The sequence below is a fragment of the Salvia splendens genome, chromosome 15 (genome assembly GCF_004379255.2).
Source record: "Salvia splendens isolate huo1 chromosome 15, SspV2, whole genome shotgun sequence".
Classification (NCBI taxonomy): Eukaryota; Viridiplantae; Streptophyta; class Magnoliopsida; order Lamiales; family Lamiaceae; genus Salvia; species Salvia splendens.
Window position 1 is genome coordinate 33,691,796 of NC_056046.1, and position 141,154 is coordinate 33,832,949.

At 36.9% G+C, this 141,154-nt stretch overlaps 2 protein-coding genes, 3 long non-coding RNA genes and 7 pseudogenes across 5 annotated transcripts; 6 read left to right on the forward strand and 6 right to left on the reverse strand.

Annotated features, from left to right (window-relative positions):
* Window positions 1–4,741: 4,741 nt before the first annotated feature.
* LOC121767070 lies at window positions 4,742–7,882 on the reverse strand (annotated as a pseudogene).
* Window positions 7,883–9,060: 1,178 nt separating this feature from the next.
* On the forward strand, window positions 9,061–52,748 carry LOC121766471 ((+)-pulegone reductase-like). The gene is made up of 3 exons (XM_042162753.1): window positions 9,061–9,285; window positions 52,206–52,383; window positions 52,491–52,748. The coding sequence occupies exons 1-3, from the start codon at window positions 9,061–9,063 to the stop codon at window positions 52,532–52,534; spliced, it is 447 nt and encodes a 148-aa protein (XP_042018687.1). The 3' UTR covers window positions 52,535–52,748.
* Window positions 31,194–32,587, reverse strand: LOC121766501. The gene is made up of 2 exons (XR_006043009.1): window positions 31,840–32,587; window positions 31,194–31,664 (listed from the first exon to the last, which is right to left on the reverse strand). It is a non-coding gene; the product is annotated as an uncharacterized LOC121766501 (long non-coding RNA).
* Window positions 33,328–34,695, forward strand: LOC121766491. The gene is made up of 3 exons (XR_006042997.1): window positions 33,328–33,402; window positions 33,499–33,569; window positions 34,500–34,695. It is a non-coding gene; the product is annotated as an uncharacterized LOC121766491 (long non-coding RNA).
* LOC121766495 lies at window positions 47,960–49,211 on the forward strand. Its single transcript, XR_006043001.1, has 3 exons — window positions 47,960–48,053; window positions 48,150–48,220; window positions 49,155–49,211. It is a non-coding gene; the product is annotated as an uncharacterized LOC121766495 (long non-coding RNA).
* LOC121767071 lies at window positions 52,559–53,778 on the forward strand (annotated as a pseudogene).
* Window positions 53,779–58,581: 4,803 nt separating this feature from the next.
* On the reverse strand, window positions 58,582–59,786 carry LOC121766477 (annotated as a pseudogene).
* A 3,177-nt stretch (window positions 59,787–62,963) lies between these two features.
* LOC121766479 lies at window positions 62,964–65,310 on the forward strand (annotated as a pseudogene).
* A 2,217-nt stretch (window positions 65,311–67,527) lies between these two features.
* On the reverse strand, window positions 67,528–68,731 carry LOC121766478 (annotated as a pseudogene).
* Window positions 68,732–82,200: 13,469 nt separating this feature from the next.
* On the reverse strand, window positions 82,201–84,585 carry LOC121766441 (annotated as a pseudogene).
* Window positions 84,586–94,826: 10,241 nt separating this feature from the next.
* Window positions 94,827–135,283, reverse strand: LOC121766442 (annotated as a pseudogene).
* Window positions 127,118–128,932, forward strand: LOC121766449 (probable 2-oxoglutarate-dependent dioxygenase AOP1). The gene is made up of 3 exons (XM_042162732.1): window positions 127,118–127,546; window positions 127,875–128,205; window positions 128,440–128,932. Exons 1-3 carry the CDS (start codon window positions 127,185–127,187, stop codon window positions 128,686–128,688), a joined length of 942 nt encoding a protein of 313 aa, XP_042018666.1. The 5' UTR covers window positions 127,118–127,184; the 3' UTR covers window positions 128,689–128,932.
* Window positions 135,284–141,154: the final 5,871 nt, after the last annotated feature.

The following is a 141,154-nucleotide window of genomic DNA, read 5'->3' on the forward strand; positions in this document are numbered from 1 at the left end:
ACTAAATCATTCCTTAAATAAATTATGCCTGCAGGCAATCATCATCCCACATCATGTACCATATCTGAACCATCATGTGAAAAGAGAATGTGGCCACAAACTCGATCACTGGAACCGGCCGACCTAGAGGACGGCTCACGATCCCCATCAATGCACTAGCCTGAGTAGGGGACGGCTCACGATCCCCATCAGTGCACTAGCCTGAGTAGGGACTCACTCCCTAGTCAGACCCGAATTCGTTAACCATCAAAGTCTAGTAGGACATTATCCTAGTAGACAATCAGATAGGCAATTCAAAACATAAAATACGGCATGACATAACATTTAAACCACCCTTATTCTCTCCATATACATATCATTGCAAATCAAAGAGTTTAAGTAATAGAGCCCACCTCAATAGCTTAGAAATTTCCTTTTATAACCTCTCGATCTGACTTTAACGAGCGTGCGGACCACCTTTTCGGAAAACAATTAAAGTACACGTCAATTCTCGGTAACGAAGACATTTAGAATGCATGCACTCTAATTAGAATCTTTTATTTCATTTTCTTGGTTTTCGTGCATTTTCGATTATTCGGCGGCCGCCCAAGGTGTCGCCGGTCGGCCGCTTACGCCCATTCTTTCCTCCGTTGGCTCCTCATATTTTCCATGACGTCAAAAATAATTTCTAAAAATTATTTAAGCGTATACTTTAATTATCGCAATTACTTATCGTTGAAAACATATTATTTCATGCTTAGGATAAAATTATTCATTCTTCAAAAATTATTCCAGAAATTAATTAAAAGCCAAGACTTAATTATTTTCCCCCGATTTATCTTTAATTACCGGCCCAAAAGATTAAGCTACTTAGCCACTTTATTCTTCCATAGCCGAACAATACCCAACAAAAGTATGAGGCCCAATTTCCATAAGCAACAAAAGGCCCAACTAAAAAAAACACATGGCCCATTCTTTTGTCCCTCTCTCTATCTTCTCTCTCTCTTTCTTCTTTCTCTCTCCCCGTCTCTCTTTCTGCCGACCGAAGCAGCGAGCAGCCGTCGTCGCCCTCTCTCCTGCTCGACGCCGTCGCAGCTGGAGTCGCCGGGAGTTGCTGTGCTGTCGGAAAGTTGCTGTCCGTCGGGAAGCTGCTGTCCGTCGGGAAGCTGCTGCGGTCGTCGACGCGGCTGTCCGTCGGGTAGCTGCTGTCGTCGGGAAGGGTCGCACGACGCCGCTGCCGCGGGGAAAGCTCCTGCCGTCGCCCAACGGGAGCCGTCGCCCGCACCGGAACGTCGAGCGCGGCTGTCCGCCGCTGCCCGTCGCCGGCGGCGGCTTCTCCTCCTCCGAAACCACTCCGAAACGTCCCGCAATACACGTTATAGTTATAAAGTTAAGTTCTTTCATAGTTTCGGTTACGTACGGCGATCGTTTGGTTGATTCTTAGTGGATTGCTATTTGGTTTGGTTATGGAACAAGAAGGTATAAAAACATATATGCAAAGCTAAAATAAACTCATGCTTTGATAGGAATGGATTATACCTCCAAAATGGTTGAAAATGGAAGAAGAAACACAAAAGATGGTGGCCAAATCTCCCTCCTTTCCTCTCGGCCCTCTCACTTTCTTTTTCCTTGATTTCTTTGTTGTGTAATGTGAAGTGTTTAGGGAATGGATTAAAGAGGTAGTGGTTGTCTCTTGAGTTGTGGAAGTAATGGGGGAAGATAGAGGGGTGGAAAAATGGAGAGTCTGCTCCATGAAGGAGGAAACCGTCGGCCACCTTTGAGGAAGAAGAAGAAGAAAAGCTTTTGGGCTTGGAAATAATTAACTTCTATGTTGTTGGCTCAAATTAATTTATTTTGATTTGGGCTCAATTTAATTGGAAGCCCAAGTTAGAAAAACCCAAAAAAAATATACTATTATTTGGTGAATTTAATATAACTAGGATCCAAGCTATTTTGTTATCTCGTTCTTCATAACAAAAAAAATTAAAGTACGGGAAAATCGTACAACTTATATTTGGTGTTGTTCCAAATATAATTCCTTCAACCATTCCTCGATTTATGCACGTCGTCTTCCATAAGAAAATATTCATCTCCACGTATTTCATTCGTCATGCTAAATATAGCAATATCGTCGTCATTCTTTCATAAAAAGTACGGGCGTTACAAGCGACCACTACCATCTCTACTCCAAGTTCCGGGAGATGGTTGTGCCTCTAATCAAGGAAGAGAGGATCACATACGTCGAAGACATAGCCGAAGGCATTGAAAGCGCGCCTGGGGCTCTCTCTGGCTTATACTCCGGTCGCAACGTAGGGAAGCTGTTGGTGGTGGTTGCTCGTGAGTAATTCTGTTTTTACCATCGGAAACAAGGAAGGACTTAAATAAGGCTATAATCATGAATTATAAATATATGATCATGAATTTGATGTACTGTTATTAATTTAAACAGGTAGCACCTCTAATCCTCCATTTCTTATTTATCTCTTCTCTTCACTATTCATGGCTCTCATTATTTCATTTTCTATTTAATATATTTATTATAAAACTTAGTCAAAATACGAGATTTCTGAATTTTAACTTCCATAGACGTCTCTGGTAGGGTTGTCAATCGGGTCGGCCCAGCGGGTTTCAGGCCAACCTTGCCCCTGAGTTATGGGTCACTCAGGTGCGGGTTAATCAAGTACTGGTTTTTTTCAGGTTATAGAAGTTCAACCCTAACCCTAAAAACTCGGGTTTCGGGCTAGCCCAACGGGTTAATCGGTTTGCTACCGATAAATTTAATCAATCAAATAATGTTGAAAATTAGTTATATTTATAAAATGTAAAACATTTAATAAAATTGAATTTGAGATATATGCTTAAATTCAAACATAAACACGATTAAATACTATTGAGATTTATGCAAAATAAAACATAAACATCAAGAAATTTCAAAGCATATTTTAGAATTTTAAATGTTTTTCTTAGTGAATTTGAAGTTTCCAATTTATTTTATCTATTATTATATTAATAAAATTTAGTATATAATTTATATATTTAATATAAAATTGAAAGTTATTTTTTTTAGTTATCTATATTATAAAATAATCAATGAAGTGTTGAATTAGGAGTCAAACAAATCGGGCCAACCCTAATTTTACCCCCGGTGAAGCGCAATTATATTGACTCTTTTGCCCCCCGGTGAGGTCCGTGTTTTCCCTTTTCCTTCACCAAAAAGGCACCGTTGGGAATATTCCGTTTGATTTATGAGGCTTTCAGAATAAAATCTGATTCCTTTATCAAACCCTTCACGTAGTCTTTCGATACAATCTGCGTGTTTCCCTCCATTTTTCATTATGTGTTTTGTTTTGTTTATATTCTAAATTGAAGTGATCTTGACATATAATATCATGAAATTTTCCAAGTATTAGTTTTTCCCAAGAACATTAAAAATAGTCTAAATTATCACAAACTTTACATTTTATTGTTATTTCACAACTCGGCACAAATATGATATTTTCAGAAAAAATCTTATTATACGTGGGCAACCGTGAAGTGTTTATAATATTTTAGATAAACATTGAAAAGCTACAATGAAAATCACAATGATTTAGTAAGTGCCAAGTAAGATAAAAAATGCGCGGAAGTTGGTTGGATATGGTGATTGACCTGCCATGGGAAATAGTAGTACTAACAAACAAATTAAGAGTAAAGTTTGTTATATTTTAAACCATTTTTTAAGTTATTGGGAAATACTAAATCTTGGCCTAATTTCGATGATTTTTGAGACCGACATCCCTTTATAAAACAATATGTGTTGGAAAAAAATTGCTTCCTATTATGTGTTGAAAATTTGGAAGTGCAATAAATTGAAAGGAATAATTTTCTTTAACCAAGCGTGAAATACGTTTATTTTTAGATGTGTGGGGATGGTCCGAGGAGTACTATAAAATTGACCATGCTTGTGAAAAATAAATGTTGGATTTATAGCAGCAGACCTTGAATAACAAAATGACTGCGTAGGAGTAATACTAATATAATACTAGTACAATAAATATCAATAATTGATCAACCATTGCCGGCGGATTCAGAATATAAATTGGATAGGAAATTTGTGTTCTCAACTTATCTTAGAGTACTTTAATGAGAGATAAAATTTTGATTCATAATTATAATGTTAGTTTAAAAATACATAATACATCATTAAGGGACGTCGTTGAAGTCTTTTTGACACATGTTCCTCGATAAGAATGCAACATATAACGTTTAGAAGACTGTGATATTTTAGTTTAATTTAAGCCCATATAATGGTGGTTGAAAGATGATAAAACTATACTATTATACAAAATTTCAACATGGAAATATTAATTTTAAAATATTATAATTCAAGAATAATAAATTATTGTGTATCTAACAACATCTCCTGCTGTGACTGAATGCAAAGTATGAGATCGAAATGTGAACTATTCAGTGGCATTACTTTCACTCAAATTCAAAAGTTCTATCCCTTTGACTAGTGTATTCAAGCGTCGATTTCTCTTGACTAGGTCATCGAGAATTTTTTTTAATGAATTAAATAATTTTAAGCAAAGAAAATTTCAATGTTGCCTTTGATTTATTCTTCAAAGTAGAAAAAAGAAGTTTCATCTCTTAGTTTCTAGTTTCTAACATGTATAAAAATGGTAATTCTTTATTGAAGCTAACATAAATTATTTTAGATATACATTAATACACAAATCAATCGTCACCGTCCATTAAATCAAGATCGATAGGACCAAATTGATCAATCACGAGCCACAAGAACAACTTGCTTTCCCACTTTGCGACCAGGAAAGTGTCCAACCAAAGCAGCTGGCACAGCCTCAATTCCTTCAACAATGAAGTAGTCGAAGACGACGAATCCTTGCATTCGGATTTTCTTTACGATCACATACATCAAGTTGTGTGTCACGTCTGGCTCCTCCTTGTCATACTGCGAGATCGTCCCACAGGCGGTGATGCGACCGTGGGGTCTAATGTTCAGGAGCACCGAATCGAGCATTTTGCCTCCTACATTTTCGAAATATATGTCGATCCATTCGGGGAAGTACCTAAATAGTTGTGATTAATTTCATACACTTATTAGAGATAACAAAGTACGGGTCGGGGTTGTGCTCGTTAGACCGAAAGGGAAATTTTGATCATAAATATATGTTTTTTGTTTATTTATGTGACTAGCTAGGGCCATATGGGCTATATGTATATATATCTTTGGATTGGACCGGCCCGACCCGACCCAATATCTTGTTGGCCCATAATCTATATGGTCAGATCAGTTAATTATATATGTAAAAGAAATTAATTAATTTTGTCACTTTATATGTATACCTCTTTATGGCTTCATTCAGGTACGATTCTTCATTGTAGTTGAATGCATCAACAAACCCCAATATGTTCTTCAAAAGGTCAACCTTGAACAAAGTAATATATATAATTAAATTAACTCTAAAAAATATAAAGTAATTACAACCCCAAAAAGAAAATTGCTGCTTCAGTATTAAGATAATTGCTGAGGTTATTTTTATTAATATTTTTTATTAAAGATAATGCTTATTTAATATTTTAAACCTTGAATTAGAGTTGACTTTTGACTGTAGGTTATTTATGTTAATTATTACTATTATATTCCATATACATTTAATCACCAACAAATTATGCAAATTCAAATTGAAAAAAGAAGTTGGTGAATGGATTTTTATAAATTAATTTAAAAGAATAGTTAAAAGACATTATGTTGTGATCCTGCGCTTCCAACGACATAACACCTAAATAGCTTAGCAAATTGGCCAACAAGCTAACCTACAACTCCTGATGCAGCCGATATAAAGACGAGTTCACCCTTTTTTAAAGAGCAAATCTCGTAAAATCCAACATATGCAGTGATACCCGGCCATACCTTCACAAAATGATCGTCAAAATATGCAGTGATAGACGCAGAAAATTTCATTTAAAGATTATTACTTAAGTCTAATACTTTTGTTAGCGATGCGTGTATGATGTGGTTATGTGTTATTATTGTTAACATTTTAAAACACGTATTGATTTATTCTGATTTTGCTTCCGATTAAGATTTTGAGTTTAAAATGGTTTGATATAATTTTATAACCATAATTCAACCAATGAATTATTTAACTATAAAATTTAACATTATTTTGGTTTATGTCACATTTAATAGTTAAAATGCAAAATCAAATCGAATCAATAGTTTGGTTGCAAAATCAGAACAAATTAATAGTTTGATCGTTTACATGTGAATTTAATAGTTTGGTTGCAAAATAGAACAAATTAATAGTTTGATAATTTACATATGAATTGTAAAGTCTGTATGCAAAAACTATATTTTGATGAAAGTTTATAAATTTATAGGCAAATTATCCTACAATAATATGCACTGATACGATACATACGGCGGCTAATTTGACAAACAAATTTACCAAGAATTCCAGTGTAATAGGAGAGAGGCACATCTATAGAAGGGATTTATAATAAATGTGATGTATATTAAATTCAACCCTACTTATATTTTTCTTTTGTTTCTTGAACTTTGTTTATAGTTTGGCGTTTTTATATATTAAATTAAGTGAAAGATATGCATTAAAATCCCACTAGTCACGAATAAATATATTATTTTCATACGGTTAATTTTTACCGTGAATTATCCAAGTTTATACATTCAAAATATTATTCTCGATTCTCACATAAAATGTGATTTCACATTAATCCATGAACACAGATAAAGTGATGTAATTATGTTATGACTATGAAAAAAAAATACACTAGAACATTTAGTGTCTTAATACCTTCATAAATAACTTTATAGCGCCTAGATTAACATTTTATTAAGCCATAACGTGTAGTTTCTTCATATCCTCCAATAAATATAGTATAAATTCTCAATTGATCCTTGATTAACACTCTCCTTTTCATTAGCCGTTGCATATCTGCTATTCTTTCTACATTGTTGGGTCGAAGACTTGAAGCACAACGACAGAAGCTTGATTCTGGCCGTATTCATGGGCTGGCAGTGGGGTCGATCGGCCCCCCTCGACCCCAATCGCCGTTCATTCCTAGATCTGGTTATATGCCTTGGCCATATTAAAATACTAATTTTGTTAATATTTAATGGTTAATTAATCTCCTTTTGACTTGATGAATGAGTTAAATATGGATTGACTTGATTAACATGTTAAATATGAATTGAAATATATAGGTTAGGACCAGAAGCGAAGACACTTAATTGATTATTATTGTATAGGACAAAATATGTTTTTTTTAATATGCGAGCCTAATTTTGGACTTTAAAATACAAGTACTCTACTAATTATTAATGTATAGGATAAAATATGTTTTTTAATATACGAGCCTAATATTAGACTTTAAAATAAAAGTACTCTACCTAATTGACAAAATCTATTAATGTATAGGACAAAATATGTTTTTTTAATATACGAGCCTAATTTTGGACTTTAAAATACAAGTACTCTACTAATTATTAATGTATAGGATGAAAATGTTTTTTTAATATAGGAGCCTAATTTTAGACTTTAAAATACAAGTACTCTATCTAATTGACAAAATTTATTAATGTATAGGACAAAATATGTTTTTTAAATATACAAGCCTAATTTTAGACTTTAAAATACAAGTACTCTACCTAATGGACAAAATCTTTAAACTGTGGTTCAAAATATCTTTTTAAATAAATATGCGAGACAAAATTTAAACTTTAGTCAAACTAAATAAATAATAAGTCTAATATTGTGTCGCATTTTTACGAAAAATTGAAAGTATTGAAAACAACTTTACAAATGTTGTGCGTGAATTAGTCAAATGTAGTGAACTTAATACCTAATGATCTATAAATACAATAAATTTTGCCAGCCATAACCTAAAGTCATAAAAGAAAATACAAACTGAGACTCGTTCAGTTTCCCTTATATGGCCTGGTGGGCCCACGTAATTGGATCTTTTTTCAAGTGTTCAGTGTTGGAGAATTGCGGCTGGTTAGGGGCTTTAGGTGTTAATATTTGTTTTTTAATTAAATGGTTGCTGAAGAAAATACCCCCGCCTATTATTGAGAAGAAGGAATATTTTATTAGTCCACGAACTTTGTTAATGTATCATTTTAGATCCGTGAACTTTAAAAATATCATTTGAAGTCTGTCAACTATGAGTTAATATCAATTAAAATATTTTTTTACTATTTTCAAGTTTTTTGGATGAAAATACCCTCAATACCGGGTACATATTTTTAATAAACTTATCACATACCCATATTTTTTTATACATATTTTAACTACTCCCTCCGTCCCTGAAATTTTGTCACATTTCATTTTCTGCACTCGTTTTGAACAAATGATACTTCCTCCGTCCGCAAAATGTTGTCCATGTTTGATTCGGCACGTGTTTTGAGAAATGTAAAGAAAAGTGAGTGAAAGAAGTTAGTGGAATGTAGGTCCCATATTTATATATTGAATTTATAATAGAATGTGAGTGTAATGAGTTAGTGGAATATGAGAACCATTTACCAAAAAAGTAAAATAATAGCAAAGTGGACAACATAACGGACGGACCAAAATGGAAAAACTGGAAAACGTTTCACGGACAGAGGGAGTAATAAATAATTAATGAAGAAAGGGTAAAGTAAGATAGAGAATAATGTAGATAAGACTCTCTTCTATGTTATTCTCTCTCTTACTTTATCATATGTCCACTTTAGCTATTTATTATCATTTACAAAAACCATATGAGTATGTGATAGGTTAATTAAAAATATGATTGAGCGTATTTTCATCCAAAAAACTTGAAAATAGTAAAAAAGTGATATTAACTCACAGTTGACGGACCTCAAATTGTATTTTTAAAGTTCACGGATCTAAAATAATATAAAAAAAAGATGTCCCTTCCATAGAAAATTAGAGCTCCCTATGATTCTCCTAGCAGAGGCGCCGCTACTACACACAACCCAAAACATCTACTCCTTTAGCCAAGAGCTTTTCTAGGGATTTTCAGATATAAAACAATGAAGCTGAACACCAGAATTCCACCAGAATTAACGGCAAAATGGGTGAGGAAATTAGCAACAAGCAAGTGATACTCAACAACTATGTCAAAACATCTGTGAAAGAATCCGATATGTCGCTGAGAACTTCCAAAATTCTGCTCAAAATTCCCAGCGGTTGCGACGGCGCCGTTTTGGTGAAGAATCTCTACTTATCCATCGATCCTTTTATTCTTGCCCTCATGAAGAATCAGGAGCTCGATTTACCTTCTTTCACGCTGGATTCTGTAAGTTTAGTTTTTTTAAGTGAAATTTTTCTTGTTAAAATTAATTTTTCTTCTGGTTGGAATAGAATTTGTTATACATGTCTTGATTTAAATTGGGGCCCTTAATTTTTTATTTTATTAAAAAATAGACTTATAATACAATATTGTGCAGATGATCTCATTGGAATATAACAATAGTATTTTTTTCGTTTGATGAATAGTTTGAGATTTTGGGGAGAAAAATATAAACTGTATCTTTCAATTGATAAAATGTTTGTTATGTCTTTTGATGTTTCCGCAGAGGTCTTGTTTGCTCTCCCAAAAAGGGGGAAACTGTGTTTGTCTCTGCTGCATCCGGAGCTGTTGGTCAGCTCGTTGGTCAGTTTGCAAAGATCGCAGGGAGTGCGGGGAGCAAAGAAAAGGTCAGAATCTAATGGCTTATCAAAAACTTATTAGATTGTTGGCTAGATTGGTTGTCGATTTATGTGCTATTTTTCTTCTGTGGCAAGTTTATGTTTCACATTTGATGAACAAGTCGGCTTTTGCATTGATGAAGGTCGATCTCTTGAAGAACAAATTCGGGTTTGACGAAGCATTCAACTACAAAGAAGAGCAAGACTATAATGCAGCGTTGAAGAGGTTCTATCATTGCTATAAAAATGTGTATACTTATTTAACTTTGAAGAATAGTTAGTAATTTAACACATAATACACATATTTATGATCTTATATAACAAAAGAATCCTTTTGTATTCATGACAAATTTCATAAAAACTAGCAAAAAACCGCGAAGTTTGGTAAATCAGCTAAGAAAATCACCAAGTATGGATCAGTTCACAATCATCCCACGACTGTGAATAACAAATCCAAATATATAATTTTTTTGGTTAGTTTTTTGAAAGAATTTGACCAAATTTTATAGTTTTTCCAGCAATTTATCGTTATGTAGATAATACTCACAAATTTGTGTTGTTGTTAATTAGGTACTTCCCTGATAAGTCGTATTCTAGGCCTCGGTTACTGGTCAGTATGACAGGTTTAAATGATTATATTTGCAAAGCAGTTGCTCAAAGTGTGCAGGATAAGTGTTCTGGCCAGTAGGGAAGTTCCGGAGTGTTCGGGTAGAAAAAGCGCCAGCATGGTCTCATACTGATCCGTATACGTGCTAAAACGGCTTGAGATGAAGAAGACGGATAGCTGGGACGGATTACCCACAATTAAGGGCAAAGAAGTCAAATTGCAGCGAGGATTTACCCTAAAATCAAGGGTAGCCTCCCTATAAAAGGTAGCCAAGTTGGAGAGAGAAGGACCCTTCCATAGACTTCAATTCACCATCATCTTTAGGTAGAGAGTTCTCTCGGTAATTTCAGTCTTTCAGCCGTGTCCCACTTCTTGCCTCGCCGAGCCATGATCACCTGACGTTCAGAATGTTCCCGAGTTCCAGTCATCGTCCGTTCCAGTTAGCTAGATCGTAGTTCCAGTCATCGTCCGTTCCAGTTAGCTAGATCGTAGTTCCAGTCAGAGATTTTATCGCCCGGAGTGGCAAACAATCTTTAAATTGCTTTCGTAGTTTAATTAGTTCTCCGTCTTTACGTTGGATTTCTGTTACATTTTGGGATTTTGTTGTTTTGAAATGCTTGCTTTGGATATCCGAACGTGTTAATGCTATGAAGTTGATTTCCGTTTCGTTCATTGTAGTGTTCTTTTCTTTCCTTGTCTAGTTAGCTTAGATCTAAGGTTTCTCGGTGTTTTAAGTGCTAAATCTCTAAATTCTGTTACGTAACAAATTTCTTTAGGATAGGTAAACAAGTACTGTTTGATCTGGAAGTAGATCGTTGCATGCAAGGCTTCGTTTTATTTTCTGAATCGATCTTTCATGTTGACCAGCATGCAGAAGTCCAGTTTCAGCGTTTGATTTCAGATTTGATTTCTTAGTTTTAGATCTGTGTTCGCGAGTTGTTAATCTGTGTTTGCCGGGTTGGATCTGGAATTGTTATCTGAGTTTAATTTGTGTTGTTGGAGAAGATGATGTCTACATCCAGATTGGGGACCACCTTACTTTTATTTACTTTTGCTTTCTTTTGTCCTTCACCTCTGGTTGTACCTGCAGATCTGTCAGCCTAGTCACCACTACCTCCACTACACTCTGAATATTCTGTTTAGCCAAAAATAGAAATACCGTCCTTTCCAAACAATTTCTGTTACACCATGTCCCCTCATTTCCACGTACACAGTTGCATTCCATGATCTGCTCCCCCATCCTAGTCAGTAGGACGCCACCCTTTAATTACTCGCCTAGGTAGAAACTCAACCCGAGCGTGGTAGCTAACCAACCCTCCAAAATATCACCGCAGTAGTTTAAACGCACCATCTTTGTGGGATTCGACCCTTACCTCCACTATACTGATCAGTAGAAGTGGGTTGAGGAATCTTTGAAGACGAGGTCTAGGCTTAGTTAGGATCTTTATCCTGCCAGTAGGATATATCCTCACTTGAACGACACCTACGCACCCAGTTACCTCTTCAAATGGCGCCGTTGCCGGGGATGGATGGCGTTTTAGATACTATTGTGTGTGATACTTTGGCGTAAATATTGTGTATAATTTTTTTCTCCTTTTCTTTTGTTTCAGTTTATGAGAAGCAGTTCGGATCCTAATCCGTGGAAACCAAAGATACTTCAGCGAGGATCCATACTTGTGACCACTCGTTCTGGCCTGTCAACAACTCTGTCTGACCTAGACACGAGTAGCGACGAAGAACAGTACACCATAGAAGGACCAATTCCCGTGGAGTTACCACTGTTGGAAGGCAATCCAGGAATGGCTGCCAACATGGACGAAGATCCAGAGATCGGTACGCTGAATGCGCATACCGAAGGAGAACCACCGCAAGCTATCGTGGTCACCCCGGGACAGACTGCTTGTGACGTGAAGCCTCATGTCATAGCGATTCTACCTACATACTGCGGGAAAAGCTATGAAGGGCCGTATGAGTTCCTTCACGAATTTTGTAAGATTTGTAGAGCGCAGAGAAGACCAGCAGGAGCGACTGAAGATGATTATAGGCTGAAAGCTCTGCCATTTGTGCTCAAGGGGGAAGCGAACACCTGGTTCATGCGCTTGCCCCCTGACTCTATTGAGACTTGGGCCGACTTCAAGTCAGCATTCCTGGGCGAGTTTTTTCCGTCATCTAAGACAAGCGCACTGAAGAGAGAAATAACGAATGTGAAGCAAGGATATGACGAGCCCTTGAGCGACTATTGGGCAAGATACATGGGTCTTTTGGAATCGTGTCCCAACCATCGCATGGCGGACATTGAAGTACATCATACTTTCTACGAGGGCATGAACGCGGTAACCAAAGACCTGGCCAATTCATCTTCGGGAGGAAGCTTCACGCAATTACGGGTCAGCGAAGCAAAGAGAGTCCTAAGGAAGCTACTGAATGCAAAGAAAGAGTATGACCATTCAAGGGAAGGATACAACCGAGAGCGGGCTGCTGTTGCATCGACTACTGATCAGGAGAACAAGCTGGAGCAGAAAATGGACTTGAAGATAGATGAGCTGAAGAAGTCACTTTTGAGTGCCATCGAGAAGAGCACTCCACCACCTCTCCCAACTGGGAACTACAAGGGTGCAGAGCAGGGGAATCAAGGGGCCCAATACGAGCATCCGAATGACTTGATCAGTACGGAGCAAGCTAACGCTGCTGGGTATTTTAACCAGAATGGGAATTGGATCCAGGGGAGACAACGGGACGCACCATGGAGGGACCACCCGAATTTTCGATGGGGAGAAGGGAACCAAAACCAGAACCAAGGTCAAGGCCAGAACCAATATAACCCTTACCCGAACCAAAACCCTAACCGTGGACCAGCAAACCCAGATTACGTGCCACCCCACCAGAGAAATTTCCAAAACTACCAAAATCAACCAAACCAAGCATCCCAACACCATCAGAACCAGAATCAATTCCAAGCCCAGCACCAGAATCAATATCCTCAAGATCAGTACACTCCTCCTGCCCAATATAACCAATACCCGCCTAATCAAGGACAGCAAACCTTCCAGAACTATCAACACCAAGGGCCGGGTCATTTCCAAAACTCGAACAGGCCGAGGAGATCCGTTGAGGACATGATGAGTGAAATGCTAGCATCACAACAGAACATCAAAGGAGAATTGCAAGCCCATAATGAGGTCGTGCAGGGGATGCAAAATGCCCAGAAAGAACATAAGGCGAACATGGATATGATGAATAGGCAGTTAGCTCAACTGGCCAGTTCGATGGGTGATTTGAAGGGAAATGCAGGAAAACTCCCATCTACAGTCCAAATGCCCGAGAAGGCAAATGTGAGTAAGGTCACGTTGAGGTCAGGAACTACTTATGATGCACCTCAACCGAAACAGCCGAGTGAAGGATCGAATGGAACGAAGATAGGAGGCGAGACAATTTCAGCTGAGGAAATAGGGAATTTCATGCCTCGAATGCAGGATCCATTCTTCCTGGATGATACACCAAGTATAAGAGGTGAACCCGATGCCTTACTGACCAGGAAGGAACCTCCTCAAGAGAAAAATCCCAGAATGGAGGCTCGGACCCAAGAGCTACCAAAGAAAGTTGCTGAGGAACCCGTAGAAGAGAAAAAAGGGGAGAAACCATTCCCATTCCGATTTGTTACAAAGAGGAAGAAAGAGAACCCGGTCGACTACTTGTCGATTTTTGGAAGGTTGGACGTCACCATACCATTCCTCCAAGCCGTGAAACTACCCCCGCTCGGAAAATTCATTAAGGATTTCATAGCCGGGAAAGCTCAAAAAGATGGACAAATCATGGTGGAAGGGATCGCATCCGCAATTGTGCAAGAGAAACTGCCGCCCAAGAGGGCCGATCCAGGTATGTTCACTTTACCCATAACTATAGGGGATGTGAAGGTTGAACATGCGATGTGTGATCTTCCAGCTGGCTGATAGGTCGTGCATAAGCCCTGAGGGAGTTTTAGAGAACGTGTTGGTTAGAGTACAGGAGTTCACATACCCTGCTGATTTTTATGTGATCAAAATGAGTGAGCATGAAGCGAGAGAGTCTAGTGGAGTCTTGTTAGGGAGACCTTTTTTGAGAACGGCTAAGACAATAGTGGACATGGCCGAGGGGACTATTTGCATTGATTTTAATGGTGAGAAGTTTACTTTTGATATAAATGATGCCATGAAGAAACCCATTGATTCTGAAAATCTATGCTTTGTTGATGTGATTGACCCTCTAGTCCAAGATTTTCTTGAGACCGAACTATTACAGGAAAAACTCCAGGCTTTAGATGCTTGTGATCAGGCCGACGAAGAAGCTGCTGCGTGGTGTGAGTTGATCAGTAGCCAGGGGTTGACCGACGAAGAAATAGAAGGAGCGATCAAGGAATTCTGTCAAAAGTCGGCGTTCATTGGAGCCGCAGTGGCCAAGCTTCCAGTCAGTACGGAAGAACCTTCAGGGGAAGACTTAAAGAAAGACGGGGAGGCCCAGAAAAACCCTCTACCCGAAGACACACTTCCACCCCAAGTCGAGCTAAAAAAGTTACCATCGAACTTGAAGTATGCCTACCTCGGGGAGGAGAACTCATATCCCGTAATCATCAACAGCAGTCTCACAAAAGAACAAGAAGCGCGGCTACTGGCTGTGTTGAATAGGAATAAGAAGGCAATCGGATGGAGCCTTACAGATCTAGTAGGGATAAGCCCCGACGTTTGCATGCACCACATCAGGCTAGAAGAGGGAGCGAAGGCTCATCGAGATGCTCAAAGGAAGGTAAACCCTAACATGCGAGAGGAAATTTTAAAGGAAATCTTGAAGTTGTTGTCGCTAGGGATTATCTATTCAGTGTCGGACAGTGAGTGGGTCAGCCCGATCCACATGGTTCCAAAGAAATCCGGGATCCAAGTTGTCAAGAATGAGAGGAACGAGCTGATTCCAACAAGGCTGGTCACGGGTTGGCGAATGTGCATCGACTACCGGAAGCTGAACAACGCAACAAGGAAGGACCATTTTCCTTTGCCTTTCATCGACCAGATATTAGAGAGATTAGCTGGGAAAAAATTTTTCTGCTTCCTAGATGGGTACAGCGGGTTACTTCCAAATTCACGTGGATCCTGAGGACCAGGACTAAACCACTTTTACTTGCCCGTTTGGAACCTATGCATACCGTCGCATGCCTTTCGGTTTATGCAACGCTCCAGGTACGTTTCAACGATGCATGATGAGCATATTTTCCGATTTGATTGAGGAGTGCATAGAAATATTTATGGATGACTTCACGGTTTACGGAGACTCGTTCGACTCTTGCCTTCATCATTTGGACATAGTTTTGGAAAGGTGTCAAGCAAAGAGTCTGGTTTTGAACTTCGAGAAGTGCCATTTTATGGTCACCGAAGGGATAGTCCTAGGACACGTAGTCTCAGAAAGAGGTATCCAGGTGGATCGAGCCAAGGTGGATGTCATATCCAAATTACCATTCCCTACTGATCAGAAGGGAATAAGGGGTTTCCTGGGACATGCTGGATTTTATCGAAGATTTATAAAGGATTTCTCCAAAATCGCCCAACCCCTTACCAGACTGCTTCAAAATGATGTGGAGTTCGTTTTTGATGAGCAATGCAAGGCAGCTTTCGATCTTCTCAAAGAAAAATTAGTATCCGCACCTATCATACGAGCTCCTGATTGGAACCATCCTTTCGAAGTAATGTGCGACGCCAGCGACTTTGCGGTAGGGGCCGTGCTGGGTCAGAAGATCGATGGGAGGAGGCACGTAATTTTTTATGCGTCCAAGACTCTAAATCAAGCCCAGCGGAATTACGATACCACCGAAAAGGAGATGCTGGCAGTGGTGTTTTCTTTCGAGAAGTTCCGGCCATATTTGCTGGGATCTAAGGTCGTAGTATACACTGACCATGCAGCCCTTAAGTATCTAGTTACCAAGAGAGAATCAAAACCACGCTTGATCCGATGGGTACTCTTGTTACAAGAATTTGATTGGGAGGTGGAAGATAAGAGAGGAGTCGAAAACAAGGTGGCAGACCATTTGAGCAGAATAGTGCAAGAAGGAAACAGCGAGGAGGTGCACGACAAGTTTCCAGAGGAACACTTATGTGAGGTGATTTTTGCACCCAGAAAAATTGATTGGGAAGAAGTGTACAAACTTACTGGTCAGAATGATGCAGCAAAAGGAAAAGAGAAGGTAGGGCAGGAGCCATGGTATGCGGACCTGGCCAACTACCTAGTAACTGGAGAACTTCCAGAGGTACCAAGTGTTACCAAAGCCCAACGAATGAAGATCAAGAGTGAGGCAAAATATTATTTTTGGGACGACCCTTACCTATGGAGGGTAGGATCCGATCAAGTGATAAGAAGGTGCATTCCTGACTGGGAACAGCGGGATGTGTTGACCCACTGCCATTCGTTAGCATGTGGAGGGCACTTCGGATCCAAGAAGACGGCAAGGAAGATTCTGGATAGCGGCTTTTACTGGCCAACTCTCAACAAAGATGCATACGAGTTCTGCCGGAGCTGTGAGCGTTGCCAACTGACCGGTGGAATATCTGCCCAAGATGAGATGCCGCAAGTACCGATTATTGTTTGTGAATTATTCGACATATGGGGAATGGATTTCATGGGGCCTTTTCCCTCGTCCTATGGCAATCTGTATATCCTAGTCGCGGTGGATTACGTCTCCAAATGGGTAGAAGCGACGGCCACAAGTACGTGTGAAGCAAAGGAGGTGGCCAAATTCTTAAAGAGTCACATTTTCAGCCGTTTCGGAGTCCCAAGGGCGATCATCTCTGATCAAGGTACACACTTTTGTAATCGTACAATTGAAGCTTTAATGAAAAAGTACGGTGTGCACCATAGACTTTCAAGCCCCTACCACCCGCAAGCTAACGGCCAAGCCGAGATCTCTAATCGAGAGATAAAGAAGATTTTGGAGAAAACTGTAAATCCTTCTCGGAAGGATTGGAGCGTGAGATTAGAGGATGCTCTCTGGGCATATCGAACAGCCTACAAGACCCCCATTGGTATGTCCCCTTACCGAATAGTTTTTGGAAAAATGTGCCACTTACCTGTAGGGATCGAGCACCGAGCATACTGGGCAGTACAGAAAGTGAATATGGATGCTACAGCCTGTGAGGAGGAAAGGAAGCTGCAATTATAGGAGCTTGAGGAACTTAGATTGGAATCTTTCGACTCGGCCATGTGGTACAAGGAGCGGACGAAATTATGGCATGATAGAAATCTGAGAACCAAGGAGCTCCATGTTGGCCAGAAAGTACTACTCTTCCAGTCAAGATTGAAGTTAATGCCCGGGAAACTCAAATCTAAGTGGACAGGACCGTACATCGTAACAGCCCTCCGAGCTAATGGAGCGGTGGAGATTTCAGGGAGTCTTTCTAACTCTGAGCCTTTTGTTGTGAATGGACATAGGTTGAAAATCTTTAGGGATAATAGTGAGGTGGGGGTAGTGGATGAAATTCCACTACTACCACATACTAAGGTCACATACTGATTAGTAAGATAGGAATTTGGAATTCCACGTGGCTAGTTTCATTTTGATAATATTCTGCATATACTGGCCAGGTAGGATTCCAAATTACCTAAGGAGAATGTAAATACTGTATATACGTAATTAATTTTTGCATGCTTGAAAATTTTCTAAAAATCCAAAAATATATTTTCGGGCCTTAAATTTAGGTTGGGGTACACTTTGACCAAGAGATTACCTATTTAGTGTTATTCCAATTTGTATTTAAGTGCCCATTTGAATTATTTTCCTTATTAGGTAAAAATAGAGGGAAATTATGTTATGGGCGAAAATTGATTAAGCGTGTGCAGCTTTTGCAGGGTGGCAGTGCTGGAATGGTGTGGAGCAGAGAGAGTACACACGCTAGCCAATCAGGAACCAACGCCTGTCGCCCAACCACTTTTCACATGAAGCGGCATGACCGGTAACCACTGATAGCCGGTTGAAACCACCTGCAACTGCCATTTCTAATCCGAACTAAACCAACCGCCCTCCCTTTCTCCCTCAAAAACCCTCATTTCCAAAATACCTTTCAAGAAATTCTCCTCTATCCCTCTCACAGAACCATCGTTCTCAAACCAAACCCTAATTTCTACCGTCAAATCACAAATTACAGTCATGGGTAAGAAAGCTATCGCGAGGAAAATCAAGCCCCGTCGTGCGAACACCCAAGATACGCAGCCGCTGCGAGAAGATACCCCGGAGGCCCAACCACAGTCGAACCAACCACCCGCACCGACTGCTCAACCGCCGGCCACTATTTCTTTGGATGCCGTAATGGTATTCCTTCGCCAACAAGACCCGACTAGGGACTGGACGGCGGCATTGACCAATTTCGGCCACACGGGGGGCATAGGAACCGCACCCAGTGGAATTCCTCATGCACAGGTCAGACACGCAGAACTACAGTCGGAGGAAGGATCTCCCTCAGCCACCGCGGCATCGGAACCCTCGGTACCAGATTCGGCAGACCTGGAAGCTATCGCCGCGTTTTACAGCTCCGACTCTGAGGAGCGAAAGAAAAGGTCGAGCCAAGTAAGGGAAACCCAGGGAGAGAGTGGCGGAGCAAAAATGACGCCCGAGAAGGACCCAGTATTTCAAGAAGTAAGACGGCCAGAGATAGATCTGAACGAATCAGCCAGGAAACAGGGCCTCATGACGGACGAGGAGTTTGACTCGATAATGAACAGGGTAAACCGAAGAGAGGAGACAACTGACTTGGTGGCTGAGGGTCTGGACCTCGCACCAAGATCAGTAGGAGAGAATGAACAAGCTCTTAGAGAACCCATACCGAAGGATAAGACATCCCAGTCAGAAGGAGAAGAGGAGAGGGAAAAGCAGAGTGAAGCCAAGGAAGCAGGAACAGAGACAACAGAACCAGAGGTAGAGGCATCCACCCCAGGGGCACCTCCGGTAGTTAAACCGATCCCCGTCAGAAGGAAACTGGTAGTGAAGACAGGCTCCAAGGCAGAGCCACCCAAACCGCAGAGGAAATCGCAACGTTGTTTGGGTAAGTGGGCACCCAACAGGGCGAAACCGAACACGGCGGAGGATCCCCTAGAGATCGTGAGTGACGACGAACCCCGTCCGGCGCAAGAGGATCAGGGTGTGGAAGCCGAGCGGGTGGCTGAGGGACTGGACCTCGCACCCGAGTCAGTGAGCCCCGAACAATTGGAGAAGGAAGATGCCAAGAAAGAGTGTAGCTCCACTACCCAGGAGACGCCACCAACCGAGGCGGAAGAGGAAGCTAGATACCAAGTAGAAAGGAAAAGAAAGGGCAAGACCGTTGTGGAGGAAAAATCAAAAACCAAAAGAATGCGTACCCCGAACACAGGCATAGTGATCACTGAGACTGCCCGGAGGACCCCATCAAACCGGCAGACACAGAGTGATAGTGAGTACGAGGCCAGTGAAGAATCTGAATCAGATAGCGACACAACCATGGAAGAGGAGGAATACAAGGAGCGGGAACTCCCCAACGATCATCGAGAACTGTTGCATCCACCTGCCGAACCACTCCGGTATAAGCGTTGGACGGTGGAACTCACGGATGACGTTGTGGAAGAGATGAAGTTGTTTGACGACAAGAAGCTCCAGTCAGTTTACCGCACAAAGAACGCAAAAGGCAAGAAGGTTAAGTGTGGAAAGGTAATTCATCTCCCATCCTTAGATGAATTGCAAATTAGTGAATCGTTTCTAGCCCTTTTGCATGAGTTGGGTTTTGAATGGTTGTTGAGGAATGAGAAGTTAAGTGTCCCGGTCGATTTGGCCAAGGAATTTTTCGCAACTTTTCGATTCGAAGTCACAACTGATTTGGATATAGAGTGTGTTAGCTTCAGGGTATTTGGAGGAGAAATTAGGATGAATCTGATTGAGTGGACTGTGAGGTTGGGTATATGCAGTTTGGAGGAGGCAATAGGACTTGAATGGAGAAACAGGGAGCGGGGGATTCCCCGCCGGCATGTGGAATTTGAGCCCCAGTCGGCTTGGGAGGAACTTACTCACCCCGGAGCAGGGCAGTTCAAATACACGATCTCCCGATCGATCCACCTTAGCGACCCCGTTTTACGCCTGGTTCAACTTTTTTTAGACTATAATCTTTTGGGACAGTCTAATTCGGCAGTCCGGACATCAATGACGGAGTTGTACCTTATATGGTGTGCAAAAAAGGGCAAGAAGCTGCACTTAGGGTTCTGGACTGCATACACATGTCACCTCGTCGCAACTCACCCAGCACGGAATATTTCCCTCTGCCATATATTGGGAATCTTCATGAGGAACAACATCACCGTTTCGGAGGACGAAGACCTAACCCCACTAACGATGGTGAGCGCCCCAGGATTGTTCGACACCCCTCTGTTCGTCCGAACGAACACGGTGTACATGAGGCAGGGCGTGCCCCACTTTTATGCGATGGGAGAAGAGGCAATACCCACTGCTCGGATAGCAACAGCTCAGGAAGCACCAGGACATGACCAGAGGCGAGACAGAATTGAACAATCTGTGGAAAAGATGGCTGAGGAAAATAGACAGATGAGGGAAGAGATGATTCGTTTAGCGTCAGCAATGGAACAGGTATTGAAGGAGTCTGCGGAGCAGAGAATACTGACTCAGAGGCAAGCCGCTCTAGAAAGGACAGTCACTGAAATGGCAGAGGAGAATCAGCAATTGAAGGCAGAGGTGATCAAGCTGGCAGGAGTTGTGGAAAGGATGTTGAAGGGCTCTGCAGAGCAGGATATGATGCATCAGAGGCAGGCGGCCATGGAAGCTATCGTATCAGATCTCGGGGAGGAAAACTCCAAGATGCAAAAAGCAATGAACAGAATGTTAGCCAGTATGGATAACATCTTAGAAGAAATGACCTACCTGAGGAAGGAGCAAGCTGCAGGACCGAGTGGCCATGGTGGCCGGACTGATGAACCACATATCCAAGAGACCGGAGTAGCAGATGAGCAAGAGACAGCGGACGCCGAGGTGCCGGCAAGAGCCGAGGAGCCGGCGAAGGAAAATGAAACTGGAACAGAAGAGGACAACCCGAAGGAACAACCTGCACCACCTGCCCCACGAAGGAGCAGGCGACTTCGATAGACCCCCCCCCTACTGACCAAGTTAGTTTTTTTTAAGCTTTTTTAACTTTTCGTATTTTTTGTTATGTTGTGGTATTCGGTTAGGTAGTATAATCTGTGTTTGCGAGCAAACCCCACTTCATAACACTTAGCCTATTCCATAGTCTAAGTGTGAGAAGTTAGGGTTTGTTTCTTGGTAGCATGATTTCTGTGTTTCTTTTGTATATACGTGTTTCTTTGTTTAGTGGACTTTGTCCGGTGTTCAAACCTCTCCCACTTAGCCTATTCCATAGCCTAAGTGTGAGAAGTTTCTGTTTGAGTTGTTATTTTTGTTTGATGTTTTGTTGTCTGTGTGTCTACCATACTGGCCAGTACTTTTTTTCCACTTCACAGCCTTATCTGGGGCAGACACTTGTGAAGTAGGAGGGGGGACGTAATGGCCAGTATGATGTATATATGTGTGTTCTGTGTTTGTGCTCGTTTTGTGTTTTTTAGGTCTAGTTTTTTTTATGTTGTGTGCTGATTTGGGCTTAAAACTCAACCGTCCTGAGCTGGAGGTGAGGGGAATTGAGGGAGATAAGACAAGCTGGAAAACCGAAACCACTCTCCTTAGTACCTCCTGACCAGTATGGATGATGTGAGTATGAGAGAAAAGCCCACACTTAGAGCCAAACACGAAAGCCCTCTAAAATGTGAGTTATAAGCCTTAAAGTGGAACCACTTTCCACATACACTTAAAGAAAAGAGAGGCTGCCACAACTTGCCTAGGGTGAAGTGATCACGGGTAGCAAATACTGAAGGCAGTAGGAACCCCCCCCATAAAAAAAAAAAAAAAAAAAAAAAAAAAAAAGAAAACCACCACCTTTAGAACCCTTTTTTCTTAACCTTTTATACCCAGATAAACACCCCTAGCCCCTGGGACTGTGTGTAAGGCATGAAACAAATGGAGCTTACTGGCCAGGAAGAAGTGTGAAAAAAGCAGAAACCAGCTGGGCAGGAAAGTTAGAAGAAAATCGACCAGGGAGACATTCCAGGTCCAAAAAAAGAAGGGATAAGGGTGGCGAAGCCACGAAAAAAAAAAGAGGAAGAAAGAAAGAAAAGAAGAAAATGGTCAGAGATTTGACCACACAAAAAAAATGAAGGAATAAGGGTGGCGAAGCCACAAGAAGCCTACTAACCAGTTGGAAACTCAAGCCAGAAGCACCAGCTAAGAAAAACAACTGATCAGAAGCCTGATGCACACAATCCCACTTCATAAATTAAATAGAAGTTTTTGAACCTTAGAGCCTTAGGAACATCTACCCAAAACACTACAACCCAACAGCCCCGTTACAAGCCTTAAAGTCCTTCAGTAGCTGCACGTGGGATCCAAGTCCAAAGCAATTGTGGTTGAGCATGATGAGAGAATTCAGTCCTAACGTTCCTGGTAAGGTGCGAGTGACTGAGTGAACCTAGTGGTTGACCGAGAGTGTGGGCGATCTTGACAAGCAGATGTACTGACTGGGAGAGAAAAGGGGGGGCGGCAGAAGTTCAAGGCTGTCTAAGGCCGGATTGCACCTGGTCCCGAGGTAAGGGATGGTTGAAAATGTAGCCCAATCTGTTAGTGTTTTATGTGTTTCTGTGTTTGTGTTTGTGTTTTCTTTCTTCTTCGTCGTTGTAGTCTAGAGTCCAGTTTTAGGTAGAGTCGGGCAGGGAAGTAACCAGGCTAGAATGCGACTTATTGCTTTTTGTTTGTTCTTCACGCTTGAGGGCAAGCATGTGGTAAGTGTGAGCAGTTTGATAAGTCGTATTCTAGGCCTCGGTTACTGGTCAGTATGACAGGTTTAAATGATTATATTTGCAAAGCAGTTGCTCAAAGTGTGCAGGATAAGTGTTCTGGCCAGTAGGGAAGTTCCGGAGTGTTCGGGTAGAAAAAGCGCCAGCATGGTCTCATACTGATCCGTATACGTGCTAAAACGGCTTGAGATGAAGAAGACGGATAGCTGGGACGGATTACCCACAATTAAGGGCAAAGAAGTCAAATTGCAGCGAGGATTTACCCTAAAATCAAGGGTAGCCTCCCTATAAAAGGTAGCCAAGTTGGAGAGAGAAGGACCCTTCCATAGACTTCAATTCACCATCATCTTTAGGTAGAGAGTTCTCTCGGTAATTTCAGTCTTTCAGCCGTGTCCCACTTCTTGCCTCGCCGAGCCATGATCACCTGACGTTCAGAATGTTCCCGAGTTCCAGTCATCGTCCGTTCCAGTTAGCTAGATCGTAGTTCCAGTCATCGTCCGTTCCAGTTAGCTAGATCGTAGTTCCAGTCAGAGATTTTATCGCCCGGAGTGGCAAACAATTTTTTAAATTGCTTTCGTAGTTTAATTAGTTCTCCGTCTTTACGTTGGATTTCTGTTACATTTTGGGATTTTGTTGTTTTGAAATGCTTGCTTTGGATATCCGAACGTGTTAATGCTATGAAGTTGATTTCCGTTTCGTTCATTGTAGTGTTCTTTTCTTTCCTTGTCTAGTTAGCTTAGATCTAAGGTTTCTCGGTGTTTTAAGTGCTAAATCTCTAAATTCTGTTACGTAACAAATTTCTTTAGGATAGGTAAACAAGTACTGTTTGATCTGGAAGTAGATCGTTGCATGCAAGGCTTCGTTTTATTTTCTGAATCGATCTTTCATGTTGACCAGCATGCAGAAGTCCAGTTTCAGCGTTTGATTTCAGATTTGATTTCTTAGTTTTAGATCTGTGTTCGCGAGTTGTTAATCTGTGTTTGCCGGGTTGGATCTGGAATTGTTATCTGAGTTTAATTTGTGTTGTTGGAGAAGATGATGTCTACATCCAGATTGGGGACCACCTTACTTTTATTTACTTTTGCTTTCTTTTGTCCTTCACCTCTGGTTGTACCTGCAGATCTGTCAGCCTAGTCACCACTACCTCCACTACACTCTGAATATTCTGTTTAGCCAAAAATAGAAATACCGTCCTTTCCAAACAATTTCTGTTACACCATGTCCCCTCATTTCCACGTACACAGTTGCATTCCATGATCTGCTCCCCCATCCTAGTCAGTAGGACGCCACCCTTTAATTACTCGCCTAGGTAGAAACTCAACCCGAGCGTGGTAGCTAACCAACCCTCCAAAATATCACCGCAGTAGTTTAAACGCACCATCTCTGTGGGATTCGACCCTTACCTCCACTATACTGATCAGTAGAAGTGGGTTGAGGAATCTTTGAAGACGAGGTCTAGGCTTAGTTAGGATCTTTATCCTGCCAGTAGGATATATCCTCACTTGAACGACACCTACGCACCCAGTTACCTCTTCATTCCCCGATGGCATCGACATCTACTTTGACAACGTGGGAGGGAAGATGCTCGAAGCGGTGCTAAACAACATGAGACTCAATGGCCGTGTTGCGCTTTGTGGGATGATCTCCCAATACAACAGCCTTGAGCAGCCCGAAGGCGTCTACAACTTGATTAACGCAATAGTAAAACGGGTCCGTATGGACGGATTTTTCACTAGCGACCACTACCATCTCTACTCCAAGTTCCTGGAGATAGTTGTGCCTCTAATCAAGGAAGAGAGGATCACATACGTCGAAGACACAGCCGAAGGCATTGAAAGCGCGCCTGGGGCTCTCTTTGGCTTATACTCCGGTCGCAACGTAGGGAAGCTGTTGGTGGTGGTTACTCGTGAGTAATTCTGTTTTTACCAACGGAAACAAGGAAGGACTTAAATAAAGCTATAATCATGAATTATAAATATATGATCATGAATTTGATGTATTGTTATTAATTTAAACAGGTAGCACCTCCAATCCTCCATTTCTTATTTATCTCTTCCCTTCACTATTCATGGCTCTCATTATTTCATTTTCTATTTAATATATTTATTATAAAACTTAGTCAAAATACGAGATTTCTGAATTTTAACTTCCATAGACGTCTCTGGTAGGGATGTCAATCGGGTCGGCCCAGCGGGTTTCAGGCCAACCTTGCACGAGTTATGGGTCACTCAGGTGCGGGCTAATCAAGTAGTGGTTTTTTTCAGGTTATAGAAGTTCAACCCTAACCCTAAAAACTCGGGTTTTGGGCTAGCCCAACGGGTTAATCGGTTTGCTACCGATAAATTTAACATGTGATCAATCAAATAATGTTGAAAATTAGTTATATTTATAAAATGTAAAACATTTAATAATATTGAATTTGAGATATATGCTTAAATTCAAACATAAACACGATTAAATACTATTGAGATTTATGCAAAATAAAACATAAACATCAAGAAATTTCAAAGCATATTTTAGAATTTTAAATGTTTTTCTTAGTGAATTTGAAGTTTCCAATTTATTTTATCTATTATTATATTAATAAAATTTAGTATATAATTTATATATTTAATATAAAATTAAAAGTTATTTTTTTAGTTATCTATATTATAAAATAATCAATGAAGTGTTGAATTAGGAGTCAAACAAATCGGGCCAACCCTAATTTTACCCCCGGTGAAGCGCAATTATATTGACTCTTTTGCCCCGCGGTGAGGTCCGTGTTTTCCCTTTTCCTTCACCAAAAAGGCACCGTTGTGAATATTCCGTTTGATTTATGAGGTTTTCAGAATAAAATCTGATTCCTTTATCAAACCCTTCACGTAGTCTTTCGATACAATCTGCGTGTTTCCCTCCATTTTTCATTATGTGTTTTGTTTTGTTTATATTCTAAATTGAAGTGATCTTGACATATAATATCATGAAACTTTCCAAGTATTAGTTTTTCCCAAGAACATTAAAAATAGTCTAAATTATCACAAACTTTACATTTTATTGTTATTTCACAACTCGGCACAAATATGATATTTTCAGAAAAAATCTTATTATACGTGGGCAACCGTGAAGTGTTTATAATATTTTAGATATACGTTGAAAAGCTACGTTGAAAATCACAATGATTTAGTAAGTGCCAAGTAAGATAAAAAAATGCGCGGAAGTTGGTTGGATATGGTGATTGACCTGCCATGGGAAATAGTAGTACTAACAAACAAATTAAGTGTAAAGTTTGTTATATTTTAGACCATTTTTTAAGTTACTGGGAAACACTAAATCTTGGCCTAATTTCGATGATTTTGGAGACCGATATCCCTTTATAAAACAATATGTGTTGGAAAAAAATTGCTTCCTATTATGTGTTGAAAATTTGGAAGTGCAATAAATTGAAAGGAATAATTTTCTTTAACCAAGGGTGAAATACGTTTATTTTTAGATGTGTGGGGATGGTCCGAGGAGTACTATAAAATTGACCATGCTTGTGAAAAATAAATGTTGGATTTATAGCAGCAGACCTTGAATAACAAAATGACTGCGTAGGAGTAATACTAATATAATACTAGTACAATAAATATCAATAATTGATCAACCATTGCCAGCGGATTAAAAATATAATTTGGATAGGAAATTTGTGTTCTCAACTTATCTTAGAGTACTTTAATGAGAGATAAAATTTTGATTCATAATCATAATGTTAGTTTAAAAATACATGATACATCATTAAGGGACGTCGTTGAAGTCTTTTTGACACATGTTCCTCGATAAGAATGCAACATATAACGTTTAGAAGACTGCGATATTTTAGTTTAATTTAAGCCCATATAATGGTGGTTGAAAGATGATAAAACTATACTATTATACAAAATTTCAACATGGAAACATTAATATTAAAATATTATAATTCAAGAATAATAAATTATTGTGTATCTAACAACATCTCCTGCTGTGACTGAATGCAAAGTATGAGATCGAAATGTGAAATATTCAGTGGCATTACTTTCACTCAAATTCAAAAGTTCTATCCCTTTGACTAGTGTATTCAAGCGTCGATTTCTCTTGACTAGGTCATCGAGAATTTTTTTTAATGAATTAAACAATTTTAAACAAAGAAAATTTCATTGTTGCCTTCGATTTATTCTTCAAAGTAGAAAAAAGAAGTTTCATCTCTTAGTTTCTAGTTTCTAACATGTATAAAAATGGTAATTCTTTATTGAAGCTAACACAAATTATTTTAGATATAAATTAATACACAAATGAATCCTCACCGTCCATTTCCATTTACACCTTGGGCCAAAAGGAATTAATTTGAGGAAGTATCAGTTGGGCCACCTTTTAAAGAAAATTGGAAGTATGTGCTAAGAATTTAAATTAAATCATGGCCTCCTCTAAGTTGCTCAAATATTTGATGTTAAGAAGTGGTACGCTAATTAATTCCGAGCAGATGAATAGACTTCGGAAAATTTCTATGCTTAAACAATTTTACATAGGAGGTAACGCTCAAAGACTTTTATGAATGAAGGAAGTAAAGAAAAAGAATAAAATGATCACGCACTTAGGATGCATTCACGTTTGAGTTCAATTGGCTCCTTAAGCCTAATTGAGTATTATTTTTATGTTACTAAAAGGGCGTCTTCGCGCGTCATCTAAAATCAAGTCAAGGAGTTTGTGGGCTAAGAGATAGCCTTTGAGGTGGGCATTCTTTACAAAACATGATTTTAGTATGAAAATGTGAATCTTTTCTCAAGTATGTTTGTCATGCCATGTTTTGCTTTTATGATTACCTATCTGCTTGGTTGTGCCAATTAAGTTAAATCGAATTCGGGTCCCAGTAGCGCCGCAAACCCTACTCGGACTAGTGTACACATGAGGGGACCGTGAGCTAACATAGGAGTTGGCTGGTCCAGTGACCGTCGTGGAATGTGGCCACATTCCCGGTTCACATCAATATCAGATATGGTATTTAAGGTATGTGATTGCGCAATAGAATTTATGAAATGAAAGGAATTTAGTGACTCGGGCCTTTTTAATAAAAACCCCGTGATCACTCAACTGTGGCGGACAAACTAAATGGAAATTATTTTGGCACTGTGCCCACTGAGTATATCAAATACTCAGCCCTGCATGTTTCTTTTCTAACGTGCAGGTTGAGCGTGGACGAGGAGGCGAAGGGGTTGGGAAAAGACTATTAATAAGTAGTAGGTAGCCCAAAGTAGTATGTCTTCATACATATTATTTTGTCTTGGACTCTTCCGCTGCAAAGTAGAATTATGTTCGAGAGATTTATGAACTTAGTCGATACTCTGATTTCATTTTGACTATATACCCATTCGCCTTTGAAACCATTATTTTGAGTTGCTTTTTCACTTACGTTGCTCCATGACTTATTAATTTGTGTTTAGTCGCGAAATAACTACAGTCACTAGTACTAGGGAGTTGTGGTCGTGACAACATATTAAAATTCCTCTAAAATCTCAACCATTCCTTAGAGCATGGAATACAGAGGAGCAAAAACAATTACGAAATGCAGAAAAATAATATTCCAATAGAAGAGGATTCACATATTTTGACATTAGTAAGAACATCATCGGTGCAAGAAAATTGCATCGTGGAGACGGTTATTATCCTGCTTTTTGCCATGTTTGAATCTAGCTCAGATTTCAGTATTGAAAGCCAATATATAAACGCCGAAATTTCTCTTTTCATTGAAAGGATTCATTGTAATTTATTTTCCAAAACATATCATTAGTGTAAATCACATTAAATTTCTTGAGTAGTTGTGGGTACGTTTTGTAATTGCAACCCACATTTAAATATATTTTTATCATTAATATAAATCACATTAAATTTGTTGAGTGATCGTGGGTGATGTTTTGACACTACCACCCACATTCAAATACTCAATATATTTACATCGGTTACATAATTTCTAGGTCATTGATTTAATTAGATACCACATTAGTATAAATCAATAAATTACATCATTTAAAGGTATTTTAACGGAGAAAAAAAAATGTAAGCACAAAACTTATAAATATTCAAATTCATTTCCAAAACTCTATAAATATTCAAAATTAAGGTCAAAACTCGCCTTTTATATATGTATAGATGAGACAGATGGAACAATTAATTTGAAAAACCTTCTCCTATATGTATAACTCTATTTTAACTTTTAAACTAGTATCACACCCATATATATGGATACATGGATTAAGATATTTTTTAACATTGATATATATGGGACAATAAATTAGTTAAATGAAATTAGAAACATTATAAACATGAAACAATTAATCATGAAACAATTTGATCACAAATTATAATGTTCCAATATTGATGCCACAATCAATGGAATCACAACACCACCATTTAAGCTGCAAAATTCTACATTGGACCACATGAGATGAAAATTACACGGGCACATGCAAGTTGAACCCAAGAATAATACTATATTTTTATTTAATTGGAAAATTAGTTGATCAGTTATCCAGCCTCTAATACAGCAAGCAAAGACACCACCGTTCAAATCATAGATTTTTCTTTTTATCAAAAATTAAATAAGAACAACTATTGAAATTTGATCAATATCTTATTTTAATGCAACTAAAATGTCAACTATCACATTACATCCTTTTAGGAGTTGTCGATTGGCGGCGCACATGGGTGTTTTGAAGCTACATTCAATAACATTATTTCCTCAACTCAAGAGGAATAATGTTATTGAATGTAGCTTCAAAACACTCATATTCTTGAAGGGCTTCTCGAATTTGGGTTTTGGTTGATTCCCACCTTGGAGAATCATTTTCTCCTAGGTTGCTCAAATCAATCAAAGGGAGCTTCATGCTTACACAACTCAATTTTATGAATAAAAACCTAGGTAGCTCTCTTCTTGTAGGAAAACTCAAATCAGCTTGGTTTTGGTTATGTTTCCATTTTATAGGGCTATTTATAGATCTTGGTTGTGGTTATGCTCTGTTCGGTTTGCAAGATTGTATCCGAGATTAAATTTGTAGTGTGTTTGGTTCATGAGATTCAACCCCACAACTCAATCCTAGATGGATCATGAGATAATTAGTCATAGCTAACCCCTAAGACTAAAATAATCTCACAACTCAGTCCTAGGTTATATTTTGTTATTATTTTATCTTGGAAACCAAACAGTTGGCGGTTTAATTATTCATTAAAAAGCTCATTTAGTAGGGATGGGTAAGCATGAATACTTGGTAACATAGTACGGACCAAACTAACCTAATCCAATCCAATACAGACTCAAATATTACCCACAACAACTAACTCTATACTACTACTACTACTACTACTAATACTACTATTTTAATTATTTGTACTTTAATTTTAATATTTTTTAAATTTTATTCACTCAAATTATTTATATATTATTCAAAATCTCTTTGCAATTGATTTTTTTTTCAAATAATTATAGGAAGATAAATTTGAATATACATATTTAATGTTCCATCTATCTCATATAAATAGTCCACTTCTATATTTGGTGACTTTATTGTTCCATCACTTTCTCTCTCAATGTTTCTCATATTTTACCAATTTTGCATCAACCTATGTCGTACCAAAAGTGTCTATTCTTATGGGACGAAGGGAGTAATATTTAACGTGATTAAAAAATTATCTAATAAATATATACGAAATACAATTAAAATTAGAAAATTATAGGAATATAGATGATTTAATTCTCACATAATTTTTTTTTAATTTAGAGTACTACAATTTATTAAAAAAACATTCAAAAATACATTTAAAAAAACTGATAAAACAATAATTTAATTTATGGGTTACCCAACCTAGCTTGAGCTAGGTTGAGTCTAAACTTATAGAAAGAAAATGCAGCCCAATCTAGCCTACTTTAGTCATGGGCCTGAGTCTAGAAAGGCCTGGGCATGCGCCGCCAATTGACAACTCCTAAAAGGATGCAATGTGATGGTTGACATTTTATTTGCATTAAAATAAGATATTGATCAAATTTCAATAGCTGTTCTTAATTTTATTTTATTTTTGATGAAAAGAAAAATGCTCAAGCTAGGTAAACAAAGAGAAATAAGCCTCACAAACCACAAGAACAAAACTCACCCAAACCAACACCAAAAGTAAAGAAAAGTTAAAAAGTAAAAACATCTATACCAGGGATCTAGCCTCTAGGTATCAAAAACAAACACCAACCCAAAAATGTTTACATGTTGTTAATGGTTTAGGACTTTTGTTAATAATTTAGTGGGCAGAAAGTAACTATTGGATCTAGCCTTTAGCGGCGTAACAAATGGGGGTATATCTTCCTCCCCTTCAGAGGTAGAAAATGATGGACCTCCTGTGTTCAACCCGGACCTGGTGACAACGGGAACGAATGCTGTTCTTATCTTCCAATTTCCCTCGGAGTCTCTCCAGTTCCCGGTATTGTTCCAGCGTCCACGATTCGGGCCCAGGTACAGCAACTACAAGAAATAAGAAATAACAAAGTAAATAAACTATTTACACTAGTGTCTCAAACACAAGCACATAAAACGTCATCCATCCCCGGCAACGACGCCATTTGAAAAGCCTGCCTTTTAAGCTAATCCTTTATAACCCTCTGAAACACAATCAAAATTAAACACGTATAGCATATACCGCTTGGTCAAGTCTAAGAACGGATGGCTCAAGCTAAGCACAGCTACTGATGGCTGTTTGTGCTCCAGATTGAAATTTGGGATGCCTTTCAAGACCTTAACCCTCACTACTATCGTCTTAGTAGAGGGAAGTACGGGTCGAATCGCACAGGAATGGTTGCGAATGGAATTGAGATTGAGACATTTTGGGGGGTTTTGGCTGCTGCCACGCTTTTGGGGGGTTAACATTTACCTAAGAAAATAAACGACTCAACTTATAAAACTAAACTTATCAAGTTAAATAAGAACATGATGGAAGTAAATAACCAACTGATCAACTAGACTGATAAAGCGAAAAGCAAAAAGCATGTTGGGACCACTGACACAAATGCGCGCACTCCAAAAAGCTGTGAAAACTAGAAAAGGTGACAGAAACATGCAGTTTAACTAACTACCATCTTCTTCTTCTCCAAGAAACTAAAAGCGAACATCAAACAACATATTTGAACAGAGCATGAACATTAACATGAAATAAAACAGACTCAACACAGATCCGTATGAGATCCAACGTAAATAAGACAGATCTAGACAATCTACTCTATTTTCATGCACCCAACTAGCTGAAAGCACAAAACTACCAACGTGAAAACAAAAAGAGAGCTGAAACTAAACGCATCAGGGTCATCATAATTGAAATCCACAGATCTAACACAACAAGAACTAAAAACTCCATTTCATAAAGGATCGGCGGTGGAAATATCCAAACTCAGGTTCCAAACACAAAATGCACGATCTAAACACAACGGAATTGAAACTAGAGTAGTTAATAATTAAAGGTTAATTAATCTCCTTTTGACTTTATGAATGAGTTATATATGGATTGACTTGATTAACATGTTAAATATGAATTGAACTATATAGGTTAGGACCAGAAGCGAGGACTGTAACGCCCCGTTTTTCTAAACCTAATTTTTGAACCCTAAAGTACTTGCATTTAATGCTATTAATATTGCGAAGTCCGTGAATTAATTGTTGAGTGGAATTGTGGCTAGACTGGGGATTTGTGAAATAAATTACTGAGTGGATTTAAAATAATTCCTTTCCGTGAGGAAAAAATATATTGGCCTCAATCTGCGAGTTGGATCGAAAAAATTGAATAAGTGATATAAAAACTCAGTCCATGATAAATAAATTGTGGCTGCACAGTTTAAATAAAATACAAATGGACCGCGAATTAAACTAATTTAACTAAATCTTCTCCCTGTTGACTTGGTCACCGAGCTGCATTAATCCAAATTTTTTAATTAAAGATTCTGCACAGATTTTCCTCCTCCGTGATGAGACTTTTCTCCTCCGTGATCTGTAAATAAATACCAAACAAATTCAAATTAATAAAAAAAGAAAAGAAGAAGAATTAGAATTCCACCGCCTTAACCCACGTTAAAACCGTTTCCTCCCCACTTCCTAAATCTCTCCCATATCTTTTAATACCCTCCCTCTATATTATGCACTCCCCAATTAGTTTCTCTTCTAATCGTTCTCGGCAGCAAGAAACCAAGACCTATTCTTTCAACTTCTATTCAAGGTAATCTTGCAAACTCATTCAATCTTCTTGCTTTTGCAACTAGCGAGTACAAAATCACAATTTATTTACTCGTGACACAATTGCTTGGCATCACAGTTTGAGAGGAAAAGCAAAACTTGCCGTGAATCCAATTTCTTTTGCTGCTAGGCAATTTCTTCTCCCCAAAGGTACATCAATTCCCCTCTACAATAGCCTCAATTTTGTGCATCTTATAAGCTCCGTAACCAATCTAATAATCTGGTAATAAAAACAAGACCGAATAAAAGATTGAACATTTAACGAATCGGAATCAAGTAAGAACTTAGCTTCGGGGTAAATCGGGGCTGTTTCGGGAATGGAAACGGATATGCCAAACCATCGGACAACTCTGGTCGCGGCGCTGGAAACGATGATGGAGCGGCTGCTCGTGGAGACGATGGCGCGAGAAGAGAGTGTCCGTCAATTGGGGTTTTATCTTTGTTTCATTCGTTTCTGCTTGAGTTTAAATTTGGGGAAGAAGAAAAGGGGGATTGAGAGAGAAAGGGAGAACGACGGATCTGGTAAGAAGAAGTGTTGATTTCATTACTATAAAACATTTTTTTATTATTAATTGAAGACGTTTTTCCAAAGATTGAATTTGAGACCGTATTTGTGTTTGTCAAAAAGGGGAAGAAGCATTGGAATTTTTATATATATATATATATATTACTTTAATAATTGATGATGGTTTTAAAATAGTGGTGGAAGAGTATACGTGTACACGTATAGTGTTGAATGGGAATATGTGTTTCTAAATTGTTTTATTCATCTAATACCATTAGTATTTTATACTAAAGTAGAAAGGGAAAAGAGTATATGTGTACGTGTACGATGGAGTATTTTAGTTCGTTTTTCATACTCCCTTTTGCCCCATTTAATTTAGTTGGTTTATTTAATTGGTTTATGCCTGTCTTTTATGCGATTTGTTGGTGCTTGATCGCTCAGAGTTAATCGAAGTACTTAAGTTTCTAATTAAGAAAGTTTATAATCTTGATCGAGAAAATAATTGGAGACATAGGATGCATGCATTTTATTTATTTGAAAAGTGTGTTGATTTATGTATTATCAAAATTCTAAAGGTGAATTCTCGCAAGTGAATCGTGATACCAAGGGGAAGAAAGTACTTGAGAATTAAGCTGTCGAGGTGGGCTTTCATTTGCTAAACTCTTTTACACTTTCAAAAGTATGATTATGGTGGAATAAGGGTGGTTTAAATTGTTATGTCATGCCATGTTTATTTTGATGATGAGATTGTCGCCTGATGCCTAGTTTGTGAGTTCGCTCCATTAGGCTATAGGGCTATGTTAAACGAATTCGGGTCTGAGTAGGGCCGCAAATCCTATCAGGCTAGTGTACACAGGTGGGATCGTGAGCCGTCCTTGCTAGTCGGCCGGTCTCGTGGGCGAATAGTGTGGCCACACTTTCATCGCACTATGGACAGAGGATGTGATTGAATGATTGTTGAGAAAGTGGGGAGATTATTTTGACTGGCCAGTCTATGAAATTGTTTTGTGATACTCGATGCTATTTCTTTTCTAAATGTAAAACTCGAGTTCACTGTGGTATGGATGACATAACTTTCATCAAATGTTTTCGGAATAAGCCCACTGAGTATATTAAGTACTCAGCCCTGCATGTGTTTTCCCTATGTGCAGGTTGAGCGGCGACGAACAATTGGTGGTGTTGAGCAATTTAAAATTGAAGTATGGTTTGGTTAGTTGTGTACTGCGAGTGTCGTTGTGTCTCCACACATGACGTCACTCTTTCTCTTGGACGCTTCCGCTGAGACATTGTTTTTACTCGTCAATCTTTTAGCTTTGAACCTAATTATTTGGATAATGTCAAACTCTTGGCCCCTTTTTATTAAATATTAATTATTGGTCAAACTCTTTACTGAAACCCTAGTTTCCTTTGTCTGTTTATTAAGTTCTTTTAATCACGATCGCCCGTATTTATTAACCCTAAAGGGCGGTCGTGACAGTTTGGTATCAGAGCCTCAGTTTCTTTCCTCTCTGGACCCAAGAGTCTTTTGGAGTCAAAATCTATCCTTGTATTAATTGGCTAAAGTGTTAAACGTCGAAGGCTCAACACCACAACTCGTCACGCCCAACCACAAAAGAAGAGGTAAGAATATTTTGGCGACTTTTTAAATGAATTACTGAAATCTTTGAAATTCGATGGAAAAATGGTTCCTTGTGAAAATGGCAATTTTGAGGTCTATAGGAAATTTAAAGTAAATGCTATGGCTTTTAGAAAAAATTGTGGTCATACGAGACGTGAGACACTATGGGAGAATGTGATTGAAGGTGAATGTTATGGATATTGAAGTGTGAATATAATCGCATGCTTGAGGCGGAGACTTGTTATTACAAATTTGAACTGCGAATTTAACTTAAATGACATACATGTTGATTACTTGAGCGGAAATTCATTTTTATGCCTATGTGGTCGAAATTGCATGATTATGAAACTGTGAATACAAAGCATGATGAGTGCATAGTTGCAATTTTGTGATTGTGATACAGATGTCCATGAACTGTATGATTTATGAAATGTGATTCCATGGATGATGGATAGATTGAGTTACTATTTTAAATTTTAATATATGCTGGATGAAATGCTATGGAATGCTAAATGGTTTATATGGATAAACATGTTTGACTGCGCAATACGTTTTATGTGATAATTCATGATTGATGAAGTACGAGGTATCGTATAAAATAATTATGAAAGTGAAATGTGAAATTTTGAACTTTGTTGCAAATGTAGAATCCATATGAAGCTTGAATTAAGCAACGATCGAATATATGTTGAAGTATGAGACTATGAACTATGTCTGTAAAACATAGAGTGCCTAAGAAGTATGCTAGGCTGAACGTGCTCGAACATAGTTGTAAAGTGATAACTACAATATCACTTTCCTGAGTGATGGGACAAACGAAAACATATATTTCGAACTAGACGGACTATTATAGCTGCCTATTGTTTTCCCTGGATGATAAGAACAAAAAGAAAGGAAGTTTCTAACGAGATCAAGACAAGAAGAAATGTTAGGTGATGTATCATTACAACGACGAGAAATTGTGCCTGCAATCAAATAAAGTGAATGCAATCGTGCATAACATGTTAATGCGACGACGCGTTACAAATATGACAACACTTATGACACGTTAAGGCCGAGAGGGTTATTACCAAGTGAATGACCGCTAGGGCGTGCCAAAAACAATATGAAGATGTGACCTTCAAGGACAGTTAATTGCTGTAACGACACCAAGAATCTTGAGTTATAATTTAGAGTTTTCGAGAACGCCTCTATTATCTTCGGGAAATGACGTAGTGCCACATTTGTAGCTAGAATGGATGAATTTAATTGACAGTACTTACTTGGATTATCAAAAATTTCTTTCTATGAAGCTCCTTGACAATGATATTCTTTTCGTGCATTTAAAACTTTTGATTGACCTGCAATTTGCAAGTGATGCATCACTGTTTCCTTTTAATGAAAGTAGTGACTCATTCTTGTTCCTCTTGAGTCATTTTTGGAGCCATTCTAATCAAGGGCAATTTCAATAGTACTCCTCATGTTGAAATCCGTTCTGGTCCAAGTAAGACTGTTAAATAGATTTCTAAATTCTTGATACAAGACTCTCAAGAAGGACAATGGCTCGATCTCTGCAAACACATATGAGGAATAAGTTTCAAGAGACACATACAAATGATACACCAACAACTCAAGGAGTCGAATATTTTTGCATCTATGCTTAGTTGCAGCAAATGGCAGAATAATCAAACGTTGTGCCATACCTAGATATTAGGTCTTGAGAAACAAAAAGCTGAGAGAAGCCGTGTACATCAAATGATCACGTTTTGCGGCTCAGAATTTATGTAAGTGGTTGATCAATGGATATACGGATAACAACTGAGAGTCGGAATATTAAGGTCGTCGCATAAGATCATCGTTGTACGATAGTATTGGAATGAAAATACGAGCACCCTGATAGATTATGTTATACGAACGAAGGTCGTCGATGAGAGAAAATCATCCAACAAGTGGCCAACTAAAATGGGAAACAATCGAAAAGAGAAACGCGTGCAAGCACCATCACCACCACCTCCTCCGCCTCCAGTAGACCGAGAAATTGTGAAGATGCTCTTAAAACAAAAACCTCTCGTCTTCGATGGAATGGGAGAGCCGGAAAAGGGCTGAGAGTTGGATACGCGAATTGGAGCGTATTTTCACGATTCTGATGTGCAACGATGCGAAACGAATGACTTGTGTGACCTACCAATTGACTGGGTCAGCTGACTTCTGGTGGGATACCAAGATGAAGACCACACCACGAGATCAAGTGGGTAGAATGACTTGGGAGAACTTTAAGGAGGCGATATATAACAAGTACTTACCAAAGGGCTACTGAAAGGCAAATGCAGCTAAGTTTTACAACTTAACCCAAGGGCTTATGTCGGTGACTGAATATGACCGCACTCTGCGATATGACTCGGTATGCACCTGAACAAGTTGACACCGACGAGAAGCTAACTGATAAGTTCCGTGAGGGTCTAAGGCATGAGATAAAGATGGCATTAGCTAGTCGTGGGAGACTTACATACGCAGAAGCGTTGGCCCTCGCACTAGATGTTGAGGCAACTATGCCCAAGGAGAGGGCGATGTGAAACACTACACTGGCACTGCCTCCACCACATTATTCTCGAGAGAAGAGAAAGTGGGATGGGAATAGGACCCACTATGAAAACAAGAGGTACCAGCCCACCCAAAACCGACCACAGTATGGGGGCTGTAATAATGGAGTGCTCATTTCAGTTGGAAGAAGCTCGGCCAGAAAGGAGTTCGGTAAGCTCGGCTTACCGAGCTGGAACTAGCTTGGAACTAGCAGAAGAAGAAGGAAGCTCGGCTTTGAGCTCGGCTTTGAGTTTGGCTTCGAGCCGAGAAGACAGTTGGTCTTGAGCCGAGAAGCAAAGGAGTTCGGTTTGTGTACCGAGAAAGGAGTTCGGTTTATGAACCGAGAAGGGAGCTCGGTTGTGAGCCGAAGAGAGTGCTCGGTTGTGAGCCGAAAAGAAAGTTCGGTCTTGAGTCAAGAATAGAGTTCGTCTTGAGCCGGGAAAAGAAGAAGCAACAGTTCGGGCTTGAACCGAGAAGGAAGTTCGGCCTAGAGAAACTAGCCGTTGGTGCAGCAGTTAGTTAGCCGAGATGTAGCAGTTATTCTTCTTGCTTTCTTGATTCTTCTTGTAGTTAGTTAGTAGCAGTTGCTACTTGATTGTAGAGCTTTAAATAGCTCAAAACCATGTACGTAGTTAGTAGTGAAAATCAATAAAGAGTTTTCAAGTTTTCTCTCCAAGATTACCATCTTCGATACTCTAAGTGTGAGTGTGTGTTCTTCTGCATTGTGAGTGATCATACAACTGTGAGTGTGTGTGTGATTCACCTGAGTGTGTGAAAGTCTTGTGCGTATTGAATCCCAACAAGTGGCGCCGTCTGTGGGAAGATGGCAGCAAGGCTTGATGCAGAAAAGTTCACAGGCAAGAATGATTATAGCCTGTGGAAGATGAAGATGAAGGCGGTCTTGATTCAACAAGGCTTGGCCGCAGTTCTTGCAAATACAGAAGAGAAAGGAAAGGCTCCAATGCTTGATGATAAAGCTCAGGCAAAGATGGAGGAGATGCAGCTCAAGGCACATTCTGCAGTGATTCTGTGCCTTGGAGATAAGGTCTTGAGGGAAGTTCAAGAAGCCAAGACTGCGGTGGAGATCTTGAACAGGTTAGATGAAGTTTACCTGGCAAAATCTTTGGCTAACCGGCTGTATCTCAAGAAGAGGCTCTATGCCTATAGTTTTTCTGGTGAAAAATCTATCATAGAGCAGTTGGAGGAGTTCAATAAGATCATTGATGATCTGGGCTCTGTGGATGTTAAAATTTCAGATGAAGACAAGGCCATTCTTACATTGAATGCCTTGCCTAGCTCGTATGACCAGTTGAGTGATGCAATTATCTATGGCAGAGATAAGGCTATCACCTATGCAGAAGTCTACTCGGCCTTGATGGCTAAGGAACTCCAGAAGACTACCAGCAGAAGCTCTGCAAGCTCCAATGTTCAAACTGCAGAGGCCTTGAATGTGAAGAAGTTCAAAAAGCAGAACTTCAAGAAAAAGTTTGAGGGCTCTAAACCCTCAAGTTCTGATGCTCAGAAGGAAACCAGAGCATGTTTTTGGTGCAAGAAACCAGGGCACTTGAAGAAGGACTGCCATGCCTGGAAGAGAAAACTAGCCTCTGAGGGCCACAACACTTCTGATTGTGTAGAGAGTACTGATCCCCCTGCTCAACTCATGAATGTAAGTGATAATGGGATCAGTCACAGGTGGATAATGGACTCAGGGTGCAGCTTCCATATGTGCCCCAACAAATCTTGGTTTCATGATCTTCAGGAAGCATCAGGGACTGTAGTTCTTGGAAATAACCATGTGTGTCAGATCAAAGGGATAGGGAAAGTGAAGCTAAGTTTGCAAGATGGCTCTATAAAGATCCTAACTGGGGTGAGGTATATTCCGGAAGTGAAAAGAAATCTCATCTCATTGGGAATGCTGGAGGAGAAAGGGTTCACCATATTGATGAGTCAGGGAAAGATGCTTGTGAAATCTGGGAATGCAGTGATGATGGAGGCTGACAGAGAGCACATTCTCTATTATCTGAAGGCTAAGGCTGTTGATGGAGAAAGCAATGCAGTGTCAGATGATTCCATAATGCTATGGCACAAGAGATTGGGCCATCCAGCAGAAGGAAGCTTGAAAGAACTCATCAAGAAGGGCCTGATCTCTGGAGATTTCAACAAGATGGACCCCTGTGAGCAGTGTATACTTGGAAAAGCAAAGAAGGCACCCTATCCTACAGGTATTCACTCTTCTACAGCCCCATTAGACTACATACATAGTGATCTCTGGGGCCCTTCACCTGTAAGCTCAATTGGTGGTGGGAAATACTACCTTGCTATTATTGATGACTACACTAGGAAACTGTGGGTGTATATACTGAAAGAAAAATCAGAGACATTCACAAAATTCAAGATATGGTGTAAAGAGGTGGAGCTAGAGAAGGGAAGGAGTGTTAAATGCCTAAGAACTGACAATGGCTTGGAATTCTTGTCTACTGAGTTTGATCTGTTTTGCAAAGAGAAGGGTATGAAGAGGCACCGCACTGTTCCTGGTAACCCCCAGCAAAATGGTGTTGTGGAGAGGATGAATAGGACTATCCTAGAGAGAGTAAGGTGCTTGTTACTCAGTTCTGGTCTGAGCAACAGATTTTGGGGAGAGGCTGTGTATACAGCAGCCTATCTCATAAATAAGTGTCCATCTACTGCCCTTAAGTCTGAGACTCCTGATTACATGTGGTATGGAGCCCATAGTGACTACTCAAAATACAAGGTGTTTGGGTGTGCAGCCTATGCTCATGCTAGGCAAAGTAAGCTTGAGGCTAGGGCTCTAAAATGCATATTGCTGGGTTATCAGAGGGGTGTTAAGGGGTATAGGCTCTGGTGCATTGAGCCTGGTAGGCAGAAGGTGGTGGTGAGTAGGGATGTTGTGTTCTTGGAGGATCAGATGCCATACTTAAAAAGGAAGCTGGACTCCAATGAAATTGAGAGTGATTTCCTCAAGGTGGAGCCAGTGGGACTTTGCCAAGGAGCAGGTGGAGCCTCTGACTCAGAAAGTGAGTCTGAACCAGAGGATGATGGTGCTCTAGCTCGAGGTAGAAAAATTGATGAGCCTACAGCAGACTCTGCCAGAGAGTACCAGATAGCAAGAGATAGAGGCAGAAGAAATACAAGACCACCTGAAAGGTTCTCTGATGTGGTCTACTATGCACTTTGTGCTGCTGAGGGCATTGATATTGCAGATCCTCTCACATATAAAGAAGCCATGAAGAGTAAAGACAGAGAAAGGTGGATTGAAGCCATGAATGAGGAAATGGAATCTTTACTCAAGAACAAAACATGGATCTTGGTGGATAAATCCAGACTGACTACAGATGGAAAAGAAAGGAGGCTGATCAGTTGTAAGTGGTTGTTTAAGAAAAAGATTGAGACCACTGATAAAGATAGAATCAGATTCAAGGCAAGGCTGGTGGCTAGGGGCTTCACACAGCAAGAAGGAATTGATTTCAATGAAGTATTTGCTCCAGTTGTTAAGCACACTTCTATTAGGATCTTGTTGGCAGTTGTGAACCAGCTAGACTGGGAGCTACAACAGCTTGATGTGAAGACAGCCTTCCTCAATGGGGATCTAGAGGAGACTATCTTTATGGAACAGCCAGAGGGCTTTGTGAAGACTGGAGAAGAAGGTAAGGTGTGCCTGCTACAGAAAAGTCTTTATGGACTTAAGCAAAGTCCTAGACAGTGGAATAAGAAGTTTGATGCACAGATGAAGAAGATTGGCTTCTCCAAGTCAGAATATGATGATTGTATTTACATCAAGAAGGCAGGCAGGACTCCCATTGCCTACCTATTACTCTATGTGGATGATATGCTACTTGCAGGCCCTTCTATGACAGAAATTCAGAAAGTTAAACAAGATCTGAAGTCGAGCTTTGAAATGAAGGATCTAGGAGAGTCAAGGAAGATCCTAGGCATACATATTCAGAGAGATAGAGGCTGCAAGAAGCTGTGGATGCTGCAAACTGATTATATTGACAAAGTTATGCAGAGATTCAGAATGGAGAATGCTAAACCTGCCTCAACACCCTTGTCCCAGAGTTTCAGATTATCAAAGGAACAAGCTCCTAAAACTAAGCAAGAGGCTGATGAGATGGAGGCTATCCCTTATGCTAGTGTTGTTGGGAGTATCATGTACACTATGATTTGTACAAGACCAGATCTGGCTCATGCTATCTCAGTGACTAGCAGATACATGGCAGACCCGGGGAAGGAGCATTGGAATGCTCTTAAATGGATATTGAGGTACATGAAGTCAACTAAGGACTGGGGGATTGTGTTCAATGGCTGGGAAGGTGGATCTGAGGAGGTTGTGCAGGGGTATTGTGATGCAGACTATGCTGCAAATCTGGACACCAGAAAGTCTCAAACAGGTTATTTGTTCACCATGTTTGGAACTGTGATCAGTTGGAAATCAGGTCTGCAGAGTGTAGTTGCTCTCTCAACTACAGAATCAGAGTATATAGCTCTCACTGCAGCTGTACAGGAAAGCTTTTGGATCCAGGGAGTAATTTCTGATTTTGGTTTTGACCAAGAAACAATGGTGATTCATTGTGACAGCAGCTCAGCTATATGCTTGGCTAAACATCCGGGTTTCCATGAGAGGAGCAAGCATATAGACATAAAGTTGCACTTTATTAGAGATGAGATTGAAAGGGGAAGGGTGAAGGTGGTTAAGATTAACACCTTGCACAATCCGGCAGATATGCTAACTAAATCTCTAAGTAGAGACAAGTTTGATCATTGCAAGAAGTTGATCAATGTTTGTGCGCGAACTGAGATGAGCCCTCAGGTGGAGAATTGTAATAATGGAGTGCTCATTTCAGTTGGAAGAAGCTCGGCCAGAAAGGAGTTCGGTAAGCTCGGCTTACCGAGCTGGAACTAGCTTGGAACTAGCAGAAGAAGAAGGAAGCTCGGCTTTGAGCTCGGCTTTGAGTTTGGCTTCGAGCCGAGAAGACAGTTGGTCTTGAGCCGAGAAGCAAAGGAGTTCGGTTTGTGTACCGAGAAAGGAGTTCGGTTTATGAACCGAGAAGGGAGCTCGGTTGTGAGCCGAAGAGAGTGCTCGGTTGTGAGCCGAAAAGAAAGTTCGGTCTTGAGTCAAGAATAGAGTTCGTCTTGAGCCGGGAAAAGAAGAAGCAACAGTTCGGGCTTGAACCGAGAAGGAAGTTCGGCCTAGAGAAACTAGCCGTTGGTGCAGCAGTTAGTTAGCCGAGATGTAGCAGTTATTCTTCTTGCTTTCTTGATTCTTCTTGTAGTTAGTTAGTAGCAGTTGCTACTTGATTGTAGAGCTTTAAATAGCTCAAAACCATGTACGTAGTTAGTAGTGAAAATCAATAAAGAGTTTTCAAGTTTTCTCTCCAAGATTACCATCTTCGATACTCTAAGTGTGAGTGTGTGTTCTTCTGCATTGTGAGTGATCATACAACTGTGAGTGTGTGTGTGATTCACCTGAGTGTGTGAAAGTCTTGTGCGTATTGAATCCCAACAGGGGCAGACAAAATTTCTCTAACTAGAGGGGTGACTTCCGACCTAGACCACCACAATGCAATGTGTGCTCCAAGTACCATTTCAGAGAGTGTAGAATGCAGAACACTACTAAGTGCTTTGATTGTGGAGGAAATGGCCACTTCCCTAAAGAGTGTCCGAGCAAGAATGTGGGGATGGGGTCAAGGCAGAACAATCAAAGATTCCGTCAGCAGCCGAGGGCACCACTAGCGGAACCAAGGGTGAATCGTGATCAACCTTCGCGACAACAACAACTTCACCACCCAAGACTTCCCTCCTTAGAGCATATGCGTTGATTTCTAAACAACCCAAGACTGAACAAGGGAGTCACGAAAACGGAAACTTGGCATGTATGGGCAAACTCCTCGATACATCTATTGTTGTATTGTTTGATACGGGCGCATCGCATCCTTTCATATCAGAACTATGCGTGCCTGCTAATAAATCTGAGCATAAGATGATGGTGACCTCACCAGTGGGAGGGGTAATAGAGATTTCTCAAACATGCTCGAATGTAAAAATTTTTATGGGAGAACTTAAGCTAGTCACGCACAACCTACAAGTCATGGCAATGTGGAATATCGATATAATCTTGGAAATGGATTGGTTAACTGCCAATTTTGCTACTATTTGTTGCAAGGAGAGACAAATATCATTACAAGCCCCTGGAAAGGAACCAATCGTGTATCATGGAATCACGAAGAACAGAAAAACGTCTATCATCTCCGTATTCCAAGCCACTACGATGTTGAGGAAAGGGCGTCCTGCCTATCTGGTCTATCTACAAGGAGATGGAAAAGAAGAAAGGAAAGTGGAGGATGTTGCCGTGGTACGAGAATTTCCAAACATTTTTTTTTCCTGAAGCTTTGCATGGCCCACCGCCAGATCGACAATTGGAGTTCATAAGCGACCTAGAGCCAGGGTCGACACCGGTGTTCAAGGCCCCATATCGAATTGCACCTAAAGAGTTGGAGGAACTCAAGATACAACTTCACGAACTCATGGACTTGAGTTTCATTAGACTCAGTGTTTCACCGTGGGGCGCGACTGTGCTTTTTGTGAAGAAGAAAGATGGGTCGATGAGAATGTGTATTGACTATAGAGAGTTGAACAAAATGACCTCAAGAACTAATATCCACTGCCGAGGATAGGTGACCTATTCGATCAACTTCGAGGAGTCGGTGTGTTCTCAAAGATGGACTTAAGGTCCGGATACCATCAATTGAGAGTCCGAAGAGAGGACATACCGAAGACTGCTTTTCGCACAAGATATGGTCACTATGAGTTTGTGGTAATGTCGTTTGGATTGACGAATGCACCTGCAGTATTCATGGATTTAATGAATCGAGTATTTCATCCATATTTGGATAAATTCATTTTGGTCTTCATAGATGATGTACTCGTCTACTCGAAGGATGAGAAGGAACACGAGGAACACCTGCGAATCACTTTGGAGCCGTTGAGGAGTGAGAAACTATATGCCAAATTCAGCAAGCGTGAGTTTTGGCTTAAGGAAGTGAACTTCCTTGGTCACATTGTGTCGGCAGAAGGAATTCAAGTGGACCCCGCCAAGGTTAAGGCGGTACAGCAATGGAAAGTACCTTCAACACCAAACGAGATTCGGAGTTTCCTAGGCTTGGCAGGATACTACCGAGGGTTTATAGATGTATTCTCCAAGATAGCGAGACCCATGAACCAACAACTCAAGAAGGGGGCAAAAGTCAATTGGACCCCGGAGTGTGAGGCAAGTTTCTAATTGTTGAAGGAGAAGCTAACTAGTGCACCGATTCTAGCCGAGCCAGGGCCTGAAGTGAACTACGTGGTATACACTAAAGCTTCAAAGGTGGGACTTGGATGTGTGTTGATGCAAAACAGCAAAGTGATTGCTTACGCGTCACGACAATTGAGGCCACACGAGTTGAACTATCCAACCCACGACTTGGAGTTAGCAGCGGTAGTACACGCCTTAAAGATTTGGAGACATCATCTCTACGGAGTTCGATGTGAGATCTTTACGGACCACAAAAGCCTAAAGTATTTCTTTGAGCAGAAAGATTTGAACATGCGGCAACGAAGATGACTCGAGTTGGTGAAAGACTACGATTGTGGCATCAACTACCACCCCGGCAAAGCAAATGTAGTGGCAGATGCTTTGAGCCGGAAGGACCATTCCCAACTGGCTACTTTTCTCACCAAAGAGGAAAGCCTGATTCGCGAGTTCAGCAAGATGCGTTTGGAAGTGGTGGGGGCACTTGGAACAGTGGAAGCCCGAATCGCCACCTTAGTTGTTGAACCTGATCTAAGGTAGAGAATTATTGAAGCACAACGGATGTATGCGAAATTAGAGGAGATTCGTGTAGAGGTGCGAACTGGCGAATCTGGGAGTTTTAGCGAAGAAGGTGTCAATGCCCTTACTTTCGAAGGAAGACTATGCATACCGAATAACGAGGAACTCAAAAACGAAGTTATGAGTGAAGCACATGAGACTCCTTACACCGCCAACCTAGGAATACGAAAATGTATCAAGATCTGAAGAAGTCCTTTTGATGGAATGGTATGAAGAGGGATATAACGTCATTTGTTGAGAGATGTTTAGTCTGCCAGCAAGTGAAGGCTCTACATCAACGACCGTATGGGAAGTTACAATCACTGGAGATCCCTGAGTGGAAATGGGAGCACATCGCCATGGATTTCATGACGGGATTGTCGAGGACTCTGAGAGGAAACACCACTAATTAGGTAATTATAGATCGACTTACCAAGAGTGCGCACTTCATACCGATTCTCATAAGTTATGGGTCCAACAAGCAAGCTCAAATTTACGTAAAGGAGATAGTCCGATTGCATGGTGCCCCAGTGACTATTACGTCCGATAGTGACCCAAAATTCACCTCAAGATTTTGGATAAGTCTACAGAAAGAGCTTGGAACTAAATTGAACTTCAGCACAACGTTTCACCCGCAAACCGATGAGCAGTCCAAAAGAACGAGCCAAACTCTCAAGGATATGTTGAGAGCCGTGGTACTCAACCGAGGAGGAAGCTGGGAGGCAGCACTACCATTGATTGAGTTCACCTACAACAACAGTTTTCAGACAACGATAAACATGGCGCCGTATGAGGCATTACGGGAAAAAGTGTAGATCGCCACTCTACTGGGACGAAGTTGGCGAGAGAAGAATACTTGGACCCGAAGCAGTTGAAGAGATGGTGGGAATCGTTTGGCAAATTCGTGAAAGGATAAAAGAAGTTCATGACAGACAGAAACCATACGCGAATGTCCGACGAACTGACCTACAACTCCAAGCTGGCGATAAAGTTTTCCTGAAGGTATCCTCGTCAAAAGGGACAACACGTTTTGGCGTCAAGGGCAAATTGAAGCCGTGATTTATTGGGCCTTACAAAATTCTTGAAGGAGTGGGCCTTGTTGCATACCGATTGACGCTATCACCAAACCTTGGGAATTTGCACACCGTTTTCCATGTGTCACAGTTACGGAAATACGTGTTCGACCTGAAACACGTGATCCAATACGAAGAAGTCGCCTTGAATCCAGACTTGAGCTACGAGGAGAGACCCCAATCTATTTTGGACCGAAAGATCAAGAATGTGAGAAATAAACATGTTGCTTGTGTCGAAGTACTTTGGAAAAATCATGGGCATGGAGAAGCCACGTGAGAGAATGAGGACAAGATGATAGAATTGTACCCAGAACTCTTTACTTAAGGGTAACAAATTTCGGGACGAAATTTCTGTTAAGGTTGGTAGGATGTAACGCCCCGTTTTTCTAAACCTAATTTTTGAACCCTAAAGTACTTGCATTTAATGCTATTAATATTGCGAAGTCCGGGAATTAATTGTTGAGTGGAATTGTGGCTAGACTGGGGATTTGTGAAATAAATTACTGAGCGGATTTAAAATAATTCCTTTCCGTGAGGAATAAATATATTGGCCTCAATCTGCGAGTTGGATCGAAAAAATTGAATAAGTGATATAAAAACTCAGTCCATGATAAATAAATTGTGGCTGCACAATTTAAATAAAATACAAAGGGACCGCGAATTAAACTAATTTAACTAAATCTTCTCCCTGTTGACTTGGTCACCGAGCTGCATTAATCCAAATTTTTTAATTAAAGATTCTGCAGAGATTTTCCTCCTCCGTGATGGGACTTTTCTCCTCCGTGATCTGTAAATAAATACCAAACAAATTCAAATTAATAAAAAATGAAAAGAAGAAGAATTAGAATTCCACCGCCTTAACCCACGTTAAAACCGTTTCCTCCCCACTTTCTAAATCTCTCCCATATCTTTTAATACCCTCCCTCTATATTATGCACTCCCCAATTAGTTTCTCTTCTAATCGTTCTCTGCAGCAAGAAACCAAGACCTATTCTTTCAACTTCTATTCAAGGTAATCTTGCAAAGTCATTCAATCTTCTTGCTTTTGCAACTGGCGAGTACAAAATCGTAATTTATTTACTCGTGACACAATTGCTTGGCATCACAGTTTGAGAGGAAAAGCAAAACTTGCCGTGAATCCAATTTCTTTTGCTGCTAGGCAATTTCTTCTCCCCAAAGGTACATCAATTCCCCTCTACAATAGCCTCAATTTTGTGCATCTCATAAGCTCCGTAACCAATCTAATAATCTGGTAATAAAAACAAAACCGAATAAAAGATTGAACATTTAACGAATCGGAATCAAGTAAGAACTTAGCTTCGGGGTAAATTGGGGCTGTTTCGGGAATGGAAACGGATATGCCAAACCATCGGACAACTCTGGTCGCGGCGCTGGAAACGATGATGGAGCGGCTGCTCGTGGAGACGATGGCGCGAGAAGAGAGTGTCCGTCAATTGGGGTTTTATCTTTGTTTCATTCGTTTTTGCTTGAGTTTAAATTTGGGGAAGAAGAAAAGGGGGATTGAGAGAGAAAGGGAGAACGACGGATCTGGAAAGAAGAAGTGTTGATTTCATTACTGTAAAACATTTTTTTATTATTAGTTGAAGACGTTTTTCCTAAGTTTGAATTTGAGACCGTATTTGTGTTTGTCAAAAAGGGGAAGAAGCATTGGAATTTTTTTATATATATATATATATATATTACTTTAATAATTGGTGATGGTTTTAAAATAGTGGTGGAAGAGTATACGTGTACACGTATTGTGTTGAATGGGAATATGTGTTTCTAAATTGTTTTATTCATCTAATACCATTAGTATTTTATACTAAAGTAGAAAGGGATAAGAGTATATGTGTACGTGTACGATGGAGTATTTTAGTTCGTTTTTCTTACTCCCTTTTGCCCCATTTAATTTAGTTGGTTTATTTAATTGGTTTATGCCTGTCTTTTATGCGATTTGTTGGTGCTTGATCGCTCGGCGTTAATCGAAGTACCTAAGTTTCTAATTAAGAAAGTTTATAATCTTGATCAAGAAAATAATTGGAGACATAGGATGCATGCATTTTATTTATTTGAAAAGTGTGTTGATTTATGTATTATCAAAATTCTAAAGGTGAATTCTCGCAAGTGAATCGTGATACCAAGGGGAAGAAAGTACTTGAGAATTAAGCAGTCGAGGTGGGCTTTCTTTTGCTAAACTCTTTTACACTTTCAAAAGTATGATTATGGTGGAATAAGGGTGGTTTAAATTGTTATGTCATGCCATGTTTATTTTGATGATGAGATTGTCGCCTGATGCCTAGTTTGTGAGTTCGCTCCATTAGGCTATAGGGCTATGTTGAGATTGTTGCCTGATGCCTAGTTTGTGAGTTCGCTCCATTAGGCTATAGGGCTATGTTAAACGAATTCGGGTCCGAGTAGGGCCGCAAACCCTATCAGGCTAGTGTACACAGGTGGGATCGTGAGCCGTCCTTGCTAGTCGGCCGGTCTCGTGGGCGAATAGTGTGGCCACACTTTCGTCGCACTATGGACAGAGGATGTGATTGAATGATTATTGAGAAAGTTGGGAGATTGTTTTGACTGGCCAGTCTATGAAATTGTTTTGTGATACTCGATGCTATTTCTTTTCTAAATGTAAAACTCGAGTTCACTGTGGTATGGATGACATAACTTTCATCAAATGTTTTCGACATAAGCCCACTGAGTATATTAAGTACTCAGCCCTGCATGTGTTTTCCCTATGTGCAGGTTGAGCGGCGACGAGCAATTGGTGGTGTTGAGCAATTTAAAATTGAAGCATGGTTTGGTTAGTTGTGTACTACGAGTGTCGTTGTGTCTCCACACATGACGTCACTCTTTCTCTTGGACGCTTCCGCTGAGACATTGTTTTTACTCGTCAATCTTTTAGCTTTGAACCTAATTATTTGGATAATGTCAAACTCTTGGCCCCTTTTTATTAAATATTAATTATTGGTCAAACTCTTTACTGAAACCTTAGTTTCCTTCGTCTGTTTATTAAGTTCTTTTAATCACGATCACCCGTATTTATTAACCCTAAAGGGCGGTCGTGACAGTTTGGTATCAGAGCCTCAGTTTCTTTCCGCTCTGGACCCAAGAGTCTTTTGGAGTCAAAATCTATCCTTGTATTAATTGGCTAAAGTGTTAAACGTCGAAGGCTCAACACCACAACTCGTCACGCCCAACCACAAAAGAAGAGGTAAGAATATTTTGGCGACTTTTTAAATGAATTACTGAAATCTTTTTAAAGTATTGAAAACAACTTTACAAATGTTGTGCGTGAATTAGTCAAATGTAGTGAACTTAATACCTAATGACCTATAAATACAATAAATTTTGCCATCCATAACCTAAAGTCATAAAAGAAAATACAAACTGAGACTCGTTCAGTTTCCCTTATATGGCCTGGTGGGCCCACGTATTGGATCTTTTTTCAAGTGTTCAGTGTTGGAGAATTGCGGCTGGTTAGGGGCTTTAGGTGTTAATATTTGTTTTTTAATTAAATGGTTGCTGAAGAAAATAACCCCGCCTATTATAGAGTAGAAGGAATATTTTTTTTAGTCCACGAACTTTGTCAATGTATCATTTTAGATCCGTGAACTTTAAAAATATCATTTGAAGTCTGTCAACTATGAGTTAATATCAATCGAAATATTTTTTTACTATTTTCAAGTTTTTTTGATTAAAATACCCTCAATACCGGGTACATATTTTTAATAAACTTATCACATACCCATATTTTTTTATACATATTTTTACTACTCCCTCCGTCCCTGAAATTTTGTCACATTTCATCTTCTGCACTCGTTTTGAACAAATGATACTTTCTCCGTCCGCAAAATGTTGTCCATGTTTGACTCGGCACGTGTTTTGAGAAATGTAAAGAAAAGTGAGTGAAAGAAGTTAGTGGAATGTAGGTCCCATATTTATATATTGAATTTATAATAGAATGTGAGTGTAATGAGTTAGTGGAATATGAGAACCATTTACCAAAAAAGTAAAATAATAGCAAAGTGGACAACATTTCACGGACGGACCAAAATGGAAAAACTGGAAAACGTTTCATGGACGGAGGGAGTAATAAATAATTAATGAATAATGGGTAAAGTAAGATAGAGAATAATGTAGATAAGACTCTCTTCTACGTTATTCTCTCTCTTACTTTATCATATGTCCACTTTAGCTATTTACTATCATTTACAAAAACCATATGAGTATGTGATAAGTTAATTAAAAATATGATTGAGGGTATTTTCATCCAAAAAACTTGAAAATAGTAAAAAAGTACTTCGATTGATATTAACTTACGGTTGACGGACCTCAAGTTATATTTTTAAAGTTCACGGATCTAAAATAATATAAAAAAAAGATGTCCCTCCATAGAAAATTAGAGGTCCCTATGATTCTCACCTAGCAGAGGCGCCGCTACTACACACAACCCAAAACTTCTACTCCATTAGCCTAGAGCTTTTCTAGGGATTTTCAGATATAAAACAATGAAGCTGAACACCAGAATTCCACCAGAATCAACGGCAAAATGGGTGAGGAAATTAGCAACAAGCAAGTGATACTCAGCAACTATGTCAAAACATTTGTGAAAGAATCCGATATGTCGCTGAGAACTTCCAAAATTCAGCTCAAAATTCCCAGCGGTTGCGACGGCGCCGTTTTGGTGAAGAATCTCTACTTATCCATCGATCCATCGATCCAAAATCAGAATCTCTACTTCTTTCATGCTGGATTCTGTAAGTTTAGTTTTTTTAAGTGAAATTTTTGTTGTTGAAATTAATTTTTCTTCTGGTTGGAATAGAATTTGTTATACATGTCTTGATTTAAATTGGGGCCCTTAATTTTTTATTTTATTAAAAAAATAGACTTATAATACAATATTGTGTAGATGATCTCATTGGAATATAACAATAGTATTTTTTTTCGTTTGATGAATAGTTTGAGATTTTGGGGAGAAAAATATAAACTGTATCTTTCTATTGATAAAATGTTTGTTATGTCTTTTTGATGTTTCTGCATAGGTCTTGTTTGATGAATAGTTTGAGATTTTGGGGAAAGAAATAAAAAATGTTATCTTTCCATTGATGCAATGTTGGTTGCATCTTTTTTGTGTTTGTTGACCTTTTTATGGTGATAGCCTATTTATGGATTTGGAGTATCGAAAGTACTGGATTCGTCTCATCCAAATTTCAAGACGGGCGAGCTAGTTTGGGGGTTTACTGGCTGGGAGGAGTATAGCCTTATTAAAGATCCAGACCAATTGTTTAAGGTTCAAGATAAAGATTTGCCCCTCTCTTATTATACAGGGATTCTTGGTGAGTTTCTCGAGCCCCTTGTGATTATCGACTTCAAATTTCACGCTTGATTCCTGCTTCCTAGTGCTATTTGTCTGATCTAGAACTAGTTGTTTGTGATTTTGCAGAAGTATTGTATGCAGTTAAACTGTTAACGAAAACGAGCTGTTGATGAACTATATATGCTTGAATAAATAGATTGGGAAATGTTGGATTTGTAGCGTTTATCTTGATAGTTTCTGAAAAACAACAGTAGGAGATGTACTAACTTGAGACTGAAAATCAACGTGTCTCTGCTGCATCCGGAGCTGTTGGTCAGCTCGTTGGTCAGTTTGCAAAGATCGCAGGGTGTTACGTTGTTGGGAGTGCGGGGAGCAAAGAAAAGGTCAGAATCTAATGGCTTATCGAAAACTTATTAGATTGTTGGCTAGATTGGTTGTCGATTTATGTGCTATTTTTCTTCTGTGACAAGTTTATGTTTCACATTTGATGAACAAGTCGGCTTTTGCATTGATGAAGGTCGATCTCTTGAAGAACAAATTCGGGTTTGACGAAGCATTCAACTACAAAGAAGAGCAAGACTATAATGCAGCGTTGAAGAGGTTCTATCATTGCTATAAAAATGTGTATACTTATTTAACATTGAAGAATAGTTAGTAATTTAACACACAATACACATATTTATGTTCTTATATAACAAAAGAATCCTTTTGTATTCAACACAAATTTCATAAAAACTAGCAAAAAACCGCGAAGTTTGGTAAATCAGCTGAGAAAACCACCAAGTATGGATCAGTTCACAATCATCCCACGACTGTGGATAACAAATCCAAATATATAATTTTTTTGGTTAGTTTTTTGAAAGAATTTGACCAAATTTTATAGTTTTTCCGGCAATTTATCGTTATGTAGATAATACTCACATATTTGTGCTGTTGTTAATTAGGTACTTCCCCGATGGCATCGACATCTACTTTGACAACATGGGAGGGAAGATGCTCGAAGCGGTGCTAAACAACATGAGACTCAACGGCCGTGTTGCGCTTTGTGGGATGATCTCCCAATACAACAACCTTGAGCAGCCCGAAGGCGTCCACAACTTGATTAACGCAATAGTAAAACGGGTCCGTATGGAAGGATTTTTCACTAGCGATGTCACGACCGCACTTCCTAAGGATAGAAAGTACGGTGGATCGCGACTAATGGGGGAATTAAGAAGCGGGGAAGAAAGGGAAATAACAATCAAGGGGTAGCAGACAAGGAAGTACGACATATCGATCAAAATATGAAATTTCATTTATCAACAAGGTTTCAAATCTTTAAGGTACATAACGTCAATGACATAGTTTGACAATTCAAAGGAAAACAAAGAAATTCTTAAAACTTGGCATAGCGGAAGCATTTGAGAGTTAGCTACTACTATGTATAGAGACACAATAGTAACCGGAATGTTTATTGAATATGATCTAGGTCCAATGCTCAACATCCTCCGCCTCCCTTCCTCGCTCAACCTGCACATAGGGAAAACATATGCAGGGGCTGAGTACTTGATGCACTCAGTGAACTCATGCCCAAAATACATTTATCGTTTATGTCAAGCCATCATTGAGTGAAACTCGGGTTTTACTTTAAAAGGCCGAGAAACACTAAATCATTCCTTAAATAAAATTATGCCTGCAGGCAATCATCATCCCTCATCCTGTACCATATCTGAACCATCATGTGAAACGAGAATGTGGCCACAAACTCGATCACTGGACCGGCCGACCTAGAGGACGGCTCACGATCCCCATCAGTGCACTAGCCTGAGTAGGGACTCACTCCCTAGTCAGACCCGAATTCGTTAACCATCAAAGTCTAGTAGGACATTATCCTTGTAGACAATCAGATAGGCAATTCAAAACATAAAATACGGCATGACATAACATTTAAACCACCCTTATCTCTCCATATACATATCATTGCAAATCAAAGAGTTTAAGTAATAGAGCCCACCTCAATAGCTTAGAAATTTCTTTTTATAACTTCTCGATCCGACTTTAACGAGCATGCGAACCACCTTTTTGGAAAACAATTAAAGTACACATCAATTCTCGGTAACGAAGACATTTAGAATGCATGCACTCTATTTAGAATCTTTTATTTCGTTTTCTCGGTTTTCGTGCATTTTCGATTATACGGCGGCCGCCCAAGGTGTCGCCGGTCGGCCGCTTACGCCCATTCTTTCCTCCGTTGGCTCCTCATATTTTCCATGACGTCAAAAATAATTTCTAAAAATTATTTAAGCGTATACTTTAATTATCGCAATTACTTATCGTTGAAAACATATTATTTCATGCTTAGGATAAAATTATTCATTCTTCAAAAATTATTCCGGAAATAATTAAAAGCCAAGACTTAATTATTTTCCCCCGATTTATCTTTAATTACCGGCCCAAAAGATTAAGCTACTTAGCCACTTTATTCCTCCATAACCAAACAAAACCCAACAAAAGTATGAGGCCCAATTTCCATAAGCAACAAAAGGCCCAACTTAAAAAAACACATGGCCCATTCTTTTATCCCCCTCTCTATCTTCTCTCTCTCTTTCTTCTTTCTCTCTCCCCGTCTCTCTTTCTGCCGACCGAAACAGCGAGCAGCCGTCGTTGCTCTCTCTCCGGCTCGACGCCGTCGCTGCTGGAGTCGCCCGCCGTCGCAGCTGGAGTCGCCGGGAGTTGCTCTGCCGTCGGGAAGTTGCTGTCCGTCGAGAAGCTGCTGCGGTCGTCGACGCGGCTGTCCGTCAGGTAGCTGCTGTCGTCGGGAAGGGTCGCACGACGCCGCTGCCGCGGGGAAAGCTCCTGCCGTCGCCCAACGGGAGCCGTCGCCCGCACCGGAACGTCGAGCGCGGCTGTCCGCCGCTGCCCGTCGCCGGCGACGGCTTCTCCTCCTCCGAAACCACTCCGAAACGTCCCGCAATACACGTTATAGTTATAAAGTTAAGTTCTTTCATAGTTTCGGTTACGTACGACGATCGTTTGGTTGATTCTTAGTGGATTGCTATTTGGTTTGGTTATGGAACAAGAAGGTATAAAAACATATATGCAAAGCTAAAATAAACTCATGCTTTGATAGGAATGGTTATACCTCCAAAATGGTTGAAAATGGTAGAAGAAACACAAAAGATGGTGACCAAATCTCCCTCCTTTCCTCTCGGCAATTTCCTCTCGGCCCTCTCACTTTCTTTTTCCTTGATTTCTTTGTTGTGTAATGTGAAGTGTTTAGGGAATGGATTAAAGAGGTAGTGGTTGTCTCTTGAGTTGTGGAAGTAATGAGGGAAGATAGTGGGGTGGAAAAATGGAGAGTCTCCTCCATGAAGGAGGAAACCGTCGGCCACCTTTGAGGAAGAGGAAGAAGAAAAGCTTTTGGGCTTGGAAATAATTCATTTCTATGTTGTTGGCTCAAATTAATTTATTTTGATTTGGGTTCAATTTAATTGGAAGCCCAAGTTAGAAAAACCCAAAAAAAAATACTATTATTTGGTGAATTTAACATAACTAGAATCCAAGCTATTTTGTTATCTCGTTCTTCATAACAAAAAAAATTAAAGTACGGGAAAATCGTACAACTTATATTTGGTGTTGTTCCAAATATAATTCCTTCAACCATTCCTCGATTTACGCACGTCGTCTTCCATAAGAAAATATTCATCTCCACGTATTTCATTCGTCATGCTAAATATAGCAATATCGTCGTCATTCTTTCATAAAAAGTACGGGCGTTACAAGCGACCACTACCATCTCTACTCCAAGTTCCTGGAGATGGTTGTGCCTCTAATCAAGGAAGAGAGGATCACATACGTCGAAGACATAGCCGAAGGCATTGAAAGCGCGCCTGGGGCTCTCTCTGGCTTATACTCCGGTCGCAACGTAGGGAAGCTGTTGGTGGTGGTTGCTCGTGAGTAATTCTGTTTTTACAATCGGAAACAAGGAAGGACTTAAATAAGGCTATAATCATGAATTATAAGTATATGATCATGAATTTGATGTATTGTTATTAATTTAAACAGGTAGCACCTCCAATCCTCCATTTCTTATTAATCTCTTCCCTTCACTATTCATGGCTCTCATTATTTCATTTTTTATTTAATATATTTATTATAAAACTTAGTCAAAATACGAGATTTTTGAATTTTAACTTCCATAGACGTCTCTGGTAGGGATGTCAATCGGGTCGGCCCAGCGGGTTTCAGGCCAACCTTGCCCGAGTTATGGGTCACTCAGGTGCGGGTTAATCAAGTAGTGGTTTTTTTCAGGTTATAGAAGTTCAACCCTAACACTAAAAACTCGGGTTTCGGGCTAGCCCAACGGGTTAATCGGTTTGCTACCGATAAATTTAACATGTGATCAATCAAATAATGTTGAAAATTAGTTATATTTATAAAATGTAAAACATTTAACAAAATTGAATTTGAGATATATGCTTAAATTCAAACATAAACACGATTAAATACTATTGAGATTTATGCAAAATAAAACATAAACATCAAGAAATTTCAAAGCATATTTTAGAATTTTAAATGTTTTTCTTAGTGAATTTGAAGTTTCCAATTTATTTTATCTATTATTATATTAATAAAATTTAGTATATAATTTATATATTTAATATAAAATTGAAAGTTATTTTTTTAGTTATCTATATTATAAAATAATCAATGAAGTGTTGAATTAGGAGTCAAACAAATCGGGCCAACCCTAATTTTACCCCCGGTGAAGCGCAATTATATTGACTCTTTTGCCCCCCGGTGAGGTCCGTGTTTTCCCTTTTCCTTCACCAAAAAGGCACCGTTGGTAATATTCCGTTTGATTTATGAGATTTTCAGAATAAAATCTGATTCCTTTATCAAACCCTTCACGTAGTCTTTCGATACAATCTGCGTGTTTCCCTCCATTTTTCATTATGTGTTTTGTTTTGTTTATATTCTAAATTGAAGTGATCTTGACATATAATATCATGAAACTTTCCAAGTATTAGTTTTTCCCAAGAACATTAAAAATAGTCTAAATTATCACAAACTTTACATTTTATTGTTATTTCACAACTCGGCACAAATATGATATTTTCAGAAAAAATCTTATTATACGTGGGCAACCGTGAAGTGTTTATAATATTTTAGATATACGTTGAAAAGCTACAATGAAAATCACAATGATTTAGTAAGTGCCAAGTAAGATAAAAAATGCGCGGAAGTTGGTTGGATATGGTGATTGACCTGCCATGGGAAATAGTAGTACTAACAAACAAATTAAGAGTAAAGTTTGTTATATTTTAGACCATTTTTTAAGTTATTGGGAAATACTAAATCTTGGCCTAATTTTGATGATTTTGGAGACCATTTTCTTTAACCAAGCGTGAAATACGTTTATTTTTAGATGTGTGGGGATGGTCAGAGGAGTACTATAAAATTGACCATGCTTGTGAAAAATAAATGTTGGATTTATAGCAGCAGACCTTGAATAACAAAATGACTGCGTAGGAGTAATACTAATATAATACTAGTATAATAAATATCAATAATTGATCAACCATTGCCGGCGGATTCAGAATATAAATTGGATAGGAAATTTGTGTTCTCAACTTATCTTAGAGTACTTTAATGAGAGATAAAATTTTGATTCATAATCATAATGTTAGTTTAAAAATACATAATACATCATTAAGGGACGTCGTTGAAGTCTTTTTGACACATGTTCCTCGATAAGAATGCAGCATATAACGTTTAGAAGACTGCGATATTTTAGTTTAATTTAAGCCCATATAATGGTGGTTGAAAGATGATAAAACTATACTATTATACAAAATTTCAACATGGAAATATTAATATTAAAATATTATAATTCAAGAATAATAAATTATTGTGTATCTAACAACATCTCCTGCTGTGACTGAATGCAAAGTATGAGATCGAAATGTGAACTATTCAGTGGCATTACTTTCACTCAAATTCAAAAGTTCTATCCCTTTGACTAGTGTATTCAAGCGTCGATTTCTCTTGACTAGGTCATCGAGAATTTTTTTTAATGAATTAAACAATTTTAAGCAAAGAAAATTTCATTGCTGCCTTTGATTTATTCTTCAAAGTAGAAAAAATAAGTTTCATCTCTTAGTTTCTAGTTTCTAACATGTATAAAAATGGTAATTCTTTATTGAAGCTAACACAAATTATTTTAGATATAAATTAATACACAAATCAATCCTCACCGTCCATTAAATCAAGATCGATAGGACCAAATTGATCAATCACGAGCCACAAGAACAACTTGCTTTCCCACTTTGCGACCAAAAAAGTGTCCAACCAAAGCAGCTGGCACAACCTCAATTCCTTCAACAATGAAGTAGTCGAAGACGACGAATCCTTGCATTCGGATTTTCTTTACGATCACATACATCAAGTTGTGCGTCGCGTCTGGCTCCTCCTCATCATACTGCGAGATCGTCCCGCAGGCGGTGATGCGACCGTGGGGTCTAATGTTCAGGAGCACTGAATCGAGCATTTTGCCTCCTACATTTTCGAAATATATGTCGATCCATTCGGGGAAGTACCTAAATAGCTGTGATTAATTTCATACACTTATTAGAGATAACAAAGTACGGGTCGGGGTTGTGCTCATTAGACCGAAAGGGAAATTTTGATCATAAATATATGTTTTTTGTTTATTTATGTGACTAGCCAGGGCCATATGGGCTATATGTATATATATCTTTGGATTGGACCGGCCCGACCCGACCCAATATCTTGTTGGCCCATAATCTATATGGTCAGATCAGTTAATTATATATGTAAAAGAAATTAATTAATTTTGTCACTTTATATATATACCTCTTTATGGCTTCATTCAGGTACGATTCTTCATTGTAGTTGAATGCATCATCAAACCCCAATATGTTCTTCAAAAGGTCAACCTTGAACAAAGTAATATATATAAATAAATTAACTCTAAAAAATATAAAGTAATTACAACCCCAAAAAGAAAATTGCTGCTCCAGTATTAAGATAATTGCTGAGGTTATTTTTATTAATATTTTTTATTAAAGATAATGCTTATTTAATATTTTAAACCTTGAATTAGAGTTGACTTTTGACTGTAGGTTATTTATGTTAATTATTACTATTATATTCCATATACATTTAATCACCAACAAATTATGCAAATTCAAATTGAAAAAAGAAGTTGGTGAATGGATTTTTATAAATTAATTTAAAAGAATAATTAAAAGACATTATGTTGTGATCCTGCGCTTCCAACGACATAACACCTAAATAGCTTAGCAAATTGGCCAACAAGCTAACCTACAACTCCTGATGCAGCGGATATAAAGACGAGTTCACCCTTTTTTAAAGAGCAAATCTCGTAAAATCCAACATATGCAGTGATGCCGGCCATACCTTCACAAAATGATCGTCAAAATATGCAGTGATAGACGCAGAAAATTTCATTTAAAGATTATTACTTAAGTCTAATACTTTTGTTAGCGATGCGTGTATGATGTGGTTATGTGTTATTATTGTTAACATTTTAAAACATGTATTTCACAATTGATTTATTCTGATTTTGCTTCCGATTAAGATTTTGAGTTTAAAATGGTTTGATATAATTCTATAACCATAATTCAACCAATGAATTATTTAACTATAAAATTTAACATTATTTTGGTTGATGTCACATTTAATAGTTAAAATGCAAAATCAAATCGAATCAATAGTTTGGTTGCAAAATCAGAACAAATTAATAGTTTGATCGTTTACATGTGAATTTAATAGTTTGGTTGCAAAATAGAACAAATTAATAGTTTGAAAATTTACATATGAATTGTAAAGTCTGTATGCAAAAACTATATTTTGATGAAAGTTTATAAATTTATAGGCAAATTATCCTACAATAATATGCACTAATACGATACATACGGCGGCTAATTTGACAAACAAATTTACCAAGAATTCCAGTGTAATAGGAGAGAGGCACATCTATAGAAGGGATTTATAATAAATGTGATGTATATTAAATTCAACCCTACTTATATTTTTCTTTTGTTTCTTGAACTTTGTTTATAGTTTGGCGTTTTTATATATTAAATTAAGTGAAAGATATGCATTAAAATCCCACTAGTCACGAATAAATATATTATATTCATACGGTTAATTTTTACCGTGAATTATCCAAGTTTATACATTCAAAATATTATTCTCGATTCTCACATAAAATGTGATTTTCACATTAATCCATGAACACAGATAAAGTGATGTAATTATGTTATGACTATGAAAAAAAAAATACACTAGAACATTTAGTGTCTTAATACCTTCATAAATAACTTTATAGCGCCTAAATTAACATTTTATTAAGCCATAACGTGTAGTTTCTTCATAGCCTCCAATAAATATAGTATAAATTCTCAATTGATCCTTGATTAACACTCTCTTTTTCATTAGCCGTTGCATATCTGCTATTCTTACTACATCGTTGGGTCGAAGACTTGAAGCACAACGACAGAAGCTTGATTCTGGCCGTATTCATGGGTCGGCGGTGGGGTCGATCGGCCCCCCTCGACCCTAATCGCCGTTCATTCCTAGATCTGGTTATATGCCTTGGCCATATTAAAATACTAATTTTGTTAATATTTAATGGTTAATTAATCTCATTTTGACTTGATGAATGAGTTAAATATGGATTGACTTGATTAACATGTTAAATATGAATTGAAATATATAGGTTAGGACCAGAAGCGAAGACACTTAATTGATTATTATTGTATAGGACAAAATATGTTTTTTTTTAATATGCGAGCCTAATTTTGGACTTTAAAATACAAGTACTCTACTAATTATTAATGTATAGGATAAAATATGTTTTTTAATATACGAGCCTAATTTTAGACTTTAAAATAAAATGACTCTACCTAATTGACAAAATCTATTAATGTATAGGACAAAATATGTTTTTTTAATATACGAGCCTAATTTTGGACTTTAAAATACAAGTACTCTACTAATTATTAATGTATAGGATAAAAATGTTTTTTTAATATAGGAGCCTAATTTTAGACTTTAAAATACAAGTACTCTATCTAATTGACAAAATTTATTAATGTATAGGACAAAATATGTTTTTTAAATATACAAGACTAATTTTAGACTTTAAAATACAAGTACTCTACCTAATGGACAAAATCTTTAAACTATGGTTCAAAATATCTTTTTAAATAGATATGCGAGACAAAATTTAAACTTTAGTCAAACTAAATAAATAATAAGTCTAATATTGTGTCGCATTTTTACGAAAAATTGAAAGTATTGAAAACAATTTTACAAATGTTGTGCGTGAATTAGTCAAATGTAGTGAACTTAATACCTAATGATCTATAAATACAATAAATTTTGCCAGTCATAACCTAAAGTCATAAAACAAAATACAAACTGAGACTCGTTCAGTTTCCCTTATATGGCCTGGTGGGCCCACGTAATTGGATCTTTTTTCAAGTGTTCAGTGTTGGAGAATTGCGGCTGGTTAGGGGCTTTAGGTGTTAATATTTGTTTTTTAATTAAATGGTTGCTGAAGAAAATACCCCCGCCTATTATTGAGAAGAAGGAATATTTTATTTAGTCCACGAACTTTGTTAATGTATCATTTTAGATCCGTGAACTTTAAAAATATCATTTGAAGTCTGTCAACTATGAGTTAATATCAATTAAAATATTTTTTTAACTATTTTCAAGTTTTTTGGATGAAAATACCCTCAATACCGGGTACATATTTTTAATAAACTTATCACATACCCATATTTTTTTATACATATTTTAACTACTCCCTCCGTCCCTGAAATTTTGTCACATTTCATTTTCTGCACTCGTTTTGAACAAATGATACTTCCTCCGTCCGCAAAATGTTGTCCATGTTTGACTCGACACTTGTTTTGAGAAATGTAAAGAAAAGTGAGTGAAAGAAGTTAGTGGAATGTAGGTCCCATATTTATATATTGAATTTATAATAGAATGTGAGTGTAATGAGTTAGTGGAATATGTGAACCATTTACCAAAAAAGTAAAATAATAGCAAAGTGGACAACATAACGGACGGACCAAAATGGAAAAACTGGAAAACGTTTCACGGACAGAGGGAGTAATAAATAATTAATGAAGAAAGGGTAAAGTAAGATAGAGAATAATGTAGATAAGACTCTCTTCTACGTTATTCTCTCTCTTACTTTATCATATGTCCACTTTAGGTATTTATTATCATTTACAAAAACCATATGAGTATGTGATAGGTTAATTAAAAATATGATTGAGGGTATTTTCATCCAAAAAACTTGAAAATAGCAAAAAAGTGATATTAACTCACAGTTAACGGACCTCAAATTGTATTTTTAAAGTTCACGGATATAAAATAATATAAAAAAAAAGATGTCCCTTCCATAGAAAATTAGAGCTCCCTATGATTCTCACCTAGCAGAGACGCCGCTACTACACACAACCCAAAACTTCTACTCCATTAGCCAAGAGCTTTTCTAGGGATTTTCAGATATAAAACAATGAAGCTGAACACCAGAATTCCACCAGAATTAACGGCAAAATGGGTTAGGAAATTAGCAACAAGCAAGTGATACTCAGCAACTATGTCAAAACATCTGTGAAAGAATCCGATATGTCGCTGAGAACATCCAAAATTCAGCTCAAAATTCCCAGCGGTTGCGACGGCGCCGTTTTGGTGAAGAATCTCTACTTATCCATCGATCCTTTTATTCTTGCCCTCATGAAGAATCAGGAGCTCGATTTACCTTCTTTCACGCTGGATTCTGTAAGTTTAGTTTTTTTAAGTGAAATTTTTCTTGTTGAAATTAATTTTTCTTCTGGTTGGAATAGAATTTGTTATACATGTCTTGATTTAAATTGGGGCCCTTAATTTTTTATTTTATTAAAAAAATAGACTTATAATACAATATTGTGCAGATGATCTCATTGGAATATAACAATAGTATTTTTCTCGTTTGATGAATAGTTTGAGATTTTGGGGAGAAAAATATAAACTGTATCTTTCTATTAATAAAATGTTTGTTATGTCTTTTTGATGTTTCTGCAGAGGTCTTGTTTGATGAATAGTTTGAGATTTTGGGGAAAGAAATAAAAAATGTTATCTTTCAATTGATGCAATGTTGGTTGCATCTTTTTTGTGTTTGTTGACCTTTTTCTGGTGACAGCCTATTTATGGATTTGGAGTGTCGAAAGTACTGGATTCGTCTCATCCAAATTTCAAGACGGGCGAGCTAGTTTGGGGGTTTACTGGCTGGGAGGAGTATAGCCTTATTAAAGATCCAGACCAATTGTTTAAGGTTCAAGATAAAGATTTGCCCCTCTCTTATTATACAGGGATTCTTGGTGAGTTTCTCGAGCCCCTTGTGATTATCGACTTCAAATTTCACGCTTGATTCCTGCTTCCTAGTGCTATTTGTCTGATCTAGAACTAGTTGTTTGTGATTCTGCAGAAGTTATGTATGCAGTTAAACTGTTAACGAAAACGAGCTGTTGATGAACTATATATGCTTGAATTAATAGATTGGGAAATGTTGGATTTGTAGCGTTTATCTTGATAGTTTCTGAAAAACAACAGTAGGAGATGTACTAACTTGAGACTGAAAATCAACGTGTTTCGCGTTATCATTTTAGGCATGCCTTTATGTTGGTTTTTTCAAGTTTTGCTCTCCCAAAAAGGGGGAAACTGTGTATGTCTCTGCTGCATCCGGAGCTGTTGGTCAGCTCGTTGGTCAGTTTGCAAAGATCGCAGGATGTTACGTTGTTGGGAGTGCGGGGAGCAAAGAAAAGGTCAGAATCTAATGGCTTATCGAAAACTTATTAGATTGTTGGCTAGATTGGTTGTCGATTTATGTGCTATTTTTCTTCTGTGGCAAGTTTATGTTTCACATTTGATGAACAAGTCGGCTTTTGCATTGTTGAAGGTCGATCTCTTGGAGAACAAATTCGGGTTTGACGAAGCATTCAACTACAAAGAAGAGCAAGACTATAATGCAGCGTTGAAGAGGTTCTATCATTGCTATAAAAATGTGTATACTTATTTAACATTGAAGAATAGTTAGTAATTTAACACACAATACACATATTTATGTTCTTATATAACAAAAGAATCCTTTTGTATTCATGACAAATTTCATAAAAACTAGCAAAAAACCGCGAAGTTTGGTAAATCAGCTAAGAAAATCACCAAGTATGGATCAGTTCACAATCATCCCACGACTGTGGATAACAAATCCAAATATATAATTTTTTTGGTTAGTTTTTTGAAAGAATTTGACCAAATTTTATAGTTTTTCCGGCAATTTATCGTTATGTAGATAATACTCACAAATTTGTGTTGTTGTTAATTAGGTACTTCCCCGATGGCATCGACATCTACTTTGACAACGTGGGAGGGAAGATGCTCGAAGCGGTGCTAAACAACATGAGACTCAACGGCAGTGTTGCGCTTTGTGGGATGATCTCCCAATACAACAGCCTTGAGCAGCCCGAAGGCGTCTGCAACTTGATTAACGCAATAGTAAAACGGGTCCGTATGGAAGGATTTTTCACTAGCGACCACTACCATCTCTACTCCAAGTTCCTGGAGATGGTTGTGCCTCTAATCAAGGAAGAGAGGATCACATACGTCGAAGACACAGCCGAAGGCATTGAAAGCGCGCCTGGGGCTCTCTTTGGCTTATACTCCGGTCGCAACGTAGGGAAGCTGTTGGTGGTGGTTGCTCGTGAGTAATTCTGTTTTTACCATCGGAAACAAGGAAGGACTTAAATAAAGCTATAATCATGAATTATAAATATATGATCATGAATTTGATGTATTGTTATTAATTTAAACAGGTAGCACCTCCAATCCTCCATTTCTTATTTATCTCTTCCCTTCACTATTCATGGCTCTCATTATTTCATTTTCTATTTAATATATTTATTATAAAACTTAGTCAAAATACGAGATTTCTGAATTTTAACTTCCATAGACGTCTCTGGTAGGGATGTCAATCGGGTCGGCCCAACGGGTTTCAGGCCAACCTTGCCTGAGTTATGGGTCACTCAGGTGCGGGCTAATCAAGTAGTGGTTTTTTTCAGGTTATAGAAGTTCAACTCTAACCCTAAAAACTCGGGTTTCGGGCTAGCCCAACGGGTTAATCGGTTTGCTACCGATAAATTTAACATGTGATCAATCAAATAAGGTTGAAAATTAGTTATATTTATAAATGTAAAACATTTAATAATACTGAATTTGAGATATATGCTTAAATTCAAACATAAACACGATTAAATACTATTGAGATTTATGCAAAATAAAACATAAACATCAAGAAATTTCAAAGCATATTTTAGAATTTTAAATGTTTTTCTTAGTGAATTTGAAGTTTTCAATTTATTTTATCTATTATTATATTAATAAAATTTAGTATATAATTTATATATTTAATATAAAATTAAAAGTTATTTTTTTTAGTTATCTATATTATAAAATAATCAATGAAGTGTTGAATTAGGAGTCAAACAAATCGGGCCAACCCTAATTTTACCCCCGGTGAAGCGCAATTATATTGACTCTTTTGCTCCCCGGTGAGGTCCGTGTTTTCCCTTTTCCTTCACCAAAAAGGCACCGTTGGGAATATTCCGTTTGATTTATGAGGTTTTCAGAATAAAATCTGATTCCTTTATCAAACCCTTCACGTAGTCTTTCGATACAATCTGCGTGTTTCCCTCCATTTTTCATTATGCGTTTTGTTTTGTTTATATTCTAAATTGAAGTGATCTTGACATATAATATCATGAAACTTTCCAAGTATTAGTTTTTCCCAAGAACATTAAAAATTGTCTAAATTATCACAAACTTTACATTTTATTGTTATTTCACAACTCGGCACAAATATGATATTTTCAGAAAAAATCTTATTATACGTGGGCAACCGTGAAGTGTTTATAATATTTTAGATATACGTTGAAAAGCTACGTTGAAAATCACAATGATTTAGTAAGTGCCAAGTAAGATAAAAAAAATGCGCGGAAGTTGGTTGGATATGGTGATTGATCTGCCATGGGAAATAGTAGTACTAACAAACAAATTAAGTATAAGTTTGTTATATTTTAGACCATTTTTTAAGTTATTGGGAAATACTAAATCTTGGCCTAATTTCGATGATTTTGGAGACGGATATCCCTTTATAAAACAATATGTGTTGGAAAAAAATTGCTTCCTATTATGTGTTGAAAATTTGGAAGTGCAATAAATTGAAAGGAATAATTTTCTTTAACCAAGCGTGAAATACGTTTATTTTTAGATGTGTGTGGATGGTCCGAGGAGTACTATAAAATTGACCATGCTTGTGAAAAATAAATGTTTGATTTATAGCAGCAGACCTTGAATAACAAAATGACTGCGTAGGAGTAATACTAATATAATACTAGTACAATAAATATCAATAATTGATCAACCATTGCCGGCGGATTCAAAATATAATTTGGATAGGAAATTTGTGTTCTCAACTTATCTTAGAGTACTTTAATGAGAGATAAAATTTTGATTCATAATCATAATGTTAGTTTAAAAATACATAATACATCATTAAGGGACGTCGTTGAAGTCTTTTTGACACATGTTCCTCGATAAGAATGCAGCATATAACGTTTAGAAGACTGCGATATTTTAGTTTAATTTAAGCCCATATAATGGTGGTTGAAAGATGATAAAACTATACTATTATACAAAATTTCAACATGGAAATATTAATATTAAAATATTATAATTCTAGAATAATAAATTATTGTGTATCTAACAACATCTCCTGCTGTGACTGAATGCAAAGTATGAGATCGAAATGTGAAATATTCAGTGGCATTACTTTCACTCAAATTCAAAAGTTCTATCCCTTTGACTAGTGTATTCAAGCGTCGATTTCTCTTGACTAGGTCATCGAGAATTTTTTTTAATGAATTAAACAATTTTAAGCAAAGAAAATTTCATTGTTGCCTTTGATTTATTCTTCAAAGTAGAAAAAAGAAGTTTCATCTCTTAGTTTCTAGTTTCTAACATCTATAAAAATGGTAATTCTTTATTGAAGCTAACACAAATTATTTTAGATATAAATTAATACACAAATCAATCCTCACCGTCCATTAAATCAAGATCGATAGGACCAAATTGATCAATCACGAGCCACAAGAACAACTTGCTTTCCCACTTTGCGACCAGAAAAGTGTCCAACCAAAGCAGCTGGCGCAGCCTCAATTCCTTCAACAATGAAGTAGTCGAAGACGACGAATCCTTGCATTCGGATTTTCTTTACGATCAAATACATCAAGTTGTGTGTCGCGTCTGGCTCCTCCTCGTCATACTGCGAGATCGTCCCGCAGGCGGTGATGCGACCGTGGGGTCTAATGTTCGGGAGCACCGAATCGAGCATTTTGCCTCCTACATTTTCGAAATATATGTCGATCCATTCGGGGAAGTACCTAAATAGCAGTGATTAATTTCATACACTTATTAGAGATAACAAAGTACGGGTCGGGGTTGTGCTCATTAGACAGAAAGGGAAATTTTGATCATAAATATATGTTTTTTGTTTATTTATGTGACTAGCCAGGCCATATGGGCTATATGCATATATATCTTTGGATTGGACCGGCCCAACCCGACCCAATATCTTGTTGGCCCATAATCTATATGGTCAGATCAGTTAGTTATATATGTAAAAGAAATTAATTAATTTTGTCACTTTATATATATACCTCTTTATGGCTTCATTCAGGTACGATTCTTCATTGTAGTTGAATGCATCATCAAACCCCAGTATGTTCTTCAAAAGGTCAACCTTGAACAAAGTAATATATATAAATAAATTAACTCTAAAAAATATAAAGTAATTATAGCCCCAAAAACAAAATTGCTGCTTCAGTATTAAGATAATTGCTCAGGTTATTTTATTAATATTTTTTAGTAAAGATAATGCTTATTTAATATTTTAAACCTTGAATTAGAGTTGACTTTTGACTGTAGGTTATTTTTGTTAATTATTACTATTATATTCCATATACATTTAATCACCAACAAATTATGCAAACTCAAATTGAAAAAAGAAGTTGGTGAATGGATTTTTATAAATTAATTTAAAAGAATAATTAAAAGACGTTATGTTGTGATCCTGCGCTTCTAACGACATAACACCTAAATAGCTTAGCAAATTGGACGACAAGCTAACCTACAACTCCTGATGCAGCCGATATAAAGACGAGTTCACCCTTTTTTTGGAGAGCAAATCTCGTAAAATCCAACATATGCAGTGATACCGGCCATACCTTCACAAAATGTTCGTCAAAATATGCAGTGATAGACGCAGAAAATTTCATTTAAAGATTATTACTTAAGTCTAATACTTTTGTTAGCGATGCGTGTATGATGTGGTTATGTGTTATTATTGTTAACATTTTAAAACACGTATTTCACAATTGATTTATTCTGATTTTGCTTCCGATTAAGTTTTTGAGTTTAAAATGATTTGATATAATTCTATAACCATAATTCAACCAATGAATTATTTAACTATGAAATTTAACATTATTTTGGTTGATGTCACATTTAATAGTTAAAATGCAAAATCAAATCGAATCAATAGTTTGGTTGCAAAATCAGAACAAATTATTAGTTTGATCGTTTACATGTGAATTTAATAGTTTGGTTGCAAAATAGAACAAATTAATAGTTTGATAATTTACATATGAATTGTAAAGTCTGTATGAAAAAACTATATTTTGATGAAAGTTTATAAATTTATAGGCAAATTATCCTACAATAATATGCACTGACACGATACATACGGCGGCTAATTTGACAAACAAATTTACCAAGAATTCCAGTGTAATAGGAGAGAGGCACATCCACAGAAGGGATTTATAATAAATGTGATGTATATTAAATTCAACCCTACTTATATTTTTCTTTTGTTTCTTGAACTTTGTTTATAGTTTGGCGTTTTTATATATTAAATTAAGTGAGAGATATGCTTTAAAATCCCACTAGTCACGAATAAATATATTATTTTCATACAGTTAATTTTTACCGTGAATTATCCAAGTTTATACATTCAAAATATTATTCTCGATTCTCACATAAAATGTGATTTTCACATTAATCCATGCACACAGATAAAGTGATGTAATTATGTTATGACTATGAAAAAAAAATACACTAGAACATTTAGTGTCTTAATACCTTCATAAATAACTTTATAGCGCCTAAATAAACACTTTATTAAGCCAAAACGTGTAGTTTCTTCATAGCCTCCAATAAATATAGTATAAATTCTCAATTGATCCTTGATTAACACTCTCCTTTTCATTAGCCGTTGCATATCTGCTATTCTTTCTACATCATTGGGTCGAAGACTTGAAGCACAACGACAGAAGCTTGATTCTGGCGGTATTCATGGGCCGGCGGTGGGGTCGGTCGGCCCCCCTCGACCCCAATCGCCATATTAAAATAATAATTTTGTTAATAACTAATGGTTAATTAATCTCATTTTGACTTGATGAATGAGTTAAATATGGATTGACTTGATTAACACGTTAAATATGAATTGAAATATATAGGTTAGGACCAGAAGCGAAGACACTTAATTTATTATTATTGTATAGGACAAAATATGTTTTTTTAATATACGAGCCTAATTTTGGACTTTAAAATACAAGTACTCTACTAATTATTAATGTATAGGATTAAAATGTTTTTATAATACAGGAGCCTAATTTTAGACTTTAAAATAAAAGTACTCTACCTAATTGACAAAATCTATTAATGTATAGGAAAAAATATGTTTTTTTATTATAGGAGCCTAATTTTAGACTTTAAAATACAAGTACTCTATCTAATTGAAAAAATTTATTAATGTATAGGACAAAATATGTTTTTTTAATATACAAGCCTAATTTTAGACTTTAAAATACAAGTACTCCACCTAATGGACAAAATCTTTAAACAGTGGATCCAAATATCTTTTGAAATAAATATGCGAGACAAAATTTAAACTTTAGTCAAACTAAATAAATAATAAGTCTAATATTGTGTCGCATTTTTACGAAAAATTGAAAGTATTGAAAACAACTTTACAAATGTTGTGAGTGAATTAGTCAAATGTAGTGAACTTAATACCTAATGACCTGTAAATACAATAAATTTTGCCAGCCATAACCTAAAGTCATAAAAGAAAATACAAACTGAGACTCGTTCAGTTTCCCTTATATGGCCAGGTGGGCCCACGTAATTGGATCTTTTTTCAAGTGTTCAGTGTTGGAGAATTGCGGCTGGTTAGGGGCTTTAGGTGTTAATATTTGTTTTTTAATTAAATGGTTGCTGAAGAAAATACCCCCGCCTATTATATAGTAGAAGGAATATTTTTTTAGTCCACGAACTTTGTCAATGTATCATTTTAGATCCGTGAACTTTAAAAATATCATTTGAAGTCAGTCAACTATGAGTTAATATCAATCGAAATATTTTTTTACTATTTTCAAGTTTTTTGGATGAAAATACCCTCAATACCGGGTACATATTTTTAATAAACTTATCACATACCCATATTTTTTTATACATATTTTTACTACTCCCTCCGTCCCTGAAATTTTGTCACATTTCATTTTCTGCACTCGTTTTGAACAAATGATACTTCCTCCGTCCGCAAAATGTTGTCCATGTTTGACTCGGCACGTGTTTTGAGAAATGTAAAGAAAAGTGAGTGAAAGAAGTTAGTGGAATGTAGGTCCCATATTTATATATTGAATTTATAATAGAATGTGAGTGTAATGAGTTAGTAGAATATGAGAACCATTTACCAAAAAAGTAAAATAATAGCAAAGTGGACAACATTTCACGGACTGACCAAAATGGAAAAACTGGAAAACATTTCACGGACGGAGGGAGTAATATATAATTAATGAAGAAAGGGTAAAGTAAGATAGAGAATAATGTAGATAAGACTCTCTTCTACGTTATTCTCTCTCTTACGTTATTCTCTCTTTTTTACATTATTAAGCAGTACATTGCCATTACTCGGTTGATTACATCCATTATATATGTTGTGTTTACGACATCAGACACTAGTACCAAAATATGCTTATGTTAGCAAGAAGTTCCGCATACTATGTATGGATCAAAACAGACATGGCAACAAGTCATTTTTTTCTCAACCACAATGAGTTATCCAAAAAAAAACATAGTGTTAAAAGTAATATAAATAGCGTTTCCAATGATTATCCGTATGATCAATCCAATTCATTCACGGCTTCCTTCTGCCGTGGAGTTATGCTTTTTATACAGGTAATGAACTCGGTGGGGGTCTGTCGACAGTAGAGGTGGTCGACTTTCTTTCCCCTCGACTTCCTCTTCTCTTTGTCATCATGAGACGTACTAGCCTCAGCCCCTTGCTGTTCAGCCAATCTCTCCCTAAACTTTTGGGCAATTGCACGTGGAAGAACATCATCCACTACTTCGTCAATATCCAACCTTGGCTGCTTCGCTGCTGTCCAAAAATCAGTAATGTATCGCATTAATGCACAACACTATCTGTATAATGTACAAATGTAATCAAATAATGCACCAATGAATTAATGTATCGCATTTGTGCATTAATGTATCGCATTAATGCACAACACTAATTGTATAATGTACAAAGATAATCAAATAATGCACCTGAATTAAAACTAAAATCATAATGTACACCAGTCCCTACAATAATGTACATATAGCAACAAATAATGCACGAATGAAAATAATAATGTACATATAGCATCTGACTTAATCAGATGGATGTAGCTTCAATCTAAAAAATAATGCACAGAACTGCATACAATAATGTATACATTTCAGCAACTAATGCACGACATAATTTAAGATTGAAATAGTGTTGCATATATTAATATCACTAAATTTTTCATGATAATAAAACAGTCATTTCCAGCCTTAATTCAACGGGCCCTTGCCCATTAAACGAGTCACAGAGAAAATTTAACCAACAAATCAAATTCTACATTGGGCCATTAAATGCTGCCCCTATTTACCAATTCAACCACACCCATATTTTATAAATAATAACCCTCTCAGTCTCAACTCATCTTTGTAGTGCATAGACATCTCATCCGCCACAATCAGAAATCCAAGATGTACGGAACAATGTTCGCTGAGATGACGGTTGACGTACCGGCAACCGAAGCGTGGAAGCTCTACAGCAGCCTCCTCTTGGTTTTTTGGACGTGTTTTGTGAGAAATGCTTAAATTTGAGCCTAAAAAGATAGCTTAAAGTCGAAGATGAAAATCTGGAGCATTCAACCCGCCCAGCGGACCGCTGGCGGCCAACGACCGCTGAACAAGCCGCGGTCCGCTTCGAGAATGTTGTGCTGAAAAGACTAGTTCAAGACATAATTGTAACACCCCAAATCAGAATTTGCCTATAAATTTTCATGTCAGTGCATATTATTATAGAATAATTTGCCTATATATTTATAAATTTTCATCAAATTATAGTTTTTGCATACCGACTTTACAATTCACATGTAAATTATCAAACTATTAATTTGTTCTATTTTGCAACCAAACTATTAAATTCACATGTAAACGATCAAACTATTACTTTGTTCTTTGGTGAGGCTCGGAACGACGGATCAGATTAATCAAGGTTATATGGAAGATAACCGAACCCGGTGGATCAGTTAGCAAATTGTCGTTACTACTTGATCAAGTCAATCCTCAAACCGACTCACGCAAAGAAAATATTTATAACTCCCAAAGACTCGCACTACTTTAACAGTAAAGCGGCAAGAATCGGGGTCGATCCCACAGAGAAAAATGTGCTGCGAGTGTGTGTTTAGTGAACAGGGGTTTGGCTGCGGCCACGCTTTAACTTGTGAGTTTGTTTTAACTACTGGATTTATGCTAGGCAGAATTTAAACTAACTACTTGATTAAACCACGGAACAGTAAATCATTTTAACATTCATTATAACTAGGCACTTGGAACAATATTTAAAGGCGAGAAATTAAACTGTGACAGTGAACTTGAAGATCCGAAAACAAAAGAACTTTGATTCCAGAATAGATCTCGTCCAAAGCGAAATATAAAGCGAAAACTAGCTACGAAATTGAAAGAACATAAAGCGAGTAAAGGCCGAGCAATTCTCGGTCGGAAACTGGAAACAGCGCCGGACAGAACTGAAGCCTCTGTCGCACTGAATCACTTACCTTTCACTAAAATTCTAAACTAAGCTAGCTAAGAACTGGAACGAAAGTTAACTAAACTAAGCTAAAACTAAAAACTAACTAGAAAGCGGATAAAGTCCTCTCTATTGTGGTGTCGCAGCCTCTATTTATAGGCAACCTTTAGTCGAATAAGCTAGCGAAGAACTGGAACGAAAGTTAACTAAACTAAGCTAAAACTAAGAGCTATCCTCCAGCAGGGATAACAACCTTGTCGGCGAATATTCGCTTTCTTCCAGGACCGCGCGTCTCTTTGGTCGACACGTATTCCTCCTTCTAGAAGACAGTGGTCCCTTCATAGCAGGATGGTGTCCTTTGTATCGGCACGTGTCTTCTTCTCTTTGCCAATGGTCCCCGCCTAAATGCTTGATCACTCCCCTTGATCAATCTCCCTGATTTCTTGGCCTTTTGCGTCCTTTGTGCCGACTTGATCAGTTTAGCCTTGATGTCTTGGTCAAGCTGCATTCCTGCACTTTTAACACTTGTTTTGCGCAATAAACAGATCAAGTGGCGTACTTTTTACCCTTTAAACCGATGCATGAAATGAGCCTTATCAAACTGCTCACACTTAAAACATACTTGTCCTCAAGTATAAAAGACAAGAAAAGAAAAAGATAAGGCAAGTTTCAAGCACGGTTTACTCATCTCAAGAAAGAAAGGAAAAAAGAAAGACTTAAAAACACATATTTACATAGATGCATTAGACCGAATAAACTTCCAACAATCATACCTGAGGTCGAGGTCAATCCATTTGCCAGCAGCTTATGTTTCTTCTCTCCGCATATACTTGATCAAGTCGTCAGTTTGTCAAGATCGCTGCATATGAACTCGTCCTCGAGGGACTGGATGCAGTGGAAAAAGGGTTAGGCAACGGCTCAGAAAGCACAAATCTAGGACAACTTCTCTCACTTAGACCAGACAATGGGCTAAGTGTGAGATAGTGCAATCAGTCAAAACATGCCAATAGGAACAACAAAATATAGACGAAAACGTAGTTCAAGCAGTGGACTAAGTGTGAAAAGCAGAATAAAAACATCAATATATACAAACCAAAGTAAAAACTAGAATTAAAATTGTTTGGAAAGTGATTAGCTTGAGATAAGGGGGTGATACTATTGTTTCCGAGAGGGTTGATCGGGGGATGCCGAAGGTGGCCAGGTTGATGATGGACGTCGAGGGGGATGAGAGCTTGTAGAGGGAGTTGGTTGCCTGGTAAGGGTATTTTGGCGGATAGCCTCCAGAATTTTGGCCAAAGCGACCAGCTGAGCATGTGAGTTCTCCATCAGTTGCGTAAGCGTTTGCTCAATGCGGAGCAAACTTTCGCGGTCAGTGTGTGCAGCCTCTTCTGGCTCTGTCCTCTCAACGGGTACCATGTTCAGGTCTGCCCTCTGTCTTTCTGGGTTCGCCGAACGATCAGCCGTTCTTCTGGTTTCCTCCGGCTACGTTTCCTGCCTGCTCTCTTGCTGCCTCTCCTGGTCAAATAACTCTGGGTTTGGGCAGCGGTCGGGTAGCTCTACACCTTCTTGGAACACCAGAGTCCAATTGCGTCGGAGGTAGGCTCCGAGGAGGTGGCAAATGTTGAGGTGGCGGGAAGAGCGAGCGGCAATCTGATTCATCGAGTGGGCAATCCAGTAGCCAAGGTGCACCTTCCTTTGCTCCCTCATGCACCACATGAAGTAGAGCTCAGCCACAATAATGATAGCCATCGTGTTGGCTTGAACGTGGAGGTTGCACCCGAGGTATACTTGGGCGAGTCGGAGGGCTGGATCCGCTATGTATGTTCCTCTGGACTCAGAGGCTTTAAAGTCTGGGGCACGACCGTTGCACAGGGCTTGCCTGACGGCCTGCTGCTCAAAATCCGGTTTCCTTTGAGGAAGACCAATGTCACGGCCGAACCACTCCTCTCTGGTGACCTGGGCTTCTGTGTAGAGTCCCATCCTTACGGAGAACTCGTTAAGGCTCATCTTTTGCCCATGGCCGAACACCCTAAAAGAGATGCTCCTTGCCTCCAAGTCTGTGCTTCCGGTAAACCGGAAGGATGTGAAAAATTCCTTGGCCAGGGCCTCCGGTATGAAGGTATCCTCAATATCCAGCAACCATTCGAAACCAATGCCCGTAATATACTGGGCAAATCTCTCCTCAACCTTGATCCTCTCTAGGGTTGGCTGATGGAGTTTCTTACCAGCTTTCAGCCGCTTCTGGGGAGTTACCCTCTTGGTGACCTCCTTCTGCCACTTTGGGTCATCAAATTGCACCATCCGCTGGAGGAGGCCCGTGGTCAATACCACAGTCTGTTTGAAGAGGTCGACGGTGGGGGGTACTATAGGCCTTCCTTGTCGCCTACGGGATGTTCGGGCCCATCGAAGTTCCCTGCTCTCAGCATCACTGCCTAACTCGTTTTCTCGTGGTAGTGGGGAAGTCGGGTGCCCTGCATCAGCAATAATAATGCCCTGGTTGGCAGGGCGGCTACGCTTAGGAGGAGGAGGAACTATCTCCTTCCCTTTTCTTTTCATTTCTCTCTCCCTCCTCATATATCTGTCCCCGACAGCCTCTCTCGCATCCCACGCGCCTCCGATCCTTTGACCTATCGGCGGCACCTCCTCATCTTCGTTAATGAGGTGCCGTCTGACGTGAGGCCCTGTATTTCTGCCTCCGCCCGCGCCGTCTGTTCGTCTGCCCTGGCCTTCATGGCCTCTGCTTCTTCCATAAGCTGGTTCGTTGCTACGCGGCGTGTTCTTCATCGGAACCCACGCCACCGTCGTCTTCACCTGGCCGCCTTGCTGCCGCCGAGCACCACCAACCGCAAACCATTGCCTCGATCTGCGTGCGGTCAAACTGTAGGGGTCTCGACCACCGCCAAGGCTGCGCGCCTAGCCGCCGCCGCCCAGCCGCCTGTTCGCCGCCAGCCGGGAGTCATCGGGAGAACTGCTGACACCGCTGCCGCGAGAGACAGCGGCTGTCGCCGCCCAGCCATCCGCCGCGGCTGCCGCTGCTTCGAGTGCAGCAGCCGTCCGCCGCCCAGCCAGCCTCCCGCCACCGCCACCGTCGCTTAGATCTGCTCGCGGCCGAGCCTGCTAGGGTTTCGGCCGCCGCCTAGGCCTCCATCTCGTCGGCTTCGTCTTCGTCTTGTTTTATCCATTGTATTACATTTCATTGTATTCTAACTATTACATATGTTTACAATACAAGGAAAAACAAATCTAATCTACCACGGTCAACCCCCGTGGGTTTACAATAAAACGAAGAACATCAAGATTCAACATTCACGCAATATCACAAGCATAAAAACAATCATCCATCACATTTTTCAAATATGTAGATCTACACGAGTGGAACACTATTGACATAGATCTAGAAAAAACTATCATAGATCTACAATATTCTTAATCAAGAATATTCTTATAGATCTAGAATATTCCATTTAATATAGATCTAGAATATGTTCTATAGATCTTGGAATACTCTATTGTAGATCAAGACATTCCTCATCAATTTTGAATAAAATTCATAGATCTAGAATGTTCTTTAGCCGATCTAGAGTATTCACTTATAGATCTAAAATATTCTTCATTGATCCATGTAATTTTGAAAAAACAAGATTAAATCCACATAATCAGAGCCTAAAAGCATGGCTCTGATACCAATTGTTGGGAAAATCGTAGCGGAAATTACAAATTAAATAAATCCACAAAAGAATCTATTTAGGAGATTATGTGGACCGATTCAATTTCATGATTATGTAGAGACATATTATTGCGCAATTAATCACATAACTTTGAATTAAATTATGTCATTGAATACTTACAATAATGATTCTCCAAAGAATCAAAGTGGCTCGCTACTTCTCCATGTGTAGATCTTGATACTTCAATGTGATTGCAAGACCAAGGATCTTTTAACCTATGACCCAACTCTAGATCTAAATTCCTTGTGGGAGGAATCTCTTAGAAATGTAGGGATCTCGAAGAAGAAGACAAGAACGCCAAGAACACACAAAAGACAATTTTCGACTTCCCTATAGAGAGAGGGGGCCGAAAATATGATGTGTGGAGGCTAGGGTTTCACTCTTGTGATGTGTGTTTTTGTCAAGCCTCCTTCATCCCTTTATATAGAGTTTGTGTGGGCTAGGTTAGGGATCTATGGGGCTTGGATTGGGTCTCCCTCATTGGACCTTCTTTACTAATAAAATAATAACCCATAATTCAATATAAGGCCAATGGAATATTTCTTGTGCCACTATCGAAGAAATATTAACTCTCTGCGGCAGCTGACCTTCATCCGCAGCGACGCCAAACGACGTTTTCAGGCCGTGGCGGCGGTGACTCCGGACGCCGGTCGTCGGAGGGAGCAGTTCCCGACCAGGGGAGGCGGCGGCCAGAGGCTGCTGCGGCGGCCCCAGCGGCCGCAAGTGCCGAAACCCTAGCTAGGGTTTGAGCGCGCGTTTCGTCTCATCTCGTTGATTCGTTTCTTAACTCACAAGTAATTTATAATTGTGGTTTAAAATCCTAAACCTAGAATAATTCAATAACTTGTGGAAATTAGAATGATTCTCTAATTAAATCAAGATTCTAATTTAAAAGAGAATAATTGCCTTCTTTAAAATTGCCAATTGAATAATTAGGTAAATAATTGATTTAATTTTTTAATTAGTTGATTTTGATGGATTATTTCCATCTAGATAATATCATGGTAATTAACATAAGGAAATTCAATTTTAATTTATCTAATTTTTGGCTTCTCCTTAATAAGATGGAAATTTAAAGAATATTATCTCTAGATGCTTTCATGTTTTATTTTAAGATTTAATTGAAAAATTGTCTACATTTTAATTGGTATGTTATGGAATTATTTCCTAGATATATACCTAAGTAAAAGACACAAGTTTTTCAATTATATGATCCCTTAAAATTTTTCGAAAATTACACTAATAAGAATTAGATGGATTTTAATTGAAATTTAATTCCTAGTTTGAATTATATCTTTAATTTTGATGAAGGTGAATTTTGTTTCATCTCGACAACGTCAATTTAGTTAAAGAAGTTAGAAATTCATTTAGCATTATCATGCTACTAAAATCCTATATTATTAATGTGTGAAGTGATTAATTGGATTTTAATTGGAATTCAATTCCTAGTTTAAAATTTGAATTTTTATCTTTAATTTTGATGTAGGTGAATTTTGTTTCATCTAGATAACATCGAATTGTCTTAAAGATATGAAAAATTCATAGAGCATTAATCTTGCTATTAAAATCCTTAGTAATCCACAAAGTTGAAAGTTCTCTTTAATCTTTGATGAAGGTGAAATTTGTTTCATCTAGAAAACATCGTTATAAGTTAAAGATGTAATAAATTTATTCTAATCATGAAAGCTAAGAGAACTTTAATTCTCGAATTTAATTGGTGTGTTTTAAATGGATTTAGTCTTTATTGGATAAGTGCGGATTTATGTATCCAAGTGGGCATTTTAAATTAAGACTTAGCTAATCTTTTATGATATACACCTAGATATAATTTTTAGGATAATGATTGATTAATTCTATCTAGGTAAATCCTAATAGTAATAAAAGGTAATTCTAATAATCAAGATACGTTATTTTAACTAATAATGTATGATTATTTAAGATTGGACTTAAAGTCTAGATAATCTTGTTTATGTGAAGGTAGAATTTTGTTTCTATCTATATTTATTTAAGATGCTTAATTAAATGATCAAGTTTCGTCATTATGGTTATGTGAACCTTTTATAAGTGTGTTTACATGTTTTTAATGATGATTGATGGATATTTAATTGGAATTATGATTTTATTTGTTAAAATCTAGCTTTAACTCATGCATCGCCTATGTACTTATTGCTTTGCATGCATAGATAGTACATATTTAATTATGCTTTGAATGTGGATGCCTACCTAATCTACTTAAGTGATAATTAAACTATTAAAACCACCAACACAAAAATATGAAGCGATAATTACAACACGTTTGTATATAGCCTCCATAAAATTGATCTAAGTACGAAGTAGTGACTGGTCTATCTTTACGGGAGGAACATTACCAGTTTGTATGTTTAGATTTCTCTAGATAGAGGTTATTAAAATCGTAAAATTAGTTTTCAGTAATATCGCGACTGGTCTTTACCGGAGCAATATTGCTGCGAAATTATAAGGATTGTATTTTAATAATGCTTAGAGGGAACTATAGGAGGAGGTGCTTGTCCGGTCCGACCTTTCTTTAGAGGAGTTCACGCACAAGTAAAGAATCCTTAGTGCTTAATTTTATGGTTATACGCTTTAGCAGTGTTAGTCAGCCATGCCATTCTTATGGTCTCTGGACTATCTGTCGACATTGTGGCCAGTAAAAATTATGGATTTCTTGCATGAATATGACACAGCTTCCTCGTTGAAGAACGTTTGTGCTTGATTTTTGTTGATGTAAAATGGATAAATTGTTTTGTGGTTATTTGCAATTCTTTGAAATTTTACATGTTTATATTATTGGTGTTTTGTTCTCAGCTTGAACGAGAGATGTTTACTACTTGGGAAGTTTATAGTGCGATCTTTAAATCAAAGGAACGCGATTCTGATTCTTATTTGGATTGGAAAAGGAGACTTGACATTGATCAGTTGGCTCGTGATTTGAAATTAGTCCTCAGTAAGAATCGCCCCTCTGCTTATTACATATCAGACAAGGAAAAGGATGCTTATGATCGATGGGATACCGCGAGCGGTCATGTCAAGAAGTTTTTGTTGGCTTTGGTTGGCAATGCTCTTGGCTGGATTGACAAGCTCGACAGGTGGATTGAAGAACCTAAATGATTTGATGAAATGTCCACCAAGTGTCTCATGAGATCAGTGGTGAACATTTTGAGGAGACTGTCTTGAAGGAGAACCAAAACATTAATGACTACGTCGTGGAAATGGTTGACGGTTTTGATAGACTCGAGGCGTTGGTGGGAAAATAGGCCCAGAAACCCAACAACTCATGATCCTCGACGGACTTCCAAAGAGCTTTGAGAAAGTAAGGAAAGAGATAATGGACAAGTTTTGGCCAACATCTCTTCTAGTACTCTCTAGCAAGCTCATTGAGGCACAAGTCCAGATAAGGAAGATGGAGGGTGGGATGGTCAATAACTCCACTGACCTAAGACGCAAGTCTGACATGGCAGAGAGTTCGACCCAACCCAATGTGATTAGGAGGAAGACGTGATCTCAATCTAGCTATGACATTTATGTTTTGAACAATGAGAGTCTTATTTTGCTTTATTTACATTGTTGAATTTTTGAGGTTTTTGATATTTATACATTGTTTGGTTTTGATATCATATGGATTTTTGATATGGAATTATATTCCTGGATTATCAATTGTGTTTTTGGATTATCAATATCATTTTATAATGCTTGCATTATTAGATAAATGAAGTTTTGACTATCCGAATATTTATGACATCAAGTGTAACATGGTTTTAATATCAAAATGTTTACTTGTGGATATATTTGCTGATTCAATTATTAGGAAGTTTACTTCTAGTAATGTTGGTTATTAAGTTTCTTTAATCCTTAAGTCCTTTGAACCATTATTTTGTCGATGAGTCAATAGAACATTTATGTTCGACATGGATTCAATACAAAATAAAGTGATCTTATGATCGCGTTTGTACAAATGAAGGTGTAAGAAAAATAATCACAATAATTGATTACAAGACAAGTAAATTTGAAGTTTTATTTATTTTGTTGTGAAAATGATAATTAAAATAGTCACTCTTCGGTTTTTCTGCTTTGGTTGTCTTGTAAACTTCAAGGAAAAGGGAAAACACGGACCTCACCGGGGGGCAAAAGAGTCAATATAATTGCGCTTCACCGGGGGTAAAATTAGGGTTAGCCCGATTTGTTTGACTCCTAATTCAACACTTCATTGATTATTTTATAATATAGATAACTAAAAAAAATAACTTTCAACTTTATATTAAATATATAAATTATATACTAAATTTTATTAATATAATAATAGATAAAATAAATTGGAAACTTCAAATTCACTAAGAAAAACATTTAAAATTTTAAAATATGCTTTGAAATTTCTTGATGTTTATGTTTTATTTTGCATAAATCTCAATAGTATTTAATCGTGTTTATGTTTGAATTTAAGCATATATCTCAAATTCAATATTATTAAATGTTTTACATTTTATAAATATAACTAATTTTCAACATTATTTGATTGATCACATGTTAAATTTATCGGTAGCAAACCGATTAACCCGTTGGGCTAGCCCGAAACCCGAGTTTTTAGGGTTATGGTTGAACTTCTATAACCTGAAAAAACCACTACTTGATTAGCCCGCACCTGAGTGACCCATAACTCGGGCAAGGTTGGCCTGAAACCCGCTGGGCCGACCCGATTGACATCCCTACCAGAGACGTCTATGGAAGTTAAAATTCAGAAATCTCGTATTTTGACTAAGTTTTATAATAAATATATTAAATAGAAAATGAAATAATGAGAGCCATGAATAGTGAAGGGAAGACATAAATAAGAAATGGAGGATTGGAGGTGCTACCTGTTTAAATTAATAACAATACATCAAATTCATGATCATATATTTATAATTCATGATTATAGCCTTATTTAAGTCCTTCCTTGTTTCCGATGGTAAAAACAGAATTACTCACGAGCAACCAACACCAACAGCTTCCCTACGTTGCGACCGGAGTATAAGCCAAAGAGAGCCCCAGGCGCGCTTTCAATGCCTTCGGCTATGTCTTCAACGTATGTGATCTTCTCTTCCTTGATTAGAGGCACAACCATCTCCAGGAACTTGGGGTAGAGATGGTAGTGGTCGCTAGTGAAAAATCCTTCCATACGGACCCGTTTTACTATTGCGTTAATCAAGTTGTGGACGCCTTCGGGTTGCTCAAGGCTGTTGTATTGGGAGATCATCCCACAAAGCGCAACACGGCCGTTGAGTCTCATGTTGTTTAGCACCGCTTCGAGCATCTTCCCTCCCACGTTGTCAAAGTAGATGTCGATGCCATCGGGGAAGTACCTAATTAACAACAACACAAATTTGTGAGTATTATCTACATAACGATAAATTGCCGGAAAAACTATAAAATTTGGTCAAATTCTTTCAAAAAACTAACCAAAAATATTATATATTTGGATTTTTTATCCACAGTCGTGGGATGATTGTGAACTGATCCATACTTGGTGGTTTTCTCAGCTGATTTACCAAACTTCACGGTTTTTTGCTAGTTTTTATGAAATTTGTGTTGAATACAAAAGGATTCTTTTGTTATATAAGAACATAAATATGTGTATTGTGTGTTAAATTACTAACTATTCTTCAATGTTAAATAAGTATACACATTTTTATAGCAATGATAGAACCTCTTCAACGCTGCATTATAGTCTTGCTCTTCTTTGTAGTTGAATGCTTCGTCAAACGCGAATTTGTTCTTCAAGAGATCGACCTTCATCAATGTAAAAGCCGACTTGTTCATCAAATGTGAAACATAAACTTGCCACAGAAGAAAAATAGCACATAAATCGACTACCAATCTAGCCAACAATCTAATAAGTTTTCGATAAGCCATTAGATTCTGACCTTTTCTTTGTTCCCCGCACTCCCAACAACGTAACACCCTGCGATCTTTGCAAACTGACCAACGAGCTGACCAACTGCTCCGGATGCAGTAGAGACATACACAGTTTCCCCCTTTATGGGATAGCAAAACTTGAAAAACCCAACATAAGCTGTCATGGCGGGCATGCCTAAAATGATAACGCGAAACACGTTGATTTTCAGTCTCAAGTTCGTACATCTCCAACTGTTATTTTTCAGAAACTATCAAGATAAACGTTACAAATCCAGCATTTCCCAATCTATTAATTCAAGCTTATATAGTTCATCAACAGCTCGTTTTCGTTAACAGTTTAACTGCATACATAACTTCTGCAGAATCACAAACAACAAGTTCTAGATCAGACAAATAGCACTAGGAAGCAGGAATCAAGCGTTAAATTTGAAGTCGATAATCACAAGGGGCTCGAGAAACTCACCAAGAATCCCTGTATAATAAGAGAGGGGCAAATCTTTAACTTGAACCTTAAACAATTGGTCTGGATCTTTAATAAGGCTATACTCCTCTCAGCCAATAAACCCCCAAACTAGCTCGCCCGTCTTGAAATTGGATGACACGAATCCAGTACTTTCGACACTCCAAATCCATAAATAGGCTGTCACCAGAAAAAGGTCAACCAACACAAAAAAGATGCAACCAACATTGCATCAATGGAAAGATAACATTTTTTATTTCTTTCCCCAAAATCTCAAACTATTCATCAAACAAGACCTCTGCAGAAACATCAAAAAGACATAACAAACATTTTATCAATAGAAAGATACAGTTTATATTTTTCTCCCCAAAATCTCAAACTTTTCATCAAACGAAAAAATACTACTGTTATATTCCAATGAGATCATCTACACAATATTGTATTATAAGTCTATTTTTTTAATAAAATAAAAAATTAAGGGCCCCAATTTAAATCAAGACAAGTATAACAAATTCTATTCCAACAAGAAGAAAAATTTAACTTAAAAAAACTAAACTTACAGAATAAAAACTAAACATACAGAATCCAGCGTGAAAGAAGGTAAATCGAGCTCCTGATTCTTCATGAGGCTTAGAATAAAAGGATCGACGGATTAGTTGAGATTCTTCACCAAAACGGCGACGTCGCAACCGCTGGGAATTTTGATCTGAATTTTGGAAGTTCTCAGCGACATATCGGATTCTTTCACAGATGTTTTGACATAGTTGCTGAGTATCACTTGCTTGTTGCTAATTTCCTCACCCATTTTACCGTTAATTCTGGTGGAATTCTGGTGTTCAGCTTCATTGTTTTACATCTGAAAATCCCTAGAAAAGCTCTTGGCTAATGGAGTAGAAGTTTTGGGTTGTGTGTAGTAGCGGCGCCTCTGCTAGGTGAGAATCATAGGGAGCTCTAATATTCTATGGAGGGACATCTTTTTTTTATATTATTTTAGATCCGTGAACTTTAAAAATATAATATGAGATCCGGGTTGAGGGTATTTTCATCCAAAAAACATGAAAATAGTAAAAAAATATTTCGATTGATATTAACTCATAGTTGACAGACTTCAAATGATATTTTTAAAGTTCACGGATCTAAAATGATACATTGACAAAGTTCGTGGACTAAAAAAAATATTCCTTCTTCTCAATAATAGGCGGGGGTATTTTCTTCAGCAACCATTTAATTAAAAAACAAATATTAACACCTAAAGCCCCTAACCAGCCGCAATTCTCCAACACTGAACACTTGAAAAAAGATCCAATTACGTGGGCCCACCAGGCCATGTAAGGGAAACTGAACGAGTCTCAGTTTGTATTTTCTTTTATGACTTTAGGTTATGGCTGGCAAAATTTATTGTATTTATAGGTCATTAGGTATTAAGTTCACTACATTTGACTAATTCACGCACAACATTTGTAAAGTTGTTTTCAATACTTTCAATTTTTCGTAAAAATGCGACACAATATTAGACTTATTATTTATTTAGTTTGACTAAAGTTTAAATTTTGTCTCGCATATTTATTTAAAAAGATATTTTGATCCACACTTTAAAGATTATGTCCATTAGGTAGAGTACTTGTATTTTAAAGTCTAAAATTAGGCTTGTATATTAAAAAAACTTATTTTGTCCTATACATTAATAAATTTTGTCAATTAGATAGAGTACTTGTATTTTAAAGTCTAAAATTAGGCTCCTATATTAAAAAAAACATTTTTATCCTATACATTAATAATTAGTAGAGTACTTGTATTTTAAAGTCCAAAATTAGGCTCGTATATTAAAAAAAACATATTTTGTCCTATACATTAATAGATTTTGTCAATTAGGTAGAGTACTTTTATTTTAAAGTCTAAAATTAGGCTCGTATATTAAAAAACATATTTTATCCTATACATTAATAATTAGTAGAGTACTTGTATTTTAAAGTCCAAAATTAGGCTCATATATTAAAAAAACATATTTTGTCATATAGAATAATAATCAATTAAGTGTCTTCGCTTCTGGTCCTAACCTATATATTTCAATTCATATTTAACATGTTAATCAAGTCAATCCATATTTAACTCATTCATCAAGTCAAAATGAGATTAATTAACCATTAATTATTAACAAAATTAGTATTTTAATATGGCCAAGACATATAACCAGATCTAGGAATGAACGGCGATTGGGGTCGAGGGGGGCCGACCGACCCCACCGCCGGCCCATGAATACGGCCAGAATCAAGTTTCTGTCGTTGTGCTTCAAGTCTTCGACCCAACGATGTAGAAAAAATAGCAGATATGCAACGGCTAATGAAAAGGAGAGTGTTAATCAAGGATCAATTGAGAATTTATACTATATTTATTGGATGCTATGAAGAAACTACACGTTATGGCTTAATAAAGTGTTAATTTAGGCGCTATAAAGTTATTTATGAAGGTATTAAGACACTAAATGTTCTAGTGTATTTTTTTTCATAGTCATAACATAATTACATCACTTTATCTGTGTTCATGGATTAATGTGAAAATCACATTTTATGTGAGAATCGAGAATAATATTTTGAATGTATAAACTTGGATAATTCACGGTAAAAATTAACCGTATGAAAATAATATATTTATTCGTGACTAGTGGGATTTTAATGCATATCTTTCACTTAATTTAATATATAAAAACGTCAAACTATAAACAAAGTTCAAGAAACAAAAGAAAAATATAAGTAAGGGTTGAATTTAATATACATCACATTTATTATAAATCCCTTCTATGGATGTAACACCCACTTTTTTTTTCTAACTTGTGGAAAATTGACTCTTTAGTGTTGTTATTCGTATCTAATCTCTTTTACCTCGCGTTGTGATCGAGTGATATGTTTAAAGTAAGTATCATGTCGTCAGCTGAATGAAGTTCTTTTTGCATTGAAGAACTAATAGCTAGTTGAGAGGTTCATTCTACAAATAAAAGTCCAAAAGCGTTTTTACAACGAGTTCGATGCTAGAATAAAATAAGAACACGATTTCGGACATCACAAGAGTCGTGCCGGGCAGCCGTGCCGAGTGCCGGGCAGCCCCGGGACAGCCGTCTTCCGTCCTCCGGGTCTTGCTCGATCACCACATTTTTTTTACTCCCGATACCTACACGAAAGGATAGACCACGTGTCAAATCCACTTTCGACATCAAATTAAGATGAAAAGTTTGACAAGAACCGCATCACATCAAGCACGTTTTCCAGACGACGGTTCGCGTTCTACGAACGACGGTTCAACTCCAAACAAAATTTCACGTTTTCCAAACGACTGCCGCATTTATTAGTCGTCGTTTCGAAATGACAAGATGCGAGTTTTTGTCTTTTGTGAAAAATGTAATTTTCATTCCATGCTTTTGTTTCTCTTTTGTCTCTATATATATAACTTCCATCCACTCCAAATTCTTTTACTTCACCAACAAAGAGCTACCACCAAGATTTTCGCCCCCTCTTCATCCTCTCCAAAATTTCTTCCAATCCTTGTTCTTGCATCCATTGGAGTTTGATTTTCAAGAGTTCCCGACGAATCGCATCAATCTTTGCTTCTACCGCTTGGTTTTCGATTCAAGAAGGTATAATTGAATCTTTTCCTCATCTTCTCCATTGAAACCTTGTTCTTGATTCCTTCATGCATATAGTGAGTGTAGGAATCTTAGATCGCATAATTAATCGGTGGAAATTTGTGTTTGTATGAGAACAATTGTGAATATGTGATTTTAAATGAATATGTGTGAAGTTTGAATGAATCATTGGTGAATGATGTGTGAATATATGAGAACATGATTGTAAGAACCTTTTGAAGCATGATTGTGTGTTGGAAGCATGAAAAATTGTGTTTGGATGAATGAGGAAGAAACCCTGATCTCGAAATTTTGAAGCCTGAAAACTGTGGTGTTCGAACAGTGGATTCCGACGTGTGTTTGACCCATCAAAAGATCGAATTTTGACACGAAATTTTAACTGAATAAACTTCACGGTGTTATCTGTGTTGTGTGTGAATTTCAGACCTTTTTAACGAGAGATAAATTTTTAATAAATTTTTGAAGTTGACTGTTCAATTCTGCCAGAAATTTATATTCTCGCCCAGAAAGTTTCTTTTTCTATTTGACCGACCAAATGGCCTTATCTTAATGTGAATTTTTGACTGTATGTAATTTGAAGTGTCTTCTATGTTTTGTGAAAATTTCAGCCTCATTGAACATCGGATGAAGTTTTGGTAAATTTTTCAATCGAACCGCGCAGTACTGCCAGAATTTTTATGTTCCGACCAGAGGGTTGCATTGTTGTTTTGACTGACCAAATGATATGATTTTGATGTGAAATTTTAACTGGATGAACTTGAATGTGTCTACTGTGTTGTGACCAAACTTTAGCTTCATATGAAGTCGGATGGATTTTTGGTAATTTTACAAACCAACTGCGCAGTTCTGCCAGATTCGTGGTTATGTGGAAATATCACTTGTTGCCAAGTTGAGTGAATTATATGATGCATGTATTTTTTAGGAATGTATCCTATGACGTGATTATGTGTGGCACGTTGAGAAATATTATGGCATGTTTTCCTTATGTTGATGAATGTTGGGATGGGTAATTTAAGAGAATGATAAAAGGAACGATAGGACATGCATGATAATGTGAATTGATGGAAGGCTGATTTGTATTGTGGTTTGGCAAGGGTTATTGTGTGTACGTGAGCACAAGGAATGAGGGTTTGCCTTAAGTGGATATTGAATTGTTTAAGCAAACAAGGTGGGCTTTCGAACTGAGTATTTTTAAGACTTTCTCTTTAAAGTATGTTTACAGTTTTTATGAAAAGTATTTATATGTGCTTTCTAATTAAGATATGATGTTAAGTGCGAGCTGGCTATTTAATGTGAAGTATTATGATAAGTGTTATTTGCTTGGTGTTATTATATGTCGTTATGTGTTGCTTTACGAGTGCTTATGAAGTGTAGCTTTTGTTGAGTTTGAAAGTTATGTGTTCGGCTTTTGATGACAGAAAAATGATTTACATTTCAAAAATGTGTTATGAAAAAAAAATAAAGTTGAAAATGTTATGTCAAGCCATATTTTGTTTTGGAACTATGCCTATCTGACTGCAACGATGAATGGAATAGATTGATGGGTGACCGTGGGAGGTAACCACTTCCCCGGCACTTGAATGGAATGGATTGATGGGTGACCGTGGGAGGTAACCACTTCCCCGGCACTTGAATGAAATGGATTAATGGGTGACCGTGGGAGGTAACCACTTCCCCGACACTTGAATGGAATGGATTGATGTGTGACCGTGGGAGATAACCACTTCCCCGGCACTTGAATGGAATTGATTGATGGGTGACCGTGGGAGGTAACCACTTCCCCGGCACTTGAATGTTAAGATATGATGAATGATGAAAGGAACGATGAATGATGAATGGATTGATGAATGAACAAGAGATAGTGAAATCGGGTTTGTCAGATACGGCATATGTTCCAGGAAAATAGATCGAAAAATCACTTTTGAAAAAGGAAAAGAAAAATGTTTAGTGTTCTCGGACTTTTCCTAAAACCCCGAGTTCACTCAAAGAGTGGCTTGACAAAATCAGTTGTTATGAAAATATATTTCGGCATGTGTCCACTGAGTACACCAAGTACTCAGCCCTGCATATGTTTTAAAAATGTGCCGGTTGAGCAGTGATGACGGCGGGCGATGTTGAGCATAGACGATGAAGATCCTTCGATAGAATAGTACTCGGATGCGACGTGTCTCCATACACGACGTTATCTGCTCTTGACTCTTCCACTGCAGTGCAAAAGTCGAGTTTGCACTCTTTGTATCGTGCACTCTGATATATACTATGTGAGTTATTTCGGTTCAAGCTTCAGTTATGCCACAGTTTCCCCTTTCTTCCCCGCTTCTTTCATCCTCCCCTAGTCGCGATCAACCGTATTTTCTATCCTTAGAAATGCGGTCGTGACAATGGATGTGCCTCTCTCCTATTACACTGTAATTCTTGGTAAATTTGTTTGTCAAATTAGCCGCCGTATGTATCGTATCAGTACATATTATTGTAGGATAATTTGCCTATAAATTTATAAATTTTCATCAAAATATAGTTTTTGCATACAGACTTTACAATTCATATGTAAATTATCAAACTATTAATTTGTTCTATTTTGCAACCAAACTATTAAATTCACATGTAAACGATCAAACTATTAATTTGTTCTGATTTTGCAACCAAACTACTGATTCGATTTGATTTTGCATTTTAACTATTAAATGTGACATCAACCAAAATAATGTTAAATTTTATAGTTAAATAATTCATTGGTTGAATTATGGTTATAGAATTATATCAAACCATTTTAAACTCAAAATCTTAATCGGAAGCAAAATCAGAATAAATCAATTGTGAAATACGTGTTTTAAAATGTTAACAATAATAACACATAACCACATCATACACGCATCGCTAACAAAAGTATTAGACTTAAGTAATAATCTTTAAATGAAATTTTTTGCGTCTATCACTGCATATTTTGACGATCATTATGTGAAGGTATGGCCGGTATCACTGCATATGTTGGATTTTACGAGATTTGCTCTCCAAAAAAGGGTGAACTCGTCTTTATATCGGCTGCATCAGGAGTTGTAGGTTAGCTTGTTGGCCAATTTGCTAAGCTATTTAGGTGTTATGTCGTTGGAAGCGCAGGATCACAACATAATGTCTTTTAATTATTCTTTTAAATTAATTTATAAAAATCCATTCACCAACTCTCTGCGGCAGCTGACCTTCATCCGCAGCGACGCCAAACGACGTTTTCAGGCCGTGGCGGCCGTGGCAGCGGTGACTCCGGACGCCGGTCGTCGGAGGGAGCAGTTCCCGACCAGGGGAGGCGGCGGCCAGAGGCTGCTGCGGCGGCCCCAGCGGCCGCAAGTGCCGAAACCCTAGCTAGGGTTTGAGCGCGCGTTTCGTCTCATCTCGTTGATTCGTTTCTTAACTCACAAGTAATTTATAATTGTGGTTTAAAATCCTAAACCTAGAATAATTCAATAACTTGTGGAAATTAGAATGATTCTCTAATTAAATCAAGATTCTAATTTAAAAGAGAATAATTGCCTTCTTTAAAATTGCCAATTGAATAATTAGGTAAATAATTGATTTAATTTTTTAATTAGTTGATTTTGATGGATTATTTCCATCTAGATAATATCATGGTAATTAACATAAGGAAATTCAATTTTAATTTATCTAATTTTTGGCTTCTCCTTAATAAGATGGAAATTTAAAGAATATTATCTCTAGATGCTTTCATGTTTTATTTTAAGATTTAATTGAAAAATTGTCTACATTTTAATTGGTATGTTATGGAATTATTTCCTAGATATATACCAAAGTAAAAGACACAAGTTTTTCAATTATATGATCCGTTAAAATTTTTCGAAAATTACACTAATAAGAATTAGATGGATTTTAATTGAAATTTAATTCCTAGTTTGAATTATATCTTTAATTTTGATGAAGGTGAATTTTGTTTCATCTCGACAACGTCAATTTAGTTAAAGAAGTTAGAAATTCATTTAGCATTATCATGCTACTAAAATCCTATATTATTAATGTGTGAAGTGATTAATTGGATTTTAATTGGAATTCAATTCCTAGTTTAAAATTTGAATTTTTATCTTTAATTTTGATGTAGGTGAATTTTGTTTCATCTAGATAACATCGAATTGTCTTAAAGATATGAAAAATTCATAGAGCATTAATCTTGCTATTAAAATCCTTAGTAATCCACAAAGTTGAAAGTTCTCTTTAATCTTTGATGAAGGTGAAATTTGTTTCATCTAGAAAACATCGTTATAAGTTAAAGATGTAATAAATTTATTCTAATCATGAAAGCTAAGAGAACTTTAATTCTCGAATTTAATTGGTGTGTTTTAAATGGATTTAGTCTTTATTGGATAAGTGCGGATTTATGTATCCAAGTGGGCATTTTAAATTAAGACTTAGCTAATCTTTTATGATATACACCTAGATATAATTTTTAGGATAATGATTGATTAATTCTATCTAGGTAAATCCTAATAGTAATAAAAGGTAATTCTAATAATCAAGATACGTTATTTTAACTAATAATGTATGATTATTTAAGATTGGACTTAAAGTCTAGATAATCTTGTTTATGTGAAGGTAGAATTTTGTTTCTATCTATATTTATTTAAGATGCTTAATTAAATGATCAAGTTTCGTCATTATGGTTATGTGAACCTTTTATAAGTGTGTTTACATGTTTTTAATGATGATTGATGGATATTTAATTGGAATTATGATTTTATTTGTTAAAATCTAGCTTTAACTCATGCATCGCCTATGTACTTATTGCTTTGCATGCATAGATAGTACATATTTAATTATGCTTTGAATGTGGATGCCTACCTAATCTACTTAAGTGATAATTAAACTATTAAAACCACCAACACAAAAATATGAAGCGATAATTACAACACGTTTGTATATAGCCTCCATAAAATTGATCTAAGTACGAAGTAGTGACTGGTCTATCTTTACGGGAGGAACATTACCAGTTTGTATGTTTAGATTTCTCTAGATAGAGGTTATTAAAATCGTAAAATTAGTTTTCAGTAATATCGCGACTGGTCTTTACCGGAGCAATATTGCTGCGAAATTATAAGGATTGTATTTTAATAATGCTTAGAGGGAACTATAGGAGGAGGTGCTTGTCCGGTCCGACCTTTCTTTAGAGGAGTTCACGCACAAGTAAAGAATCCTTAGTGCTTAATTTTATGGTTATACGCTTTAGCAGTGTTAGTCAGCCATGCCATTCTTATGGTCTCTGGACTATCTGTCGACATTGTGGCCAGTAAAAATTATGGATTTCTTGCATGAATATGACACAGCTTCCTCGTTGAAGAACGTTTGTGCTTGATTTTTGTTGATGTAAAATGGATAAATTGTTTTGTGGTTATTTGCAATTCTTTGAAATTTTACATGTTTATATTATTGGTGTTTTGTTCTCAGCTTGAACGAGAGATGTTTACTACTTGGGAAGTTTATAGTGCGATCTTTAAATCAAAGGAACGCGATTCTGATTCTTATTTGGATTGGAAAAGGAGACTTGACATTGATCAGTTGGCTCGTGATTTGAAATTAGTCCTCAGTAAGAATCGCCCCTCTGCTTATTACATATCAGACAAGGAAAAGGATGCTTATGATCGATGGGATACCGCGAGCGGTCATGTCAAGAAGTTTTTGTTGGCTTTGGTTGGCAATGCTCTTGGCTGGATTGACAAGCTCGACAGGTGGATTGAAGAACCTAAATGATTTGATGAAATGTCCACCAAGTGTCTCATGAGATCAGTGGTGAACATTTTGAGGAGACTGTCTTGAAGGAGAACCAAAACATTAATGACTACGTCGTGGAAATGGTTGACGGTTTTGATAGACTCGAGGCGTTGGTGGGAAAATAGGCCCAGAAACCCAACAACTCATGATCCTCGACGGACTTCCAAAGAGCTTTGAGAAAGTAAGGAAAGAGATAATGGACAAGTTTTGGCCAACATCTCTTCTAGTACTCTCTAGCAAGCTCATTGAGGCACAAGTCCAGATAAGGAAGATGGAGGGTGGGATGGTCAATAACTCCACTGACCTAAGACGCAAGTCTGACATGGCAGAGAGTTCGACCCAACCCAATGTGATTAGGAGGAAGACGTGATCTCAATCTAGCTATGACATTTATGTTTTGAACAATGAGAGTCTTATTTTGCTTTATTTACATTGTTGAATTTTTGAGGTTTTTGATATTTATACATTGTTTGGTTTTGATATCATATGGATTTTTGATATGGAATTATATTCCTGGATTATCAATTGTGTTTTTGGATTATCAATATCATTTTATAATGCTTGCATTATTAGATAAATGAAGTTTTGACTATCCGAATATTTATGACATCAAGTGTAACATGGTTTTAATATCAAAATGTTTACTTGTGGATATATTTGCTGATTCAATTATTAGGAAGTTTACTTCTAGTAATGTTGGTTATTAAGTTTCTTTAATCCTTAAGTCCTTTGAACCATTATTTTGTCGATGAGTCAATAGAACATTTATGTTCGACATGGATTCAATACAAAATAAAGTGATCTTATGATCGCGTTTGTACAAATGAAGGTGTAAGAAAAATAATCACAATAATTGATTACAAGACAAGTAAATTTGAAGTTTTATTTATTTTGTTGTGAAAATGATAATTAAAATAGTCACTCTTCGGTTTTTCTGCTTTGGTTGTCTTGTAAACTTCAAGGAAAAGGGAAAACACGGACCTCACCGGGGGGCAAAAGAGTCAATATAATTGCGCTTCACCGGGGGTAAAATTAGGGTTAGCCCGATTTGTTTGACTCCTAATTCAACACTTCATTGATTATTTTATAATATAGATAACTAAAAAAAATAACTTTCAACTTTATATTAAATATATAAATTATATACTAAATTTTATTAATATAATAATAGATAAAATAAATTGGAAACTTCAAATTCACTAAGAAAAACATTTAAAATTTTAAAATATGCTTTGAAATTTCTTGATGTTTATGTTTTATTTTGCATAAATCTCAATAGTATTTAATCGTGTTTATGTTTGAATTTAAGCATATATCTCAAATTCAATATTATTAAATGTTTTACATTTTATAAATATAACTAATTTTCAACATTATTTGATTGATCACATGTTAAATTTATCGGTAGCAAACCGATTAACCCGTTGGGCTAGCCCGAAACCCGAGTTTTTAGGGTTAGGGTTGAACTTATATAACCTGAAAAAACCACTACTTGATTAGCCCGCACCTGAGTGACCCATAACTCGGGCAAGGTTGGCCTGAAACCCGCTGGGCCGACCCGATTGACATCCCTACCAGAGACGTCTATGGAAGTTAAAATTCAGAAATCTCGTATTTTGACTAAGTTTTATAATAAATATATTAAATAGAAAATGAAATAATGAGAGCCATGAATAGTGAAGGGAAGACATAAATAAGAAATGGAGGATTGGAGGTGCTACCTGTTTAAATTAATAACAATACATCAAATTCATGATCATATATTTATAATTCATGATTATAGCCTTATTTAAGTCCTTCCTTGTTTCCGATGGTAAAAACAGAATTACTCACGAGCAACCAACACCAACAGCTTCCCTACGTTGCGACCGGAGTATAAGCCAAAGAGAGCCCCAGGCGCGCTTTCAATGCCTTCGGCTATGTCTTCAACGTATGTGATCTTCTCTTCCTTGATTAGAGGCACAACCATCTCCAGGAACTTGGGGTAGAGATGGTAGTGGTCGCTAGTGAAAAATCCTTCCATACGGACCCGTTTTACTATTGCGTTAATCAAGTTGTGGACGCCTTCGGGTTGCTCAAGGCTGTTGTATTGGGAGATCATCCCCAAAGCGCAACACGGCCGTTGAGTCTCATGTTGTTTAGCACCGCTTCGAGCATCTTCCCTCCCACGTTGTCAAAGTAGATGTCGATGCCATCGGGGAAGTACCTAATTAACAACAACACAAATTTGTGAGTATTATCTACATAACGATAAATTGCCGGAAAAACTATAAAATTTGGTCAAATTCTTTCAAAAAACTAACCAAAAAAATTATATATTTGGATTTGTTATCCACAGTCGTGGGATGATTGTGAACTGATCCATACTTGGTGGTTTTCTCAGCTGATTTACCAAACTTCACGGTTTTTTGCTAGTTTTTATGAAATTTGTGTTGAATACAAAAGGATTCTTTTGTTATATAAGAACATAAATATGTGTATTGTGTGTTAAATTACTAACTATTCTTCAATGTTAAATAAGTATACACATTTTTATAGCAATGATAGAACCTCTTCAACGCTGCATTATAGTCTTGCTCTTCTTTGTAGTTGAATGCTTCGTCAAACCCGAATTTGTTCTTCAAGAGATCGACCTTCATCAATGTAAAAGCCGACTTGTTCATCAAATGTGAAACATAAACTTGCCACAGAAGAAAAATAGCACATAAATCGACTACCAATCTAGCCAACAATCTAATAAGTTTTCGATAAGCCATTAGATTCTGACCTTTTCTTTGTTCCCCGCACTCCCAACAACGTAACACCCTGCGATCTTTGCAAACTGACCAACGAGCTGACCAACTGCTCCGGATGCAGTAGAGACATACACAGTTTCCCCCTTTATGGGATAGCAAAACTTGAAAAACCCAACATAAGCTGTCATGGCGGGCATGCCTAAAATGATAACGCGAAACACGTTGATTTTCAGTCTCAAGTTCGTACATCTCCAACTGTTGTTTTTCAGAAACTATCAAGATAAACGTTACAAATCCAGCATTTCCCAATCTATTAATTCAAGCTTATATAGTTCATCAACAGCTCGTTTTCGTTAACAGTTTAACTGCATACATAACTTCTGCAGAATCACAAACAACTAGTTCTAGATCAGACAAATAGCACTAGGAAGCAGGAATCAAGCGTTAAATTTGAAGTCGATAATGACAAGGGGCTCGAGAAACTCACCAAGAATCCCTGTATAATAAGAGAGGGGCAAATCTTTAACTTGAACCTTAAACAATTGGTCTGGATCTTTAATAAGGCTATACTCCTCTCAGCCAGTAAACCCCCAAACTAGCTCGCCCGTCTTGAAATTGGATGAGACGAATCCAGTACTTTCGACACTCCAAATCCATAAATAGGTTGTCACCAGAAAAAGGTCAACCAACACAAAAAAGATGCAACCAACATTGCATCAATGGAAAGATAACATTTTTTATTTCTTTCCCCAAAATCTCAAACTATTCATCAAACAAGACCTCTGCAGAAACATCAAAAAGACATAACAAACATTTTATCAATAGAAAGATACAGTTTATATTTTTCTCCCCAAAATCTCAAACTTTTCATCAAACGAAAAAATACTACTGTTATATTCCAATGAGATCATCTACACAATATTGTATTATAAGTCTATTTTTTTAATAAAATAAAAAATTAAGGGCCCCAATTTAAATCAAGACAAGTATAACAAATTCTATTCCAACAAGAAGAAAAATTTAACTTAAAAAAACTAAACTTACAGAATAAAAACTAAACATACAGAATCCAGCGTGAAAGAAGGTAAATCGAGCTCCTGATTCTTCATGAGGCTTAGAATAAAAGGATCGACGGATTAGTTGAGATTCTTCACCAAAACGGCGACGTCGCAACCGCTGGGAATTTTGATCTGAATTTTGGAAGTTCTCAGCGACATATCGGATTCTTTCACAGATGTTTTGACATAGTTGCTGAGTATCACTTGCTTGTTGCTAATTTCCTCACCCATTTTACCGTTAATTCTGGTGGAATTCTGGTGTTCAGCTTCATTGTTTTACATCTGAAAATCCCTAGAAAAGCTCTTGGCTAATAGAGTAGAAGTTTTGGGTTGTGTGTAGTAGCGGCGCCTCTGCTAGGTGAGAATCATAGGGAGCTCTAATATTCTATGGAGGGACATCTTTTTTTTATATTATTTTAGATCCGTGAACTTTAAAAATATAATATGAGATCCGGGTTGAGGGTATTTTCATCCAAAAAACATGAAAATAGTAAAAAAATATTTCGATTGATATTAACTCATAGTTGACAGACTTCAAATGATATTTTTAAAGTTCACGGATCTAAAATGATACATTGACAAAGTTCGTGGACTAAAAAAAATATTCATTCTTCTCAATAATAGGCGGGGGTATTTTCTTCAGCAACCATTTAATTAAAAAACAAATATTAACACCTAAAGCCCCTAACCAGCCGCAATTCTCCAACACTGAACACTTGAAAAAAGATCCAATTACGTGGGCCCACCAGGCCATGTAAGGGAAACTGAACGAGTCTCAGTTTGTATTTTCTTTTATGACTTTAGGTTATGGCTGGCAAAATTTATTGTATTTATAGGTCATTAGGTATTAAGTTCACTACATTTGACTAATTCACGCACAACATTTGTAAAGTTGTTTTCAATACTTTCAATTTTTCGTAAAAATGCGACACAATATTAGACTTATTATTTATTTAGTTTGACTAAAGTTTAAATTTTGTCTCGCATATTTATTTAAAAAGATATTTTGATCCACACTTTAAAGATTATGTCCATTAGGTAGAGTACTTGTATTTTAAAGTCTAAAATTAGGCTTGTATATTAAAAAAACTTATTTTGTCCTATACATTAATAAATTTTGTCAATTAGATAGAGTACTTGTATTTTAAAGTCTAAAATTAGGCTCCTATATTAAAAAAAACATTTTTATCCTATACATTAATAATTAGTAGAGTACTTGTATTTTAAAGTCCAAAATTAGGCTCGTATATTAAAAAAAACATATTTTGTCCTATACATTAATAGATTTTGTCAATTAGGTAGAGTACTTTTATTTTAAAGTCTAAAATTAGGCTCGTATATTAAAAAACATATTTTATCCTATACATTAATAATTAGTAGAGTACTTGTATTTTAAAGTCCAAAATTAGGCTCATATATTAAAAAAACATATTTTGTCATATAGAATAATAATCAATTAAGTGTCTTCGCTTCTGGTCCTAACCTATATATTTCAATTCATATTTAACATGTTAATCAAGTCAATCCATATTTAACTCATTCATCAAGTCAAAATGAGATTAATTAACCATTAATTATTAACAAAATTAGTATTTTAATATGGCCAAGACATATAACCAGATCTAGGAATGAACGGCGATTGGGGTCGAGGGGGGCCGACCGACCCCACCGCCGGCCCATGAATACGGCCAGAATCAAGCTTCTGTCGTTGTGCTTCAAGTCTTCGACCCAACGATGTAGAAAAAATAGCAGATATGCAACGGCTAATGAAAAGGAGAGTGTTAATCAAGGATCAATTGAGAATTTATACTATATTTATTGGAGGCTATGAAGAAACTACACGTTATGGCTTAATAAAGTGTTAATTTAGGCGCTATAAAGTTATTTATGAAGGTATTAAGACACTAAATGTTCTAGTGTATTTTTTTTCATAGTCATAACATAATTACATCACTTTATCTGTGTTCATGGATTAATGTGAAAATCACATTTTATGTGAGAATCGAGAATAATATTTTGAATGTATAAACTTGGATAATTCACGGTAAAAATTAACCGTATGAAAATAATATATTTATTCGTGACTAGTGGGATTTTAATGCATATCTTTCACTTAATTTAATATATAAAAACGTCAAACTATAAACAAAGTTCAAGAAACAAAAGAAAAATATAAGTAAGGGTTGAATTTAATATACATCACATTTATTATAAATCCCTTCTATGGATGTAACACCCACTTTTTTTTTCTAACTTGTGGAAAATTGACTCTTTAGTGTTGTTATTCGTATCTAATCTCTTTTACCTCGCGTTGTGATCGAGTGATATGTTTAAAGTAAGTATCATGTCGTCAGCTGAATGAAGTTCTTTTTGCATTGAAGAACTAATAGCTAGTTGAGAGGTTCATTCTACAAATAAAAGTCCAAAAGCGTTTTTACAACGAGTTCGATGCTAGAATAAAATAAGAACACGATTTCGGACATCACAAGAGTCGTGCCGGGCAGCCGTGCCGAGTGCCGGGCAGCCCCGGGACAGCCTTCTTCCGTCCTCCGGGTCTTGCTCGATCACCACATTTTTTTTACTCCCGATACCTACACGAAAGGATAGACCACGTGTCAATCCACTTTCGACATCAAATTAAGATGAAAAGTTTGACAAGAACCGCATCACATCAAGCACGTTTTCCAAACGACGGTTCGCGTTCTACGAACGACGGTTCAACTCCAAACAAAATTTCACGTTTTCCAAACGACTGCCGCATTTATTAGTCGTCGTTTCGAAATGACAAGATGCGAGTTTTTGTCTTTTGTGAAAAATGTAATTTTCATTCCATGCTTTTGTTTCTCTTTTGTCTCTATATATATAACTTCCATCCACTCCAAATTCTTTTACTTCACCAACAAAGAGCTACCACCAAGATTTTCGCCCCCTCTTCATCCTCTCCAAAATTCTTCCAATCCTTGTTCTTGCATCCATTGGAGTTTGATTTTCAAGAGTTCCCGACGAATCGCATCAATCTTTGCTTCTACCGCTTGGTTTTCGATTCAAGAAGGTATAATTGAATCTTTTCCTCATCTTCTCCATTGAAACCTTGTTCTTGATTCCTTCATGCATATAGTGAGTGTAGGAATCTTAGATCGCATAACTAATCGGTGGAAATTTGTGTTTGTATGAGAACAATTGTGAATATGTGATTTTAAATGAATATGTGTGAAGTTTGAATGAATCATTGGTGAATGATGTGTGAATATATGAGAACATGATTGTAAGAACCTTTTGAAGCATGATTGTGTGTTGGAAGCATGAAAAATTGTGTTTGGATGAATGAGGAAGAAACCCTGATCTCGAAATTTTGAAGCCTAAAAACTGTGGTGTTCGAACAGTGGATTCCGACGTGTGTTTGACCCATCAAAAGATCGAATTTTGACACGAAATTTTAACTGAATAAACTTCACGGTGTTATCTGTGTTGTGTGTGAATTTCAGACCTTTTTAACGAGAGATAAATTTTTAATAAATTTTTGAAGTTGACTGTTCAATTCTGCCAGAAATTTGTATTCTCGCCCAGAAAGTTTCTTTTTCTATTTGACCGACCAAATGGCCTTATCTTAATGTGAATTTTTGACTGTATGTAATTTGAAGTGTCTTCTATGTTTTGTGAAAATTTCAGCCTCATTGAACATCGGATGAAGTTTTGGTAAATTTTTCAATCGAACCGCGCAGTACTGCCAGAATTTTTATGTTCCGACCAGAGGGTTGCATTGTTGTTTTGACTGACCAAATGATATGATTTCGATGTGAAATTTTAACTGGATGAACTTGAATGTGTCTACTGTGTTGTGACCAAACTTTAGCTTCATATGAAGTCGGATGGATTTTTGGTAATTTTACAAACCAACTGCGCAGTTCTGCCAGATTCGTGGTTATGTGGAAATATCACTTGTTGCCAAGTTGAGTGAATTATATGATGCATGTATTTTTTAGGAATGTATCCTATGACGTGATTATGTGTGGCACGTTGAGAAATATTATGGCATGTTTTCCTTATGTTGATGAATGTTGGGATGGGTAATTTAAGAGAATGATAAAAGGAACGATAGGACATGCATGATAATGTGAATTGATGGAAGGCTGATTTGTATTGTGGTTTGGCAAGGGTTATTGTGTGTACGTGAGCACAAGGAATGAGGATTTGCCTTAAGTGGATATTGAATTGTTTAAGCAAACAAGGTGGGCTTTCGAACTGAGTATTTTTAAGACTTTCTCTTTAAAGTATGTTTACAGTTTTTATGAAAAGTATTTATATGTGCTTTCTAATTAAGATATGATGTTAAGTGCGAGCTGGCTATTTAATGTGAAGTATTATGATAAGTGTTATTTGCTTGGTGTTATTATATGTCGTTATGTGTTGCTTTACGAGTGCTTATGAAGTGTAGCTTTTGTTGAGTTTGAAAGTTATGTGTTCGGCTTTTGATGACAGAAAAATGATTTACATTTCAAAAATGTGTTATGAAAAAAAAATAAAGTTGAAAAGGTTATGTCAAGCCATATTTTGTTTTGGAACTATGCCTATCTGACTGCAACGATGAATGGAATGGATTGATGGGTGACCGTGGGAGGTAACCACTTCCCCGGCACTTGAATGGAATGGATTGATGGGTGACCGTGGGAGGTAACCACTTCCCCGGCACTTGAATGAAATGGATTAATGGGTGACCGTGGGAGGTAACCACTTCCCCGACACTTGAATGGAATGGATTGATGTGTGACCGTGGGAGATAACCACTTCCCCGGCACTTGAATGGAATTGATTGATGGGTGACCGTGGGAGGTAACCACTTCCCCGGCACTTGAATGTTAAGATATGATGAATGATGAAAGGAACGATGAATGATGAATGGATTGATGAATGAACAAGAGATAGTGAAATCGGGTTTGTCAGATACGGCATATGTTCCAGGAAAATAGATCGAAAAATCACTTTTGAAAAAGGAAAAGAAAAATGTTTAGTGTTCTCGGACTTTTCCTAAAACCCCGAGTTCACTCAAAGAGTGGCTTGACAAAATCAGTTGTTATGAAAATATATTTCGGCATGTGTCCACTGAGTACACCAAGTACTCAGCCCTGCATATGTTTTAAAAATGTGCCGGTTGAGCAGTGATGACGGCGGGCGATGTTGAGCATAGACGATGAAGATCCTTCGATAGAATAGTACTCGGATGCGACGTGTCTCCATACACGACGTTATCTGCTCTTGACTCTTCCACTGCAGTGCAAAAGTCGAGTTTGCACTCTTTGTATCGTGCACTCTGATATATACTATGTGAGTTATTTCGGTTCAAGCTTCAGTCATGCCACAGTTTCCCCTTTCTTCCCCGCTTCTTTCATCCTCCCCTAGTCGCGATCAACCGTATTTTCTATCCTTAGAAATGCGGTCGTGACAATGGATGTGCCTCTCTCCTATTACACTGTAATTCTTGGTAAATTTGTTTGTCAAATTAGCCGCCGTATGTATCGTATCAGTGCATATTATTGTAGGATAATTTGCCTATAAATTTATAAATTTTCATCAAAATATAGTTTTTGCATACAGACTTTACAATTCATATGTAAATTATCAAACTATTAATTTGTTCTATTTTGCAACCAAACTATTAAATTCACATGTAAACGATCAAACTATTAATTTGTTCTGATTTTGCAACCAAACTACTGATTCGATTTGATTTTGCATTTTAACTATTAAATGTGACATCAACCAAAATAATGTTAAATTTTATAGTTAAATAATTCATTGGTTGAATTATGGTTATAGAATTATATCAAACCATTTTAAACTCAAAATCTTAATCGGAAGCAAAATCAGAATAAATCAATTGTGAAATACGTGTTTTAAAATGTTAACAATAATAACACATAACCACATCATACACGCATCGCTAACAAAAGTATTAGACTTAAGTAATAATCTTTAAATGAAATTTTCTGCGTCTATCACTGCATATTTTGACGATCATTATGTGAAGGTATGGCCGGTATCACTGCATATGTTGGATTTTACGAGATTTGCTCTCCAAAAAAAGGGTGAACTCGTCTTTATATCGGCTGCATCAGGAGTTGTAGGTTAGCTTGTTTGCCAATTTGCTAAGCTATTTAGGTGTTATGTCGTTGGAAGCGCAGGATCACAACATAATGTCTTTTAATTATTCTTTTAAATTAATTTATAAAAATCCATTCACCAACTCTCTGCGGCAGCTGACCTTCATCCGCAGCGACGCCAAACGACGTTTTCAGGCCGTGGCGGCCGTGGCAGCGGTGACTCCGGACGCCGGTCGTCGGAGGGAGCAGTTCCCGACCAGGGGAGGCGGCGGCCAGAGGCTGCTGCGGCGGCCCCAGCGGCCGCAAGTGCCGAAACCCTAGCTAGGGTTTGAGCGCGCGTTTCGTCTCATCTCGTTGATTCGTTTCTTAACTCACAAGTAATTTATAATTGTGGTTTAAAATCCTAAACCTAGAATAATTCAATAACTTGTGGAAATTAGAATGATTCTCTAATTAAATCAAGATTCTAATTTAAAAGAGAATAATTGCCTTCTTTAAAATTGCCAATTGAATAATTAGGTAAATAATTGATTTAATTTTTTAATTAGTTGATTTTGATGGATTATTTCCATCTAGATAATATCATGGTAATTAACATAAGGAAATTCAATTTTAATTTATCTAATTTTTGGCTTCTCCTTAATAAGATGGAAATTTAAAGAATATTATCTCTAGATGCTTTCATGTTTTATTTTAAGATTTAATTGAAAAATTGTCTACATTTTAATTGGTATGTTATGGAATTATTTCCTAGATATATACCAAAGTAAAAGACACAAGTTTTTCAATTATATGATCCCTTAAAATTTTTCGAAAATTACACTAATAAGAATTAGATGGATTTTAATTGAAATTTAATTCCTAGTTTGAATTATATCTTTAATTTTGATGAAGGTGAATTTTGTTTCATCTCGACAACGTCAATTTAGTTAAAGAAGTTAGAAATTCATTTAGCATTATCATGCTACTAAAATCCTATATTATTAATGTGTGATGTGATTAATTGGATTTTAATGTCTTTTAATTATTCTTTTAAATTAATTTATAAAAATCCATTCACCAACTTCTTTTTCAATTTGAATTTGCATAATTTGTTGGTGATTAAATGAATATGGAATATAATAGTAATAATTAACATAAATAACCATACAGTCAAAAGTCAACTCTAATTCAAGGTTTAAAATATTCAATAAGCATTATCTTTAATAAAAAATATTAATAAAAATAACCTCAACAATTATCTTAATACTGAAGCAGCAATTTTCTTTTTGGGACTGTAATTACTTTATATTTTTTAGAGTTAATTTATTTATATATATTACTTTGTTAAAGGTTGATCTTTTGAAGAACATATTGGGTTTGATGATGCATTCAACTACAATGAAGAATCGTACCTGAATGAAGCCATAAAGAGGTATATATATAAAGTGACAAAATTAATTAATTTCTTTTACATATATAATTAACTGATCTGACCATATAGATTATGGGCCAACAAGATATTGGGTCGGGTCGGGCCGGTCCAATCCAAAGATATATATACATGTAGCCCATATGGCCCTGGCTAGTCACATAAATAAACAAAAAACATATATTTATGATCAAAATTTCCCATTCGGTCTAATGAGCACAACCCCGACCCGTACTTTGTTATCTCTAATAAGTGTATGAAATTAATCACAACTATTTAGGTACTTCCCCGAATGGATTGACATATATTTCGAAAATGTAGGAGGCAAAATGCTCGATTCGGTGCTCCCGAACATTAGACCCCACGGTCGCATCACCGCCTGCGGGACGATCTCGCAGTATGACGAGGAGGAGCCAGACGCGACACACAACTTGATGTATGTGATCGTAAAGAAAATCCGAATGCAAGGATTCGTCGTCTTCGACTACTTCATTGTTGAAGGAATTGAGGCTGCGCCAGCTGCTTTGGTTGGACACTTTTCTGGTCGCAAAGTGGGAAAGCAAGTTGTTCTTGTGGCTCGTGATTGATCAATTTGGTCCTATCGATCTTGATTTAATGGACGGTGAGGATTGATTTGTGTATTAATTTATATCTAAAATAATTTGTGTTAGCTTCAATAAAGAATTACCATTTTTATACATGTTAGAAACTAGAAACTAAGAGATGAAACTTCTTTTTTCTTCTTTGAAGAATAAATCGAAGGCAACAATGAAATTTTCTTTGCTTAAAATTGTTTAATTCATTAAAAAAAATTCTCGATGACCTAGTCAAGAGAAATCGACGCTTGAATACACTAGTCAAAGGGATAGAACTTTTGAATTTGAGTGAAAGTAATGCCACTGAATAGTTCACATTTCGATCTCATACTTTGCATTCAGTCACAGCAGGAGATGTTGTTAGATACACAATAATTTATTATTCTTGAATTATAATATTTTAATATTAATATTTCCATGTTGAAATTTTGTATAATAGTATAGTTTTATCATCTTTCAACCACCATTATACGGGCTTAAATTAAACTAAAATATCGCAGTCTTCTAAACGTTATATGCTGCATTCTTATCGAGGAACATGTGTCAAAAAGACTTCAACGACGTCCCTTAATGATGTATTATGTATTTTTAAACTAACATTATGATTATGAATCAAAATTTTATCTCTCATTAAAGTACTCTAAGATAAGTTGAGAACACAAATTTCCTATCCAAATTATATTTTGAATCCGCCGCCAATAGTTGATCAATTATTGATATTTATTGTACTAGTATTATATTAGTATTACTCCTACGCAGTCATTTTGTTATTCAAGGTCTACTGCTATAAATCCAACATTTATTTTTCACAAGCATGGTCAATTTTATAGTACTCCTCGGACCATCCCCACACATCAAAAAATAAACGTATTTCACGCTTGATTAAAGAAAATTATTCCTTTCAATTTATTGCACTTCCAAATTTTCAACACATAACATGAAGAAATTTTTTTCCAACACATATTATTTTATAAAGGGATATCGGTCTCTAAAATCATCGAAATTAGGCCAAGATTTAGTATTTCCCAATAACTTAAAAAATGGTCTAAAATATAACAAGCTTTACACTTAATTTGTTTGTTAGTACTACTATTTCCCATGGCAGGTCAATCACCATATCCAACCAACTTCCGAGCATTTTTTTATCTTACTTGGCACTTACTAAATCATTGTGATTTTCAACGTAGCTTTTCAACGTATATCTAAAATATTATAAACACTTCACGGTTGCCCACGTATAATAAGATTTTTTCTGGTTTGATAAAGGAATCAGATTTGATTCTGAAAACCTCATAAATCAAACGGAATATTCCCAACGGTGCCTTTTTGGTGAAGGAAAAGGGAAAACACGGACCTCACCGGGGGGCAAAAGAGTCAATATAACTGCGCTTCACCGGGGGTAAAATTAGGGTTGGCCCGATTTGTTTGACTCCTAATTCAACACTTCATTGATTATTTTATAATATAGATAACTAAAAAAAATAACTTTCAATTTTATATTAAATATATAAATTATATACTAAATTTTATTAATATAATAATAGATAAAATAAATTGGAAACTTCAAATTCACTAAGAAAAACATTTAAAATTCTAAAATAATTTGGATCAATTTTAATTATTGTTGACGGTTTTTCTTTACGATCACATACATCACATTCGGGGTGGCAGGTCAATTATTGTGACTATTTTACGATCACATAATCCTTGTTTTCCCTTTTCCTTAAAATTGTTGATGGTTTTTCTTTACGATCACATACATCACATCACCAATAATCGAGCCAGACGCGACACACAACTTGAAGTTTACAAGACAACCAAAGCAGAAAAATGTCACTCTTTGGTGAACTTCCCTCTGCATTTTGGGATCATCGAATTCTAACATTTTTTGGCGAAGAGCTGGGGTCAACACCACATACCGCGAAGAGTTAGTGGTAGAAGGAGAGGTTGCACACTGCCCTTGTTGCCTCCTGGATGTTTGAGGCGAACGCAACTCCTGACCTTCTCAATCACTGCCCTCATCTGTTAATGGTGAGGGAACGGGTGCTGGAGGATCTGTAATGTCGACCCCTACGTCCGCGGTGCGGCTTCTCTTGGGAATAGGAACAACTTTTCCTTTTCCCTTGCTCTTTCTCTCTTTCCTTGCCGGTTGCCCTCAGCAGCCTCCTTCTCTTTTCCAACATCCTGGATTTGAGGCTCCTCCTCATCCACCAACCCTCGTACTGTTCGAGATTTTTGCCCCATTATTTCTTTTCCTCCAGGGATTTTTAGGGTTTCGGCTTCCTCCAAGAGCTTGTCCATTGTCATTTGCCTTGTGTGACGGCGCAGCGGCTCCTCCTCCTCTCTTCCCATCTCTCCAATGGGCGGAATTCTTCCACCTATTCATCGTTGTTGCCTCCTTGCGATTCATGGACTGAAGTAGGGGCGCCACCTCTTGTTGGCGATGGCATAGTGAACGGCTGCCCATAGTCCTCCCTCAGTCCTTCTCCGTCAGAAGTAGACTCACTGCATTGCATCGGTTGGGTCGGGGATGAAGGTGAAGGTTGGACGGGGGATGGTGGGGGTGATGTAGGAGAGCTAGGAAGGTTGATCGTAGGTGAAGGTGATATAGGAGGGCTAGGAAGAGGGGACAAGGGTAAAGTTTGAACAGGAGATGTGGCTTTGGGAGGAGATGGTGGCGAAGGTTGGACGGTAGATGGTGGAGGTGATGTGGGAGAACTAGGAAAGATTTTTGTCTTAGAGGACGAAGCTTTAGCTTTAGGTCGGGAAATCCCAGGTCTAGATTTGAGTTCTGCATATGCTGCTGCATCGTCTAACTCGCGGGGTATACTTCTGAGGATCTTGTCGAGATGCCGTAAGGTCTCCTCATCTACTTCTGGGTGTGGGGTGACTGTGCTGGTTAGCGGGGGAGCGGTGGTCGGTGTAGAGGAATTAGGATTTTCTTGACGAACCCGGGATGAAGTTTCCCGGTTGCCACCATCGGCGCCTGTTCTGGGAGATGATGGGGTAGTGGGAATTTCTTTGATCAACATCTTTGATTACAATGGTGATGAATGCTGGTGGAGAAGATGTTCTAGGCAAAGGTTTGGAATTTTGGATCGGCGAGGGATAGTAAAAGGGTATGCACTGTATTAGCTTTTGGTGAAAAGTAAAATATGGCTCTGAGATCTGCCTATTATTCTGATTCTATGACTGCTGGGATCTCTGACGGTTGAGATCCCTGCGACTGTTCACATACTGGCGCTCCTTTTCAGAGTGCCAGCTGGTTTAGCTTCTTTGATACGCTTTCTCCCTCTCCTTAGGACGTCCCTTTATTGCGACAGTTAGCGCAACCTGACACCTCCCCTAATGACTTCATGTGTCCTATCACCACCTGTCCCTGATCAATTAACTTACTGCGGCCATTGGTTAACTCACATTGTGCTGATCAAGCAGACAAACAAACCCAGATGTAAACCTAATTCAACTTGGTCAGTTTCCCGCCTTAACTCCCGTCTTTTAATTTTCTAAGAAATAAATAAAAGAAAAGCATATTAAAATATTTACACTATACTATCAAGGGAATGACTGGTATCCTTAGGATGTCACTTGATCAGACCAAAAATTTAGATATGTGTTCCTTGATCAAGCAGACTACCCCAGGACACGCAATCGCTCCCTATACCTGCTCACTGGGCAAGATTGGGCAGGGTTAGTGGAATTTCTTCCACTATTCCTGCTTCGGTCTTGTCTCTATAGGGGGGTCTCACTTGTGCATGCTTGCCTCCGGTGTGTGTGTCGCTATGGTGGTATGAGGGTCTGCCCATTCCAAATTCTGCTTCCTGGATATCAGTTTGATTTGACATGGGGATGGTAGCTTCTTCTGTTCACCGATGGGCTCTTTCTTTTCCGAGGAGAGGTCGGTCGCTCCCTCTTCTACTATGACTGGATGTATGCACCGATTCGGGTTCATCTCCATAAGGTCTGCTATTTTCCACTTGACTTTTTCTCCCCCCTGCCTCAATTCTTTTGTCAACTGTCCTCCTTGTCCTTGCCTATTTGATTCGGCTGTTTTCTGATACGGCGGGTCGGGCAGGTCCTGTAAGGTATCTGATGACTTAGGAAATGGCAATAGTTGCTCCGTAAGTGGAAGGTTCCCTTTTCGCATTCCTTTCAATGGGGTGGCTTGGGCAGTTGGTTTTTCGACCTTTACCAGAAGAGCGCCCTCTTCTGACTTGGCAGGTTGTGAAGGTTTGCAGAAATCCATAATTGCCCTCTCGATGGTTTCATTATCCATTTCCCAAGTTACTGTTTCCTCGAACCAGTCAGCTGCTTCCCTCTTAAGCTTTTCATCATCAGTGGACTCTGAGGAGAGTTCCTTTTCCAGATACTTCTGTTCAAGAGGTTTGACAGTCTCTACCGACTGTATGCTCTCACTATCCTGTGGCTTTCTTGCAGTGTTGTTGATGTTGATGGTAAGTCGTTCTCCAATAAATTCCAAATTCATCGTCCCATGGCGGACATCAATGATTGTGCTAGCTGTAGATAGGAAAGGTGTCACGACCGCCCATACTAGGGGTGTTACAAACGAGGCGATCGTGACCTAGGGTCAAACATTTAAGTATAGCATTTAAGGATAACAGTTCATAAGAAATGCTCAATTAGCTTAAAAGAATAATATATATAAGAGTGTATGATACACATAGTGCAAACTCGACTTTAGCTCCAAACAAATGGGAAAAGCTCGAATAAAATCAGAGTGTCTTTTCAACAATCAGCAACTCGAGATAAAATTATCTCAACAACACTTGGCGGAAGCATTCGAGAGTAGAATACTATTATGTATGAAGACATAATATATTCAGAAAGTTTTATTTACAATCTTCTTCACTTTCATGCTCAACACCCACCGCGCTCGTCACCGCTCAACCTGCACATAGAGAAAACATATGCAGGGCTGAGTACTTAGTGTACTCAGTGGACACGTGCCGAAAATATATTTATAAAAACAGATTTTGTCAAGCCACTCTTTGAGTGAACTCGGGATTTTAGGAAAAGTCCGAGAACACTAAACATTTTTCTTTTCCTCGATCAATTTTCCTAGAACATATGCCGTATCTGACAAACCCGATTTCACTATCTCTTGTTCATTCATCAGTCCATTCATCATTCATCATTCCTTTCATCATTCATCATATCTTAACATTCAAGTGCCGGGGAAGTGGTTACCTCCCACGGTCTCCCATCAATCCATTCCATTCATCGTTGCAGTCAGATAGGCATAGTTCCAAAACAAAATATGGCTTGACATAATCTTTTCAACTTTATTTTCCTCAAAACGTTTTTGAAACATAAATCATTTTTTCTCCGTCAAGATCGAGCATCATCTCATATCACATCAACAAGTCGAGCAAATCACAAATCACTCGATAAATCAACACATATATCACAACATAACATGCGCAACAACACTTTCACTTTGATCACATATAACATGATGCTCAAACCGATATATGAAAGTTCTTGGAAACACTTTAGTTCGAAAGCCCACGTAAAAACTTCTCGTAAAAACTATACGGTAACTAGAAAGCCCACCTCGTTCGTTTAAAGCCTTCACGCCGTGCTCCTCTCTTTCTCCTCTTCTCTTTCTCGGCTACGCTCACGCCGCCACCACGCTACCGCCACCGCTGCTGTATGCGCGGCGGCTCGCCGTCGCGGTCCGCCCCAGCCACCGTCGACGAGGATCTCCCCCTGCCGCCGACGCCGTTCCCGACAGGTAGGTGGTCGGAAATTCGTTCCTCCATCCCCTCTCTCTTCTCTCTCTCGGATTTGGTTCTCGATTGTGAAGTAAAGAATGAAGTGAAGGGAGGTTATATATATAGAAAAAATTTTCACAAAAGACAAAATTTCACGTCTTTTCGTTTTGATGCGACGAGTCATTAATGCAGCCATCGTTGGAAAACATGCCTGATGCGACGTGGTTCTTATCCACTTTTCGTCTTGATGTGACGCGGTTCTTATCCAACTTTTCGTCTTGATTTGATGTCGAAAGTGTATTTGATACGTTGTCTATTCTTTCGTGTAGGTATCATTTTGGGCTCGTAACAATTGGGTTTCAAATTGGGCTAGGAAAGAATAATTGTTTGGCCCCAAAAGTGAAATACTTCTCTCGACAAAAGAAACAAGGTCGAAAAATTTTCAAGTGCACAAACGACGGTCCTTTCAAGAACACAATAAAAAGGTAGAAAAAGTCGGGGTGTTACAAAAGGTCTCCCTAAAAGGATTCCAACAGATTCCTCCGCTCCCGGCTCAGTCATTTTTACAACAAAGAAGTCGACGGGGTACATAAATTTGTCCACCCTTACGATCTCATTCTCCAAGACTCCCTCGGGATAAATACAAGACCCACCTGCTAGTTGTATCTCTAGGTCGGTTTGGGATAGTTTTGGCTCCCCCAGCTTTTTATACATAGAATATGGCATGACATTGATGGAAGCTCCTAGGTCGCACATTGCTTGCTCACTTAGAACGTCTCTGATGGAGATCGGAAGTGTAAATACCCCAGGGTCAGTCTTCTTTGGTGGGAGATCACTAGGTTGGATATCACCGGTCACCTTTTCCGCTTCGACCATCTTCTCCTTCTCAGCAACCTGTTCACGGTTGCTAGACTCCCTTTCTTTGGTGACTTGATCAAGAGGGCTGGGTTCGAACCTTTCATTATGATTGTGTCTGGGTGCTGGAAAACTCGCCGTTGAGCTTGGATAAACCCCTTCCATTTTTAAAGCAACAACATTTACATTCTCTCGCCCCGTAGGTGGCTGCACTGTAGCAGGAATCATTCCTTCATTCCCTCTTAGTTCGCCCAGTGACATGGCCACCTGAGATAGCTGCTTAGTGAGCATATCGAGTTCAGGCCTCTGTTCTTTTTGAGCTTCTTGAATCTCTCGCATTGCATCTTGGGACTGATGCGGGATCATCACATCTCCGGGACCTTCATTTTGCTGCTTGTTGTATCTTTGATTAAAACGACCTCCTCCATGGCCTTGCTGATAGTAGTCGTAAGGTCCATACTGCTCTGACTGGTTCTGGGGCAAGTAGTTCTGTTGGTTCCCTTGTTAGTTTCCTCTTGAATACGGTGGAACATAATTCACCATTTGAGTGCTTGGCTGCCTTCCTTGGTTACCATACTGAGGGATCTGGTGTTGGTATCCCCAATCTCCTTCCTGTTGTCGGCTTGACCAGTTAGGCTGTCCTCCACTTGACCAATTTCCTTGAAGTCCACTTGACCATCCTGCCTGACCTCCCTGCATTATGTTCCCTCCAGTGTTCGGTCTCTCCTGGATTCGAGCAGGCCAGTTGGGCTGCCCGTCGGAGGGTTGCACCTGCTGTGTCGAGGGTGGGGGTGGTTGGCTTTGATTCTGATCAGTCCATCTGAAGTTGGGGTGGTCCCTCCAGGGAGCGTCTCTTTGCTTTCCCTGAATCCAGTTGCCATTTACATTCCAATGACCTACGACATTTACTTGCTCTATTTCAGGGGGGAATTCACAGTAGTAATAATGATGTTCTTCTGGCGGCGATGGCTACGGCGCGAACTGTGGTTCTTTCGGTGCAGGTGGTGGAGGCGGCCTGGCTTTCTCCACTGCTTCCAGCAGCCTTTTCTCCATTTGCTCGAAACGAGCATCTAGCTTTTCATCGTTGCGCGCCTCTGCTGCATGCACTGCTCCTCTCCTGTACTGCCCTCGAGATGTTTCGTACAACCGTTTGGCCTCAATCAGCCTCTCCAGAATATTTTTGGCTAGGCTAAAAGGGGTTTTAGAGAAATCCCCTTGAGCTGCGAGGTTGAGGTCGTTCTTGCTGTCCACCGTAAGTCCGCCATACAAAATTGAGTAGATCTCCCGCTCCCCTAGTTTGTGATTAGGGCATGCTTGAAGCAGCCCTTGGAATCTATCCCAGTATTGGCCGAGGGGCTCATCGTACTCCTGTCTGGCTTCCGTAATCTCCCGCTTAAGGGCACTTGTTTTCGATGCTGGAAATAAGCGATCAAGAAATATCATGCGGAATTCGGCCTAGGTTCTGATGGATCCTTCTGGCAGTGTAGACAGCCAAACACCCGCGTCGCCCTTCAAAACGAAGGGAATAGCTTTGAGCCTGTAATCTTCGGATGTGGATCCAGCCGGAACGGGCTGAATATCACAGTATCGGCAGAACTCCTCCAGGAAAGCGTACGGACATTCTTTTGAGAGACCGTAAAAGTGGGACAAAACGGCTAGTACTCCTGATTTGATTGCGATGGTCCGCATCCCGGGAGTAGCGGCAATGGCATGTGTGGGCTCCCTCTCATCATGAGCGTGCAGAGAGGCGATTCCAGAATCGTTGTCGGCGAGGGCCATTTCTGCTTCTTCTTGTTTAGGTGATGGTGGTTGTGTATTCTGCTCTCCTTCTTCTTCGCTGGTCAGTTGATCAGCGGCTACTGCTGCTTCTAATGCGGCTCTGTAACGAGTGGTAACGACTCCGGCTTCTTGGACTCTCCACTAAACGTTAGAGTTTTTGTATAGAAAGGGATGATTCCAGTGTCCACCGTGTTGGTACCTTCTCATTAACAGCAGTAAAAACAAATAAGAAAAGAAAGAAATAAAACTATTTACTCCTACGCACTACGCACAAACGTGAAATAACACCATGCTTCCCCGGCAGCGGTGCCATTTTGATCGGGTTTTGAAACGAATCGAAATGTGCAAATATTCAGACCAAGTTATATGGAGAGATAACTGAACCGGTTGGATCAGTTAGTAAATGTCGTTGCCACTTGATCGAGTCGACTTTGCTTTCTCTCGTTTTTCCTACCAAAGTAATTTATAACTCCCAATTTCGCACAACTTTAATAGTAAAGCGGCAAGTTCGGGGTCGATCCCACAGAGAAGTTGGTATGTCGAGTGTGTGAGTAGTGAACAGGGGGGTTTTGGCTGCTGCCACGCTTTAACTTGGGAGTTTTAACTACTGATTTTACTCTAGGCAGAATTTAAACTATCTAACTTGCACAAGGTAAATTTAACTACTTGATCAAGTGAGTTGCAGGCGAAACGAAATAGTAAATGCGAGGATGAAAATGAAAGCACTTCGATTAAACTAAAACTTGGAAAGTACAGCAAAGCGTGAAATTTAAACTAAGCTAACTACTGGAAATTAAACTAAACTAACACTTCGAAAACTAAGAAAGCGGTAAAAACCGAGAAGAATCTCGGCGGGAGACTTAAGATTACGCTAACAGAAATGAAGTATTCTGCAGCGCTCCCTTCGGTCGCCCTTCTAACTAAGCTATCTAGAGATTTTAACTAAGCTAGAGAACTGAACTAAACTAGAGTGCAAAATTAAACTAAGCTAGATAACTAAGCTAAACTAGACAGAAAGTAAAGGAGCGGATGATTTTCTTGTGGTGGCATGTCCTCTATTTATAGGCTCGTCTTCGACTCCCAGCTGGATAACGATCTTGACAGGGAATATTCGCTCATGCAGAGAATGAACGACTCATTGATTGCTACGTGCTGTTCTTCTAGAATGACGACGCTTTTCAGTAACAACATCGTGACTCAGCTTCGTCCTTGCGTCTCATATTCCAGCACGTGTCCCCTTCTAGAACGTTGTCCTTGATAACAGAATGGTGCGCCACATCCAGCTCATTCCTCATATGTCCTTCTTCTGGCAGCCAGTGGTCCCCGCCTAACTGCTTGAGTCCTCCCCTTGCTCAACTCCCCCAATTTTTTGGCCTTTTTCGCCGATTGTACTTGCTTGATCAGTTTGGCCTTGTTGCCTTGGTCAATCGGCATGTCTGCACAATTAACACTCATTTTGCGCGATAAACCGATCAAGTAGTATACATTTTTCCCATAAACCAATGCATGAAATAGGCCTTATCACATAGACCAATGCATGAAATAGGCCTAAGCAACGGAGGAGGACTATCGTCTACGCGCAATTCCATTTGCCTTGAAGGGAGAGGCCAACACATGGCTGTTGAGGCTACCCCAGGATTCTATCCGTATCTGGAGAGCTTTCAAATTGGAGTTCCTATACTACTTTTTCCCCTCAAACAAAATGAATGCCCTCAAGAAGGAGATTCTAGAGTGCAAGCAAGATTATGATGAGGCACTAAGTAACTATTGGTCACGATTTAAAGGGTTGCTCGATGCTTGCCCCAATCATAGAATGATTGAGGCGGAAACCTTGAGTGGGGGAAATTTCACCAAAAAGAAAACAAGTGAAGCTAGAGAAACCTTGGGAAGGTTGATTGATGCCATGAAGGTATACGACAACCCGCAGAGCATTATGAGAAGAGGTTCGGCCAATGCAGTGATGGAGCAGGGGGAAGAAAGCGTAGAGGCAAGGATTGATAAGCTTGAGAAAGCGCTTTTGAGTGCAATCGAGAAGAACAACCCTCCTGCCTCACAAGAGAAAGAGAAAACTCCAAGCCCAGAAGAAGCTCCACCCCAACAATACTATGGCCCACAAGAGGGAGAATACTAGGCCCAGGTGAATTTGATGGGAAGCTGGAATCCAGATGGGAGTTGGAATCAAGGGAAACAGAGGGAGACACCATGGAGAACCCACCCAAACTTTAGATGGTCCGACAATGATCCGACCCAGCCACCTCCACAGCAGAACATGATTAAATCTTGGGTGGTAGTAATTGAATAACATGAAGGTATTGGAATATTATTCCATAGAATTCGCGTGCCCAGTGTGGTATGATTAAATCCCCAAGAGGTGTTTGAAAAAGGAATTTATTATTCAGAAATATGCGCAGTTGGAATTGAATTCCACGAATAATAAATAAAGTTTCAAACTAGAAAACTCTTTGGAGAAATAATTTAATTCAAGTCATATAGCAGACGAAATAATTAAATTGATGGATTGAGATCATCTTAAAGGCGGGAAATGTTATAAAGTAAAATGGACTAAAGTTATTTGTAATTTGGTGATATAAGTGGGAGTGCAATATTATTCTTTTGTGGAACAAAATAATATTCCATTGATAATATATTAAATCATGGGTCATTTGATTTAATTAGTTAATTATCTAATGGGTGAGCCAAACACTTAAATCATTCTATGGATCCCCTTACTAGCCCATTAAGTCCACTATAAATATTGATGAGATGTGGAAACCCTAGCACACAATTCAAGACAACACAAAACCCTAACCCTAGCCTAGAAATCGGCGCCTCCTTCTCTCTCCCTCTTGGTCTCGGTTTTCATGCCTAGCATGTGGGAGAATTAGGGTTTTGATTATTATTCTTGATTTATCCTAATTCATAGGATTAGATTGAGGCAATTTCGTGTATTGTGTTTGGATTTTCCTATATCTATTCAAAAGTTATTTATTGATTATCTAAGATCCGCCCACACGGATGGATGATCAAGGACAAGGGAATAGAACGGAAGATTCGTGGTCGATAAACAAAGGATCGCCCGAAGGTGCAGCAAGCAACATCAATTCAATGATGGATTATGAGGTAACATTAATATACGTCGAATATGCATGCTTGCGTGTCTATTTGATGTTTAATTTATAGATCTATGAGTTATTGCATAAAATTGGAATTGAATGCATAGTCACCTAAATAGATCCGGTAAAGGATTTGTTTGGAACCGCGACTTCCGCTGCGCACGTCCCAACAAGGTCAAGGGAATTTCCGCCCGAACCAGGGGAGTGGATCTAATCACAGTCAAGGATCAGGAACCAGTCAACCAAATTCCAAGCCACATAGAAGTATAAATGACATGGTGCACGACCTAGTTAGTACTCAACAACATATGCAAAACAACATGCAATCCAACAATGTTGTGGTGCATAAACTTTAGGACGCTCAGATGGAGCACAAGGCGGTGATGGACATGATGGCGAAACAGTTGTCTTAGATCACAACTTTCTTAAGTGAGATGCGAGGGAACGAAGGGAAGATCCCTGCCACAGTCAAGCCGCCAGACAGGGCAAACATTAGTCAGATTACCCTGAGGTCTGGACGCGAGTACAAAGGGCCGACAATGAAGATTGATGAAAGCATATCTCAAAGGACATTGGAGAAAGAGAGCCCAGTCCCCCACAAAGATGGCACGGAAACAGGGGATGACATCCAGACTGGTGATTTGGAACAACCACTACCTCAAATGACCGATCCATTCTTCCTAGACCCAGAACCTGAGGTGGAAGTCGAAGAAGTGAGGAAAGAGGCTGGGGAATCTTCTAAGGGAGATTCTACCAACATGATGAAACAGGTGAAGCCGTTTCCCTACCGAGAAGAAACCAAGAAGAAGAAAGAGGACACAGTAGACTTCATGGAAATCTTCGGGAAGCTGGAGACCAACCTACCGTTCCTGCAGGCCCTGAAGCTGCCTATCTTTAGCAAATTCATCAAGGAGTTTATTGCCGGGAAGACTAAGCCCAATGGCAAAATTGTGATTGGAGAGAACGTGTCAGCCGTGATACAGAAGAAGAGGATGCCCTCAAAACGTTCTGACCCAGGTATGTTCACTCTACCTATATCTATTGGTGATATCATGATCGAGCATGCCATGTGTGACTTAGGGGCTTCGATTAATGTTTTACCTCTTTCCATTTATAGAAAGTTGGTAGGGGTTAGGATGGTTGACACAAAGGTGGTAATCAATTTAGCTGATAGGACATGCATATGCCTAGAAGGTGTTCTAGAGAACGTAATAGTTAAGGTGCATGATTTCCTCTACCCGGCCGATTTCCATGTTATAAAGATGAGTGAGAACGAATCTACTGAGTCTAGAGGCGTACTCCTAGGTAGACCATTCCTACGTACTGCTAAGACAATAATTGATGTCTTTGATGGAACTATATGCCTGGATTATCATGGGGAAAAGTACACGTTTAGCATTGATGAGGCTATGAAAAGTACACGTTTAGCATTGACATTTTAATACGGGTTGTTGACATTTGGTATTCTGGATATTGATATGCAATGATTTTGTTTCTTTGATTGGATGTGGTGACATGATATACTATGGAGCTCAGTGACAAAGGTTCCGATTCGGAACTCTTCTACTTCAGATCTCGCGAGCTCGTGGAGGTGACGGAATCGTCCAAGGATCCGAGGCACAGTGTGCCGGCGGTGTTGGAGGTGGAGGTGGATCCGAGCGGTGGATCTAGGATACAGAATGCGTCGATGGAGTTGTACATGAGAAAGGAGGAATCCGCGAAAATCAATATCACAAGTTGTTGACATTTTGCTATAAGTTGTTGACATTTGATAAGTAGGCTATTGACATGTGTTGTATGATCATGATGCCTGAACTTGTGTCAAATAAAAAAATTAAGATAAAATAGTTGTTATTTTTTAATTACAAGAATTGATTTTGAGTTGTTGACACTGTATACAAACTGTTGACAAGCTGTTGACATTTTACTATAAGTTGTTTACATTTGATATGCAGGCTATTGACATGTGTTGTATGATCATAATGCCAGAACTTGTGTCAAATAAAAAAATTAAGATAAAATAGTTGTTATTTTTTAATTACAAGAATTGTTTTTGAGTTGTTGACACTATATACAAGTTGTTGACAAGCTGTTGACATTTTGCTATAAGTTGTTGACATTTGGTATGCAGGCTATTGACATGTGTTGTATGATCATAATGCCAGAACTTGTGTCAAATAAAAAAATTAAGATAAAATAGTTGTTATTTTTTAATTACAAGAATTGTTTTTGAGTTGTTGACACTATATACAAGTTGTTGACAAGCTATTGACATTTTGCTATAAGTTGTTGACATTTGATATGCATGCTATTGACATGTGTTGTATGATCACGATGCCAGAAATTGGGTCAAATAAAAAAATTAAGATAAAATAGTTGTTATTTTTTAATTACAAGAATTGTTTTTGAGTTGTTGACGCTATATACAAGTTGTTGACAAGCTGTTGACATTTGATATACAAGCTGTTGATATTTTCATATAAGTTGTTGACATTTGATACGAAAGCTATTGACATGTATTGCATGATCATGATACCAGAACTTGTTTCAAATAAAAAAATTAAGAGAAAATAGTTGTTCTTTTTTAATTATAAGAATTGTTTTTGCGTTGTTGACATTTCAATACAAGTTGTTGAACTGATTGACATTTCATATATATTACCTACTGCTAAGTTCAAAAGTCAGAAACCACAATAGTTGTCCATGGTTTGTGTGGGTAGTGCAGGTTTTAGGAAGAAACCTTCACCAACCCAAAGTTCGATGAGTTTAGAGGCACGTATCTCACAATCTTCTGGGAATGCACCCAGGTAAAGGAAACAACCTTGAAGTCCAGCGGGCAAGTAAAGGTAGCTCTATAGCCAAGATCTCCAAGTAGAAACCCTCCCCCATTGCAGCAGCATCAGCAGTATCTTTTCTGTCTCCTGAATGAAAAGACCACCAACCACAACCAGTGACAGAGGAAGACCTTTACATTTCTCGGCGATCGATCTTCCAACACAATTGATAATACAAAGCCTAATACCTCCAAATCCATACTCAAATCAACAATTAAGCTTCCGGCGAAGCAACGACGTGAGAAGCGAAGGCTGTTCGGAGCTTCGTGCAGCAGGAGCGGCGAAGCGCGATGAACAGCGGCGACGTTAAACCGCGAGAGAGAGAGGGCGTGTCCGGAGGCGTCGTCGTCTCTGGCTTGATTGATGATCGGCGAAGACGATTGATGGTGGCGATATATATTAGAGAGGGTTTTAGAAAATGATTTCAAATCTAATTTTATTTTTTTCCACCATTTGATTAATGAAATGACACTTATACCCCCGTGTTGACATAATGTGATAGTTGTTGACATTTCGTTAATCTTGTGGATTAGTGGCTGAGATTGCATCTCATTTCTCAATTTAGCTAAATAATCTCAACCTAACAGCACCCCATATATATATATAGGGGTGCGTTAGAATGATAACCATATTTAAGGTGATAACCTAATAACCTATCATTTTATGGGTCAAAAATATCATTTTTACTATAATGATATTTATACACTATAACATGATATTTTTTCAGCATGCATAAAATGATACTTTTAATCCATAAAATGATATTTTGTTTTATAAAATGATATATTTTGTCCATAGAGTGATAGGTTATTAGGTTATCACCATAAATATGGGTTATCATATGATCACATCCCTATATATATATATATATATATATAGGGGAGCACTAGGGCGCATCCTTAGTTAGAGTGCTAATGTACCTCCAATCATGTGCTTCCACGTGTCATGAAAAATGCAATATTGAAAACACTAAAATGCAATACACATCTATGTAGCTATATATGTATTTCCTTATACAACATTTTAGTTATAGGCAAATTGCAATTTATATTGTTGAGTTTTGCACTTTAATATTAATTGTCTTCAATGCAAAATACACTATATATAAATGCAATCCGTCTATATATAAAATACAAATTAAACGGTCTATATCTAAAATGCAAAACTCAACAATAAAAAATGCAATCTGCCTATAACTAAAATGCAATTTGCCAAAATCCATCTACCGCTTCTACAAATGTATATTGCATTTTTGTGTTTACAATGTTGCATTTTTCGTGGCACGTGGCAGAACGTGATTGGAGGTACATTAGCACTTTAAATTTAGTTAGCATATTAGTATATCATCTGATAGGGGAGCTCTATGTTGCATCCTTAGTTAGAGTGTTAATGTACCTCCAATCATGTGCTTCCACGTGTCATGAAAAATGCAATATTGAAAACACTAAAATGCAATACACATCTGTGAAGCTATATACGTATTTCCTTATACAGCATTTTAGTTATAGGCAAATTGCATTTTATATTGTTGAGTTTTGCATTTTAATATTAATTGTCTTCAATGCAAAATACACTATATATAAATGCAATCCGTCTATATATAAAATGCAAATTATTGATCTATATCTAAAATGCAAAACTCAACAATAAAAAATGCAATCTACCTATAACTAAAATGCAATTTGCCAAAATCCATCTACCACTTCTACAAATGTATATTGCATTTTAGTGTTTACAATGTTGCATTTTTCGCGCCACATGGCAGAACGTGATTGGAGGTACATTAGCACTTTAAATTTAGTTAGCATATTAGTATATCATATGATAGGGGAGCACTATGGTGCATCCCTAGTTAGAGTGCTAATGTACCTCCAATCATGTGCTGCCACGTGGCGTGAAAAATGCAATATTGTATACAGAAAAATGCAATATACATTTGTCGAGCTGTAAGTACATTTTCATAGATTGCATTTTAATTATAGGCAAATTGCATTTATATTGTTGAGTTTTGCATATTAACTTAAATTGTCTACCATGCAAAATAAATTATATATAAATGCAATCTGTCTATATATAAAATGCAAATAAACAACCTATATCTAAAAAGCAAAACTCGACAATAAAAAATGCAATCTGCATATAACAAAAATGCAATATGCCGAAATTAATCTACAGCTTGACAAATGTATATCGCATTTTTCTGTATACAATATTGCATTTTTCGTGCCACGTGGCAGCACATGATTGGATGTACATTAGCACTTTATAATTAGTTCGCATATTAGTATATCCATATATATATATGGTCCATAAGTAAAATTCTGTCATAAATCAAAGCATATCTCAGCCCTTAGATCTTTAGATTGGATGGTTGTGATCATAACATCCGAGCTACATTATTACACTAAAAGCGTTACATTATTAGACGTGCTACATTATTAGACTGCACAATCTACATTATTAGACTAAAAATCGTTACATTATTAGCCGAGCTACATTATAAGACTACACATTCTACATTATTAGATGACACGTGACATTAATCTAACGGTTACATCACAGGATCCAATGGTTGAGATTTGCTTTGATTTTTGACATAATTTCACTTATTGATCAAAGCAAATCTCAGTCATTGGATCTTGTAATGCAACCGTTATATTAATGACACGTGTCATCTAATAATGTAGATTATGTAGTCTAATAATGTAGTTCGGCTAATAATGTAATGCGTTATAGTCAAATAATGTAGATTGTGTATTCTAATAATGTAGCTCGGCTAATAATGTAACGCTTTTAGTGTAATAATGTAGCTCGGATATTATTATCATAGCCATCCAATCTAAGGATCCAAGGGCTGAGATTTGATTTGATTTTTGACAGGATTCTACTTATGGACCATAGTGTGCCCCTATATATATAGGTCCTGTTAGGTTGAGATTTTTTAACTTAATTGAGAATTGAGATGCATTTTCAGCCACTCATCCACAAAATTTTCAAAATTTTTCTTTTCATCAAAATAAAATAAAATTATGACAGCTATTGATCAATATCTTATTTTAATGCAAATAAAATGTCAACCATCATGTTACATCATTTTAGGAGTTGTCAATTGGCGGCACATGCCTATACCATTCTAGACTCGGGCCCATGACTAAAGTAGGCTAGATTCTGCATTTTCTTTCTATAAATTTAGACTCAATCTAGCCAAGCTAGGTTGGGCAATCCATAAATTATTTTATTGTTTTATCAATTTTTTTTAAATGTTTTTTTGAATGTTTTTTTTATTAAATTGTAGCACTCCAAATTAAAAATTGTTTTATTTGAGAATAAATCATATATATTCCTATAATTTCCTAATTTTAATTGTATTTCATATATATTTATTAGATGATTTTGAATCACGTTAAATATTACTCCCTTGTCCCATAAAAATAGACACTTTTGGGATGACATGGGTTGATGCAAAATTGATAAAATATGAGATAAATTGAGAGAGAAAGTGATTGGAGTATTAGTCGAGAATGAACCCCACTTCATTAGAGAAAAAAAGTCACCAAATATAGAAGTGGACAATATATATGAGACAGATGGAACATTAAATATGTATATTCAAATTTATCTTCCTATAACTATTAAAAAAAATCAATTGCAAAGAGATTTTGAAAAATATATAAATAATTTGAGTGAATATAATTTAAAAAAGATTTAAATTAAAGTACAAATAATTGAAATAGTAGTAGTAGCATAGAGTTAGTTGTTGCGGGTCACATTTGAGCCTATATTGGATTGGATTATGTTAGTTCGGTCCGTACTATCTTAACAAGTATTCATGCTTACCCTATCCCTACTTAATGAGCTTGTTAATGAATAATTAAGCCGCCAACTGTTTGGTTTCCAAGATAAAATAATACCAAGATATAACCTAATATTGAGTTGTGAGATTATTTTAGTCATAGGGGTTAGGTATGACTAATTATCTCATGATCCATCTACGATTGAGTTGTGGGATTGAATCTCATGAACCAAACACACTACAAATTTAATCTTAGATACAATCTTGCAAACCGAACAGAGCATAACCACAACCAAGATCTATAAACAGCCCTATAAAATGGAAATTATACCATAACCACAACCAAAATCATTTGAGTTTTACTACAAGAAGAGAGCTACCTATGATTTTATTCATAAAAATGAGTTGTGTAAGCATGAAGCTCCCTTTGATTGATTTGAGCAACGTAGGAGAAAATTATTGATTATCAAATATTTTTGTAAAAAAATTATGTATTTTAAATAATATTTTTACTAAATAGTACGATAAATTAAAAAAATCTATATTTAGAGAATTAAATCATTTATATTCCTTTAATTTTAATTGTAGTAATGGATGATTTTCGAATAATATAAATTATTTGAGGGAATGTAATTTAAACAAGATTAAACTTAAAGTACAAATTATTAAAATAGTATAGAGTTGGTTATTGTAATTCCGATCTATGTTGACAAGTATTCATGCTTACCCATCCCTACCAAACAAGGACGGAGATAGCCTAGGCAAAGCCGCCGCTTCAGCGGGGGCTTGGCCGGTGCCATCCTCGTAGATTTCGGTTACAATGTTTTTATGCTTTATATTACAGAGATAGAAGCAATTGATGAAAGAAGATGATGGAGAAAGAGAGGGTAGAGGGGAGAGGGGATATGATTATGACCTTGGGAATAGAGTTCCCGTTTATCACCATTTTTTTGTTTTGTGGGTTTAGGAAAATAGGATAATTTAAAAATCAACATAGTTTAACTCAGTTTTTAGCCAGCAATAAATTTGTTTTATTTAAGCACCAATTTTTTTATTAGTTAAATTAAATCCAATGTATTTACATGGATATATTTTCAACCAAAAAGTATAATTTAAGAGTAACGATAAATTAACAAAAATTGTATATACAAAATATCCTTCAAATTGAAATTTGGATAAGACTAATTTAATTGATTTGGAAGCATCCTTAATTACATATATCTATGACTAATTTAACTCTATTCTTATTAATTTATATTGTTTAAAAAATATGTATTAATTGAATTTATTATTAAAAATATTCACCTTAATAAGTATTTTAATAAATAAGTATTTGTTCATTTTATTTAAACTATCACAATGATGTGAAGATAAATATATTGTTCCTTTTTCTACAAAGTAAAAATTAAGCTAAATACTCTTTTATTTGTAAATTCTATTTAATTATGTAATATATATTTTTAAAAACATTGGTATTTTTCTATTAATTTCAACTTTTATATTCGCAAGTATTTACATATTAGTTAATCTTCCAAAGGGGAATAAATTATTTGTTTACAAAATAAATAAAAAAACGTGTCAGTTAACTTCTTTAATATATATGATTTGTCATAAACATTTTTTATATTTTTCAAATAATTTTTTTCTAATAATTCTTTATTTTATATAGAGTAATATATATACATTGCTAAGATATCATATATTGAAATCTTATGTAATTAAGAAACTATAAATATTACTTAATCGTATAATATAGATATTTCGATGATGGTAGATTGTTAGACTCAAGCACATATAATACAATCTTCTAATGCATAGCTATTGGTGAATAAATTGATAAGATCATGAAAAATTAAACTTATACGATAAATCACTATATTTTCAATATTTTAACTATTGAATTATTTTAATATTAATTCCTTAATTAATTTTGTAGTGGGTTAAAAAATATCACAATAAGGATTGGCCGATGATAGCAACATGTGGCACCTAACATGTGTCATACCTTTATACGTATAACTACCAGATATATTGATACAGTATATTGAAATTAAATAAATGAATTTTAGACTCATATTATAAAATTATTTTATAATTAATACTATTTCGATGATAGAAGGTCGTCGCACTCAACGTCCACCGATGTCAGTGACATTCTTCACATGTATTAGCAACTAATATTTTCAAAAAATATAGTATTAGATAATTACTTTATTAATATAATTTCAATTTTCAACAATAGTATAAATGATCATGTTTTGATTTTTTTTTTATGTTTCTCCATGTACTATACTATACATAAATTATTTGAAATACCAAGCTTCAAATTATATTCCAAATCACAAAATTTAGTAGTTGAAAAAAATGAAATAAAATATAATGTACATGAGAGATCCAAATAAAAAATGATATAATTTAATTAGTTATTAGAATATAAGGATAATTAAAAAAATTGATGAAAAATTAGTTTATACTACTAAATTGTTTTATGGATGAAAAACGTTAAATAATTGAAAGAAAGGGTAAAAAATATAATGCACTAGCAAAATTAATATATAAATAATTTTATAATATAATTTATTCTCATATTATTTTTAAATTTTAAATTTGATTTAATAAATTTAATTTAATTATCAGTATATTCACAGTCTTTTTTTATTATGTTTTTTGTATTTCTTTTAACATGTTCCCATATTTTTTTTGTTAAAGCTAGAAAAAACTTAATGTAAAATATTTGTGTGAAATTTTGAAAATAAAACATTATTGTTAGAAAAAAAAATATACGTTTATTCTTTTTGAGTTTTGGTTAAAAGTATTATATTCATTCTTGAATTAACATGAGGGGTTATAATGTAAAACTAAAGTACAATTAAAATCGGTAAGTTCCTTAATATTTGCATATGAGAAAATGACAAAAATACCCTCAATTTGTATATACAAGTTTGTTAACTATCACTATTCATAATTTAATGGTGGAAAAATGATTAGTACTAATAAACAAGACTTGAGTGGTTTAAATTATTAATAAGTCTATTAGTTTAGGAATAAATTAATATTTGTTATTCTAACTACAAAAACGTTTAAACAATCAAATAGTACTACTTAAAGTTTTATTTTTATTTGTATAATAATATATTTTTTTTATTAATCAATTTATTTATTATTTGTCCATAATTATTCAGTCTCATATTTCATTTTTGGTTTGTCTGCCAACACATATTCATTTATCTTTTACTAATTTTTAAAATAGGTCTCACATTCCACTTCTATTTTATTACTCCCTCCATCCACGAAAAATAGGACACATTATGAATGACACATGTTTTAATGTGGAATTGGTAAAGTAAGAGAGAAGAAAAAAGTAAGAGAAAAGTAGTGTTAGTAGAATGTGGAGTCCATATTAATAGTAAGAGAGAAGGGAAAAAGTAAGAGAGAAGTTGTTAAAAACTTTCCTTTTTTAGATGTGCTCTTTCGTGGACAACCAAAAATGACAAATGTGCTCTATTTTTCGTGGACGGAGGGAGTATAAGTTTATACTCCATATAAAATGACGCACATTACATTAACTTTTTTCTTTACATTTTTTAATATTTGAAACCAGTCAAAGTGGGATAAGTAATATCAAATGGATGAAATACCATGTTAGTATAAAATTAATATTATAACAACTCAATTTGCGGAATCTTAGGACATCAAGATATCACTATCTGTGTTTCTTCGGATTCTCAAATCGAACAATCCTATATACACCATTGCGGACCACTAGTACCATTAGAGAAGGCTAGTCACTACCACAGATTCAAGAGCATCGCGTGTTTTGCCAAATTTATTGTTAATTTTCAGCTCATTTCCATTTCTAGTTCAGTCCCTGCTACCAAATGAGCTTTTAATGCATATTAACCCGCCAAACTAGTTCATTTCGTGATCTATAAATAGACCAAAAAATGGAAATTATACCACAACCACAACCATGATCATTTGAGTTTTCCTACAAGAAGAGAGTTACCTAGGTTTTTATTCATAAAAATTAGTTGTGTAAGCATGAAGCTCCCTTTGATTGATTTGAGCAACCTAGGAGAAAATGATTCTCCAAGGTGGGAATCAACTAAAATCCAAATTCGAGAAGCCCTTCAAGAATATGGGTGTTTTGAAGCTAACTTCAATAACAATATTCCTCTTGAGTTGAGGAAATCAGTTGGTGAAGGGATTCGACAACTTTTCGATCTCCCTTTAGCCATCAAACTACTTAACAAAAATCCACACAAACCTTTACATAGCTATGTTGGCCGAAACGATACCGATGGACTCGTAGAAAGTGTAGCCATTGATGGCGCCCTCTCGTCTCACGTAGTCGACACCTTCGCCAACCTCATGTGGCCTAATCAAGGCAATCCCACTTTCAGGTTTAATCCCTTTTTTGTTTAATTTATTAATGTTACCATTTTGATGACCATTTTTAATATATGAGGATATACTAAAAAGGTTAATGTTGCTAACTTTTGATGAATTGACTATTGAGATTCATATAATAGTTTCTCTTATGATACTTATGTACTAGTGTTCTACATAGTTTCATTTTCACATTAATTTTTGTTGAATATTGTTTTTGTTTATTTGCAAACATCAATTGGGCTGCATTATATTTTAAGTTTTCATCTAACATTAAATTTTGACTAAAAAAAATGTGCATTAAGACATACTATTTCCTTCTTGATTGTACTATTGTAACAGCAAAGATATACTGTTATATTGTGAGAAAATGTCTGAACTGGACAAGATTGTGAGGCGGATAGTGTTGGAGAGTTTTGGACTGGAAAAATACATAGACGAACACTTCAACTCCACGGATTACGTCTGTCGTATCAACAAGTACGAGGCGCCTCGAACGCCTCACTCAACGCTCGGATTATTTTCCCATACAGACAAGAACTTCATCTCCACATTGCATCAGCTCAATCATGTTAACGGTTTGCTGATTCTTACCAAAGATGGGAAAACTTGGATCCCTGCAAATCCAACATCACCCGATTCATTCGTTGTCTTAGTCGGGACCACTTTCCGCGTATGTTACTACTATCCTCGTTTACAAAAAAAAAAATCTTATTTTTGCATTTTATTACAACGTACTAAAAACATGTATTTCCTTCATTTCACTAATTTCTCATTAAAATACGTGTCATCTATTGTTGAGACTATTTTTTCATGAATGGAGATCATAATTTTTTTTAATAATTTTTTGGCCTTTTCATTTGTAATGAATCACGTATTTTACTTCACCGATACGCGTCATTTATAGGCATGGACAAATGGGCGACTGCATGATCCAACCCACAAGGTGGTGGTGAGCGGGGATGAAACTCGATACATGATCGGATTGTTTACGGTTGCAAAAGAAGGGTGCGTGATTAAGACTCCGGAAGAGTTGGTGGATGAAGATCACCCTTTGCTCTACAAGCCTTTTGATTACTATAAGTTCAATAAGTTTACCACCACAGATGCTGGTAGAGCTTTGCCGGATCCTCTCAAGGAATATTGTGGAGCCTAAATTCCATGATTATCAGCTTATATGTCTGCTTGATTGAGTGTTTAATTTCTTGTTAATTTACTGCTATAATAATAGAAGCTTCTGATGCTTCAAATAAATGTGATAGATAAGCTCATTTCCGGGTTTTCTTTGTCGGTTCTTTCTCGAATCGCGAAAGAAGAGTCTAACCGCATAGTAGATATATAGTATATATTTCGAGTTTGTATTCATTCATAATGTTGAAATACATCCTCTTACTCTCCAACTCTCTATCCTCTAAAAAATTATTTTTAATATTATTTAGTTTTTGATATTTTGTAAAAATAAATATGAAATGGTTCTTTGCTTAATAAAAAGAAATAGCTTGATACAACAGAAAGAGTAATATACTTCACATTTTAATATTTCATTTATTTTTAAAAGAATCACAATTAATTTGAAACTAGTATCACACCCATATATATGGATATATGGATTAAAATATTTTTAACATTGATATATATGAGACAATAAATTAATTAAATGAAATTAGAAACATAATAAACATGAAACAATTAATCATGACACAATTTAATCACAAATTATAATGTTCCAATATTGATGCCACAATCAGTGGAACAAAATTCTACATTGGACCACATGAGATGAAAATTACACGGGCACATGAAAGTTGAACCCAACATCAATACGATATTTTTATTTTATTGGAAAATTAGCTGACTAGTTATCCACCTGACAAACTCATATTTTCATTGGTTTAATTGGTTTGTTGAAGTGCTAAATGCCGAGTTTATCACTCGAGATTGTCTATATCCAGCCAATTAATCTATCTTTTGGAGTTGTATGTGTTTGTTGAGTGTTTTAGGAAAAACAGATGAAAAAGAGGACAAAATGCGGCTGTTAGTGACATGAGGCTGTGAAGCATCGAAAAGCTTCACCCGGCCAGGTATGCTGGAAACAACGCTGAATTCCAGAGAGGTATCGAAAATGACTACCAGGCCGGGTGGATTTCCAGTGTAATAATCCTACCCGGCCGGGTACTTTGGTTTGACGCGTCTGTTAGCAGAAAACGCGATTTTTTACGTGGAAAAATCAGAAGAAAAGGCTAGGGTTGCAGGCTACGAAATTCATTCTACACCTACCGCCTCCTACACTCACACACACTCCCAAGAACACTTCGAAGAGAGATTTGAAGATTGAAGACTACAAATCGAAAGATTGAAGTTTCCATTCCATAGATCTATTTCACAAGAGTATCTAGTTTGCTTTATTATATATTTGATTGAATCCTTTGTGTTGGTTTTCATGAAGAACATGAGTTTTGGTGAAGACTACAATGGATGTTTGTGATTAATTCTATAACTTCTTTAGATTGCTTAGTTCTTGTGATTTCTTTGTTTACTCTTGTGCTTTTTCAATTCAATTGCTTAGCTACCAATTGGGTTTGTTTACCTAGATAGTAGTAATCAAGAGATACCTAACTAGGGATGATAAAAGAGTGAACATTACATTGATAATCTACACTCGAGAGAGGGGATCCTTTGTGAGGGCTTGGGTCTTTTGTTCCTTGGAGTTAATCTAAACAAATTAGAAGGAGACTTCAATATTAAGGGTTAATCAACGGGGTAAGTACACTCGAGAGAGGGCTTAGCTTAGACTAGAGACTTTCCTAGTAATCCTAGAGACATAAAATGGGTAATCGAAGTTGTTGAACTAATTACATCACATTTCCATTGTAGTTGGATCCAAAACTCTACTTTTCTCTTTGTGAGACTTTTCTCTTGTGTTATACTCTCTTTGTTACTTTTGATTCCTTTTACTTGTTATATACTTTTAGTAGTGTTAAAACAAAACCAATTCCTATTCGATTGTCTAGATAGTAGTCGACATTTGTGCGTGGTACTTGAGTTGATATAATCTTGTCTCTGTGGGATACGATACTCTTGCTTGCTAATTGATTCACTAGCCCCGTACACTTGCGGGTATTTCTTGTGTGAAAATAAGTTGAGTCACCGCCCTCTAATATAGCAAGCAATGACACCACCGTTCAAATTATTGGTGTTTCTATAGTTATATTTATGTCTAGTAGTAATGATTGCTGCAATACTCCAATTAGATCCTTGAATTTGGTGATGGATCGAGAAATGTTTTATGGGGGGCAGAATTTCTTTACCTTATGTACGTCTTTTGATATCTTCTCTAACTCGACCTGCTACCTTCAAATCTGAATACGACCCAAACCTGTTAACGATACGATATAATATGGGTTGACATGAAATGAGAACGACCTGAACCCAATATTACACGATGAAAACCTGATATTTTATATGCTCGGATTTTGCACTGTTTTAATGCCTTTGTTTTGTCCGTTTTTAATGTCAAAATCACATTTCATGTCCATATTTTGTATATTTTATCCATTTTGGTATTTTGACGTGTTTTGTGAGAAATGAGCAAAATAGAGCTGAAAAAGGGCATAAAAACATCAAATTCTGGAAGCTGGAACTGAAGCACAACCCAGAGGCCCGCTGGACCCAATGCAGCGATCGCTGCAACCATTCCAGAGAGTTATGGAGCTGTCCAGCGGCCCCAGTGTTAGTAACGACTTTGGTTATACAATTTTGTTCTCTATTCAATATTCGTTTGTTCTTACTTGGTTTCTTGCCTAAGTAATCGGATAATGCTTCACGTTGATTTAATATAACTTGCTACATAATCGTGAGAGTAGGTTGGCGAGTTAGATCCACACTTAGTAGACACTTGATACGCTCGGATTTTGCACTGTTTTAAGGCCTTTATTTGGTCCGTTTTTAATGTCAAAGTTAAAATTCATTTCCATATTTTGTATATTTTCTCTATTATGGTATTTTGACGTGTTTTGTGAGATTTGTGCTATTTGAGCCTAAAAAGACAGGAAAAAGTCGAAGTTGGAAATCTGGAGCATTCGAGAAGTCTAGCGGTCCGCTGCAACTTGCACAGCGACCGCTGGGGCTTAGCGACCGCCACGCCAGTAGCGGACCGCTCCGGAGAAAGTTGTGCTAAAACGAAGAACACGCCCAGCGACCGCTGGGGTGAGCGTAGCGACTGCTAGAAGAGTTCCCGAAGCTACTCGAGTATTCACAGCGACCGCTGCAACATTATGCAGCGACCGCTATCCAAGAGTCAGAGGCTACAGATAGTTGTGCAGCGACCGCTGGCCAAGGTGCAACGGCATGCTGCGAAAGAGCGGTGCACGAATTAACCTACTTTCTCCCCAAGATTTACCAAATTTAGCTATATTTTACCATATTTCCTGCTGCTCGAAATTCCCACTATAAATATCCCCTCAAACCTCCTAATCCTAGAGCATAAAATTGAGAGAGTTCTTCATTGTGCAAGAGGTTGAAGACGGATTCAAGAGTTCATCAAGGCTACAAGGATTCAACCTTTGGGTTCCATTACTTTAGTTCTTATGTTTACTTTGTTTTCCCTTCATTCTATGTTTTTAGCTTATTCAATTATGTGTAACTAAATTCATAGGATTCTAGAGATGTGTTAGTAAGGACTTTGGTTTTACAATTCCGTTTGCTATTTAATATCCGTTTTGTTTTTACTTCGTTTTTTTCTTAAGTTGTTCTATAATACTTCATGTTTGAGTGACACATTTGATGATGATTTAATATAATTTACTACATAATCGTGAGAGGAGGTTGGCGAGTTAGATCCACTTAATAGACACTACAATTAGCTTCCTTTAAAACTGCACTGTTAATTGAGAGTGGGGACTTTTCAAGGGTCTTCGGAGCTTTTAGAAGTTACCAATCTAGGATTGACAAACCTAGTGTTTGTAATCTACGCTTGTGCCGCATGGGCATAACTTGTGTGACTCGTTCTATCGAAGTATAAACTTTGCTAGGGTATTGTAGTTGGAACTTGTATAACCATAACTGTGAACGCACATCCCTGGAATTCTCTTATCTCTCATATTTTTACCTCTTTGATTAGTTGCAATTAGTTGTTTCATTGCTTTCAAGCTATTCTTGTTTTCAAAAATCTTCAAAACTTTCGTTTTTTTCCAAATAGTGAAAGAAGCTTAGTAGAAGGTAGCCAGTCTGTGATCTTATTCCCCGTGTTCGATATCCGGTACTGACCTTTAGTTATACTATATATACTCTGTATACTTGCAGGTTAATTGCTTTCAGGTTTTATTTCTTTGTTTTTTTTGTTTTAGTTTAATCTTTGATTTGTTCTTTTCAGGCAGTGCATGCGAACACGTTCGAAGAATATCTTAGAGCCGCTTGATCTCGAACTTGAAAGGACACGTAGGAAAATAAGAAGTGATCGAACCGCAATAGAGGACGGAGCTAGAACTGTGTTGGAAAAGCTGCAGGATCAGGTGAAGCCGTTGATGGACGAGAAGATTGCTCGAGAGGCCCAAGAGAAGAAAAACAGGGAGATAGTTCTTGTTATGCAAATGTTTAATCACGAGAACATGATTACATTTCCCGAAGGCCCATCCACACGAGGGCCTTCGGGAAATGTAATCATGTTCTCGTGATTAAACATTTGCATAACAAGAACTATCTCCCTGTTTTTCTTCTCTTGGGCCTCTCGAGCAATCTTCTCGTCCATCAACGGCTTCACCTGATCCTGCAGCTTTTCCAACACAGTTCTAGCTCCGTCCTCTATTGCGGTTCGATCACTTCTTATTTTCCTACGTGTCCTTTCAAGTTCGAGATCAAGCGGCTCTAAGATATTCTTCGAACGTGTTCGCATGCACTGCCTGAAAAGAACAAATCAAAGATTAAACTAAAACAAAAAAACAAAGAAATAAAACCTGAAAGCAATTAACCTGCAAGTATACAGAGTATATATAGTATAACTAAAGGTCAGTACCGGATATCGAACACGGGGAATAAGATCACAGACTGGCTACCTTCTACTAAGCTTCTTTCACTATTTGGAAAAAAACGAAAGTTTTGAAGATTTTTGAAAACAAGAATAGCTTGAAAGCAATGAAACAACTAATTGCAACTAATCAAAGAGGTAAAAATATGAGAGATAAGAGAATTCCAGGGATGTGCGTTCACAGTTATGGTTATACAAGTTCCAACTACAATACCCTAGCAAAGTTTATACTTCGATAGAACGAGTCACACAAGTTATGCCCATGCGGCACAAGCGTAGATTACAAACACTAGGTTTGTCAATCCTAGATTGGTAACTTCTAAAAGCTCCGAAGACCCTTGAAAAGTCCCCACTCTCAATTAACAGTGCAGTTTTAAAGGAAGCTAATTGTAGTGTCTATTAAGTGGATCTAACTCGCCAACCTCCTCTCACGATTATGTAGCAAATTATATTAAATCATCATCAAATGTGTCACTCAAACATGAAGTATTATAGAACAACTTAAGAAAAAAACGAAGTAAAAACAAAACGGATATTAAATAGCAAACGGAATTGTAAAACCAAAGTCCTTACTAACACATCCCTAGAATCCTATGAATTTAGTTACACATAATTGAATAAGCTAAAAACATAGAATGAAGGGAAAACAAAGTAAACTTAAGAACTAAAGTAATGGAACCCAAAGGTTGAATCCTTGTAGCCTTGATGAACTCTTGAATCCGTCTTCAACCTCTTGCACAATGAAGAACTCTCTCAATTTTATGCTCTAGGATTCGGCGGTTTGAGGGGATATTTATAGTGGGAATTTCGAGCAGCAGGAAATATGGTAAAATATAGCTAAATTTGGTAAATCTTGGGGAGAAAGTAGGTTAATTCGTGCACCGCTCTTTCGCAGCATGCCGTTGCACCTTGGCCAGCGGTCGCTGCACAACTATCTGTAGCCTCTGACTCTTGGATAGCGGTCGCTACATAATGTTGCAGCGGTTCATAAATAGGCTGTCACCAGAAAAAGGTCAACAAACACAAAAAAGATGCAACCAACATTGTATCAATGGAAAGATAACATTTTTTATTTCTTTCCCCAAAATCTCAAACTATTCATCAATCAAGACCTCTGCAGAAACATCAAAAAGACATAACAAATATTTTATCAATAGAAAGATACAATTTATATTTTTTTCCCCGAAATCTCAAACTATTCATCAAACGAAAAAAATACTACTGTTATATTCCAATGAGATCATCTACACAATATTGTATTATAAGTCTATTTTTTTAATAAAATAAAAAATTAAGGGCCCCAATTTAAATCAAGACATGTATAACAAATTCTATTCCAACCAGAAGAAAAATTAATTTCAACAAGAAAATTTTCACTTAAAAAAACTAAACTTACAGAATCCAGCGTGAAAGAAGGTAAATCGAGCTCCTGATTCTTCATGAGGGCAAGAATAAAAGGATCGATGGATAAGTAGAGATTCTTCCCCAAAACGGCGCCGTCGCAACCGCTGGGAATTTTGAGCTGAATTTTGGAAGTTCTCAGCGACATATCGGATTCTTTCACAGATGTTTTGACATAGTTGTTGAGTATCACTTGCTTGTTGCTAATTTCCTCACCCATTTTGCCGTTGATTCTGGTGGAATTCTGGTGTTCAGCTTCATTGTTTTATATCTGAAAATCCCTAGAAAAGCTCTTGGCTAATGGAGTAGAAGTTTTGGGTTGTGTGTAGTAGCGTCGCCTCTGCTAGGTGAGAATCATAGGGAGCTCTAATTTTCTATGGGGGGACTTCATTTTTTTATATTATTTTAGATCCGTGAACTTTAAAAATATAACTTGAGGTCCGTCAACCGTGAGTTAATATCAATCGAAGTACTTTTTTACTATTTTCAAGTTTTTTGGATGAAAATACCCTCAATCATATTTTTAATTAACTTATCACATACTCATATGGTTTTTGTAAATGATAATAAATAGCTAAAGTGGACATATGATAAAGTAAGAGAGAGAATAATGTAGAAGAGAGTCTTATCTACATTATTCTCTATCTTACTTTACCCTTTATTCATTAATTATTTATTACTCACTCCGTCCATGAAACGTTTTCCAGTTTTTCCATTTTGGTCCGTCCGTGAAATGTTGTCCACTTTGCTATTATTTTACTTTTTTGATAAATGGTTCTCATATTCCACTAACTCATTACACTCACATTCTATTATAAATTCAATATATAAATATGGGACATACATTCCACTAACTTATTTCACTCACTTTTCTTTACATTTCTCAAAACACGTGCCGAATCAAACATGGACAACATTTTGCGGAAGGAGGAAGTATCATTTGTTCAAAATGAGTGCAGAAAATGAAATGTGACAAAATTTCAGGGACGGAGGGAGTAGTAAAAATATGGGTACGTGATAAGTTTATTAAAAATATGTACCCGGTATTGAGGGTATTTTCATCAAAAAAACTTGAAAATAGTAAAAAAATATTTCGATTGATATTAACTCATAGTTGACTGACTTCAAATGATATTTTTAAAGTTCACGGATCTAAAATGATACATTGACAAAGTTCGTGGACTAAAAAAATTCCTTCTACTCTATAATAGGCGGGGGTATTTTCTTCAGCAACCATTTAATTAAAAAACAAATATTAACACCTAAAGCCCCTAACCAGCCGCAATTCTCCAACACTGAACACTTGAAAAAAGATCCAATTACGTGGGCCCACCAGGCCATATAAAGGAAACTGAACGAGTCTCAGTTTGTATTTTCTTTTATGACTTTAGGTTATGGCTGGCAAAATTTATTGTATTTATAGGTCATTAGGTATTAAGTTCACTACATTTGACTAATTCACGCACAACATTTGTAAAGTTGTTTTCAATACTTTCAATTTTTCGTAAAAATGCGACACAATATTAGACTTATTATTTATTTAGTTTGACTAAAGTTTAAATTTTGTCTCGCATATTTATTTAAAAAGATATTTTGATCCACTGTTTAAAGATTTTGTCAATTAGGCAGAGTACTTGTATTTTAAAGTCTAAAATTAGGCTTGTATATTAAAAAAATTTATTTTGTCTTATACATTAATAAATTTATTCAATTAGGTCGAGTACTTGTATTTTAAAGTCTAAAATTAGGCTTGTATATTAAAAAAACATATTTTGTCCTATACATTAATAATTAGTAGAGTACTTGTATTTTAAAGTCCAAAATTAGGCTCGTATATTATAAAAACATATTTTGTCCTATACATTAATAGATTTTGTCAATTAGGTAGAGTACTTTTATTTTAAAGTCTAAAATTAGGCTCGTATATTAAAAAACATATTTTATCCTATACATTAATAATTAGTAGAGTACTTGTATTTTAAAGTCCAAAATTAGGCTCGTATATTAAAAAAACATATTTTGTCCTATACAATAATAATCAATTAAGTGTCCTAGCTTCTGGTCCTAACCTATATAGTTCAATTCATATTTAACATGTTAATCAAGTCAATCCATATTTAACTCATTCATAAAGTCAAAATGAGATTAATTAACCATTAATTATTAACAAAATTAGTATTTTAATATGGCCAAGACATATAACCTGATCTAGGAATGAACGGCGATTGGGGTCGAGGGATTATTAACATAAATTATTAACAAAATTAGTGTTAGGAAAATTAGTTGGGTAGGTGGAGGAATGTGAAGTTAGGTCGGATTAATTTGGTTGTGCTTCAAGTCTTCGACCCAACGATGTAGAAAGAATAGCAGATATGCAACGGCTAATGAAAAGGAGAGTGTTAATCAAGGATCAATTGAGAATTTATACTATATTTATTGGAGGCTATGAAGAAACTACACGTTATGGCTTAATAAAGTGTTAATTTAGGCGCTATAAAGTTATTTATGAAGGTATTAAGACACTAAATGTTCTAGTGTATTTTTTTTCGTAGTCATAACATAATTACATCACTTTATCTGTGTTCATGGATTAATGTGAAAATCACATTTTATGTGAGAATCGAGAATAATATTTTGAATGTATAAACTTAGATAATTCACGGTAAAAATTAACCGTATGAAAATAATATATTTATTCGTGACTAGTGGGATTTTAATCCATATCTTTCACTTAATTTAATATATAAAAACGACAAACTATAAACAAAGTTCAAGAAACAAAAGAAAAATATAAGTAGGGTTGAATTTATAATACATCACATTTATTAAAAATCCCTTCTATGGATGTGCCTCTCTCCTATTACACTGGAATTCTTTGTAAATTTATTTGTCAAATTAGCCGCCGTATGTATCGTGTCAGTGCATATTATTGTAGGATAATTTTCCTATAAATTTATAAATTTTCATCAAAATATAGTTTTTGCATACAGACTTTACAATTCATATGTAAATTATCAAACTATTAATTTGTTCTATTTTGCAACCAAACTATTAAATTCACATGTAAACCATCAAACTATTAATTTGTTCTGATTTTGCAACCAAATTACTGATTCGATTTGATTTTGCATTTTAACTATTAAATATGACATCAACCAAAATAATGTTAAATTTTATAGTTAAATAATTCATTGGTTGAATTATGGTTATAGAATTATATCAAACCATTTTAAACTCAAAATCTTAATCGGAAGCAAAATCAGAATAAATCAATTGTGAAATACGTGTTTTAAAATGTTAACGATAATAACACATAACCACATCATACACGCATCGCTAACAAAAGTATTAGACTTAAGTAATAATCTTTAAATGAAATTTTCTGCGTCTATCACTACATTTTTTGACGATCATTTTGTGAAGGTATGGCCGGTATCACTGCATATGTTGGATTTTACGAGATTTGCTCTCCAAAAAAGGGTGAACTCGTCTTTATATCGGCTGCATCAGGAGTTGTAGGTTAGCTTGTTGGCCAATTTGCTAAGCTATTTAGGTGTTATGTCGTTGGAAGCGCAGGATCACAACATAATGTCTTTTAATTACTCTTTTAAATTAATTTATAAAAATCCATTCACCAACTTCTTTTTTCAATTTGAATTTGCATAATTTGTTGGTGATTAAATGAATACGGAACATAATAGTAATAATTAACATAAATAACCATACAGTCAAAAGTCAACTCAAATTCAAGGTTTAAAATATTCAATAAGCATTATCTTTAATAAAAAATATTAATAAAAATAACCTCAGCAATTATCTTCATACTGGGGCTGTAATTACTTTATATTTTTTAGAGTTAATTTATTTATATATATTACTTTGTTCAAGGTTGACCTTTTGAAGAACATATTGGGGTTTGATGATGCATTCAACTACAATGAAGAATCGTACCTGAATGAAGCCATAAAGAGGTATATATATAAAGTGACAAAATTAATTAATTTCTTTTACATATATAATTAACTGATCTGACCATATAGATTATGGGCCAACAAGATATTGGGTCGGGTCGGGCCGGTCCAATCCAAAGATATATATATACATATAGCCCATATGGCCCTGGCTAGCCACATAAATAAACAAAATATAGCCCTCAGCCGTAGAAATATAAAAATCATCGTTATTAGTTTTGAAACATCACTTGAAAAGACTAGTTGAAGACATAATTGATTTATGTTTCATAGGTGAAATAATTCTGCGACAAATTCAACCATCACACTAATAAAAATATGAAACATCTATGTTACTAATAATTCCGCTGGTGGATAACTTCGACCTAAGGTCGATCATGATGGTTATGCTAGGGGCGGCGCCGCTGGGGAAGGAGCTGGAAGCGGCTCTGCTCAGTCGCGTGTCACATGCGGTTTTTGGACAGGTGAAAAGTGAAAAATAACTGATATACCTAACTTCATTTTTCATGTCCTTCAAATGATCATTTAATACCAGAAACACTAAATTCAATTTAATTACTCCCTATATTTGTGTTGAGATTATAAGAATTATATTACTAATTGATTTACTTTGTTTTACTCTAAATTCAGTGTTAGGAAAATTAGTTGGGTAGGTGGAGGAATTTGAAGTTAGGTCGAATTAATTTGTCATTACTCCTCATTGATGTGATGCATATATATCTAATCGATTCGAATCTTTATCATGGTACCACTTGCATCTAATACTTTGACAATTTTGGATTATAATATAACTATATATTACTTACGAAAAAATATAGTATGGACAAACAGGCTAGGAAATTTATTTTTATTATTCAGCCCATGAATTTATTATTTTTTTCCAATAACATGAATTCCCTGTGGTCTATTTAACCCACCTATAATAATGGACAAACGGGCTAGGAAGTTTAAATTAATAACTAATCAATATAGTCTTCGTAAAAATTTAAAATTGTTAATTATATTCATAATGGTAAAAATTTGAATATTTTTAGTTAGGTGTTTCAAACCTAAAATGAGTATGAAATAATTTAATATAAATAATTCAATTGATTTAATTACTTTAAATAATTAATTTAATTAGGTATTTTTTTCTTGATTTATATTATGAATGCAATTAGATGTATGTATAAAACACTAAAAAGAAAGAAGAAAAAGAAGAGAAAAGTAAAAAGAGGAAACATAAACTAAGGAAAAAAAGTAAGAAGAAAGGAAGGTAAAATACTAAAAAGAAAGAAGAAAATGAAGAAACTAAAGAAGGAAAAAAGAAATAAGGAAGGAAGAAAAAAATCACATGTTTGGTACTATTTAATTAAAATTTCCAAAAATATCATCCATAACTAAAAAATCACATGTTTGGTACCCAGAGTTATTTTTGTTATATGGTACCAAAAACGATATAAAATAATGATCACGTACCATTTATGTGCGAAAGTGAAAGATCAAGTACCATTTATGTAGTTCACTCTAAAAGAAAATTAAAAAAAAGGATTATTATTAATGGATATATACCATTTCTATGGAAGGACAAAAAAATATGGCGATACTTGTATATGATGAAGGGTGAATATAGTATCAACAAATATTTCGGCCAGATAATTAGTAGTATGCCGATTTTTCCGTAAAGGAAAAGGCATGGGTGACAAAATTTCTTGTTAATTAACTCCATTACATTCACTAATTTGGATAGTATATCAACAAATATTTTCGTCTGATAATTAATAGTTGCCGATTTTGCCGTATAGGATAGGGCATGTGAGTTACAAAATTCGTTATTAATTAACTACATTACATTCACTAATTTAGTTAGTATCAACAAATATTTTCGTCTAATAATTAATAGTTGTCGATTTTGCCGTATTGGACAAGACATGTGAGTGACAAAGTGCCTTGTTAATTAACTACATTATATTCACTAATTTGGTCCACAGCCTCCACTCAATGGTAATTTATTTCACAAAACAGCATTGTACCAACCCAAGTGTCTTTCTTTTGATGAAGTGAAATCAATATATCTTGATTTATAAATTTTGGGCAAAATTCTTGAAGTAATCGTATTTAGAAAATCATGTCCCTAAATGTGACATTTTTTTACTTCTACAGAAAGAGTTACGTATTCTCAAAATGTGTAAGTAATCGTATTTAGAAAATCATGTCCCTAAATGTGACAAATTTTTTAAAATTCTACA

Bases quoted from the DNA above. Each gene is read 5' to 3' on its own strand.
- LOC121766471 (XM_042162753.1), top strand. From the start codon at position 9,061: ATGGGTGAGGAAATTAGCAACAAGCAAGTGATACTCAACAACTATGTC. The intron at 9,286-52,205 runs GTAAGTTTAGTT...TTATGGTGATAG, and splicing joins CTTCTTTCACGCTGGATTCT to CCTATTTATGGATTTGGAGT. The intron at 52,384-52,490 runs GTGAGTTTCTCG...GTGATTTTGCAG, and splicing joins TTATTATACAGGGATTCTTG to AAGTATTGTATGCAGTTAAA.
- LOC121766449 (XM_042162732.1), top strand. From the start codon at position 127,185: ATGAAGCTCCCTTTGATTGATTTGAGCAACCTAGGAGAAAATGATTCT. The intron at 127,547-127,874 runs GTTTAATCCCTT...CTATTGTAACAG, and splicing joins CAAGGCAATCCCACTTTCAG to CAAAGATATACTGTTATATT. The intron at 128,206-128,439 runs GTATGTTACTAC...CGTCATTTATAG, and splicing joins TAGTCGGGACCACTTTCCGC to GCATGGACAAATGGGCGACT.